We start from the raw sequence: 143,614 nt of genomic DNA on the forward strand, positions 1-143,614 counted from the left end.
GCCAGTCGGTCCCTCTCCGCAGCGCTTGCGGGTCTTGAAGATGAAGCAGCAGCAGCAAGTCCACCCAGGGCCACGGCCGGCCTCCCCCGGCACTCCGGGAATCTTGCAGCTAGGGCCTGGCCGCAGGTGCGCTCTCGGAGTCTCCCGCGCAGCAGGCCGCGGACGGCGGGCGGGTGGCGGCGACGGCGACGGTCGCCGAAGAGCGACGGGCACTACCAGCCCGCGCCCGCGGGCCCCTAACAGGGCGCAGGCGCCGTGCGCGAGCGCCGAGAGGGCGCGGCCGGCCGCCACTGCGGCTGCGCGGAGGCGCGGCCAGGCGCTGCGCCTGCGCAGTGGCGGGGCGGGGCGGGAAGGAGCGAGGCGGCGGCAGCGGCGGCCGCTGCCGAGGAGGAGGAGGAGGAGGGGGAGCGGAGGGAGGTGTTTCTGTCAGTTCCGGCTGTTTGTTCGGGAAGTGGATCCGCCGCTGCCGGAGCAGCCCGGAGGGAGCCGCGGATCCCGAGGCCAGCACCGACCCCGCCCGCCCGCCCGCCCTCGCGCGCTCGCGCGCCTCCCCCGCCCGCCATGGCCCGGGACTACGACCACCTCTTCAAGCTGCTCATCATCGGCGACAGCGGTGAGGGCCGCGGCGGCCGGAGGCGGCGTGGGCCCTGCCGGGCGCGGCCCGCAGGGGCCTCGGGGAGGGCAGGCGGCCGGGCGGGCGGGGAGGTGCCGGCCCGCGCCGGGCGGCCGGGCGGGGCGGCCGGGCGGCCCCAGGGGCGCGCGGAGGGGCTCCGGGGCGCGCCGGGGTGAGGCCGGGGCGCGGGGCCGCGGAGCGGAGGGGCCGGGCGCTCAGGGCTCAGGTCCAGGCTCCCGGTCCGCTCGCCGCGCCGGCCCTTCTGCCCCACGTGTGACCTTGGTCCAGTCGCGCGATCCTCTGGAGTTGGAGGGAGCCGGGTTCGAGTCTCGGGACTACCAGCTTCCTCACCCTGACCTTGGGCGAGTTGTTTTCGCCTTTCCGAACCTCGGTTCTCTCATCTGAGAGGTGGGGACTTACCTCGCTGGGTGGTGCGTGAGTCTTGGGTGAGATGAAGCTGGAAAAGTGCTTCGCACTGGACCTGGCGGAAAGGGAGCTTCTGGTGTGTGGTTGTCAGTAGCGTTTGTAAGCCTGGGTTTCTTCCTGGGGAAAGTGGGTGCAGGGGGGGCGCGGTAATCTCAGAACCTGCCTCATGGGATTCCTGTGAAGTTTAAATGAAGTAAGACAGGTAAAGCACTTCGCGCCGGGTCTGGCACATTCCTGCTGAATTATTCTCTCTGTGGGGTTCCCTGTCTTCATCTGCAAAATGGAGCAATAGTGGGATCCGCCTCGCTGGGCTGATGGAGTGTTCAAGGAGATAATGCATGCGAAGTATGCAGAACCGGGCACATAGTGAGCGCTCCCCGTGTGTTTGCTGTTGCACACTGGTCTGCTGGACAGAGCCGGAGGTGGGTCAGCCAACATTACAAAGAGTGTGCCCTCCTGGAGAGCTCCTAGGTCCCTGTCCAGTGCCTGGCACCCAGGCGGTGCCTAGCATGTATGTATTGAATGAATGAATATCCAACATCTTTAGAAAAGGTAGGCTTGTTTCTGAGAAAGGGTGGAGGGTTGTAGAGGTGTTTGGAGTGTGGCAGGTAAGCAGGTTTATGGGGTGACCAAGAGGTCAGGGAGGCAGGCCCTGGGAGGTTTATAGGAGCATAGCTGAGGTGCTGGGGTTTTACGATGGGGAGGGAGGCTTGGGAACGTGCCATATTTACAGACCAGACCTGAGTTGAGTGCTGACAACGGTATCATGTGACTGGAGGCAGAGGCCAGGTCGGTGGTGGAGCCCATGGATTGTTAGGGAAAGCGGGGACCAAATTGAGGGGTTGTTAGGCTCTGAAGTGGGAGCATTGTGTCAGGGCCCTGGCAGAAGCAGGCGAGTGGGTGGGTCGTGGTCTCACTGTGGAGATGGATTGCGACGTGGCTGGTGATTCGGAGCAGGTGAAGGATGGCTGAGGTTTCTGTGGTTGCCCATGGAAGGGAGAAAAGTTTAAGGGCTAATGAGGGAGATGAAGAGTAGCTGTGGCCAGGGGAGCATGAATTCTTCTTGGTGTGAATGAGAGAAACCCAGACCAGCTGTGTAGCCTCGAGACCAGCACGGCCTTGGGCGTTTCCCAGGGTCCTGGCACGCTTATGCCTTTCGAGCTTTGTTCCCAGCCCTCACCTCGGTTCTGGAGGGGCTGGCACCAAGGTGATTTCTGTCCTTTTGGAGTTTAGGTCAGCTTACCACGCTCAAGGTCCCTATCCCTTTGCAAGAGGCCTGGGGCCTGCGTGTAGCCCCACAAAAATGGAAAGCATAAGCTTAGCCAGAAGATGCACCTTCTCCCCAGTTCTTCTTCCCAGTGAAACCCAGGCCATGGTTTGGGCCTTCTTTTTCACCATACATTCTGCTGGTGTATTGATTTTTCACTCTGAAGTTAGTTGTGGGAGAAGACTCACTGGGTCAAGTGATCTGACTTATGGATCTGACTCCCTGGTTAGTCTGAGCATGTAGACTGTGTTGAGTAGAGGAGATGTAGGCTTTGCAGTTTAACGTTCCCTGACAGTGGGCTGACACTCAACGCCCAGTGGTCGTGAGGTTGGGTGGTGGTAGCCTTGGAAGTTCATGGTAAGCTCTGGCAGCTGAGCAAGGTAGACTGGCGTCTCGCCCTCCCCTCAATCTGGCTTCTTATGTGATGCTTCCTTAAGGGTTTTCAAACGATTTCATAGACACTCTCTCATTTGGTTCTTACCTGTTGCCTGTGTGGTTTGTTAAATATGGAAACTAAGGCTCAGAGTAGCTGACTAGTCGACTTGGCCCAAGTTGCACAGCTCCTCAGAGGTAAAGCCAGGAGTTTTTGTTGTTGTTTTTTCAACAAAGAGCAAAATAGTTTAATAATAAACTTGTTTGTTGTTTAGTTGCTAAGTTGTGTCAAACTCTTTACGACCCCATGGACTGTAGCCCACCAGGCTCCTCTGTCCATGGGATTCTCCAGGCAAGAACACTGGAGTGGGTTGCCATGCCCTCCTCCAGGGCAAAGCCAGGAGTTAATGCACATGATGCGTTGTGAGCAGCTGGTGTCGGGCCTGGCAAACAGTAGGCCCTCGATGAATGTTAGTCTTTCTGTAGAAAACTAGAGCTCTTCTTCCCACTCTGCCACATTGTACTTGCTTCTGGAATACATCCCCTCAGCTTTTGCATCTCTTTTCTGTGCCCAAGGTTGTACACGGTCTCTCAGGGGCTTCTGACATTGGCTCTGTAACAGCATTTCGTCCGGTCCAGGGGGCTGACCAGACTCATTCTTAGAACCTGCAGGCTGTGTTGGAGATCAAGTTAAAGCCTCTGAGTCCACAGCTGAGTGAACTGTGGCTCAGAGAGGGGAGTGACTTGTCTGAGGTTGTACAGTGAGTTAGTTACTGAGCCAGGATTAAAGCTGAGCACACCTTACTCAAAGCTCTCGGGTCTTCGGCAGTCGAGAACTGAAGCAAGGAGGAGTGGAGGAGCTGGAGCAGATGGAGGAGCCCGGCGGGGCCTGCGGCGCAGGCTTCTGAGGACAGAGCGTCTGTGCGGGACGAGGGGCAGAGCGGGGAGGGCTGGGCTTTGGTGGAGACGGAGAGTGGAGGGTCCATTTTCTACAGGATGAGTCTGTCTCCCCGCTTCCAGAAGGCAACAGGGGCCGGGCTTCTACTCCCTGCGGGGTCGAGGGTGATGGGCCAGGGTGGCCGTGGGGAGGCTGTTGACTTCGGCTGAGGTGAAGGCCGATCGGCACCGTGCACTTCCCTGCTTCTGTGGGTGCTGCGTGTGTTCCCAAGGCTGCCTCTTCAGAGACATTTAGGAAACGCGTTTCTCAGGGTGGGTTTCCCTTTCTTCCAGAGGGACCAGCCAGGCCAGAGGTGGGTGTCGGCCTGAAGCAGCAGTTGACGTGGTGACTGTAGTGGTTTTGAGCAGCTCTGCAGATGAGCTTGGGGTGAATGAAGCCCCACCCTTCCCCCTCCCACACCCCCAAGGCCAGGCTGGGGGGGACGCTGCTGCTTTCCTGCTTCATGCAGAGGGCGTACCCCCATCCCTTAGGCTTCTGCTACCCCCCCCGCCCCCCCCGCCGAAGTTTGAACACTTGCGCTGGGGCTCTTTTCCTGCTGCAGCCATAGCGTCAGGTGGCATGGCCGACTGTGATCGGCCCTGGTTTAGTCAGAAGTTCACTGAACAGTGTTCTGTTGGTGCCTACTAAATGCTGGGCCCGGCTTCCAGCCCCAGGGCCGTGCAGGGCGAGTGAGGCGGGATCCCCTTCCTGGAGGAACTCAGGAACTTGTGGCCCAGACACAAGGTTTTCGCTGAGTAAGCGGGCCAGGAGGCTCCGGGAGGAAGCAGGGAGCCGGTGGCCCGTGGGGTGGTGGCGTGGGGCAGAGCGCCGCCGCGAGGGGCCGGCCCGGGACCTGCTCTCGCCCTCGGCCCGGCCGGCAGGAAGCCTCGCGGGGGCAGCGATGAGGAAGTGGGCCCTGTGCGCACAGACGCTGAGCGGCGGCCCGGGGCTGCGGCACCTGTGTGCTCAGAGCGCCGGCCTGCCTCCGGGACGGTCCGAGCCTGGCTCGCTCTGTGAGGCCGACCAGGTCTTCTGGGCATCGCTGGGAGAGGTCCCCAGAGGAGATGGTCAGGGAGAATGCCTGGGTCAGCTGGGGAAGGGGCAGAGGCCGCGCCTTCTGCGGGTTTGGGGAACACACACACACGTACTCACAATTAGCTCTGCTCTGGGTGTGCAGGGGCGGTGTCTGAGACCCCGGGCCTTGCTTTTAGTAGTGCTGCTAAAACTCTTTAATAGGAATGAGACAGAGCAGCCACTTTGGGTCTCTTTATTTATTTAAAATATTATTTACTTGGCTGTGCTGGGTCTTAGTTGGGGTATGTAGGACCCCCAACTAGGGGGGTATTGTGGGGACCCTGTATTAGGATTGCAGAGTTTTAGCCCCTGGGCCACCAGGGAAATCCCAGGTCTTTTTATTATTCCACTTCCTGAAGCAGATGCAGGAAGACTCCCAGAGCAGCATGTATCAGCAGGACTCAGATCCAGCACCCACCCCCAGCCCTGCCGAGGCCCCGAGACCAGCGTGTAGCTCTCGGAGCCTCAGGTGCCTCCTCCTAAGAGATGCAGCTGGGCTCGCGGGCATGTGTGCGTGCGGGCTTCCTGCCGTGCTTGGCTGACCCAGCGGGGACGGGACAGGACACGTGTCCCTGGGGGCTCATGCTGCCGGGGGTGGATGTTGATGGGATGGCAGCAATCCTTACGAGGATTCTGTCGGTCCTTGGAACAGGAGAGGCTGTGGTAAGTGAAGTGGTCTGAGCACTGTGAGCTGTCGGACTGAGGAGTGTCAGGCGGACGCCCCTTCCCCACCAGTGGCATCGGCCGGGGGGAGAGTGGCCGGCAGTGGCTTCGAGTTGTCTGGCCTCCCTCTCCTGGCCTACAGACCAGCCGTGCAGCCCCTTGTCTCACCAAGCTGAAGGACCGCACATGATGTGTTTTCTCCGGACGGTGTTCTGGACACACCTGGGGGCCAGGAGCACTGGGTCGGCCTTAGCCTCATTCCTGTTGTTGGGTCTCCTCGAGGGGTTGCTGGACCCGGGCATGGACCCCTTTCTCGTCTCTGGCTTGGGGGCAGCTTGGGGCTTACCCTGGGGGCAAGGTCAGAGGTGGAAAGGGGAGAGGTGTTCCGGTGGGAGGCTGTCTGGGAGGGAGGTGGGTGCTGTCGTGCATCTGGAGAGCCGGAACCCCGCCCGTCTCCCTGAAGCGGGGTCGGGCTTGGAGCAGACACCCAGGCCGCCTCTCACCCTCTGCTCTCTCTCCTGCAGGTGTTGGCAAGAGCAGCTTACTGTTACGTTTCGCAGACAACACTTTCTCAGGTGAGTGTGCCCCTGGGGTGCTGCTGGGTGTTTGGGTTTTAAATCCTTTCCCCTGGCCCCAGTACACCCTGGTCTCTGCCTCACCAGATGGAAGGGGGGCGTGGCGAGTAGGCTAGAAGTCTCTGTAGTCAGTCTCCAGCTATCTTCTTAAAAAAAAAAAAAGCAATTGCAGGCCCATCATTTTTCTACTCAGGGTCTTTTTTTGTGCCCCAACATTGAAAAAAGAAAGAAAAAAAAAAACTGCCGCTTGGGACATGGCTTTGTAAAGAGTCAAACAGGAAGACTCAACAGCGTGAAAAGGGAACGCTGCTCCCGGCCCCCCACCCTGCCGTGGGGCCCGCACTGGCACTCGGTGTCTCCCCCTCACCCCCACCTGCGCTGGGCGGCCGCTGGCCTCCCCGCAGCTCGTCGGGGGTCGTCCTTGCACGTCGACACGAGGCCCTGTGGTTCTTTCGAGTGGCTGTGCAGGGGTGCACGTGGTTCACCAACAGTGTTCTTGATGGGCGCATGCTTTCTGGCAGCCTGTCTCAGATGGTGCCGCATTTCTCAGGGCACCGAGTTTATTCCTGGACAGAAGCAGAGTTATGAGGTCGGGGGGTATGTGCTCTTCAGGTTTTCACAGGCCCTGCCCATGGGCCTTTGACACCTGTGCGAAGCTGAAGGGCTCAGAAGAGCCCCTTGTCAGTGCTGATCACCGCTGGGTTTCAGTGGTCTCTTGTTTTGCTCAGCTGATGGGCAGAAGGTGCTGCCCATTTGATCTTGTGTCCCCGATCCTGGTGGGCCACGTTTTCATTGGCGAAGCTCATTGGTTCAGTGCAGAGGCTTCGGGTTGGCCTGGCCTCTCTGACCGAGGACTGAAGGAATGCCCTTCTATGCCGTGGAGGGAAGTGGTTATGTGGCAGGCGCCTCTCTCTGAGGGGAGAGGTGGGTTTCTCCTGACAGTGGTGGTGTGACGTTGGAAAGAGTTGTCTTCTTTGCGTCACTGTGAGTGTGACTGAGGTTCAACTCATCTTTAAAAGAGGAGCTGATAACCATCCCTGCCGTGCAGAGTTATTGCAAGGATGGCCCGGGACTAAGTAAGCTCTCAGTAAACATTGCTGGTTTGTCCTTGCTCTTCAGGAGTGCTAGCCAGCGGGCACTTGCCACCGTGCTGGGAAACCTTCCCCTCTGCCCTGTCAGCTCAGAGCTCTCAGAAGGCTCTCTGCTGCGGCCCGTCTCCTCTCCACTCTTACTACCAGCTCGGACTGTGGTTGGTTCTCACCTGAGGCATCCCAGTAGCTCCTGCCCACCCCATGTCAGGCTGCTGAATTCGTCTTGTCTCTGGCAGGGTCTCTTCTGTTTAAAAACCTCAGCGGACTTCTCTTAAGTGAGCCGAGCTCATAGCAAGGTCTCTCCGCTTTAGGACCACGGACACTCTGGGCCCTGCAATTCTTTGTTGTAGAGGCTGTTCTGTGTGCAGAGGGGTGCTGAGCCCCCCCCATCCTCCACCCCCGACCCAGCTGTGACATGAAAATGTCTCCAGGCATCACCAGGCATCCTGGGGGGCGGGGTTGGGGGGCCTCAACCAACCCCCGATGAAAACCGGTGGTCTTCATACTGTGTCCTCAGCTCCCCTGTCCAGCTTCCTTCCTCCTGCTGTCTCTCATTCTCCTTTGTGTCTTCACCAGCTCGCTCGCTCGCTCTGTAGTCAGCCGAGTTTCAAGGGCCCACGGCACTGGGTGCTGGGCCGCTCTCCTCAGCGGAACCCAGTCCCCGTGGAGCCAAGGCCATCTTGGTCTCCGTGCTTCTGCCTCCGGCCTTTCCTCTGGCGAGGATGTCCTTCCCCAGCCTGGTCGCAGCCTTGGAAATTATACCTGTTCTTTCTGTCCAGGCCCAAATGTGACTTCTGCCCCAGAGCCTTCCTTGAGCTCCGCCCGACTTTGAGCTTTGGTCCTTCCTGGCCACTCTCCACTCTTGATGCAGTCGGTGTGTGTGTCTGCAGCCCCGGGTCACCCTGGCAGCTCCGAAGGGGGTGAGCATGTGGGCTCCTCCTAGCAGCGGTCCTCAGCGTTTTGGGCACCAGGGACCAGTCTTATGGAAGACGGTTTTCCCACAGACTGGGTGCGGTGGGGGTTAGGGTTTCAGGATGATTCAAGCGCATTATCCATATTGTGCACTTTTGTCCTATTATTGTGACATCGACTCCACCTCAGATCATCAGGCATTAAATCCCGGAGGCTGCAGACCCCTGCTTCCTAGCATTCGGGCCTTTGAGAGCCTGGATGAGACTGTTCTGTCGCCAGAAATTCTCTCTAGCGCCATCTTTCACACAGATGCCCCTGGAGAGCTGTTGACAATGCCGCTCATGCTTAGGTTAAACCCTTCAATGCCTCCCTGTCACACAAGAGAAAGTCCAAGCTCCTGAAAACGGCACAAAAGCCGAGAGCTGGCCTGGAGCCCCCACTCCAGCCTGCGTCCCTACATGTGCTCAACCTCACATCACACACACACAGACAGACACACACACACACAGACACACACACACACACACACACACACACACACACACACACACACTGCTATTTCTGCTGCCTGGAGCTGGCCTGGAGCCCCCACTCCAGCCTGCGTCCCTACATGTGCTCAACCTCACATCACACACACACAGACACACACACACACAGATACACACACACACACAGACACACACACACAGACACACACACACACACAGACACACACACACACACACACACACACACTGCTGTTTCTGCTGCCTGGAGCAGTTTTTCAGATTGCAGGGCATAACTCTGTGTGTGTGTGTGTGTAATTGGGTTACAGTTGATTTACATTGCTGTGTTAGTTTCGGGTGTCCAGCAAAGTTAATCAGTCATATATACACATATACCCACTCTTCTTTAGACTCTTTTCTAGGCCATTACAGGGTACTGAGTAGAATTCCCTGTGCTATACAGTAGGTCCTTATTAGTTATCTATTTTGTATACAACAGTGTGTATATGTCTTGTTTATGTTTTAGAAAGTTAATTTTGTGGGTCACTTAAAATGTTTAGAATGGAGTAGAAAAGAGAAACCCAGAGTGTGTTGTGGTCCCCCGCGGTTCCCAGGCCACTCTGGTGGAGCATTTCCCTCCACAGTCAGGGCCTGCTCTCTTATTTCCTTGGTGGCTTCATTGCTGTTGAAATGGTCTTCATCACTTTGTTTCATTGTATCCTGTCTCCTGCCCTCACCTTGGGGCTCAGACTCTTTTTTTGTCCAGGGCTGTGTCCTCTAGGCACTTGGAGGAGCTGGGCAGGGTGGAGCCCAGGGTTACTTGGGCTGTTGAGGACGCAGTCTGACCAGGGCGCCCTGGGCCGTGCTAATGTCCCTGTGTGTGCAGGCAGTTACATCACCACAATCGGAGTGGATTTCAAGATTCGGACTGTGGAGATCAACGGGGAGAAGGTGAAGCTGCAGATCTGGGACACGGCCGGGCAGGAGCGCTTCCGCACCATCACCTCCACGTGAGTCAGGCTGGCCCAGCCCGCTCCACCCCTGCCCCTTCTTAGACAGACCACCCGCCCCCGATGTTGGGAAGTGGCTCTGGGCGCCCCTGAGGCTGTGGGGAGGTGCGCTCCTGGCCGGGTATGGCTCTTCCCCTGAAGCCCTGAGACGCGGCGGGGCGCGTGCGGTCCCTCCGTGGCAGGCAGCAGCCTCACACCTCCCTCTGGGGCTGGCAGGGCAGCGTGCATCGGTCAGCGGAGCCTCTGGTTCCTTTGTCTTTATTTTTTTTTAAGATTTGTGTATTTATTTATTTATTTTGGCTGCGCTGGGTCTTGGTTGTGGTGTTCGGGCTTCCCCTTCTGTGGAGCGTGGGCTCAGTGCTTGTAGCTTCATGGAACATGGGATCTTAGTTCCCCAACCAGGGATCAAACCCGCGTCCCCTAGATTGGAAGGCAGAGCCTTAACCACTGGTTCACCAGGGAAGTGCCTCCTTTGTCTTTAAAATGGGGTCACACTGTCGGTGCTGGCCTCACCAGGCGGTCAGACGCTCGGGCAGCGAGGGTACTCTTGTTTGGTGTCAGCTCGCCTGCTGGGGGTGCCAGCTCCATCACCACCCCGACGTGGAGGGGGCGTCTCTCTGTTGGGGGTCCGGAAGGAGCACTGGTAGGTGGGAGGCTGTTGGGCGGCCCGCCCCCCGCTGCCTCCCAAAGCTGTTGACTGGGGGCCCAGCGCACCCTGGAGTCTTCCCTGCTGGCTCAGATGGGAAAGAATCCGCCTGCAATGCAGGAGATCTGGGTTCGTGCAGTCCCTGGGTCGGGAAGATCCCCTGGAGGAGGAGATGGCAACCCACTCGTGTATTCTTGCCTGGGAAATCCCAGGGACAGAGGAGCCTGGCGGGTTACAGTCCATGGGGTCGCAGAGTCGGACGTGACTGAGCGACTGGCAGACCCGGGTCGCCCTCCTTTGTGTTCTCCGCTGTGAACGGGAGGAAACCTGGCTGGAGCACCAGACTGCAGGGTCCTGTGGAGTGGCTCACTTCTTGGGCTGTTACTGGAACAGGTTCCGGGAAAGAGCAGGGCTTTGAAGGCAGGCGGTTCGGAATTTACATTTCTGCTCCCTGTGTGACCTTGGGCAAGTTGCTTAAAGTCTCTGTTCTCTAGTTTCCCAGGGGGCTTGTCTTCGGGGTTTGCAGGGTTTGCAGTAACGCCAGGTCCCGGGTGCTTGGGCTGCACGTGGAAGTCTCCGTGGAGCCCCCTGCAGTTGGTGTTCTCATCGCCTTTACAGACGAGGGAGCGTCTGAGGGGTGTGTGCAGAGTAGAAGCCGGGCCCAGGCCCGGGCCTCTCCTCTGCCTCCCGCAGCGGGTCCTGTGTGAGGGGCTTTCGGGGAGGTGCCACCAAGGTCCCTCTCCTCCCTGTGGGGTGGAGGTGGGCGGCCCCCAGGCTGGCCGCCCATCGGGGCTGCCGAGCATCCCAGGGGTGCGAGGTGTGGGGGTGAAGACCCCCAGGGTGGTGGCTGGGAGTGCGGGGGAACCGGGGGTGCCAGCCGGGTGGGCTGGCGAAGGGGGCTTGGGGGCCGGAGCCTGAGCCGCCCTGGAGCAGGAGGGGGTCCGGTCACCGGGCCGGCCCCGAGATGAGCACGCGCGCTGTGGCTCGCGCCTCCCCGAGAGCCCGGGGGCTTCGCAGGGCAGGTCTCTGCAGCCACCTCTGATGAGCTGCCTGAGCCCCTTGCTGTCAGCGGCTGCCGGCGAGGCCCGAGCTGAGGGGCAGCTGGAGGCGAGGCTCTCGGGGTAGTCGGGCGCCGTGAGCTTGGGCCGCCCAGGCTTCCAGGCCTGGATGTGTCGCGAGGTGTGGGCACTGACCAGGGGTCCTCCTCTAGGCCAGGACTGTTGCCAGGGACTGTGGCTGCCTCATCTCGGTTAATCCCGGTAAAAAGTCCTGTGATTCTCTCCAGTATACGGACAAGAAAACTGAGGCCCACAGAAGGTGGAGGGACCTGACTTGGTCAGTTAGGCAGGAGTTGAATTGAGGTCTGCCTGATGCCAAGGCTCTTGAGTTTAACTCAGCTGTGCCCCAGCCGTTTTGGCACCAGCAACCAATTTCATGGAAGATGGTTCTTCCTCAATCTGGGGGTGGGGGGGATGGCCTGGGGATGGTTCAAGCACGTGACATATACTTTTTAAATTTATTTATTTATTTGGCCATGTTGGGTCTTCACTGAGGCATTCGAACTCTCAATTGTGGCATGTGAGATCCAGTTCCCCAACCGGGGATCGAACCCGGGCCTCCTGCATTGGGAACACAGTCTTAGCCACTGGACCAGTAGGGAAGTGCTGCACGTGACGTTTACTGTGCTCTTTATTTCTAATCTGATGCCGCCTCTGATCTGACAGGAGGTGCTGGTCCGCGACCCGGAGGTTGGGGACCCGCACTTTAATGGGTCCACGGCCCTGCCCTCTGCTGGCCCCCCACCCCCAGGGACCAGGGCTGCGCCAGCGGCAGATGCTGTGGTGGCTCCTGTGAGTTAAAACCAGCCCAGGACGCTGGGCCTGTGGCCACAAGAGATGCTCCAGGCCGGGCAGCAGGCTGGGGTCAGCTCCCTCCAGGGCAGCAGGAAGGGGCTGAGCTGCCTCCTTCATCTTTTGGGGGAATTGGAGTTCCTTAGCCGCCTGAGGGCAAGCTGGGTTTGTCCCAGGAGGCTGGGGGAGGGGTGCGCTGCACTGGGGGGGTGGGTGTTGCTGAGGGAAGGAGCTGGGAAGAGGTCAGGGGTGGGGCAGTCTGGGGGCAATAGCGTGGCCCTTTCTGATTCAGGGCTCTAAAAGAGAAACTAAAACTGCATCCTGTCCACCTGTTGAGAACGAACGCCCTGTTGTCCCCTCACCAATTCTTGCCTGTGGCAGCTGGGGTTTGCTGACCCCAAGCGGTGGGGCTGGGGGCGCAGGTCGGGTGGTGGTAGGAGAGGCCGTGGCTTCCAGCAGCTCCTTCACCCAGCCTCCTGTCCTCGTGGGGATGTGGTGGCCTCCTGTCTGTGGTAGCGGGTGAGCGGCGAGCCTCGCGGTCGTGTTGGCACAGAGCCAAGCTGTGGCATGTGGACGTGGTGCCCGATGGTGGAGGAATGGGAGGCCCGAGCCCCGAGTCCCAGACTGGCCCTCCCTCCGCCGTTTCTCGACATCTTCAGTTGGGAAGCGCAGTCCGCTGTTGGCATGTCTGTTGCTGGCAGGGGACAGTTGTCTCCCTCCTCTCCCCGTTTCCTGGCTTGCTCTCCTGCACCTGCTCAGGTGGGCGACCCCCAGGTGATGATCGGCAGGGAAGGGGGGCAGGGTGTGGATGGCTCGATTGTTCAGGCTGCCCAGGACAGGGCTTTGTCCCCAGGAAGGCAGAGCTGTGGGCAGGTGAAGCGCCGGGGGACGTGAGCTGGGGTCTCGGTGGAGAGCGGGCAGCTCTTGCCGCCTTGGTGGCCAGCCCGAGGGAGCCGCCCTCAGTGCCCTTGGTTTTCTTCTGCCTGTGTGTGGGGCCCGGAGTGTCGCTGAAGGACTGTTAATGGTGATGATAATAAGAGCTGGCCCTTGTGGAAACATGTATTATCGCCTTAGTCATACAGCCACCCCCAGAGTTACATCCTGGTACCCCCATTTTACAGTTGAGGGAACCAAGGCGCCATGAGGTGCGTGCAGTAACCTTCCCAGGTCCACACCGCCTTTCAGAGATGGAGCTCGGTTGACTTTGTCGTGTGATGGGGCTGTGAGGAGTGTGCCAGAGCGCTGCTGGGCGGGCAGCTGAGAACGCAGTGCACGTGCGGCCCGGCCGGCTCCGTCCTCGCGGGGCCTGTGTTGCCTCAGGACCACCACCGGGGAGGGCCTGCTGTCCTGCAGGCCCAGGAGGTGGGGGCGCTTTGGGCTGGCTTGGGGAGGCTGCTGTCCACCCCTGAGCCCGTCTCTTGTGGGCAGGGGGGTCTTCCCCGCCCCCCCCCGCCCAGAGGCTCCTGTGAGTGAGTGTGTCTGCGTGCCGGGTGAGGTGACGTGTTGGCCGCTGGGTCAGTGCTGGCTCTCTGGAAGAGCATGAGGCCCATGCTCCGCGTCTGTCCCCCTGAACTTTTGAGGCAACCCCTCCTTCCTGAAGCCCTTGCCGCTGACCTCAGGCCCAGCCTGGACGCGCCTGGAGTGGCAGGAGGGCAGGTGCCCGCCCATCCCCCAGGGTGTGAACAGACCTTGGCAGGCCTCACAAGTGGCGCCTGTCCTTGAAATGGCATTTTACTAAGACAGATTTGAGGACAGAAAAACTTTCTTGGATGTTAAAGAGCACAGTGATAATATGCTGTCAAATGCAAACCTTGCCTGAGTATTTTCTTTTTGTGCTTGTTTACCTGGCTATGCCAGGTCTTGGTTGCGGCGCACGAGACCTTTAGTTGTAGCAGTCTGGGGTCGTAGTTGCGGCTGGTGGGATCTAGCGCGCTGAACCATCAGGGAAGGCCCCATTGCCTGAACTTGAAAAAAGAAACAAGAACTTAAGTTTCATGCCGTCCGCATGCCAGTCCGCAGCCTCTGAACAATCTGGCTGACCCCGCAGGGCCAGGTGCTCCCTACGCACCGTGCCCGGGGAGCAGGGTGAGTGGCAGTGCTGACCAGGCCCCGACGTCCAGCTGAGGCCTCCGGGCCTGGGGGGATGCACCAGCCCCTCGCCCTCCCCACCCACGGTCCGTTCGGGCTGGTGGGTCCTGCGAAGGAGTTGCCCTTGGTTACGCCGCAGCTCTGACACCGACCCTGGTCCCACAGGTATTATCGGGGGACCCACGGGGTCATCGTGGTCTACGACGTCACCAGCGCCGAATCCTTCGTCAACGTGAAGCGATGGCTTCATGAAATCAACCAGAACTGTGACGACGTGTGCCGGATCCTAGGTGAGGCGCTGGGCAGTGGGCGGGGCGGCCCGGGGGCGGGGCCGGGCGGGGCGGAGGACAGCGGGGCTGGGGGCCCGGGCTGACTCTGCCCTGCCTTCCAGTGGGGAATAAGAACGACGACCCCGAGCGCAAGGTGGTGGAGACGGAAGACGCCTACAAGTTCGCTGGGCAGATGGGGATCCAGTTGTTTGAGACCAGTGCCAAGGAGAATGTCAACGTGGAAGAGGTGAGGCCTGCGCCGGAAGGGATGGGGGCGCAGGCACAGCCCCCTGGGGCGCCCGGGTAGCCGACAGACAGCATCGTTGAAGCGGCCACTGATGGAGTGCCTGCTGTGTGTGCCAGGCTCTGCGCCCGGGCATCCCCCTGCCGGGGCCACCTCGCACCTCAGCAGTCCTGAGGGAGAGGCTGCCTCAAATGTGGGCCTGCCCCCACAGGCGGGCGCGGTCTGCTCGGTCCTCCCCACCCCCCACTGTTCCCTCTCCCGGTCTCTGGCTTTCTTTCCCTGGACCTTGGCCTGCAGAGCTCGGGTGGGTGTCCAGGCCAGCCCGAGCACACCCCAGGCGGGCTGAGTGCCGCTTGTGCTGGGGCTGCTGGAAGCACTTGGGAGCCTTGGGGAGGGTCCTGCCAGTGGGGTTGGAGCCCAGAGGTCCGGGAGGCTGATCCCCCACTGTGTCCGGCTGGGGTCACACCGTGGGCCTTTCCACTGGGGCCTGTGGTGGGGCCCTGAGCCCTTTCCAGGTTCCCCTGTTCTCGTGTAGGTTGGGGTGGGGTGAGCCCTGCCCCCTAGGTTGTCCTTGATTCCTTCCCCGGGAGTGGAGCGAGCTGGGGGTGGTCTTGCGTGGTCTGGGGAAGGTTCTCAGCGGGACGTGTGGTGAGGTAGTGTGGAGTGGGCAGCCTCTGGCTGTTTCTGGTTCGTCATCAGTGCAGGGGCAACTTTATTTGTGTCATCCGAGGTGTCAGCCGAAGGAAAGGAGCTCTTTATCCTTTCACAGAAAGGCTGGAGAATCCCTGAGGCTGACTTCCCCGAGACACAGCTCAGAGGTCTTTGATGCTTTTCCTTTCTGACCTCTGTCGTTCACTGCCTCCTTCAAGATGGGCTTGAAGACAGATGTGCAGAAACAGCCCCCAGTGGACTGGAAGGCTGGCCCCGGGGAGGCGGGAGGGGGCGCAGCTGTGACAGGGCCTCCTCCCGGCTCTGAGGCCGCCCTGCCTCCTTCACCCTCACAGATGTTCAACTGCATCACAGAACTGGTCCTCCGGGCAAAGAAGGACAACCTGGCGAAACAGCAGCAGCAGCAACAGAACGACGTGGTGAAGCTCACGAAGAACAGTAAACGGAAGAAACGCTGCTGCTAATGCCCCCAGCCCCCTGCAGAGACTGCGCTGCGGCCGCGCCCCCGCCCCGGGCCGGGGGCTCCTCCTGGGGGACAGTCTCAGTTCCGTGCTGTTATTTAAAGAATTCTCTCCACGTTTTTGTACCGGGAGGTGCCGGGAGGCGCCGTTGGGACTTCCTCCCCGCCCCCTCGAGTGCCAAGAAGGTGTGGGACGGCCTGCCCTTCCCTTCCGGCGCCCCTGCCCCCGGCGAGGACGCTGCCAGCCGAGCGGACTGATTAACCGGAGTCTGTACATAGTGTATATCGCTTTAACCAGCGCGCCGCCCTCGTCCTGCTCCGGCTTTTGCCTCCTTCGTGCCAGCCTGCTGCGACACCCCCTCCCCTCCCCACCCCACCCCAACTTACCGCCAGCAGCTTCCAGAGAGGACAGGATCACATTCTAGAACACGTACCTTTTGCCAACTTGGGCTGGTGCCGTGGGCTCCACGGGACTCGTTCCCTCTCGCAGGCGTCGGCGTCTTCCCCGAATGGAGGGCCCGTCCCTGCCCCTCCCCATCCTGCCTGTCACCGCCGGCAGCTGGGGGATCCCGCCTTGAGGTGGGCCCGGGGGTCCCCCTGGAGGCCTGGCCCTTCACTTCCAGAGGAGGGATCACTCCTGCCCTTTGGCCCACAGATTTCTTGTCCTGCCTTCCAGACACCTCAGCTACAACCCAGGGGAGCTATGGCTTCTGACTTATATATACCAACCTGTTTGGGTTCCAACAGAAAGGTAGGGGTGTGTTCGTGCACGGATGGGCTTGCCGGTGGGGGGGCTGCTAAGGAGCGTCATTTTAACAGATAAAAGTGAAGCCAAATCAAATGAATTAAGTTCCTTATACTTTTTTTTCTCTTCCTGAGGTTTGGTTGGCACAGCAGCAAAAGTTGCGGCCTCCCCACTCTGGGTCCAGTGTTTTTAGAAAAAACGAATGGCTTCCTGTCACCGCGGAGCTGGGCTCCTGGCCGAGAAGCTCTGCCTTTCTGGCCATTTGTTGATGGGAAAGGAGGGGCCTCCCTTGGAGTCCTGGGTCTCCAGTGAGCACCCGGCACTCCTCAGTATGGGGAGCGGGTGTCGGGCTGCTGGGCCCTGGGGATGGTGCCTCTGAGATGGATGCAGGCAGCCTTGGGTCCCTAACAGGACTGTTTTAGTACAAAGGCAGCATGAGAATTTCTTGGCGGGTGGTAAGGAGTGGCCGCCTGGGCTGGGTGCCAGCCGTGACTCCCCCTGGTGCCCTTGGAGGAATGACCAGGGTCTGCTGCACGTCATTACGGTCACTCCCTCTCCCCCTTGAGACACTTCACTCACCTTTCCCTTGAAAGATCATGTAACCTGGGAATAATTTATTTTAGCACCATGATGTGTTTTATTAGATTTCCTTTCCTAAGCGATTTCCAGGTCAAGCCCTGATTGGACAATCACATCACAGATTCACTGCAGATTTCCCATGTCACTGTTGATGGGTTTTTAATCAATAAAAACGGGGGGTTTCTTCTGACCTGTCTTTCCACTTCCCCCAGACTGCTGAAAGCCCGCGGTTCTGGGTGACAGACTTTCCTCACTCTGGAGCCATGGGACGAGGTGGGGGTGCTCCGGGCCTGGGGAGGCAGGGCTGGGGGCTGGCAGTAGGCAGCCCTGTCGGATTGGGTGCGTGGGGCCACAGCGCGGTCTCCATCCTCAGGACTGTCCCAGCCACCCTGGGTCCCTGGAGGATGTGGAGACTCGGGGCTCGGCCCTGAGCGTCCAGGTGACGCCGGTGTGGCAGAGCTCGCAGATTTAGGCAATAAGGTGGGGGGCCTGCAAGTTTCCAGTGCGAGCGAGAAGCCTCCGTGGTTTCCGGCTGCTGGACACCCAGACCCAGGTGGGGGGAGATTCGGTGATGGCAGCGTGCCCGTCCGAGGAGTGTCTCACGCATGAATGGGGGGTGGGGGGTGGGGACTCAGGGCTGGACCGGCGTCCTGGTGGACCTGATGTGAACTTGCTGTCAAACAACAACACTTTTAAATGGTTTGCTAGGATTATTTCTGTATTGAAAGTTTCTAATTATGCTTTTTAAAAAAAAATACTAAAAATAAAGGTTCAAGCTGCCAAATTTTCTTGCAGGGTCTGTTTGCTCTCCTCCAGCTGTGCCCCGGGTGGGCCTGGATGCTCCCCACCCGTTGCATCCAGCCCTTGCCTGTTCTGGTCTGAGTCCCGCACAAGTGTCCGCCGAGGCCCAGGGACACTTTCAGAAGCCAGAGTGGCTCTGTCTGCAAAAGGTGGGTCCAGGTTGAGCTCCCCCCTGACTGCAGCACACACGGTAAGACGCCAGGGAAAGTGCCGTGTTTCTTCTGGACGGATGTGCCTATAGTAACCTCTCTCTACCTCGAGGTTATGCCGAGCTGTTGGGCCTGCCCGCCTGGAGCCAGGCAGCTGTAGTGCTGGCTGGGAGCCCGGGGCCGGGGTGGACATGGCCCCTTGGGTCACGGCTCACAAAACTGTCACTGATGCCTGCCTTCACCCTCCGGGTGGGGGGTGTGTGTGCTTCTTCTGGGCTGAATCCACTGACTTGGCACCAACATATGAGGTGACCTCCCAGGTGTGTGGGGTACTCTGCCTTTACATAACCAGCCAGCGGATCGAAGTTGTACACTGCCTTCTGCCCAGACACCACCCCAGGTTCCCAGTGACTGAGGCAGGAAACTCTGTAGAAATTCATTTTATTCTTAGACTATTTTCAAAAGAAGCAGTGGTGTGCTGTTTTTCTAAAAATATGCCTTTATAGATTCATATATAATATGTATGTTATAAAATCCATACATGTATTTACATGGTTGCTACATACAAAATTACAGCGCTGTGTGTGCAGCACTGTGTCTGTACATATCTGTAGGTACATTCTTTCCACGCATCCCTGCTGTGCTTTCCCCGTGAGGGAGGGAGATGATCCTTGTAAAGCAGCTTGAGGGCGGCCTCAGCCCGGTGCCTCTGAGTCTGAGTCGGGGTCTCAGCAGAGAAGGTGAAGCAGTTGCTGAGGACGAGCAGGAGTGGGAGGTTGCTGGGGTGACCTCCCATGGGCCTGGTGGGCAGTTTCTGGAGGCGTCCACCCTGTGGAATTGACGCTGCCTGGCGGCGTGGCTGAGCGCAGACCCCTGTGGAGCCGTCCTGTGGCCTGGACATGCTCGGCCGAGCCGAGAACTTGTGTATGTGGGGGGCCGGGGGGCCCTCTGCCCAGCGCCAGGAAGGGGAGAGGGCTGAGCCGGCAGAGGGCCCTGCCAAGGAGCAAGGCCTGCAGCAGAGCGTGGGGAGGAGGCCCTGCTTCCTCTGAGGCTGGGGGCAGCCTAAGCCACGGCCGGGCCCGCTGTGGCCAGAAGGGCCGGCCATCAGGCCCATAGGCTGGGGCTCCGGGCCCGGAGGCGCATGCATGCGGGTGAGGGGCCGCCTCCTGGGCCGGGGCTGTGGGAGGACAGGGTCCAGGCCCAGTGCCTGGTGCCCAGCAGGACGAGGCTCCCGCAGCGGGCAGCTGGGGCCTCGGGTGTGCAGAAAGGGCCTCCGCTTCTCTCCCCGCCCAGAGCAGAAGGGCAGCGGTGCCTGGAGCCGGGCACGGCAGCCGCTCTGGAAGCAGCCTGAGCCCCGCTCCGCAGTGGTGGACCCCTGGGCGGGCCCGGCAGTGGGGACACGGCTCGGGCTGCCCCGGTGAGAGCCGCCTTCAGAGGCGGTGGAGCCTCCTGAGGATGTGGCCCCTGGGCGAGTAGGCAGTGCGGCCGCTGAGCCCGGCCCAGCGCAGCAGGACTGGCGGGCGCACGTGCTGCCCTGGGCCCTGGCCCACACCCCCATTTGAGTCGGCGTCAGTGTGCCCGTCCTCGCTGGCCTGACTCCTCCGGGCTTAAATCTTCCTGAAGAACGAGAAGAGCCGTTTGCCTTCAGCGGTGCTGGGCTCGTCCCCACGCCCCAGGCCTGGGGCCCGGGAGGGGGTGGCAGCAGGCCGGCTCCGTTCCTTCAGGTGTGTGTCCATCAGCTGCCGGTCAATGACCCTGTGCATGTCATCCTGCGGGCAGACGGGTGGGGTAAGGACGCTGAGCCGGCGCGGGACGGGCCGGGGAGGCAGCGGATCGGGGCAGCACAAGAGGAGAGGATGGAGGGGGACGTGAGCGAGCGCCTGCGGCCACGGCTGCCCTGACCCGAGACCAAGAAGCACCGAGCGGGGACGCGGCAGCCCGCCCTCCCGGTCTCCCGGGGCTTGGTTGGCTGCGCGGTGTTACTCCTGGGCCGACCCAGGACCAGGTGTGTGTCTGTTGCCCCGGGAGCGGCCGCCGTGGGTGCCCGTCTGTCGCCCCGAGCCCTGCTCAGCCTGCGGGCGGCCCCTCGACCCTGCTTCCTGTGTGTCTGGGGGCCGAGTGCGCCCCCCTCACCTGGTCCCCCTCCCGCAGCCCCAGGGTGGCCTCGGCCTGCCAGCCCTCCAGCCTCACAGCCTGGCCTCGGGGCTTTTCTCGCCCCTCTGCCCCCTTCAGGCTCCTACCAGCCTGAGCTGCCAGTGCCCATGTGCCCCTGGCAGGCCCACATGCACGGTCAAGGCTCCCGGGTGCCTCCTCTGACCACCATCCACGCTCGGCCCCCACGGATGGGGCCCCTGTTTGGTGGAGGCTGGGGCGGCGCCATGTTCGAGGCTTGTCGTGCTCCATCCTAGGCGCTTCCCCAGTGAGGCTGCGCCTCTCCCTCCAGTGAGCTAACGCTGCAAAGGAGATGATTTCACCTCCCAGAACCAGCTCTTACCCCACGGCCGCTGCTGAACAGAGCGGCTCCGCTCTCCTCGCTGGACTGAGTCTGTGCGGGACAGAGGCGTCCTGCCGTTAACAGACCATGAAAAGTCCAGGTTTAGAAACAAGCAGCCCTTTCTAACATCAGCCGGGAACACAAGCGTTGGCCCAGCTGCTTTACCCTAAAGCCGGGCGTTGTGGGGTGGGCTCTGCGATGTCCTGGTGAAAAGACCGAGCCGCGGGCTGAACACTGGAGCGAGTCAGCTGCTGTGTGCACGCGCAGAGACGCGGAGGCCGCACGTGGCGGGCACTCCTGAGACTGGGGCAGCCGCTCCCTCCGTGAGCACAGGAAGAGGGCCGGCTGGGCTGCTGGCTGACCAGCTTGTCCATCACCTCCCACACACCTAAGCTCGCAGTCACTCAGATGTCTGCAAGTTTCCATGTGAAACTTGGGGACTTTTCCTAAGCGTGTCACCAGGTGGCGGCAGGCAGACCCCTCGCTCATGTCCTGCTCTCCTGCCTTCCTCCCCTCCCCCCTTCTTCACATACAGCTTCCTACCTACACCCCCTCCTCATCAAGTGACACGGTCCTCACTCTGAAGGTCCCAGTGTCAAATCCTCGGCCCAGTGCTCTGTTCTTGGGACGTGCGCCATAAGATCTATGTTAAATGCAACTTTAGGAACGTCACATGGTCCTTCCGAGAGAAACCCTTTCAAAGCTGCTAATGTTTTTTCTGGTACATTGCAAACTGCATTTTTTTATACTGTAAGATTCAGCAAAGTAATTCCATGAAATCTATCACATCAAAACTCGACAGACACACAAGCTGCTCGAACTCCATGCTGGGTCACGTCCATAAAACAGCCCATTTGTGAGGAGATGGAACCAACAAACCAGCGTCGGCGGGTCAGCCTGTGGGGACCGGGCCACGTGCTGCCGCGCTCACGCTCACAGACGTGACGGTGGAGGGAGGGGGAGGCCGGGCGCGATGGCATGGCACACGGACGAGACGACGCCGGCACCGACACACACGACATGGTGAGCATGAGGGGGCAGTGGGGCGGGACCGTGATGGCGGGAGAGGAGAGGTGAGGGGGTGGGGGCTTGAAGAGCTCACCTCAAAGGCAGGAGGGGTGTACAACTAAAGCTGTTGATACGGGAACTGAGAAAGGCCACTAGATCAGAAACCAAAGGAGCCAGATAGTAAAAAGCCCTGAGGAAGCAAACTGTAGCCGAGAGAAAAGAGAAGAACAGACGCGGTGAGCCAGGACACAGCGGGCTGGGAGGCGGGGAGCAGCTCTTGGGGTGGGGGGACCCTGGCGCTCCCGCAGCCAGCCAGGCAGGGCCCTGGAGGAACAGTCACTTCTAAGCTGCCCCCTGCGAGGGGCTTGCCTGGGAAAGCTGCAGGGGCCTTTTCATCTGTCCAGTTAGGATTTCTTGGGGAGAAACATGAATGGTTACACCCATATCCTGAAATTGTACTTCCCTAATCTCATTAACAAAAAGCAAGTCGTGGCCCTGGCCCAGAGGGGAGCGCGTCGGGGCCTGGGACAGGGCAGGCTGATGGGACTCTGACACCCGTGGTGCTAGAGACGGACACACTGACTCACTTTCCCCAGACCTGCGCCGGGACGGTGCTCAGTGGAAGAAGGAAGCTGGCCTCTGAGAAAGGGAAGAGCAGTGGCCGCTGATAACCCAAGGGTGCCTGAACGACATGCATCCAGTAATGAATTTCCAGTCAGACATGCAGGGCTTCCTGGGCCCTCCGCGTCGACAGCAGTGTCTTCAGAGCTAATTTCAACAAGGCCAAGGCAAGCGGCTGAAGGAGGCCCCTGTTCAAGCCTGGAGGTTAGCATAGCCGGGTTCCTCGCTCTGGAAAGTGGCTTCCTCCAGGTGCTCAGGGCCTGGGGCCTGGAGCCCCCACTCACACAGTGAAGACGAATCACTGCTCACCCGCACACACGGGACCCTCCAGTAACAAACCCATCCTTACACTCAGCCTGGGTTCACAGACTTTTACCTGCCAAGCCTCAAGCTGCTGCGAGAGGTTCAGTTTCTGCTGAATGGCATCCAGCAGCTGGCTGTTGAGAGACATCATGTCCATCTTGCACTTGGCGAGTTCCAGCTCCACAGCGTTCTTCCTGGAAACACACAAGCTGGGATGAGCGCCGACACCCTGTGCCAGAGCATCAGGTCCTCTGCCCGGGGCACCTGGTGTCTGAAGGATGAGGAAACAGTCTCTGACCCCAAACTCACAACAAACAGTAACTGTAGCTACAGTGTTACTTCTAGAGGCCTGGAAAGTGGGCAACATGCTTTCATACACATTTTCTCAACTTTCATAAACAAGCTGTAGGTGAAAGGATTATCTGACATCGCCATCGTGAAGTGATTGAGAGAGGAGGATACTTAAGTCAGGACTGGAACCCAGAGCTCAAAGACCTCTCACAGCACTAAAGGGCTGCTGCCTTCATCTTTCCCCCAAAATACCAGTCCCCATGGAAGTTGGACTTAACCCACTGGTGCCCCCTTTCCACCAGCAAGCCCTTCTTCTGAGGGTGTGTGCAGTGGTGGCCACACTGCAGCACAGCTCAGGTGCTCACTGTAGCCAACAGGTAGGGGGCCCAGGGCAAAGTATATGATGGAACAGTCACCTCCCGTAACAACCACAGTGTTGAATATTTATTGACAGTGGGGAAACACTCGTGATTTATGCTGTGTAAAAAAGAACCAAGAGACAAGGTCACATATACTAGCTTTGTACAAGAAAAGCTGCCTGTGTATATTTGAAGGTCACACCCAAAAATGTCTACTTGGTTCTCTTGGAATGATGACCATTGATGAGTAATTGCTCCCGCACTTCTGCATTTTGTATTTTCACATTTTGATGTGTTTTACATACTACTTTGTTCACCTTCCCCAGCATTCCTAAACCATGGTGGTTCAATGCAAAGGTACTCTGCAGGGATACCGAGTAACGGGGATAAAGCGGCAGAGCCTTAGCTGGGCAGCTTCTATAAGGTGGCAGTGGTCGTCCAGTGCCAAATGAGTATTTAGCCCTTCAGGGACTGACACCTTTCACATTAAAAGGGCAAAACTAAACGGCTCTCATCACACAGGGCCACAGACCAATGTGCATGGCCTTGTGAGGACCCACCCTCAGGGGCTGCTCAGCCCCCATCAAAGCCAAGCTCGACTAGAAGGCAGCTGGGGTGAACCGTTCGGGCCACCATGCGACCAGCACTTCCTCTGTGGCTTCAAGTCCACCGAGCAGTTGGTCACCGACCTCGACACCCCGGGGCTCCAGGACAGCGCCCTGCCCACCCATCCCGAACGCTCCAGGCCGCTCTCAGCGGGCCCGCCCACCCGCACTGCGGCTGCCGGGACACGAGCTGAGCCTGGCCAATGAGCGCCGGTGTCTCAAATGCCGCACACTGCTCCCGTCACGGCCGCTGCCATTGGCTGGTCGCGAGCGGCGGAAATCCTTGCCTGGCGCCGGTTGCCACGGACGCCCCGGCTGGCCCACCCCACGGTCCTGGAAAGTCAGCGCAAACCCCTGGCACCCCACGGCAGGGAAACCTCCTGAGCTTACAGGCGTCTCCCGGCAGGTGGCGCCACGAGCAGCCTGAAGACCCCGGAAAGTGCTGACTAACGCCGCAGGCGGAGTGGCACAGGTCCAGGGGCAACTGCAGCCCGCCGGGCACAGAGCGGAACCCTTTCCTTCCGGAAGGCCCTCGAGCTGGGCCCACCTTGGGGGCCTAGGTGTCAGTCACAGCCTGGGACGGCACCCTCCGAACGTTTGCTCACTAGGGCATCTTGGAGCTTATCATTCATGAGACAGCACAAAACAAGAATAACAAAGCTGCAGAAGCCCCTGATCAAGACATTAATCAGTTTTAAAAAGGAATATTTCAGAGGGCTAGGCGAATTCCTTGTATAAATGAAACCACTAGCAACTGAACCCTCTGCTTGTGTAAGGCAGATGCCAGCCCAGGATTTCTTTTCACTGAGGACCTTTCACCTGCAAGGAGATAAAATTGTTAACTTTTCTGAACACCTTAAGGTTTTTGCTGTCCAGTGAAGAGAGGGAAGTTCTTCTTGGGGGAGAGTCTCATCCTTATTGCATATTAGAATCATGGGGTGGGAGCTGCCCCCAACCCAGAGGTTCAGACTGAAGAATTGTTCTGGAGAGGGCCCTGGGGTTGGGGGCGGGGAAGATTCTAAAATGCAGCCAAGATCGGAGATGATGTATATAAAACTCTCACGACCTTACACAAATGTATGGTTAACCCACACTTCAATGATTCCTTAGGTCTCGTCTGAATTCTGTACACCCGGAATTTCATTTGTGAGGGACAGAAAAAGAACCCTCCTGGAGTGGTCTAACACTCTAAGGGCAGGGCCAGGAAGGACAGGGCCTCACTCCAAAACCCTTCCTACTCAGGAGGGAGAACTCACAAATCTGTTCAGTCAGACTCCAGGAGATTGACTCAGCCTCCGCGGGCAGCAGGTGAGGGCATGCATTTCAAGGTTTCATGGAGACTTGGCAATTTCCTGTCACCCAGGTGCTGGAGCTAGGTGCACTCATTTTAGTGGAGGGGACTGGACAACTTGTTTCTTCTGCTCTCCTACACCCTGGCACTTTCTCTGGCTGTATCCCCACCTCCTATGCAGATGGAGGGTGGTCAGAGCCCGATGGCCAGCTCTCTTCTGTTTCTCTAGCTGAGAGAAGCTGACAAACCAGACTCTACTTCTAACTTACTGGGTTTCCACAATTAGCACCCTAATTTTACCATTTTATTCCCTAATTATTTGACACAATTTCACCCTTTGTTATTCATAATAGTATGGTCTCACTCCAAAATACCACACTGCTATTCAACAACACAAGAGACGACTCTACACATGGATATCACCAGATGGTCAATACCGAAATCAGACTGATTACGTTCTTTGCGGTCAAAGATGGAGAAACTCTATACAGTCAGCAAAAACAAGACCAGGGGCTGACTGTGGCTCAGATCATGAACTCCTTATTGCAAAATTCAGACTTAAATTGAAAAAAATAGGGAAAACCACTGGACCATTAAGGTGCGGCCTAAATTAAGTCCCTTGCAGTGGAAGTGACAAACAGGTTCAAGGGATTAGATCTGATAGACAGAGGGCCTGAAGAACTATGGACAGAGGTTCATAACATTGTACAGGAGGCAGTGATCAAAACCATCCCCAAGAAGAAGAAATGCAAAAAGGCAAACTGGTTGTCTGAGGAGGCCTTGCAAATAGCTGAGAAAAGAAGAGAAGCAAAAGGCAAAGGAGAAAAGGAAAGATAAACCCATCCAAATGCAGAGTTCCAAAGAATAGCAAAGAGAGATAAAGGCTTCCTAAGTGAACAGTACAAAGAAACAGGAAAATAATAGAGTGGGAAAGATAAGAGATCTCTTCAAGAAAAAGAAACACCAAGGGAACATTTCATGCAAAGACTGGCACAACAGACCGAAATGGTAGGGACCTAACAGAAGCAGAAAATATTAAGAAGAGGTGGGAAGGATACAAAGAAGAACTGTACAAAAAAGATCTTCATGACCCAGATAACCACGATGGTGTGATCACTCACCTAGAGCCAGACATCTTGGAGTGCGAAGTCAAGTGGGCCTTAGGAAGCATCACTATGAACAAAGCTAGTGGAGGTGATGGAATTCCAGTTGAGCTATTTCAAATCCTAAAAGATGATGCTGTGAAAGTGCTGCACTCAATATGTCAGCAAATTTGGAAAAATGCAGCAGTGGCCACAGGACTGAAGAAGGTCAGTTTTCATTCCAATCCCCCCAAAAGGCAATGTCAAAGAATGTTCAAACTGCCATACAATTGCACTCATCTCACACACTAGCAAAATAATGCTCAAAATTCTCCAAGCCAGGCTTCAACAGTACATGAACTGAGAACTTCCAGATGTTCAAGCTGGATTTAGAAAAGGCAGAGGAACCAGAGATAAAATTGCCAACATCTGCTGGATCACAGAGAAAGCAAGATAGTTCCAGAAAAACATCTACTTCTGCTTCATTGTCTACACTAAAGCCTTTGACTGTATGGGTAGCAGCAACCTGTGGAAAATTCTTCAAGAGATGGGAGTACCAGACCACCTTACCTGCCTCTGTGAAACCTGTATGCAGGTCAAGAAGCAACAATTAGAACCGGACATGGAACAATGGATTGGTTCCAAATTAGGAAAGGAGTACATCAAGGCTGTATATTGTTATCCTGCTTATTTAACTTATATGCAGAGTACATCATGAGAAATGCCAGACAAGCTGGAATCAAGACTGCTGGGAGAAATATCAACAAACTCAGATGCAGATGACACCAACCCTTATGGCAGAAAGTGAAGAGAAACTAAAGAGCCTCTTGATGAAGGTGAAAGAGAAGAGTGAAAAAGCTGGCTTAAAACTCAACATTCAAAAACTAAAGATCATGGCATCCGGTCCCATCATTTCATGGCAACTAGTTGGGGAAACAATGGCAACAGTGACAGACTTAATTTTCTTCAGCTCCAAAATAACTGCAGATGGTGACTGAAGTCATGAAATTAAAAGACCCTTGCTCCTTGGAAGAAAAGCTATGACAAACCTAGACAGCGTATTAAAAAGCAGAGACATTCTTTTGCTGACAAAGGTCTGTATAGTCAAAGCTATGGTTTTTCCAGTAGTCATGTATGGATGTGACAGTTGGACCATAAAGAAAGCTGAGTGCTGAAAGATTGATGCTTTTGAACTGTGGTGTTGGAGAAGACTCATGAAAGTCCCTTGGACTGCAAGGAGATCAAACCAGTCAATCCTAAAGGAAATCAATCCTGAATATTCACTGGAAGGACTGATACTAAAGCTGCAATACTTTGGCCACCTGATGCGAAGAGCCACCTCATTGGAAAAGACCCTGATGCTGGGAAAGACTGAGGGCAGGAGAAGGGAACGACACAGAATGAGATGGTTGGATGGCATCACTGACTTGATGAACATGAGTTTGAGCAAACTCTGGGAGATGGTGATGGACAGGGAAGCCTGGTGTGCTGCAGTCCATGGGTTGCAGAGTCAGACATGACTGAGCAACTGAACAATTCAAGTATTCAGTAACTACATCCATTGGAGAAGACTCTTGAGAGTCCCCTGGCCCGCAAGGAGATCCAATCAGTCCATCCTAAAGGAAATCAGTCCTGAATATTCATTTTAAGGACTGATGTTGAAGCTGAAACTCCAATAATTTGGCCACCTGATGCAAAGAACTGACTCACTAGAAAAGACCCCCCCTGCTGGAAAAGATTGAGGGCAGGAGGAGAAGGGGACAACAGAGGATGAGATGGTTGGATGGGATCACCGATCCCATCATATCTCAATGGATATGAATTTGAGTAAACTCCAGGAGTTGGTGATGCAGAGGGAGGCCTGGTGTGCTGCAGTCCATGGGGTTGCAAAGAGTCGGACACGACTGAGCGACTGAACTGAATCAGGAATGGCAAAGACAGTGTAGGTTTGTGATTCTCACCAAGGATAATTCCAAAATGAACTGGAAATTGAAAGACAACTTGATAGGAGATTCTGACCAGACAGAAAAGGGGACCCAAACGTAAAACCAAAATGGAAATGATGGAAATGACTGAAGAGAACAGAAGGGAGGGAACAATGGTGTATGAAAATGAAAAGGGGAAGATGTAGGGAATTTTAAAGTCAGAAATTAAAATGTCATATTACTTCTTAAAAAAGGCAAATGGTATCTATCTACAAATTCTTTTAAATAAGCTCCTTTTAGCTTTCTGCCAAGTAGCCCTGAGGTGAGGGAAAAGGAACCTGAGACTGAGGTGAAGGCCAGCGATGAGCATCAGCTGCGATCCTGGGGAAACGCCCTCATCTGTAAAATTGGGATTAAAAGCCTCCACTTCTTGCTGTGGCTAGGAGGATTAAAGGATGCTTTGTAAGCAGTAAAGTGATGCACAAATGTTGTTATTAATGTGTTATAAAGCCTGCAAAGCAGACACAATTTTAGTACCCTTTATCTTCTTAGACTCAATAAACAGGACAGACTGAATGTGTGACAAAGATAATTTTCGGGAGGATGGGAAATAAACATGGTCTTTGCGCCTTTGTACTGCCACATATTTTGAATGTACAAGAACGCATTTATGCATTTCTTCTCTGCCAGAGAAATCCCAAAACATTATTTAAAAGTGACCCAGTTTACTAGAAATTAACAAAGACAAAGAAAACTGTTCAGTGACACTCTGAGGATGCAGTCAAACTCAGAATGTAGGAAAACTATGAATTAAAAGAGCCAGTTTCTTCAATAAATGCAAATCGAAGAAAAAAAGAGAAGGGGAAGAGTTACAACCTTTTGGGACATAACAACAAAACAGAGTATGCTGGAGTTTGGCGTCTGATTCTTATCAAGTATAAAAAGACATTTATGGGACAACTGGGGAAATTTGAACACTGGATACTAGATGATATTAAGAAATTGAAGTTTTTTCATGTGTGATATTTCTGGCGTGTGTTTTACAATAAAGAGTCTTTCTCTGGTAGAGATTTCTGTGAAAATGTTTATGGATGAGATGATATGTCTCATGATCCACCTTAACATGGTCCAGAAGCGGAGGGGGAAGAAATGGACAGCTACAGATGAAACCACACTGGCCGTGCTGTTCATCAGCATTGAAACTGAGGTAGGTAGGTTGGAATTCGTCTCATGTTTTCTACTTTCGTGTATGCTTGAAAATGTCTATGATTAATAGTAAAACAAAAACAACAGCAAAAAAAACTATGTGTGTGTGTGTGTGTGTATATAAAATGAGATTGGCCCACTCCAGTATTCTCGCCTGGAGGGCTACAGTCTACGGGGCTGAAGAGTCCAACATGACTGGAGCAACTGAGCATGCATAGTGAGATCGGAATGCTGAGATATAAGTGAAAACAAACAACAAAAAAAACATGTAGAGCATCATCTTGCTGATTTTTTTTAAAGAGTCCACAAAAACTGCACTGCATATACACCTGCATACACATATGTAAAAAATCTGCAAAAAACACATACCCGACTTTTACCAGTAGTGTCTGTCTGGGAAGAAGAATGGGATGGGGAGTGAGAAATTCCCGAGTAGCAGGGAAACTCTTCTGTGTGATTGAACACCTAAGACTGAGCACATTCTCGGGTTATTAATACGTGCAGTTGCAGTTAAACAAGTTGTGCCCACTCACTTCGCGATGGCCTCGTCCCGGTCCCTGATTGCCTTCTGAAGCTGCTCCTTTGGTTCCTCGTCCTCAGACGTCACTCTGAGTCGGTCTCTCTCCTCCTTCAGGGCGGTCATCTCCACGCTCAGCAGTGTCACCTAATGGGAGACGAAGGGGATGAACACAGCACATCACTGCGGCCGGCCTGGGGTGTCTCCCTCCCGAGGGAGAAGAGAACAGGCCCAGGCGGGCTCAGGGCCTGTGTGTGGGGCAGGCTGGTGACTTCCCGCTGCCCCTGCTCCAGGAGGGAGGGGACCACACTCGAGGCTGGAGCTGGGTGGACGGGGGCGCTCAGCCCCGAGCTGCTGCACCCGGGGGCCCAGTTCCCTTGTGCACACCACGGTGCCTCCTTCACCTGCAGGCACCCTCTGGGAGCTGCTGAGTGAAGACCACGTGCGCACCAGGGCCCTGGAACACATTTAGGGGCATAAGGACTCGAGTTTTGTTTCCAGTCATCTTCCACTCGACGTGGAACACTGCCCTGTGCCCCACACGGGCCCTGGCTGGCCCCAGAGCCTGGGACCTGGTTCCCGTTTCTGTGACAGCACTAGATGCAGCCTGGCTTTCCCGTCTTCTTCCTTCAGCTCCCCAGGTCAAAGCCGCAGGGAATTTAGGCAGAAAAACAACACTGTCACCTTTCACTTCAAGCCTCTTACCTTCTCTGTGGTCCACGCCTCTATGAATGGCACCAGAGCCCACTCACGGGGAGTCAACCTTGGGTGGTGAGGCGCCCCTCCCGGTGGCTCCCTCGGTGACCAGTTTACCCCGCCCACTGTACACAGCGACCTCTCGCACCCCTTGTGCTCTGCCGTGGCGAGAAGCATGTCCTATCCATCTGCGTGTCTCAGACCCTGACCAGAAACAATGCTTAATCCCCAAGTGCCTGTGCAGTGGAAGGTTGTCATTTTGGGGCTTGTCAAGCACCCAGAATTCCTTCCTATCTGGGGCATTCCTAGTTGCAGGAGCCTCGGTAGGAGACAGAGCATGCCCACCTACTAAGGAAGCCAAGGAAGAGACCTCCTTTCCTAGGTACCTGGGGCTACAGGTACCTTTGGGGGTGCAGCAAAGCCACTGGCCAGTGGGAGATTACTCCATGGAGAGCAGATGGCTTTGTCACCCCACTTCCCATGGCTCCTTCCTGTTTTGGAGCTCAGTTCTCCAGCCTGCCTATTGATTCTGTGACGTTTCAGATTTAATTCCAGTATATTATTTTTCTGCTCAAGTTAAGTAGAGTGAGTTTCAGTTGTCTGCAACCAGAAACCCTGCCTGGTAGAGCTTTCAATAAATATTTGTTCAATGAATGGAAGGCGGGGAACCCTCCTTCTCACAGTCGATAGGATCGACTGGAGCCAGGACGCCTGACCCTGCCCTCTTGGTGCACGGCAGGGAATGTCGGGCCTGGTGCTCTGAGCTTCCATGGTGGGGACAGCTCCGGTGAGGAGCCTCGGGGTGCTGGGCGCCTGGGGAGGCCAGGGCAGGCAGGCGCAGAGCTCTGAGGCAGACAAGGCGTCAGGTGAGAAGCCCGGCTTCACCCTATTCTTGGCAGGTTCCGCAGCCTGGCAGGCCAGATCCCAAGACCCAGAAAGCAGCTGGCGGAGACAGCCAGCCCTCCTCAGACCAAATGAGCCCTGACGTGGCCAAGAGCCAGCCAGGTGTTCTGCCAGCTGAGTCAGAGACAGATAAAACTGCGTGCTAGGCAGGAAATGCCAACATGTCATAGTCTCCAGATAAGACTCCACAAGAATTTTTTGCTGTGGCCTGGAAAACCTGACCAAGGTAGAGACTGCCAGCTTAGAAGTGACAAAGGATTTACCCTCTCGGAGTTACACGTGAATTTGATAAAAAGCAGGAATAAATGGAACTATTCCCCACCATCAAGTTGTTGTTAGGATCAAATGAAATAAATAACATCAAAGGCCCAGCTCAGAGCGTAAGCGCCACCCCTTCTCTCCCCTCCACGAGGGCCTTCCAGCTAACAGCCGGTTTAACTGCTGACTTAGGTTACAGCCACCCCTAAATCCACTCTTCCCCATTAAGGTGGGTGTCCTTGAAGTTGAACAGCATCAAAGGAAACATCCTGAGGTCATACATCCAGGGCTGACAATCATTTGAGTGCCTGCTCTAGACGCTTCAGAAGACAGAGAGGGGTGTGCGACCTGGAGTCTATCCTTGCAGGCGGTCCACTAAGGCTGGACGGGGAAGGTGAGAAGGGAGTGAGGGTAACCATGACAAAGCAGAGCCGGGGACTCCCTGAGCAAGGGAGGCAGGAGAGTTTCGAGGAGGAAGTGAGACCTGATCAGGAACTTGAAGGATGAGGAGGGCTGTATGTGCAGGGGCGAGTCTTCCAGGGAGAGAGAAAGACTGGGAGAAAAGACCCAGCTGAGGGAACGCAAGGGCCACATCCATCTGGAACCCATGTTCAATCCTGCTACAGCAGAGGCGGTGAGAGGGAAACAATAGGAGCGGAGGCTGGATGGTGGGACGCAGCCAGACTGTGGGGCCAGGAGGGTTTGAGAGTATTGCAAGGGGTGTCCCACCTTCAAGTCGTGCTTCAGAAGATCACTCCAGACCATGTGACGGCTGGGGAAGTGATGACTAAAGGCAAGGTGTGAAAGAATGAAGTTCTGAGGGGGACAATGGCTGGGAGGATGGAGGAGACAGAACATGCTGAGATTTCAGAGGAGGGGGCACTCAGATCTCATCAGTGAGAGCCTCAACTGCTCCCAGCTCACGCTCCCCTGAGTGTTCACGTCCCTGGAGTAACTGGCATGTGCTTCAGTCAAGCATAAAGGAGCCAAATGATGGGGTGGGACTGTTTCTCTTACTGTGCCTCCCAGGACCTGGTTACTGGCCTGGGAGAACTACTTGTCACGTTGCCCAGCAGGTCCTCCTGCCTCCGGGCAGCAGCTCCAGGGCCCACGGCCAGCCCTCCCTGGGGAGCTGCAGGGATGGGGCACGGAGCTCTCCACAGCCAGCAGGAGGGCAGGGGCAAGTCTGCAGGCCTGTCTACGAGGCTGTGCTTCAAACAGGTGATGATCAATTAAACCTGGGCTCTCTTTCACTTTAGAATTTGGGTAGGCTTCTGAGGGGTGGGGAACTGTGGGCACTTCACTGTCGAGGTCCCACACACCTTTTACCTCTGGCCTCATTTCCAGGACAGCAGAGACTGCTCAGGCAGGAAAACGGCAGGAGTGGAGGTGGGGCCATCTGTTGGTGAGGTCGGACCTCAGTCCCACGTCACCTGAGTCAGACTCCCCAAAGGGTACGAAGCTGGTCTGACTGCCCTCATCTTACATCCACCTGAGCCTCTCAGGGTCTCGGGGCACGCATGTGCTGAGCTAACAGCAGGAGGCACCCCTGCCCCCCCTGACAGCTGCCATTTCCACGGCCCTGCCAACTCCCCCTGCATTACCCACTGCCCTGGGAGTCGGCGTTCCTCCCGAGGGACGCTCCTGGATGATGCAACTTGGCTGAGAGTTCTGCGGCCCTGACTGAGCCTGTGGGGAGCGACTGAGCCTGGCAGAGGCCCAACTCTGTATCTTATGTGGGACTGAATGTAACCATCTACTTGATGGGTTCTCTTGTGTTCTTTTGAAAGGGAATCCATAGGAATTGACCTAAATCAGTTATCAGTTGAATTTTTAAGGAAAATTCCCTGGTAGAGGTGGCTTTCTAAATATAAATAGTTCCATAGCAGACTCTCAGCAACCTCTACCTATTTTTCTGGATCAAACAATGCCCTCTTGGGCTTCTAGAAGCAACAAAGAGGCTTTTATTAATCCAAATAACTTTAAGGCCCACTTTCTTTTGCATTTTATTCTTCCCATTTGGAAGGTATGATCCCTCCTGTCGCCAACCCCTCTGGGCAAACGACCACCAGAGGGTCTTAGGTTTTAGGCACAAAAGTGTCTCTGGCTGGAGAAGGCAATGGCACCCCACTCCAGTACTCTTCCCTGGAAAATCCCACGGACAGAGAAGCCTCGTAGGCTGCAGTCCATGGGGTCGTGAAGAGTCGGACACGACTGAGCGACTTCACTTTCATTTTTCACTTTCATGCATTGGAGAAGGAAATGGCAACCCACTCCAGTGTTCTTGCCTGGAGAATCCGAGGGGCGGGGGAGCCTGGTGGGCTGCTGTCTATGCACAGAGTCAGACATGACTGAAGTGACTTAGCAGCAGCAGCAGCAGTGTCTTTGGCTGCCCAAACCTACTCCCCAGGGCTTGGTCAGGAACAATATACAGCTTTCAATAGCATCCTTCTGCCCTTCTTATCTGGTCACTCACAAAAAAAAGAGAGCAGTAATGGCTTGTCTCCCAGTATCTTCCAAGAGAATAATACCAGGAAGTCTAATGGGTACAACCCCAAAAGACAGATGTTTATTTCTATAAGTTCCTTTACATTTAAGAAATACTGAAGTGAAAGCCCAGCTTAAATTCCATCTTTCAGCAACCTCTTCCTGTAGCAGGAAGGGAGGACTAGCTTTGGACAAGGAGGGAAGGTGTTTAGAGGGGAACCTGTCTGGTGTCCCCCGCTAATGGGACCAAACCTCCATACAGGACTCCAGGCAAAAGGAAGAGCTTTTATTTATCTCCTATGTAGATTTTAGAAGCTCTTTTTTGGGTGGGGCTGCTCCTAAGCCCTTTAAAACTTTTCAGATCAGAATACAGATGTCCTTCTCCAGTGTTCTGGAGAGATGAGATCATGATCAAATAGGAAGGGAACAGCAAGAGCAGCAGTAAGTGCCTCGAAAGCTGAAAAACAGGCTGGCTGAGGTGACAGCACTCACAAAGAGAGCTCAGGCCCGCAAAGACCAACTGTCTCCTGGTTTGCAAACTTCCCTGTTCAGAAGCTGCTGGACAAACATCCAAATGTGGCTTGGGAGCTGTGGCACTCTATCTATCAGAATCCACCCAGTTATTCAGGCTCTGTAGAGGGCCAGCTATTAGTTGTGGCAGGATCTTTTTAGTTGTGGCATAAGGAATCTAGTTCCCTGACCAGGGAGCAAACCCAGGCCCCCTGCATTGGAGCACAGAGTCTTAGCCACTGGACCACCAGGGAAGTCCCTCAGCTATTCTCAATCCTAACGATTTCACTGTGGCCTAAACCTGAGGACTGACTTCTCTTGAAGATACTCAGCTCACTTCAGCTTCAGGTCACTACCCGAGGGTCCGACCATCAGAGGAGAGCCCGTCTCAGAGAGACGTGGAGAGGGGGACTCACGGGCTCCCAGGGAGCAAGAGCCCCTGCACACCTTGCACTGGGCCGAGGACGGGGAGCTCACCTGACTGTGGAGCCGCTGCAGCTCTTCCAGGCTTTGCCTCAGTTTACCCCTCTCCCCCTCCATGAGTTCCCTCAGGGCTCTCGAATCCTCACTGGTCTGCCTTATCTGTTCTTCTAAGGAGTCATCGTCAATTCTCCGGGAGCTCTGACAGCAGTAGAGAGATGGTGAGAGTGGAGGGGAGTGGGGAGATGGTTAGTGGGAGAGATGAAGAGGGGAGGGGAGCAGGGAGATGGTTCAGTTTGGGGAAGAGCAAGGTAGGGGATGGGAGGAAAAAAGAGAAGCAGAAGAAGGAAGAAATAGAAGGTTAGAAAAGAGAGGCTGTCTTGCTCAACTTCAATGTGCAGACAATAACTAGAAGTTTATTTTGTTTCAGGCTTTGAAGAAGGGAAACTGCATGGCGCCAAGAGCCCACCTCCCTCTGCCAGCTTGCTTTCCCACACTGACCCGGCCTCTGCACTACAGTGCATCCCACGAACCACCTCGGCAGGACAGCCACCCTTTCACCTAACTTCACCTAATACAGGGAGAGAGACGCAACCCGCAACCGTCCTGCAGGAGGAGGAACCTGAGGAGAAACAACAGCCCGCAAGCTGTGGGTGTAAATGGAGGGGGAGTCTGGCAGGAATCTGACACGAGGCTGGAAGAAAGGCCAGTCTACTCGGGGAAGCCCGTGGGAATGCTCCTCTCCTGCACCAGAGGAGCCACATCTAGAATTCTAAAAGGCCCGGCTGTTGATCGTTTCAACTTTCCTCATGTCTAGCCTTTGAGCAGAAGCTTCAGATCTTTTAAGTTTGCCTGTTCACAGTTACCTCCACCACCAGGACCAGTGGGCAACAGAAAAACAACTTGAAGTTTTTACCAGGAGCCAAATTTCTACATTCACAGCCTCCCAGCAAAGTGCTCACACTCGAAGCCCTGAGGCCTCGTCTGCACCCTGAGCCTGCAGGGAGGGACTCTGGGGGCCCCCAACCCCACATTGGACCCTGTGCCTGCTCCCCCATGGGGAGTGTGCTCCGACAAGGGCTCAGAAGGCATTCTTGCAGACTTTATTAGGTTCCGGGTTCCAGGGCTAACCTCACCCTCTGGACTTGGTTTTAGCCTCCAAGCCCTGTGGAGCCCGGAGTTCTCATCGCAGCCTCTTACCGAGGGCTCCATGCCGTCCACGATGCTCTGGATCAGTCTCTTGAGCTCGTTCAGGGCAGTGCGCAAGCTGCCGGCTGGCACGTCCTTGGCCGACGACGTCTCTGAAGACTCGTCCATCGAGGAGTCCGTGGAGACGGCCGAGTCAGCGCTGTCGTTTCCCCGCAGGTGCGAGCACAGATAGCGGACCTGGCAGTAGGCTTCCCAGAGCTGCAGTCTCAACTGCCCCACAGAGAGTTATTCCTGGTTAGGGACTCTTGAGAAGATGGCCAGCAGCCATCCTTTTCTAGTACACGAATCCAAGAATTTAGTTCTAGGAAGTTGTTTTTTTTTTAATTACTTGTCCCAGGAAACATATACTTATTCTGGGCCCCATACAACTGTGGGTGCTTAGTCACTCAGGTGTGTCTGACTCTTTGCAACCCCATGGACTGTAGCCCGCCAGGCTCCTCTGTCCATGGGATTCCCCAGGCAAGAACACTGGAGTGGATAGCCATTTCCTTCTCCCGCACAACTGCACAGACTCCCAGTTGTTATACCCCCTGCCCTCAGGTCCCTCCCAGCTGCACATAAAGTACTTCTTGATATAGTCCGTTACTTTTGGGGGAAGTCCCCATATAACTAGGGGAATGAGTGGTTATGGGTAATATGAAAACAAACCAATTAGATGGATCACAAATGTTCCAGAACCCTGTCAATACCAGAGTTCTAAGGCTGATTAGTCAACAAGCATTTCCTAAGCGGCCACCTCAGGACATCTCCAGCCAGCAGGCTGAGGGGCTCACACACGTGCAGACCACGGCACCCTAGGTGTGGGGTGAGCCGGAGGGCCAGGGGGACGCCAGCACCTGCTCTCTCTCCTGCTCCAGCTCCTCGGCCTCCATGCTCTGCTCTATCTCAGACAGGAGGGACGCGCTGGTGGCGGTGGAGTTCTGCAGGCTCCTCTCCTCGGTCAGCTCCTCCACCTTCACCTGCAGCTGCCGGTAGGAGAGCCGCACCTCCTGCAGCTCCAGCTGACTCTGGTGCAGCTTTCGGGGAGACAGCAAAGGGGGGGTGAGGGGGCCGAGCCCGACCACCAATTTACAGGAAAATACAGAGCGGGGGAGGAGCAAGCTAGAAGGTGTTCAGGGGATGCAGTCGGTAAAATACAGATTTGGGAAACTACAGGACAAATAGCCCAGCTTCTTCAACAGATAAATTTCAAAAAGATAAAAGGGGAATCTATAGATTAAAAGAGACTTAAGAAACATATCGCCTGTCTGCCACATGACTCAAAATAAAAATGTGAAGAACAATTATGATATTATTAAGACAACTGAAAACTTGGACGCTGGCTAGATATCTGATACTAAGGAAATATGGCTAAGTTTTCTAGGTGTACTAGTCCTGTGTTTATGTTTTTTAAAGTTCTTATCTGTAAAGTATTCTTTACTTACAGATGAAATTACAAAAATTCTGGGATTTACTTCAAAATAATGAGAGGGGAGCAAGTGGATGTCATGAAGCTAGGGTGGGGCTGGCCAGGGATGGATGGCGTGTAGATATGGACAGTAGGATACGTGGGGTGTCACTGCACTATTCTGAGTTTGTCTGAAATTCTCCAGAATAAAAAGTTGGACACACAACCTACAGGCATACAAAATAAGGCACCATTAGACTCTCACCAGAATGACTAAGATAAGTAATAGCAACAGAATAATAATATCAGGTTTTGATGAGGATGTAAAATAACTAGGATTCTCACTGCTGGTGGGAATGGAAGATGAACTGCCCCTCTGGAAACTGTTCAGCAATTTCTAGTGAGTGAAATACACATGTATCCTTTGATGCAGGCGTTCCACTCCTAGGTGCAGACCCAGTAATAAATGACTGAAAATGTACATGAAAGACACACAGGGTATTCACAACAGCATTATTCATAAAAGCCACACACAGGAACAATCTGAACACCAATAAAAACAGAATGGATATGTTCACACCCTGCAATACTGTACAGCGCGCCACAAAGAACACAGAAGAGCACGCTGCTTCTCTATGCCACAACGTGGATGAACTTTTTAGACACTGATGTTCAGCAAAAGCCAGACACAAAACAATTTATAATGTACGATTCTCTTTATACAAGGTTCCAAAACTTGAGATAAAAGAGATAAAAGTTAGAAGAGAGGTTTGCTTCTGAGGAAGCGCAGTGCGCTGACTGGGAGGGTGCAGGGGGAAGACTTGCGGGTGCTGATGACAGGCTGTCTTGACCTGGATGGTGGTTACACAGGTACCGATAAAAGCTTCGATGGGCTACACACCTAAGGTCTGTATGCTTTACTACATGCACGTTGTACTTTACTGAAAACGTCAAGGGGAAAAGGGTTGTTTGGAAAGGAGCTCGAGGCAGGATCTGAGGTAACATCTGGGCAGTGATACCAAGAGTTCCCAAACTCATGGGAGAAGCAGTCTCACCCTACTGTGTGTCACACCTCATGGATTACAGGTAAGGAAGGCCCTTGGCGGGGGACAGATTTTAGGAGCACGTGTGTGACAGATTTCCACAGCATGTGCGGCTCAAAGGAGGAGAGCGACGCCAGTGTGGAGGGGACGGCAACGCAGGCATCGCGACTCACGGACCAGGGCTCCTTCCGCGTCTTTCACCGCCACTACCTCAGCCCTCTCTGCATTCCCTGTGGCCCCTTCCCTGTGGAGTCCAAACAGGGCATTTGCCACCTGATGAGGTTATTGCTGCTGAATGTAAGAGGAGCCTCCACCACGGCTGCTAAATGCCACACTCTTACTGGTACACTCCATCACTGCACTTACTCTCACCACAACAGACCCCAACTGCAGAATCAATCTGTTTGCTAACTGCTATGCACATGTTCACATACTATGTACAGGAGCAATGTTTCCTACTCCTGTACTTGAGGACTGCTCACCCCGCTGTCCCCCGACTGAAAATATACTTTGGGAGGTGGGGATGGGGAGAAGAACTTCCTGGGATTTAAATTTAGTTATTTTAATCCTTTAATAAAATAGCATCTTCGGTCACCCCTGTTCATTAAGAAGAGGGAATGCCGTAGTCTCTTTTCCAGACTGTCATCAAGGTAGGCCTGTGGCCCCTGCAGAGATGCAGAGTCCCAGGGGCAGCAGGCAGCAACTCAGAGCTCTGTGGGTCTCATGAATGGAGCAAGCTGCCTTGCAGAGCCTTCAGCTATCCCTTTGGGTGCCCTGGGAGCCTCTCCTCTGCTGGTCAGTATCAGAGAACATTTGGCTAATGGCACCAGTGGTCTGGGTGTGCCTTAACTAGGAAGGGTTTGGAGCCTGGCTGCTCACAGGAATGACAAAGGACTTGGCAAGCCTGCCCTGCATGGTTCCAGTGGGTCATCAATACCTGCTGGTCCAGTGGGAACTCCTCCAGCTCTGGTTTTGAGGAAACTCAGAAAGAAGAAATTAGGTTGATTTTTTTTTTTTTTAAAGATATGCCTAGGAAGCCTTTGGCACAATTACAAACGGCATATTAAATTGATAAAATGCTTTGCAATTATTTTCTAGACAACTTACATATACATCTCAGCAGGGGAAGTTCAGCACCGACAAGTACAAGTTCTTAGGTATTGGACAACATTAGTTCAATTACTCACACACACTCAAAGGTGCTTAATTAATTGTAACAGCAAGAGAACAAACACCAGGACAGGTCTGCCCTCTCTGGTCAATAACTGATCCATAAATAAATTCAGAAAAACCAAACCAAGGAAGAGTCTATTAAATACAATAACCTTTTAACGTTAAGAAATATCACCCTTTATAGAACAAAGATGAAACTAAATGTAATTTATATGTGACCGAGGAAGACACCAAATGTCTTGTTTGAAGAGTATGCGAAGTTCAAGCTTAGGACACTCATGCCCTTAAAGTGGGCAGAGGTGGGGGTACTCTCCCCGTCTTACACTGAGGGAACTGAGATGGCTGATATTAAGTGATGTGCCTAACGGCACACACCCAGAGTCAGCGAGGCCTAGACTCCAGGTCATTTGCTTCCTGGATCCCCACAGGGAGCAGGGCCTGCGTTCTCTGCTGATGAAAGCCACCCACTCCTTGGGACAAGGCCCCTGCACACATCTGTGTGCAGACACTCAATGGGTATGAAACAGAGCAGTGAAGTGGCCCTCTTGAGGGACAAATCCTTTACTGGGTATTAAGAGTTTAGCAAAATGCCTGCTTTTTAAATTTCCTGGGCCCTCAATAGTCATTTTTATCCCTCTCAGACTGGGAAAAAAAAATCAGAGCTGGATTTGATCAGTGTTTTAAAAATCTGTTTTTGACAGTAGAACCCCAGTTACAGAGTGAGCCAGATCAAAGGGGGCTACTCTGCTTGTGGCAGCCTATTGCCCTGCCCACTCAGCCCTTCTCTCATCCCGTGTCTGAGGAAAAGGATTAAAACCAGGGGATTAGAAACATTCCAAGGCCACTAGCTCTACAGTCTACAAGTCTGATTTAGGACCATTCACTTACTCCCTGAGTGAGCTAAAACTTCTATTTCTGTATCAGTACAGGCCATTTCAGCAACAGAACTAGTTAGCAACACCTTAAAGAGAGTTTTATATGACTAGAGGAGGAAAAAAAAAATTACAAATAGTTGGGAAAGAAGAGATTTCAGTCCATAAATGCAGCTTTCCCCAATGCAGAGGTCCCAAGGTGGGACCTCCCTGACCTGATGCAGGCATTGCACTCCCATTCTTGAAGAAGCCCAATCGGGAGGCAGCGAGTGTGCAAGGGGTGAGGATGTGAAGGAGGTGTGACTGGGGACTCTGGCTGCTGGAGAACAAACAGCCCACGTGCCAGCCAAGCACTGCACGGTCCACACTGGTCCTGGCTCCTCCTCACCCCCAGGTCTCCCATCCTTGATCTGAAATAACGACTTTTTACTTGTGAATTCATGTTGAACCAGATTTTTTTTTTTTTTAGGCAGGGCCATTTCCCCATTTTTCTGTACTTTTTCCTCCTCCTCTCCATACTCTACCTCAGCAACCCTCAGGAGGGCACCTGATGGGGTAATAAACACTGGTGAGACACGGACTTTGAAAGGCAAGTGATACACAGGAAGTCATCACTGAGAACCAAGCAAAGCAGGCAGGAGGGTCCCCTTCTGGATTCTACCCAGGACTTACTACACTACTTAGGACAGAGAGTTCACCTTTCTCAGCCTCAGTGTTAGAACATCTGCAAAAACACTGTTCTGTGCAAAGCAGCTGACAAATGTCCATGGCTGTTATCACCATAAACTTTAAGAGCAAACTCCTTTCCATTTGGAAAACTGATGTGAGGCTTTAGCCAGCATCATTTTCTGTTCAACACTTACTGAGGCCCCACTTTACAGAAAGTTCCGAGCTGAAGGTATAAAACACAGAAAAAATGTTACTTTTCCCTTAAAGAGGCTCATCACTCAGAGGGCTGTTTAACTGACGGTATCACATGACCTTAGCCTAAGACATCTCCTCATCCCGAGACCCAGGGCTTTCTTCAACAGCCGACTGCTGAGCCCGGGGGCCTTCTGCAGCCTGGTCTTTGGGCAGGGACCCACCTGGCCCAGGAATATCCCTGGCTGACCACCTGCACACAAACAGCACTGCTGCAATCGGCTCTGCTCCCTGGCACGCTCGGAGGACACCTCAGGGAAGCAGGGCCCGGAGCCCCAGGCCCAGGGCTCCCAGGTCAGCACAGCAAAGCTTTCTCGGTAGCAGGAGCTGCACTGTCTCTGGGGAGGCAGAGTGTTTAAGGGGTTGTTTCCTGTCAGGTGTGAGCTCTGGGATTCAGCTGAGGCCTAGTGGCAGTTCCCAAATAAGGACAAATACAGCCATGAAACAATTTCTTTTACCAAGGAAAAAAAGAGGCTAATTAGACTCATAGAGGGGTCAGCCTGTGTCTTCGCTAGCAACTGGCAGAATCAGGATCTGTCCTGCTGCATTCAGTGGGCAGCTTCTGGGCTTCTGCTTGGGGCCAGCCCACTAAAGGCAGGGGGCTGTGGAAGCAGCAGCAGAGAGCACAGTGGGCCCAGCACAGTCACGGGCTCCCTCTGAAGTCTCCCACAGATTCCACAAACCCCAGGAGGCAGAACAGCACTGCGGGTGCTCCCATCATGTTAACAGCCCAGAAAGAACTCCGTGAAACTGCTCCTGGGGCCAGTGGCTCAGAACAAATTGGAAGGATGACCTGCTGGAGCAGCGCACTTGTTCTTGGCAGAGAATGACCAGCCAGTTAGCCACGCCTGAAGAGGCCCATATCCGGCTCAAGGAGAGACCTCAGCGTCGCCCACTGCCCGTGCGCTAGCCTCTCCTCGGGGCGGGGCAGCCGAGCGCGCCTGGCCCTGAGCCCATCCTCTGCCCCCGCACCTGGAGGTCCTTGTCGTGGCCCTGCCTCTCCAGGATCAACACCCGGTCCTGCAGCTCCTCCACTGTCCCCTGGAGCAGGTCGTTCTCCTCCAAGGTGGCGCTGAGACGGTGCTCCAGCTCCCGCTTCCGATCCGACAGCATCTTGATCTGAAAGCGGGGACAGAGCCACAGGGCGGTGTGGGGTTACACCCGGGCTGACGAGTAGGGCAGGAGGGACCAGCCCCGGAACACGAAGGCAGGCATCTCTCCAGTGCTCTGCCCCGGCGCCCCCTCGCCGGCCAGAACAGCTGTGAACTCTCCAGCTGAGGAGGAAACCCCTCCCCTTCGTACACCAGTCTGGGAAGGGGTGGGAGTTAAGCTGGAATGTGGGGTGTCAGGCAGAGGCAAGGAAGGTCAGTGCTCTGGAAATTCCAGAGATAACACAGACAAGGGCTCCACCTTGCTGCCCACAACATTTTTTTTTTTTGGCTGTGTCATGCAGCATGCGGGATCTTAGTTCCCCAACCAGGAATCAAACCTGTGCCCCTCTGCAGTGGAAGCGTGCAGTCCTAACCACCAGACCGCCAGGGAAGTCCCCTGTCTACGGCTGTACTCCAACCCAACAGCTGGTGGGGTAGTGGGACCTAACCTGTGGGACCCTTCTCTCTCAAGTCCTGAGCACAAGACAAGGCCCAGGACAGCCCCTGGGGCCACTGCACCCTCATATGCTTCTCTCTCTCTGTCCTTTCCCCACTGCTGGCAGGACTGGCACTAGAGGTCACGGCTCAGACCCAGGGCCCCAGGTGAATGGAGGAGCCCCAGGATACAGAAAACCCAGCAGTGCCTGCATCAGCCCCTGCCCAGGGAGGGAACAGGACACTGACAAGTAAATAACGGATTTTACTCAAGGTATCTTCTGCTTCAGCGAGAAACTTATGACTAGAAGCCATCTTTCTCCTTTTATTAAACAGGCTGATATGTTTGTGGCAGAAAGTGAAGAAGAACTAAACAGCCTCTTGATGAAAGTGAAAGAGGAGAGTGAAAAAACTGGCTTAAAGCTCAACATTCAGAAAACTAAAATCATGGCATCCGGTCCCATCACTTCATGGTAAATAGATGGGGGAACAGTGGAAACAGTGGCTAACTTTATTTTTCTGGGCTCCAAAATCACTGAGGATGGTGATTGCAGCCATGAAATTAAAAGACCTTGTTCCTTGGGAGGAAAGTTATGACCAACCTAGACAGCATATTTAAAAAAGCAGATACATTACTTTGCCAACAAAGGTCCGTCTAGTCAAGCCTATGGTTTTTCCAGTAGTTATGTATGGATGTGAGACTTGGACTATAAAAAAAGCTGAGGGCCGAAGAATTGATGCTTTTGAACTGTGGTGCTAAGGAAGACTCTTGAGAGTCCCTTGGACTGCAAGGAGATCCAACCAGTCCATCCTAAAGGAAATCAGTCCTGGGTGTTCATTGGAGGGACTGATGTTGAAGCTGAAACTCCAATACTTTGGCCACCTGATTTGAAGAGCTGACTCATTTGAAAAGACCCCGATGCTGGGAAAGATTGGGGGCAGGAGGAGAAGGGGACGACAGAGGATGAGATGGTTGGACGGCATCACCGACACAATGGACATGGGTTTGGGTGGACTCTGGAAGCTGGAGATGGACAGGGAGGCCTGGCGTGCTGTGGTTCACAGTTTCGCAAAGAGTCGGACACGACTGAGCAACTGAACTGAACTGATATGTTTATACACCGAGTATCCAGCCAGCCTCAAGAGAGATACAGACTTTCTTTTAGGAAGGTCTGTTCTGTTGCTTCCATTTCAGTGAGAAAACAGAGGAAAAGAGGAAAAAGATGCCAAGTTTTCTGTGGCCTCAAGGTTTGCAGGGTGAGAGTCACCCAGCATGCCCCCAGGCCAGCGATGCTTCAGCCCAGGAGCCCTGCCCCGCTCAGGGGGCTACAGGAACGTTCCTGAGTCCCCTCAATTGCCAGTGGCCTTGGGGGACTCCTGGAGTCCTGCAGGTCCCCCGGCTCCTCCCGTTATCAGTTCCCTGCTAGACTGAGTTCTCACCCCATTTCTTGTGAGTTTTCTCCTGGTGTGGTTAAGATGTGCTCCATGCTCTCTAGTCTAGCAATGATGACAGTTCACTAAGGGGACCAACCACAGATCGTTTTAGGAGAGATCTGGAAATGAGTGTCCCAAGTCCTCTGAAACCTGCCTCCCCTCTGCTCTTTGGCTGTTCTCACTCTCTGCACTAGAATTCCTGCTCAGAGGGCACGACTCTTCCCTGGCCACCTCCCCACAATTGGATGGGATGCCGTCCTGGGGAAATGAAGTATGAGGCCTTTGTCCAGAGGGATCAGGTATCCGGCCAAACAAAGGAACACTGTCTCTCAGGTGTGCACCCAGGGAAGGACCGACAGGAGCAGCCCTGTGAATGGCCCACTCTTCCCCACACTGATGTGACGCTGCTCACGCGAAGGGAGCTCTTACTCTAGCTGCGTTTCATTTAAATACTCTCTGACCTTCACATTTTCCCTCCCGTGGATCACCTTTGGTTCCCAAGTTCCACTCAGGGAAGTCACGAGGTAATCTGGTTCTGATACACAACCCCATCCCTTAACAGAAAAAAAACAAACTCAGAAGTTCAGAGCTACGTGAAGTGACTTATTTGAAATAAACAATTTCATAGCTTGGCTTCTAAACGTAAAAGTGTTACTAGATGAAGCAGGGAATTGGCATTAGGTAGCTAACTCCCTCAGCCAATCCTACACACCCTGAAACTTGGGACCCAATCTGGCCACAAACATTCGTGGGCATGACCCTGTGTCACGAGGGTCTAGGCAGACAGGCAACGGGAGGGAGCTGGACCTCGGCAGAGGTGGCTGAGCAGCACGTCATGCACACAGACCGTCACAGACAGGCATGCCAAACCCACCAGCACCAACTACTTACTTCAAGGACCTGCTGCTCAATACCCGTAGGAATTCCAAGGGAAGGGAGGGAGGAAGGGAGTGAGAGCCAGGAGAAAAGAGAAGATATTGACAGACTTTAGGAAAAACATCTTTTCGTCATGTATGAAGCAGGAGAGCAGCCATCTTGGCCTCTTGGGTCTGACCTCGCAGGCTGGTTCCTTCCATGGTGGTAGCGCTGGACTGTCACTCAAAATGTAACTCAGTCAAAGGGCTGTTGTTCAGACACTTGGCTGAGGGGTTTTGGGAGCAGAGGAGGTGGAAGCCTCCCCGGCACAGAGGCCCATTCGGGCTGGTGATGTGACCCTTCCCTGCTCCTCACCTCCCCACAACCTGGTCCTCACAGATTCGTCCCCTCAGCGCTACTTTCCCCCTCTGGCTTGCTCAGGGCCACAGATTCTGTCTGGCCTCTCGTATGCTTTCAATAACACTACTTTCTTCTAAACACCACACACAGTGCTTTCCATGTGTTAACTCATCAAATCCTCTCAGCAACAGTATGAAGTAGATTACTTCAACCCGATGAAGTAGATATTACTTTCGGTTTATAGGTAAGAATAATAGGTCCTATTTAGAGGGATTGAACCAGACCCAAATGGAACAGAGAAAGGGAAGATTCTCTTTCCAATCTTCCATTTAGGATGTTTTTGGAGGGATCAACATATTCCGTAAAAAGTAGGTCATTACTAATTTCAGCACACTCAGCAGTAACTCTGAGCAACCTAACTTTTCTAGACAACAGGCTACCCAGAGAAACATGGTCAAGTGATCCCCATTCAGTATCTCACAGACATCTCTCTCCAGAGATGTTAGACAGGGCAGGTTTTTGTTCAGAGGACTCCGTGTCTAAAAGGCCAGGTGCAGCTCCCGCAGTGAGAAAAGTCCTTCTGCCCAACATGGCTGCTCGGGGAGGCTGACCTCGGCCTGAAGGCTTTCCAGCCTGATGATGTGCTGGTTGGTTGACGAGTTTTTCTCCCGAAAGTCTTCTCTGAGGGCGTGTACTTGCATGGAGAGTTGTCTCTCAACTTCTGATGCCTGTAAGCAAAAGAGACCATGGGGCTGATTCAGAGGTTGTACAAAGGAAAGCCGCTCAGAATTTTGCCTTTCATTTCTCAAACATCTCTTTGCAACTCTACTCTACAGGAAGTACAGGATGAGAAACAACCGGTTTCCTACCCTGTTCGCTTTGTTCTCTCATGCCCAAACAAGACTAACCCCTATTCCTACCTAAAGCATGAACGACTCTGTCTAGGTCTAGGACCACTTTGCTGATCAGAGGAAACAGGCCTAGAAAATAGTAAGTTCTCAAATGTTAGTTATTATCATTATGACTCTGCACAACACACAGCAGAAGCTCCACAAACATCTACTAAGTTGAGAGACGGTCTCACTATTTTACATGAAAGAATAAGACCAATATACCTAAACCTTAGAAATCCCTTTATCTCCCCCATCCATTTCCTTATTGGGGGCCAGGCAAATAATCTATCTTTACCTCTTACTCCCAGTCAATGTGGGCACTATTTAAAATACCCTGTCATGTCTGTTAAGACTTTTGCTGCTCATTTCTCAAGGACGTTTTCTGCACCTCTTGATTCTCCGGGGAGTGCTGGCCGAGGGGCTCCTTTCCCACCCTAATCTGTTTATTCTCGAACATGGAAACCCAGCAAACATCAAGGACCACTCAGTGTGCCGGCACCTTCTCTCGCATATGCAGGAGAAAGATATGAGTCCTGTCATTCCCCTGAGGGTCTGGCCAGCTCAGCCCACAGAAGAGAGCCCTGAGCACTGCCCTGGGGAGGACAGCCACAGGACAGGGTAACTCACTGCCTCAGTGCTTCTGGGAGGCCAAATGGGGTCAATAAGCTTTATGGGTTCTCAGGGGAGATCACAGCGTGCAGAAATGGTGAGGGAAGGCTTTCAGAGGAGGCGGGTGGTAATAATCTTGAAATGGTAGGCGAGCTGTTCAACGAGGCTCTCACAATAATGGTCACACGTTCAATAGTTCCTTTTATCTTCAAGTGCTATGTAATCCATTGTCCATCTTTTTTTGGTCCCATAGATTCAACAAACATCCCCCTCTCCCTGCCCCCACACTAAAGAGCCACAAGAATCAATCCACAGTGCTAATTTTTAAACAATTACAAGACACACAGCAAAAGAAAAATCAAACCATCTTTTTTCTTCTTATTCTAAATTTAGTTTTAGACACTACCAGCTTATTTCCAAATCACTTAGAAACACAGTATTAGTCACTCCTACCTAAAAATAACATGAGCATTATTTACCCAGTGCTTACTATGTGCCAAGTACTGTGCTAAATGCTTTATCTCAATTGTCACAACCAAAGTGGGGCCTATCACCCTCACCCAAGGCAACAAACTCAGGGAGGTGAGGGAACTTGTCCCACATCTCAGTGAACGACAGCATCAGAATGGTCAATTTGGGGCTATCTTACTCTGAAATTAGGACTTCAATACTACCTTCTTATACAGTACCTTGAAGTAGTTTTTCCTGTTTCTATCACTCACTACTGAAACCAACTTTGTGAGTCCAATTTAGACTTTTTTCTTTCTTCTTTTTTTTAATACTAAGTAATTTTATTTATGATTCTTGAAATTTCTTTGAATAGAATTTAGGGCCCATAAAGAAAATTTCCTCTTATAAATGCTGCAGTTTGGTCACCTACATGAAATTCAGTTGACTATCAGAGTTTCAAATATGCTGGAGATTACAAAGCAATGGGTAATTCAGGCAGCTGCGACCTTATTCTGAGCATCACCACCTTGACATGAATCATGAGACAACCAAACCTAAGAGATGCACTTAGGGGGACTACAAATACAGCCCAGCTGTTATCAGAAAGGCTCCTGTAGACGGTCTCCTCTCAAAGCAACCTTCCTAGAAATAAAATTTGTCTCTTCCCTCCTGGAATCATGACACCAGAGTCTCAGCTCTTAACCACTATGTTATAATGACTCTTTAAAATGTCTGACTCCTCAGATGTGCCCAAGGGTATACCGTTGACACAGGCTTTTGACCTACAGCTCTCATTTGAATTTCCAACCGCCCGCCCAGAGAAGCAGGAATTGCTGGCCTCATTGTGCAGACAAGGAAGGAGGTGGAGGCCCAGAGGGAGGGGCACTGCCCGCGCCCTCCTGGTTCTGGGCTCGCCCACAACACCCTGGCCACCTCCAGCCAGGCGGCCAGTCACCCGTCTGTGATGGTGATGGAGAGGAACACATCGATCAGACATAAGCACCATCTTCAAGGAGCTAATGCACCTTCCAAAATATATTATTTCCTTCTTTTTCAGAGATGGAAACTGGCACAGATATTTTAGATCTAACAGAATGAGTATTAGCTGTTTCGTCTCATAAATGAAATAATGATGGCTAAAGTTTGTCCATAACTCTTATGTTCTAAATGCTTTCTAAATAAAGTATCAGAAAGATTATAAAGTCAATTTTACTTCTATAACGAACACAGCACACTGGTGCTTGTCAGTGCTGGGGCCGGGATTTGTACCCAGACCTGCAGCTCCTACCCTCACACTCTCAGCCCCAACACACAGCACTCCCTTTCTACTCTCCTTTGCTCCCTCTCAAAAAAGCTCACAAAATGAAAGTGACATCAGAGCAACAACCTTGAATTTATTCTAATTTAAGACAAAGGGTGAATTATTAAAAACCATTTGTAATTTACTACAGTTGAAAACTGCTGCATTAGGACATGAATTTAAAAATAATTAAATTTATTTTTCAATTTCTTATTTTTATTTATTTATATTTTTTGGCCACACCATGTGAGATCTTAGTTCCATGACCAGGCATCAAACCTGTGTTCCCTATAGTGGAAGCGCATAGTCTTAACCACTGGACTGCCAGGAAAGACCCTATTTTTCAATTTTCAATGTCTGTAACAGAACCCCATTGCAGAATATGGGTTTGTTTTCAAAGTACATTTTGTTGCTTTTTCCCCAATCTTACTGTGTGTATGTACATGTGTGTGTACAATTAAATTACTCATGATCATATTGCTTATACAGATTTTTCTTTTTTCACTTAGCATCAAAATATTTGATATCAAAAACAAACATCAGGTGTCAAAAACATTTCCACATTATTTACTACTGTGTGTGCATGCGCTATAAGCTGCTTCAGTAGCGTCCAATTCTTTGCAACCCTATGGACTGTAGCCTCCCAGGCTCCTCATGTCCACGGGTTGCCATGCTCTTCTCCAGGGGATCTTCCTGACCCAGGAAAACAACCTGTGTCTGTTGCATCTACTGCATTGGCAGGCGGATTCTTTACCACTAGCACCACCTGGGAAGCCCAATTATTTATTATTATACTTCTTAATCATCACTTTAAATGGCTGCATAATATTCCATCAAGAAGATAAGTTATGATTTCCTTTAGCACTCCCTTATTGTTAGGCATCTGGGATTTTCCCAGGTTTTGCACTTATAATGAATACATGTCACTGTGATGGTGGTAGTAGAGCTTTCCTACTAATAGAAGTAGAATGGAAAGCCTGAGTTTTCCAGTGGAATGCAAAAACTGAAAAAAGTAGATGATTATAGTTTAGAAGAGGAAATCTACACCAATTTGAAGCAAAAATGGGTTTATGATTAGCCTATGAGTAACTGGAAAATTCAATTAACCAAAAGTCTCTATTTTCTTATTTTCAAGGTCTTATTGTTCTTGATAAAACTTTCAAATTTGGTAATGGGTGCCATCAGTCTAATGAGAGCATATTATATGATAACCCTCCTTTTTACTGTCTTGGGTATTTATAGTACTAAAAGCAATAGCCATTTAATAGACAGTAAGTAAATGCAAAAATGTATGATGGTCTTTTGTTCTCACTAGGCTTCAGTGTGCCAATTCCTCCCAAAGCCTTCCAAAAATAAAACTCAGAAGTTAAGTTTGTTATGTATTTATATTTTACTTAATGTAAAAGATAGTTAAGATTTTTACCAATACCTTTCCAAAGGGAAGGTTTAATTTCTGGTAATATGTTGGGTTAGGTTACTTGGACTGACCTTCTTACTGAAAACAGCTAACAATACTGGATAAAATGGAAAAGACTTCTTAAAAGCATCAAAGAGCTGACAAGATAGTGATGGAGTCATAAGAATGCTTCACACAGGCACATTATTACAACCAACCAACGGAACACAAACAGTAACAAATAAACCTAACTACACCACTAATGAACAGCAAAACCACAAGTAAAGTGGGTGGAGAAGAAAATAACTTAGCTAAATGGCTTTGGAAAACAATCCTCTGACTCTGTACTATAAGGTTCAGGAAGAAAGAGCTACACAGAGCTACAGAACTGTAGGTCATAACTTGCTTCTCACAGATGTATGGGTTAGCAATTCTAACATTAATGTGTTTAATAGAATTGAACAAATAAGTAAATGTATCATGGATAATGAGAACCAGGTTCTCCTATGGAAAAACAAGTTACAAATAAGGAAAGAGGGAAGGCTAACATGAACCTTGTGGTACTGGATTAGAATTGAAGACATTAGAATGAATTTATGGTGTTTAACACACACACACACACACACACACACACACACATATATATGTAAGTGGAGAGATTGAGAAAATGATTATATGCATCTGTTTATGAATGAGGTAAATTTTTACACACTCATTCCCTAATTCTGTCTTCCACAAGGGCCCAAAAGTAATGACATCTTAGTGCACACATTGGTTTTTATACACTAATCTCTAAGAAATGAACCAAACAAAGCTCCTTGGAGAAATGGCTTGTTTCAGGGTCGGGGGAGGAAAAATACAAGATGAGCTTAGACCATCTTCGGATGCCAGAAAGAAAGGAAGTGCTCAAAAAATGAGACAGGTACACTGAATGGACATAGAACTCAACTTGAAGGAGCTCCCAATGGCTAAGGCTGGGACCATTTGATCAATAAAACAAATAATGACAGTGATGAATTAAAATGCATAGAATAAATATTCATGAGTCCACAATGATAAGTAAATAATTGGATAAATTAGTTAATGAGGGAAAAGAGGCAGCTCCTCCTTACAGAGAATTCCAACTAATAAATGTAGAAGGAAGGCTGAAAACAGAAAATCACCAGCAGGCAAGCCTCACAGCAGTAACCATTGCAGGCAAGAGCTAGAGGATGGACGCTAATAACTGGTGGCAAAAATTCGACAAGAAACAGGGTACTTATACAGTCTCAAAGTATCTCCCAGTAAGGCTTACTAATCACAAAGAAGAAATGAGTAACTTCACAGTGGAGAAGCCTGGCAGATACTACCTTAGAAGTTAATGTCATCAGTTAAAAAAAAAAATGTCAACATGACGTGTCCTCAATATGAACACTGAGAAGAACACAGCTGCACTTCTGTGCTACCTTGCAAAATGGCATAACCTAGTCATGACAAGACATTAGACAAACCCAAAATTGAGGGACTTTCTACAAAATAATCCATCATTACTCTTCAAAATACCAACTTCAGGAAAAACAAACCAAGACTGAAGAACTATCACAGATTGAAGGAGACAAAATAAACATGACAATTAAATACAACATGGGAGGTTGAACTGGATCCTGGGCCAAAAAAGGACAAAGGTGGGAAAGCTGGCAAAATCCCAGTAGGTATGTGGATTGCCTAATACTGCCTCATTGTTGGTTTCGATAACTACTATGGTTACACAAGATGTTAGCATTAGGAGAAACCAGAAGGGTATATGAGAATCTATTTTTTTTCCTAACTTCCCTGTAAGGCTAACATTGTTCAACAACAACAACAAAAAATACCTGATTGGTATTGCCCCTAGACACTTGGCAGGAGAAAACGAGTTATCTTTGAAGGATGGTAACATCATCCAAAATCAAATAATCTCCATAAATAATGTTATAATAAAAATAAGCAGATTATAGTAAAACAAAACAAAAATACACATGGAAACAAAGATTCATGAGCAAGAACTGGCATAAGCAACAACAGAAACAGATTCACAATGACTTCAGATCCTAGAATTATCAATAACAGATTATAAGACAACTGTGATTGTGTTTAGATAAATAAAAGGCATGATTAAAAATATCTCTATGGAACAGGAAAATATAAAATACAACCAACCAACCAGTCTGAAAATGGCACAAGATGTCTAGCAATAAAAAACAATCCTTTTAGTTCACATAGCGCCATGGACACATAATTCTAGCAGAACACACACTACATTTATTACAGCTATCCCTTTACATCTTTCTCCCTGACCACATTTTCAGCCTTCTAAGACTGGGGGTGATGGTGTCTAATTGATTTTTGTATTGCCAGTGGATAGTGCAATGCCTGGCATATGGTAAGTATTCAAAAAATGTCTGAAAGTATCTCTTTCATGGCTGTTAGAAATTGCCCTTGAGCAATTAAAAAAGAATCAAGTCTAAATGTATAGTAATATAGGTACCATGGGATGAAAAAAAAAAAAGTAAAATCTCCAAAGAACCAGAGTAGATACACACACCCCCAAATTAAAGTAAAAATGTTAACAAAGTTTATTCAGTGGCTGGATTTATGCTACAAATTAGGGATACAATAGTGAGGAAGACAGAAAGTGTTAGTCCCTCAGTCTAGGTTGTGTCTTACTCTTTGCAACCCATGGACTGTAGCCCATCAGGCTCCTCTGTTCATGGAATTCTCCAGGCAAGAATACTGGAGTGGGTAACCATTCTCTTCCTCCAGGGGAATCTTCCAGACTGAGGGATCAAACCTGGGTCTCCTGCATTGCAGGCAGATTCTTTACTGTCTAAGCCAGATCTGGTCTCTCAAAATCTCAGAGCAGGAACCCTACTAGAAAAAAGAAACCAGTTACTGAACTCCTTCATTGCACACCTGATGAAACTGAGAGCCAGAAGGAATCCATAAGGATCACATAACAAGTAACTGAAAGGTAAAACAAGTGAGATACCAGTTTAGGGAGAATGACTTTTGAAAGGATGGAAAAACAAATCACAAGAAATGAACTTAAATTTTAATAGCAAGGCAGGTGACAGAGAAAAGTTAAGAGAATGAGAAAACAAAACCAAACCTGATGCTGGTTAATACTCTTTAAAGAAAAACATTTTCTTTTCCTGGTCTCTCATCTTGGATTTCAACGAGTTTGAAGTATAATTTACTATTTCAACCTCTCTTCTGCTAGACTTTGAGTCCTAGTAGCCACAACATTATTTAGTACATCACTGGTTCTTAAAACATATTTGTACAATGAATGGTTTATATTTTATCAGAAAATCAGTTTTCCTATCAGGTTCTATTTTTCACTTTAGAATACAGAATATCCTCTCTAGACTACGCAAACCACTACTTTTTTGTTTGTTTGTCCAAAGCAAATACAGAAACAAATATCTAACAATTCTTTCAAGTGAAAAATTTAAGATTTTAACAAAATGAAGATAAATTTCATGTTGATCAAGCTTTTCTTTTTATTTTAGCTTAATGGGAATCTTAGTTTTCCTAAGCAACCCAAATATCATACCTGTTACAGGTAGATATTTGCCTGTCTAGTCATGCTGGGTTATTGGGTTCTTGCAAATTTATGGTGTTACATGATAATGGTGTGGCTATAGACATCTGCTGTACTATTTTGCTAATTAATGCTATCTTAGTGCAGGTATGTCATGCAGACAGATGAGACTCACTTTGTACTCAAGACTTCTGTAGAACAATGTTCACCACAGCATTGTTTGTAAAAGACTAGAGGCAACCAAAGTGTCCACCATTAGCAGACTGTATGTATCAGTGCAATCGAATACTATATAATCTACCTGCACTAGTGCAACAGGCAAGAATTCTACCAGTGAGTCACCCATGCATCCATTACTTGCCTTAATGTGCAAAGACTTCAACAATGTAACATATTTTAAAAAGCATATTTGATCCTATTTACATGAAATTATATGTATATGTTTATTGAGGTGCACACATGCATAGAAGAATGCCTGGAAGGCTGTTCATCAAAATACTATCAGAGATTACCTCTAGGGCATGATATTCCTAGCAATGTTTGCCTTGGAAAAGAATTTTTTGTAAAGTTGAAATATTCGACAGTAGTATGTATTATCGTTAATAATGAGGGAAAATAAAGTTATTTATTTAAAAATAGATAAACTCATAAAATATCAACCTAGGGACAAAGATGAAAGGAAAAAGGTGTATTATTAACATCAAATAAAGATCAGAAATTTTAGTAATAGTGAGGCTGGGGAGAGTGATACAATTATAACAAACCTCAGACAGCATAAGCTTAGAAAGACTGAGGGGGAAGAGTATTTTATTTTTTAAACTTCTAAAGTTTGAATATTTACAAAGCTTCATGTCCCTATGAAGTATACAAAAAATACAAGACACAATTTCCACCCTCAAGCAACTGAAGGAGAATGAGGTGAACGCTCACGAAGAAAGCCAATACAAGGTACAGAATACTGGCACGCGCTGACAGGTGGTATGAGAAATGCACAAACAGCTCAAGACAAAATATGGTAGACGTCTTAAGGAAGACATCTTAAGGAAGGCAAAGCATACAGTTGAGTGATCTGGAGAAAACTATACAGCCACTGTACCCCAGTTTCTTCATCTGAAAAATGGTTGAGTAGAAGATCTACCTTAGCATTAAGATGAAATAATGTTAGGGAACCATGGACCGAAACCTTCTGCCCTGACCAGGGATGAAAACAACCACTTGCACAAGTTGTCTCTCATGAGAAGGTTCCAGTAAGGAACAAGGAAATGACAAGCTGTTGCCAACCGGAAAAATTTGGGAGGGGCCGAAAAGAGGGAGGAGATGCTGGGCCATACATAGTATGTCCCGCCAACCTCCCGGAAACTCTCTGCTGGAATCTGTCTTCACCGGGAGAGTTGCATGCCACCTGGAAAAGCCCTGAGTCAGACCATATATGGACACAAGCAAGGTGATGGGGCAGGGACAACCCAGAAATGAACCCGTCCTCTGTAACACCCAAGACTGCCAACCAAGAGGCAGAGCAGTCCTCCTGGGTTCCCTGACCTTGCTGCTCTCCACTCAAGGGGCCCCTTTTCAACAGTGTCTTGCTTCATCAGCAAGTGTGTCTCCTTGGACAATTCATTTCCAAGTGTTAGACAAAGCCCCTCTTGGGGCCTGGAAGGCATCCCTCTCTAGTCAAGTAATGTAGATAAAATGTTTAGTGCAGACTAAATATGTAATAAGTTATTGCTATTACTCTTATTTAAGATTAAGTGAAAACTCCAAATAGAATACTGACATTTGCTCAAAGGAAAGCATGCAATTTCAAAGTTGAAACCTCAGAGACTACCTGGTCCTAACCCCTAATTTGGTGGTTGATGAAACGGAGGCCTGGGTCAACAGAGTGAGGCCTTTGATGTGACCTGAGTGAACCAAAGTAAGGTCTTGCCTAAGACCACACATGACTACCGTTTTTAGTTTCTTTCCATTTCAATACCATTTTTTTCTCCTTTTAGACAATAACGAAGAGTCACTATTAGATGCTTTTCAAAGATGCCAAAAACTCATCCTCTAGAATGAAGAAAGTCTGATGCCACCACCAGTGTGTATTACTCATGAGAGGGAATGCCTGCTTACATGAGACATGTGGAAAGCTGCTCCTTGACATTTAGAAGGTGCACACCCACTAGATAGGGGCCATGTCTAATTCTGTTTGAATGAACTTTAAAGTTAGAGCACAATAACAGTTTTATTGTCATCCTTTTAATCACTATCAAAACATAATCCCTCAGTATCAAAGGCCAGCAACTCTGGCAGTACAGGCTTTTAATTGAAAAAGAGAAAAGGACAAACATTAGTCTGCTTTTGTTTCTGGAGGAGGGCCTTTACTCCATGTCAGATCCCTACTGCTCATTAAGTAAAAAATATTTCAGAAGTCAGAGAAAAGGATTTTACATTTTTAAATGTCCTACAAGGACCCATACCATAAAATAGGTCCTGGATATTGCCAATACACTGTACTCACAATCAGAGCTTTTGATTCACGTAGAGCTTTTTTTTTGTTTTTTAATCCTTTTTTCCAAACCAAAATGACACAATCCTCTGTGTTCACTTGATGGCCTGGTGCTTTGCACTAACTCCAACATGGATGAAACACTTGCTTTATATGCTTTTAATTGAAGATAGAGATGAATAAGACTCAACTCTTGTGGAAAAACTGTCTTCCAAATTCAGGCTCTAAAAAGAACAGTTTTTCTTCTCTACCAATTACAGGATTGTGCAACCTCAAGCAAAACTTCGCAACGCTTTGTGCCTCAGTTTCCTCACTTGTAAAATTAGGATAAAGTGTAGCTCTCCTAATTGGTGGTCATTTCCCACCAACATAAAAACAAAATTGTCAGGTTTAAATGTAAAAGAGGGCAGGTCTCAACAGCCTAAGAAAATGTGGCAGAGACTGATGGCGAGGACAGCCCGAATTGAGGCCGAGCTGCAGAGAATCTAGGCGCTCTCTTTTACCCATGGATGTGGTGTGGTGATCACAGAGAAACCTCAAAGGTCTCAGGGGTAAAGGGGAGAGGACACGGACCTGAAGCTAAGCTAAAAGAATTACTACCCAGCTAAACTGAGGAACTGCACTGTCTGCAAGGACATGTCTAACCTAGACAGGCTTCCCTGTTCCCTCAGGGCTGAAAACGCCATAAGGGCTGCAGAGTTCCCAGAATCTGAAATGTTTATGCTTTCAAAAGATTACATGGAGGTACTTGGAAGAGAAACTGAGAACCTTTTCATGATAAACAGGAAGGCTGAGGGGGAAGACAGATACTTTGAATGACATTCTACTTAACAAATTTTAATTTAGGTCAGTGATGGGAATGGGCTGGGCTAAGTAAACACTAGGAGTCCTTCACAGAGGACCAGCGGTATCCCAGGGACACATTCAGGATTCCCTCAGAAAATAACTGTCATGGCTAATCCTAATTAAGAGAGAAAATGCTAGTATTTTTAATGCTTTTTATTTCTTTTGGTCATATGGCCCACCAGAGGATTCATCTAGACCTTAAGAAAGGTTGGAATGTTCCAATGTTAACTGTTTGGACCTGGAGAAGGATTAAGGAAAATCTGCTCTCCTAATTGGTGGTCACTTCCTTCACTTCCCACCAACATAAAAACAAAATTATCAGTCTTCCCTGGTGGCTCAGTGGTGAAGAATCGCCTGCCAATGCAGGAGACATGGGTTCGATCCCGGGGCCGGAAAGATCCCCATGCCGCAGAGCAACTAAGCCTGTGCACAACTACTTGTAGTCCGCCTGCCTGCAGCCCGTGCTCCACAACAAGAGAAGCCATCGCAATGAGAAGCTCAAGCACTGCAACTAGAGAATAGCCCCCGCTCTCTGCAACTAAAGAAAGCCCGCACAGAAATGAAGATCCAACACAGACAAGAAATAAAATTATTTTTTAAATTATCCATCAAACTATGTCCTTTCCTTTTTTTTTCTGTACATGCCTCTATGGTTCTGCTTATGGCATGCTCCCTTTTTGGAACATCTTTCCCTGAAAATTTTCACCTGATAAATTCTTAACCTTAATGACCCAGTTCAAAGGTGACCTTATATCACTTTCATAATCTCCTAGGTTAAAATGATTACATTATTTGCAGTCCTGTAATAATGCTCTTTTGAGTATTACATACTCTTTTCTGTTTGCTTACTACATAGTCTGTTTATTTGTTTACATGTGTGTTTTCTTTCTTACACTGTGAAGGACTTAAGGACAGGAATTGTATCTCATATTCATCTTTGCCTACAAACATACACAGCACATACTAGGTACTCAAGTGTTTACTGTATGAGATAAAATCTGAATACCTTAAGTGTGTACTTTTTGAGATGGTCAAGCTAAGGTTGGAGGAAATAGAAGTGGGATTAAGATAAATCCCAGAAGTGTCCCTTTAGCAAATTCCCAGCAGGATCAGCAGGTAATTAATGAGATAATTCCCTTTGATTTAAATAGTCCATGCTCAGGAAAGGGCACTCTTTCCCCCATAGGTCATCACCACGACTCAGGCGGATTTACTTCCACTTGGATGTAAATTACCCGTGACTGATCTGAGGATTTGCTGGTTGGTGCTTCTACCTATGCCTTCAGTCTGCCTGTGTGTGTGGAATCTAATACTCAGAACCCACAACTTCTTCCCCTGTGCCTTCTATAGACCTCACAAAAGCCCTTTCTTTTATAAAGTTATTACTGATTGAAGGAAACAGGTTCAAATTAAGTCCTTTTCGGAACTTGTCATTAAGTAGGCACTCCCAAGAGAACATGTGGGTGCTTCCCAGGCAGCACAGAGGTAAAGAACCCGCCTGCCAGTGCAGGAGACACAGGAGAAGCGGGTTCAGACACAACTAAGCACACGCACACTCGGGCTTTATATTAAAACTGAGGGGAAGCTCCTGTTCTGTTAGTTTGCACTGAATGCAACAAACTAAATCTGAAGAGAAGGAAGACAGTGAGCACTTACTAAGCGCTTTCCAGGTCCAAGCAACGCTCCAGGTAATATACGTTATTTCATTCTATCTTAACAGTGCTACGGGATATGTCCTGTTAACCCATTTTACAGAATGAAGAAAGTGAAGCTAAATGAGATTACGTTACACAGTTTGTCACTTAATTAGTAAATGACAGAGCTAGTATTCAAATGCAAGTCTGATGTGAAAGTTAATAAAAATGTCACTCTACAGCCACACCCACAGGAACAGATCCCTCGGACCGAGCTGGGGTCAGGTTTCTGAGACCTCCTGTGGGCACTTCTACCTGAATGCTTTCAGACCGCGTGTGTAATTTACCTCCAGCCCTGACCTCTTCCCTGACTTCAGGCTCCTCGAGCTAACTGCCTACTCCACATGTCCAGCTAGATCACTGATTGCATCTCAAACTCAACGGGCATGAAAACTGAACCCCCAATTCTAGGGCCTCCACCAAACATTCTTCTCCTGCGTCTCCCCTTTCTCAGCAGATGGCAACTCCATTCTTAGGAGTTTTAGCCCCACACAAAGGAATTAGCCCACACTCCTTTTTTTCACTTCTACCCACATTCAATCCATGTACAAATCCTGTGGGCTGTACCTCTTAAGTTTACCTCAGAGGGTTGTTATGAGCATGAATGAGTTGATGTTTTTTAAAGCACTGTTAGAACACTGCTTGGCATAAGCATCATGAGTACTTCTGGAGCAAAAGAAATACCCAGCATCCTACCGTTACTCTTTGTCCCCACTCTACCACCCTAGGCTTGGCCAGCATCATCGCCCACCTGGACTACTGAAAGCAGGAAGTCATCACCTAAGCGGTCTCCCTGCTTCCAGCCTTGTCCTCCTAGAGCCTACTCTCCAAGCAGCAATCTTTTAAAAACCCAAGTCATATTATGTCACTGCTGAAAAGCATCTAGAAGTTTTCCATCTTACTCAGAATAAAATGTAACAAAGTCCTTATCATGGCTTGTAAGACTCTACCCTCTTCACGGATCACATCCTTGTTGTAGTGAAGGGGCTTATGTAACTCCATGAAGTTACGAGTCATGCTCTGCAGGGCCACCCAAGACGGATGGGTCATAGTGAAGAGTTCTGACAAAATGTGGTCCACTGGAGGAGGGAATGGCTACCCACTCGAGTATTCTTGCCACAAGAACCCCATGAACAGTATGAAAAAGCAAAAAGATATGACACCGGAAAATGAGCCCCCCAGGTCAGAAGGTGTCCCATATGCTACTAGGGAAGAGGGGAGGGCAATTAGTAATTGCACCAGTAAGAATGAAGAGGCTGGGCCAAAGCAGGAACTTCTTGAGGTTCAGCTGTGGATGTGTCTGGTGGTGAAAGTAAAGGTCAATGCTGTAAAAAACAATATTGTATAGGAACCTGGAATGTTGGGTCTACAAATTAAGGTAAATTGGATGTGGTCAAGCAGGAGATGGCAACGGTGAAGACTGTCACCTTATGAATTACTGAACTAAAATGGATGGGAATGGGCAAATTTAATTCCAATGACCATTATAACTACTACTGTGGGCAAGAACCTTTTAGAAGGAATGGCGTAGCCCTCATAGTCAACAAAAGAGGATAAAATGCAGTACTTGGGTACAATCTCAAAAACAATAGAATGATCTCAGTTCATTTCCAAGGCAAACCATTCAACATCACAGCACTCCAAGTCTATGCCCCAATCACTAATGACGAAGAAGCTGAATGGTTCTATGAAGACCTAAAACACCTTCCAGAACAGCAAAAAAAAAAAAAAAAGAAAGATGCCCTTTTCACATACAGGACTGGTGCAAAAATAGGAAGTCAAGAGATACCTGGAGTAACAGGCAAGTTTGGTCTTAAGAGTACAAAATGAAGCAGAACAAAGGCTAACAGAGTTTTGCTAAGAGAACACACTGGTCACAGCAAACACCCTCTTCTGACAACAGAAGACACAACTTTACACATGGACATCACCTAATGGTCAATACTGAAATCAGGCTGATTATCCTCTTTGCAGCCGAAGATGGAGAAGCTCTAGACGATCAGCAAAACAAGACCGGGAGCTGACTGTGGCCCAGATTATGAACTCCTTGTTGACAATTTCAGGCTTAAACTGAAGAAAGTAGCGACAACCACAAAGCCATTTAGATATGACCTAAATCAAATCCCTTACAATTATACAGTGGAAATGAGAAATAGATTTAAGGGACTAGATCTGATAGACAGAGTGCCTGATGAAATATGGACGGCAGTTCGTGACACTGTACAGGAGACAGGGATCAAGACTATCCCCAAGAAAAAGAAATGCAAAAAAGCAAAACAGCTGTCTGAGGAGGCCTTACAAACAGCTGTGAAAAGAAGAGAAGCGAAAAGTAAAGGAGAAAAGGAAAGATATACCCATTTGAATGCAGAGTTCCAAAGAATAGCAAGGAGAGACAAGAAAGCCTTCCTCAGTGATCCATACAAAGAAACAGAGGAAAACAATAGAATGTAGATCTCTTCAAGAAAATTAAGAGATACCAAGGGAACATTTCATGCAAAGATGGGCTCAATAAAGGACAGAAATAATATGGACCTAACAGAAGCAGAAGATATTAAGAAGAGGTGGCAAGAATACACAGAAGAACTATACAAAAAAGATCATGACCCAGATAATCACTCACTCAGAGCCAGACATCCTGGAATGTGAAGCCAAGTGGGCCTTAGGAAGCATCACTATGAACAAAGCTAGTGAAGATGATGGAATTCCAGTTGAGTTATTTCAAATCCTAAAAGATGATGCTATGAAAGTGCTACACTCAATATGCCAGCAAATTTGGAAAACTCAGCAATGGCCACAGGACTGGAAAAGGTCAGTTTTCATTCCAATTCCTAAGAAAGGCAATGCCAAAGAATGCTCAAATTACTGCACAATTGTACTCATCTCACATGTTAGTAAAGTAATGCTCAAAATTCTCCAAGCCAGGCTTCAACAGTACGTGAACTGTGAACTTCCAGATGTTCAAGCTGGTTTTAGGTAAGGCAGAGGAACCAAAGATCAAATTGCCAACATCCGCTGGATCATCGAAAAAGCAAGAGAGTTCCAGAAAAACCTCTATTTCTGCTTTAGTAATTGTGCCAAAGCCTTTGACTGTGTGGATCACAATAAACTGTGGAAAATTCTGAAAGAGATGGGAATACCAGACCACCTGACCTGCCTCTTGAGAAATCCTATTTAGGTCAGGAAGCAACAGTTAGAACTGTTAGACAACAGTTAGCAACAGTTAGAACAGTTAGCAACAGTTAGAACTGTTCTAATGGAACCATAGAACAACAGACTGGTTCCAAATAGGAAAAGGAGTACATCAAGGTTGCATATTGTCACCCTGCGTATTTAACTTACATTCAGAGTACATCATGAGAAACGCTGGGCTGGAAGAAGCACAAGCTGGAATCAAGATTGCTGGAGAAATATCAATAACCTCAGATATACAGATGACACCACCCTTATGGCAGAAAGTGAAGAAGAACTAAAGAGCCTCTTGATGAAAGTGAAAGAGAGTGAAAAAGTTGGCTTAAAGCTCAACATTCAGAAAACTAAGATCATGGCATCCGGCCCCATCACTTCATGGCAAATAGATGGGGAAACAGTGGAAACAGTGGCTGACTTTATTTTTCTGGGCTCCAAAATCACTGCAGATGGTGATTGCAGCCATGAAATTAAAAGGCGCTTACTCCTTGGCAGGAAAGTTATGACCAACCTAGACAGCATATTGAAAAGCAGAGACATTACTTTGCCAACAAAGATCAGTCAAGTCAAGGCTATGGTTTTTCCAGTAGTCATGTATGGATGTGAGAGTTGAACTCTAAAGATAGCTGAGCACTGAAGAATTGATGCTTTTGAACTGTGGTGTTGGAGAAGACTTGGGAGTCCCTTGGACTGCAAGGAGATCCAACCAGTCCATCCTAAAGGTGATCAGTCCTGAGTGTTCATTGGAAGGACTGAGGTTGAAGCTGAAACTCCAATGCTTTGGCCACCTGATGCAAAGAGCTGACTCATTGGAAAAGACCCTGATGCTGGGAAAGATTGATGGCGGGAGAAGAAGGGGACGACAGAGGATGAGATGGTTGGATGGCATCACCAACTCAATGGACATGAGTTTGGGTAAACTCTGGGAGTTGGTGATGGACAGGGAGACCTGGTGTGCTGCAGTTCATGGGGTCGCAAAGAGTCGGACATGACTGAGAGACTGAACTGAACTGAACTAATCTGTGTGGGAGATGCTCTGTTACAGCACCCAGGAAAAGTGCTCTTGAGTTACCGTGTAGGGTGTTTCCTATCATTTGTCATTACAGACAATGCTGCAAAGTATATCCTTGACTTGCTTGAGAAATTCACAGAAATGGAACTACCCAGTCAAGGATGTTTACAATTTAAATACAGTTGTCACTATAATTATCCTCCAGACAGGTTTCATCAATTTATGCCCTACCCCTTGTCCTGTCTGAGTTTCCTTATACCCTCAGAAATACAGTTAGTCAGATTAATTTTTTTTAGCCTTTCTAACCTGGTAGGTGAAAAATAGTATTAATTTGCATTTCTCCTCTTAGGAATGAGCTTGAGTATCTTTGCTTGTATAAATTCAGGTGTTCTTCCTCTGCTACAAACTAACTGTTCACATCTCTTGCTCATTTTTCTATTGGATTGGTTGTTAGTTTCTTTGAAATTGATTTGTTGGCGCTTTACTTACATCAAATCTATCAACCTTTGCTCTGTCATATGTGGAACCAATACTTTCTGTCAGTCCTCACTTATCTCTTCACGTAATCTATACCTTGTTTTTCAACTTAATTGTAATTTAATTGACAGGTAACATTGTGTAAATTTAAGGTAAACAGCATGTTGATTTGATATCCTTATATAAAGCAAAATGACTACCACCTTAACACTAACTAACACCTCCATGCAGGATGCAGGGAAAGACTGAAGGCAAAAGGAGAAAGGAGCAGCAGAGGATGAGGTGGTTACATAGCATCATCATCTCAATGGACATGAATTTGAGCAAACTCTGGGAGATACAGTAGAGGTGACAAATAGGTTCCAGGGATTAGACCTGGTAAAGTGCCTGAAGAACTATGGACAGAGGTTTGTAACACTCTATAGGAGGCAGTGACCAAAACCATTTCCAAGAAAAAGAAATGCAAGAAGGCAAAATGGTTGTTTGAGGAGGCTTTACAAATAGCTGCAGAAAGGAGAGAAGTGAAAGGCAAGGGAGAAGGGGAAAGATATACCTATCTGAATGCAGAGTTAAGGAGAACAGCAAGGAGAGATAAGAAGGCCTTCCTCAATGAACAATGCAAAGAAATAGAGGAAAACATAGAATGACAAAGACTAGAGATCACTTTAATAAAACTGGAGACCTCAAGGGAACATTTCACACAAGGATGAACACGCTAAAGGAAAAACAGTAAGGACCAAACAGAAGCAGAAGAGAGTAAGAAGAGGAGGCAAGAATACACAGATGAACTTTACAAAAATGGTCTTAATGACTGGGATAACCATGATGGTGGGGTCACTCACTTAGAGCCAGACATCCTGGAGAATGAAGCCAAGTGGGCCTTAGGAAGCATCACTACGAAGAAAGCTAGTGGAGGTGATGGAATTCCAGATGAGCTATTTAAAATCCTAAAAGATGATGCTGTTAAAGTGCTGCATTCAATATGTCAGCAAATTTGGAAAACTCAGAAGTGGCCACAGGACTGGAAAAGGTCAGTGTTCATTCCAATCCCCCAAAAAGGCAATGCCAAAGAATGTTCAAACTACCATACAACTGCACTCGTTTCACATGATAGTAAGGTTATGCTCAAAATCCTTTAAGCTAGGCTTCAGCAGTACATGAGCCAGAACTTCCAGATGTTCAAGCTGGGTTTAGAAAAGGCAGAGGAACCAGAGATCCAATTGCCAATATTCATTGGAAAGGAAGAGAATTCCAGGAAAACATCTACTGCTTCATTGATTATGCTAAAGCCTCTGACTGTGTGGATCACAACAAACTGTGGAAAATTCTCAAAGAGATGGGAATATCTGTCTTCTGAGAAACCAATATGTGGATCAAGAAGCAATAGTTAGAACCTAACATGAATCAACTGACTGGTTCAAAATTGGGAAAGGAGTACCTCAAGGCTGTACACCTAACTTCCATGCAGAGTACATCATGTGAAACACTGGGCTGGATGAATCACAAGCTGGAATCAAGGCTACTGGGAAAAGTATCAATGACCTCATATATGCATATAATACCATCCTAATGGCAGGAAGTGAAGAGGAACTCAAGAGATTCTTGATGAGGGCTAATGAGGAGAGTGAAAAGCTAGCTTAAAACTCAACATTCAAAAAACTAAGATCATGGTATCCAGTCCGATCACTTCATGGCAAATAGATGAGGAAAAAGTGAAAACAGTGACAGACTTTATTTTCTTGGGCTCCAAAATCACTGTGAACAATGACTGCGGCCATGAAATTAAAACACACTTGCTCCTTGGAAGGAAAGCTATCACAAACCTAGACAGTGTATTTAAAAAGCAGAGACATCACTTTGCCGATAAAGGTCTGTATAGTCAAAGCTACAGATTTTCCCGTCATCATGTACAGATGTGAGTTGGACCATAAAGAAGGCTGAGTGCCAAAGAATTGATACTTTTGAATTGCGGTGCTGGAGAAGACTCTTGAGAGTCCCTTGGACAATAAGAAGATCAAACCAGTCAACTGTAAAGGAAATCAACCCTGAATATTCAATGGAAGGACTGATGCTGAAGCTGAAGCGCCAATACTTTGGCCACCTGATGCGAAGAGCAGAGTCACTGGAATAGACCCTGATGCTGGGAAACAGTGAGGGCAGGAGGAGGAGGGGCAGCAGAGGAGATGATAAGAGAGCATCACTGACTCAATGGACATGAAGGTGAGCAAACCCTGGGGAGAGAGTGAAGGATGGAGTGCCCATCATGCTACAGTCCATGAGGTCACAAAGAGCTGGACATGACTGAGGGACTAAACACAGCAATAACAATGTAAGACTCTACGAGATTCCTTTCCCCACCTGCCCTCTGCTCTTTCATCCCCCATATTACAGGATGAGTTGTTTTCAGCAGGAAAATATTAAGAATTTTATTTTAAATCTTTCATTTGAGTAAAATTGATGGAAGACGAGTCAAGTCTATTTTACCCTTCTACCTAATTACCTACCAGTAGTAACAAACTATCAATAGTCACAAAAATATTTACAAATGAGATATAAAAGCCTTCTCCCTCAGATTCAAGTTATCGGTTATGCCCATTTTGCAAAAACTATTCAAATGGAATTCAAGCATAACTACATTCCCTTATTAGAAAAAAATCCACAGCAAAACTTTAAAAACAAAAATATATCTGTTCAGTTCAGTTCAGTTGCTCAGTCGTGTCTGACTCTTTGCGACCCCATGAACTGCAGCACGCCAGGCCTCCCTGTCCATCACCAACGCCCGGAGTTCACCCAAACTCATGTCCATTGAGTTGGTGATGCCACCCAACCATCTCATCCTCTGTCGTCCCCTTCTTCTCCCGCCATCAATCTTTCCCAGCATCAGGGTCTTTTCCAATGAGTCAGCTCTTTGCATCAGGTGGCCAAAGTATTGGAGTTTCAGCTTCAACCTCAGTCCTTCCAATGAACACTCAGGACTGATCACCTTTAGGATGGACTGGTTGGATCTCCTTGCAGTCCAAGGGACTCCCAAGTCTTCTCCAACACCACAGTTCAAAAGCATCAATTCTTCAGTGCTCAGCTATCTTTAGAGTTCAACTCTCACATCCATACATGACTACTGGAAAAACCATAGCCTTGACTTGACTGATCTTTGTTGGCAAAGTAATGTCTCTGCTTTTCAATATGCTGTCTAGGTTGGTCATAACTTTCCTGCCAAGGAGTAAGCGCCTTTTAATTTCATGGCTGCAATCACCATCTGCAGTGATTTTGGAGCCCAGAAAAATAAAGTCAGCCACTGTTTCCCCATCTATTTGCCATGAAGTGATGGGGCCAGATGCCATGATCTTAGTTTTCTGAATGTTGAGCTTTAAGCCAACTTTTTCACTCTCCTCTTTCACTTTCATCAAGAGGCTCTTTAGTTCTTCTTCACTTTCTGCCATAAGGGTGGTGTCATCTGTATATCTGAGGTTATTGATATTTCTCCCGCAATCTTGATTCCAGCTTATGCTTCTTCCAGCCCAGCGTTTCTCATGATGTACTCTGCATATAAGTTAAATAAGCAGGGTGACAATATACAACCTTGACGTACTCCTTTTCCTATTTGGAAAAAATATCTCTGACTAAATGTCAAACACAGAAACGGGGAAGAGCAGGGTTTAGACTTTGGAGACAGAAGCTAAGTGGTCAGGTAATCTCCCACTGGACATTCCACCAGTAAATCTGGACATTTGTTGATGAAAATACTTCTCACATCTTGCCTCACTAAGATTATATATCATCTGATGGTTGCCATGGAAATAGCAGTAATGCTAACAGGGATTAGCCCCATAGGGTTTTATCACTGGGTACAGAATTATTTTCTGTGAAGTCACTGGGGAAGCAATACAGATACTATGTGGGGATAAGAAACTGGTGAAATTTAAGTAGTGAAGCCCAAACCCTTCTTCCAAGTTAGAGCCAATCCATTCCCTACCCGGATAATACCTACAGCTTTATCACCTAAGTTCTGAGCCTCTTTAGATCCTACATTCTCCACAGAGTCTTTCCTAATAAACCTCAGCTTTCAACTCTCAGTTCTATCTCTTGATTCACATTTTTTAATAGCCTACATGCCATAATTTACTTATCTAATGACAGTGTTTTGCCTGGTTTCCCAGATGCAAACTGAATCAACAGTTCCTGAGTGCGTGCCCTCCACCAGGCAAGGTACTGTCACGTGAATGATTCCCTTAAGTCCTCATAATCATACCTGTTAGGCATGTATCATTAACCCACTATTTAGATGAGGAAACCAAATTCTGCAGAGGTTAAGTGATTTCCCCAGTACAAGTTTATTTCCTCAGAACAATCATTACCGTTTGACTATTGGCTGCTCAAGGAAAGGGAGGCTTGCCTCTTGGCACCTCTCCAGGACTCAGCAAGGGCTTGGCCCACAACAGGCAATCAGTTGGCCAAAAGTGACTTAAAGAAAATCAACAGAGAAAAAAATGAATAAAAAGGACTACCCTGGATATAAACAAGTGGGGAGGCAGACATTGCTGGGGCTTTTGTTTGTTTTGTTGTTTTAACAAATCAAACATACTGAAAGATTTCTAACAATGTCCATTTACTACTTTGAAAAAAATAAAAGATCTTATATAAAGCTATATTCTATGAACACACTGTTTGGTCTTGATCAGTTGCGAGGTATATTGCAAGACATTTGTTATTACTAATAGTGTAATGAAGTTAATATTTCACGTCTTCAAAAAAATTTCAATAGTAGCAAATTCAAAATGTTCATTCACTATATTTTCATGACTAGAAGAAAAAAGGTATTATAGTTAGAGCTTGTCCTCTGGACAAATTAAACATGTGTCTTGATAGAAAAAAGGTTAAGAACCAAAGAGCCCTGGGACAGGGATTGGCTGTCACTGGACTCCTTTCCTAACTGGATGAACATAAGCAATTCAAGTAAGCAATCTGGCCTCTGTCTCCTCAGGCCTTCCAACACATGGGACAAACTAACTCTACCCAAGGCCAAACCATCCTTCAGGGACAATTAGATATTACTTTGTGTTCTGAGTTGGCATCTGGTCTATTTTCTTGTTTCTCCAAGATGGTGAGAGAGCAAGAGGAGCTTACTGCTTCTGGAAACTGCCGAGGGTGTTGGCTTCATGAAAATGGAACCCGTAAGCCTTAAAGTTGACTCAGTTGTCTTCTGAGAAAAACAGAAGGTCAGAGGATGAGCCTCTTTCAAAAACTTCAGATTAGAAATTTATTATGGAAAGTTTGCTGCAAAAATGTCTATGATTTTAAACTAAGTAAGTTGTTCCAAGTGAATGTCCATTTCTCAGGAAGAGTTAAGAGATCAAAAGCATATCTCACTTTCTCAGCCGTTAAATACATAATAGAAACCCATTTCCTAGTTCTCCAATGTGTTGGAAAATCAATTAGTTAATGTCTGCTAAAGCTCTCAGGTACAAGGTGCAATCTCATGGCTAAGCACTATTCCATTTAAACTTGTTTTGGTTTCTTTTCTGTCATCTCCCATGTCTATCTGGGATGGAATGATGGAGATGATTAATTAACTGCAGTCTAATAAGTCAGAAAATTCTTCAGAGCAGGGAAGCTTAAAAATATAGAAATGAAAATTAGGGCCCATTCAGACAGAGGCTCATTTAAATGTCAGAATAATTATTCCAAACCGAAAACAATCCAAATAACCTGTCACCTGAGAGCTCCCAGATGGAGGAGAAGGTGCTATAAAAATCAAAATGATCATGTCACTAACACACCTTACATATGAAGGAAGGGCAAAAATCCAAAACGGCAGTAATTCCCAATAACGTCACAGTCCAGTACTGTTCCAACAGTTACTAAACGTCCCCCACGGGAAAGGCAAGATGCTAGGCACTGACTAGGAGGCAGTCCCGCACTCGAGGAGGACATGGAACAGGTAAGTGAACAAACACATTTCACGTTTGCTAAAGCGAAAGAGAAGCACATGTATTAAAACATTCAACTGATAGAATTTAAGTTCTGAAAAGTGAATCCTCAAAAAAGCATACTGAATCAATGTATTTATACATTTGATCATGGATAATTACGATTTCTATACAATGAGATTCAACAGTTCTAAGTTTCCTTCCAATCAGCTGTTCATTACTACATAAACTCACATGAATGGGTATTAGGAAGCATGACAGAAGTACACTTCTAGATGGACCTAGAGATTATCATACTAAGTGAAGAAAGTCAGAGAAAGACAAATATTATATCACTTCTATGCAGAATCTAAATAATAGTGCAAATGAACTTATTTATTTATAAAACAGAAATGGACTCACAGACAGAGAGAACAAACTTATGGTTACCAAAGGGGAAGCAGAGAATGGGGGAGGGGGGATAAATTAGAAAGAAGAAAAAGGAAAAACACATTACCAGATGAACTTGAGGGAAAAAACAAGTCTGATGCTCACAATACAAGGAACTGGTTGTATTCTTGATTCTATAGTTTGCTGCCAACTGAACAAAGTGTAGCTAGTTTACACTGTAGAATTAAACTAGAATAAAGGCTATCCTGATTATCAAGTAAATTAATAAAAGTCCTGAAATCACCTTTCATGGTTACACTTTCTGATCCACTAATTTTACTTCTAGGAATCTATCTTCAAGAATAATGAGAGAAGCCATCAAAGCTCTATGTACCAGCAATTCCCTATGGGTATATCCATAGAAATACGTGTTTCTGTCCACCAGAACGGATATCCAAGATTGTTTATAACAGCATTATTTGTTAACAGCTAAAACCCATAAACAACCATTAACCAGAAAAATAGATATGTTATATATTCACACAGGGGAATACAATACACCAAAGCAAGTGAATTTCCTAAGATACATATCAACACAGATGAACTCTAAAAACAAAATGTTAAGCAAAAGAAGTTGCTGTATTCATGCTGTATGAATCCATTGGTGCAAAAATCCCAAAACAGGCAAAACAAAACAGGGTTATTTATGGATTCACACTTAGCAAGTAACACTAACTAGAAAGCAAAGGTAAGGAACGATCACCACAAAAGTCTGGGGAGTGGTTGCTCTGTATGGCAGGGGGGTGTGCTTATGCTGGGGCTTGTAAGACCTAGACCATGGGGCTCAGTTAAGCCAGGCTGACTCCTGATCACCAGCGACAGTAAAATAATAAATAAAAAGTTTGCTGACCCCTGAATCCTTTCAAAGAAATTGGCATATGAAGCCAAATTCTAGTTTGGGAGTTTCATGGATGTCCTTATATGCCAACCAGAGTCACATGTCATGGTCTCTCTAGGGATCAACTGCCCAGGACCAGAAACTTCTGTTCCAGCCCAGCACTCACACTTCAGGGAAGGACACCCACCACAAGGCTGCAGCTCTCAAACCCCTCTGTGTTTAGTTAACTCTAGTATCATAACTTTATGCTTTGATTGTATTTCACATGTTCCTAAACCCGTACTCATTAAAAGACAATTCTTGGTTTGTCAGGCAATCTTATTCATTATGTTTAAAGTCTTCCTAATCTCATTTTTAGAGATAAAATACAATTTATGTTAGTCTAAAAGTAATATTGGCTCATTTTCCAACATCAGAACTCTAGGTTCTATGAATCAAAACCGTATGACCACAGGCAACCACAGGAAACATGTGAAGATTTAGTTGGTGATATGCTATTTTCATCAAAATGCTCAGTGACCACAAAGGATGAGAAACTGTGTTCCAGTGTTTGGTGGTGTGGAAAGCAGAATCTTTCAAAAGTCAATGCCTGACTGTTTATAATAGCCAACAAGGAAGCAACCTAAATGTCCATCAACAGAGAAATAAAGAAGATGTGGTACATATATACAATAGAATATTACACAGACATTAAAAAGAATGAAATAACGTCATCTGCATGGACCTGGAGATTGTCATACTGAGTGAAGTCAGACAGAGAAGCGCAAACAATGTATGACATCCCTCACACAGAATCTAAAAAGTCATGACACAAACGAACTTATTTACAAAATAGAAACAGACTCAGAGACTAAGAGAACAAACTTATGGCTGCCAAGGGTAAGGACGGGGGAAAGGGATCATTAGGGAGTCTGGGGTGGACATGTACACACTGCTATACTCAGAATGGATAACCAACAAGGTCCCACTATACAGCACAAGGAATTCTGCTCAGTGTCATGAGGCAGGCTGGAGGGGAGGGGAGTTTGGGGGAGAATGGATACATGTACATGTATGGCTGAGTCCCTCTGCTATCCACCTGAAACTTTCACAGCATTGTTAATTGACTATACTCCAGTACAAATAAAAAGTGTAATGAAGAAAAAGTCAATACTTGAAAACTCCACAGATTACACGTCTTGTCAAAAGTGAGACAACACAACTGAATAACAGGGGATCTCACATCATCATCATAAGTGCACATCTTCTGGTAAAAAATGTTTGATTTGAATCCAGCAAGCTGTAATATATAACCTCCAGTTAGTAGGATATGCCAGGGAATAGAAGAATGATTTAACTGTCATTATGAGGAAGCAACCAGACACATTCAGAGGCTGAAACTTTCTACAGGACAACTGGCCCAGTTTCTTCAACATGTCAATGAAAAAGAGGAACTGCACTAGAATAAATAACACTTAAGGGACCAGACATATTACAACAAACATAATGCATGATCCTGGATTGGATCCTGATTTGCAAACCAAGAGTAAAAGAACATCTTTGGAGATTAATTGGGAAAATCTGAATATGAACTTGAAGTTAAGATAATGAAAAGTTACTGTAGTAAAAAGGCATAGGTCATTAATTTAAAAAGCAGGTTACAAAACAATACATGCAGCATATGAAATGATTTGGTTTAAAAAAGTATAGATAAATTTACACATACCTAGGAAAAGGTTCCTAAAGATTTACACTAAGCTGTTAACAACGGTGATCTCTGGAAGATGGACATGTGATGTTTTTATTTTTTCATTATTCCACTTGTCTCTATTTTCTAATTTTCTTCAGGATACATGCACTGCTTTTGTAATAATTAAAAAATAAGTTAAATAAGAACTGCCAACAGCCAGGAGGATTCCCTGGTCCAGTGGTTAAAAATCTGCCTGCCAATGCAGGGAACATGGGTTCAATCCCTGATCCAGGAAGATTCCACACCTACTGAGCCCACGTGCCCTAGAGCCCGTCCTCTACAACGAGAAGCCACCACAAGAAGCCTGCAAATCGCAACTGAAGAAAGCCTGCACACAGCACCACAGTCACAAAAATAAATACATCTCTAGGGAAAAAACAGTCAATGGCCAAAAAGAATTCCCAAGATGACAGAGGAGTAAGACCTGAGCTCACCTCCTTTTATAAGCACACTAAAATTACAACTATTTAGAGAGAACTTATTGATGAGAAAAAGACCTGAACCTTCCAGAAAAGACTTTTCACGGCTAAAGGTAAGAAGGAACTGCAAGAAGGTGAGTAGGAGGGGCAGAGTGGAAATATAGTTAAGACCCAAACCGTCAAGTGGGTGACCCACGAATGGGAGAGTAACTACAGGGGTTCTCCCCAAGAGCAAGGGGTCTGAGCCCCACATCAGGCTCTCCAGCCCGGGGGTCCTGCACCAGGAAGATGAGTCCCCAGGATGTTTGGCTTTGAAGGCCAGTGGGGTTTACTTTTAGGGGACCCAGAGGGCTGTGGGAAATAAGAGGCTCCAGTCTTAAAGGGTGCACACAGAATCCCACCTGCTCCAGGACCCAAGGCAGATGCAGCAATTTGAAAGGAGCCTGAGTCAGACACACCTGCTGAACTTGTCAAGTCCCCCAAGAGGCAGGGGGCAACTGGAACTCACACTGGGAACGTTGTCAAGTACCATTCTGTCCATCAAAAGACTAACGGATAAAGAAGATGTGGTAGATACACACGTGCATGCGTGCACACAGCAATACTACTCAGTCATAAAAAAGAATGAAATTTCCCCATTTGCAACAACATAAATGAACCTGGAGGGTATTATTCGCAAGTGAAGAGAGTGACAAGGGATTAATCTCCAAAACAAACAGCTCATGCAAATCTAAGTTTAACAACTTAACAACCCAATAAAAAAATGGGCAGAAGATCCAAATAGACATTTCTCCAAAGAAGATATACAGACAGCCAAAAAGCACATGAAAAGAAGCTCAACATCACTAATTATCAAATAAATGCAAATCAAAACTACAATGAGGTAGTACAAGGTAGTACCAGAGGTATCACCTTACACTGATCACAAAGGTCAGCAACAGAAATTCACAAACAATAAATGCTGGAGAGGATGTACAGAAAAGGGAACCCTCCTACACTCTTGGTGGGAATGTAAATTGGCACAGTCACTCTGGAGAACAGTATGGAAATATAAGGAATCCAAATTGGAAAAGAAGTAAAGTTGTCACTGTTTGCAGATGACATGATACTGTACACATAAATTCTAAAGATGCCACCAGAGAACTACTAGAGCTAATCAATGAATTCAGTACAGTCACAGGATACAAAATTAACACACAGAAATCTCTTGCATTGCTATACAGTAAAGACAAAAGATCAGAAAATTAAGAAAACATTTACTGCAACAACAACAAAAATACCCAGGAATAAACCTCAAGTCTCTTTTAATCTTTTTTCGTTTTTTTTTTCTCATGCTGTTTTTTTTTTAAACTTTATTTCTTAAATATTTATTTATTTGGTTGTGCTGGGCATGCGGGTTCTTCAATCTTTAGTTGTGGGATATGGGATCTAGTTCCCTGACCAGTGATCAAACCCCGGCCCCCTGCATTGGGAGTGCAGAGTCTCAACCACTGGACCACCAGGTAAGTCCTTATTTTTTATCTTTAATTTTTATTGGGTATAGTTGATTTATAATGTTGTGTTCATTTCAGGTATATGGCAAAGTTAATCAGTTTGGATTTGTCTAATTGCTTCCTTATAAAATCAATTAACTTGCTCCCCTAAAATAGGGTTGGCAAATTTTCCTTAAAGGTCCAGACAGGAAATAGTTTAGGCTTTGTGGGCCACTTACTACCTCCGTCATATACTCTTTTTTTTTTTTTTATTTTTATTAGTTGGAGGCTAATTACTTTACAATATTGTAGTGGTTTTTGTCATACATTGACATGAATCAGCCATGGATTCGTCATATACTCTTTTTTGCTTCCTGGTTTATTTCTGTCTTCTTCTAACAATCCTTTAAAAATGTAATCCCTCTGCTGTAAAGCTGTGTTTTTCCCCTTGAAATAACCAAATAATCTGTGGGGTGATATTTCCAGTTCTCCATCTACCTTTCACCTAATAGTTTTTATCATATGCAGATGATTTTTGCCTGAATCAGATATTTTATTAGGAGTTGAAATGGTGATTCTCTAATTATACCATTACTTCTCCAAATACTAGCTGGCATTCTTACATAAAAAAAAGAGCATACCCTCTTTACCTATTCAGTTACCTTAAAACAGTTGCTACTAGAAAAACGGTCAATTATTTCCTTCTATCAATATTTAGAGTAAGCAGCTGATATTAGAGTAATTTTTAAGATGGTCAATTGTGGGATGGGGGAAGCTTCTCTTTTCTGAGAGCTTATGGGTTTTTACATATTCATGTGAATTAATCAACTGCAGCCACTATTCTCCCTAATGCTCCAACTGTCACAACTTCAGCCAGCGTAGGTCCTTTCAAACTGCCTTCGGTGTCCTTTGACACAACTCCATTAGCTTGTTTGATTTAAACTAAAGTACACATATAATTATTCCATTAGATTTTGCAAAGCTGTCTTGCTTCTAGCACAAAATGATTTCTCAGGCTTACGCTGTTGAGTTCCTACTCCAGACTTGGAATTTCTCTTTTTCTCCAAGGAGCCCTGGTTCCTTCTAGTGGGGAATGATATAGGAAGTAAAATCTGTGCATTAGGGGTACTCATCACTACTAGCATTTGATTAATTTAGGTTCTTCTGCAGACAGAGCTAGGGAAAAAAAAATACATGATGAACTTCACTTGTCTTATATCTTCTGATTTATGCTTATCTATCCGTCCTAATGTCTGATTTTTCTGATACTAACTTGCCTGATTATTCTTCACAGCTGTCCTCATACCCATTCTCTTGCTCATATCACGCCTGCTGTAATCATTAAAGCCATCTCTTGCTAAATACTGAAGTGCTACTATTTTTGTCCCTGCATTATATGACATTGCATGACTCTGCCATGAATCACGTTAAACAAAAATGAAGGGATATTGCCATTAAAGTAATGTGTAGCAACATTTACTTGCTGAGTACTAATTTTAGAGTGCCACATCTCTCTTAATTATTTACCTGCGAAAACATCGATTTATAAAACCAAATTTTGTTTTCTACATCATCATCAAATTTTACAGACTTCTGAGCTTTAGGGCACTGTGGTTGGCACCAGAGATACAAACGAGTCAAAGACAGTCTTTAGCATGAGTTGATACTCTTTAATAAGCCAGGAAGTATGATAAGAGCTATAGTCTACAATCCTAACAATCTTGTAGGGTGTATAATGTGATTCTGGTTGTGCTTTTAATAATCCCTATTTTTTGTCCACATGAAAAATGTGCAGTTGCAAACCCTGAATCTCAGTCAACACAGCTAGTAGTCAACAGAAACAAAGAAAACCCAGATTCATCCAGTACCAAAACCTGAATCCATCTCACTATGCCGCTTTGTCTCCTAGGAGTGATGATGGATGAAACATGCCCTAACTTCAGCATGGCTTAGGTTTTGCTTTCATTCCACGCAACTTCCTTTTAGACACTGACTGCACCACTGAGGTGGAAGAAAGTGCTTATCTCAGAGGTTCCTCCAGTGGCTTTGTGTCATTCTAACAGGGTATCTCAGAGACTATTCTGCTTAATGCCTTTACTGATGAAGGAATTAAGAAACTTGTAACACTGGCTGCTGATACTCAAGTAGGCAAGAACAGCTGTTACCAATCCTAGTTTCACATCAGAAATAGTAATTCTCATCCTTGGTTACACATTATAATTACCTGCTTAAAAAAAAAACTCCTGATGTGCAGGTCACATCCCAGAGCAGCTAAAAAAGAATCTCTGGGGGGTGGGACCCAAGAATCAGAATTCAGTGCAAAAGCTGCCTGGATGATCCTTACAAGCAATCAGGGGTGAGAATTAGCTTTAGAATACAAGAATAGCATTCACTAAGTGACTTTGATAAATGGAGGGTAGGGAGGAGGAGAAGGTTCCAATCCAAAAAAGATGAGACCAAACTAAATGGATAGAAAACAAACAGCATTTTGAAGTCAGCAAGGAATAAGCATGAAAAGCAGTGTTTCTAAGAATTTACACTGTCTCCATTCAAAGGCACTTAGACTAAAGGAGAGACTGCTATTCCTCTAGCCTGGTTCAGGAAAGTTAGAATTCTCACCTGTAAGGCTCCAAAGCCTGTGCTCTACAAGTCACACGATCCCCAGCAGTAACAGCTGTCACTAACTGAGTACCAGTTAGGAGCCAAATGTTTTAGTTTCTAAACAACTTTACGAAACAGGTCTCTCTTTTACAGGAGATGGATAAAAAAGATAGCTTACATTTAGTACTAAACCAGTTATCTGGACCAGTAACACCCAACTGTAATCCTGGGGGCACTGAATTGCTATCCCAGTGCACACAAAGCACTGCCTATAGACAAAATACATCATGTCATTAAATGTTGTTGTGATAAGAGATATATATATCCTTCTAGAAGTATCACTAATTCTGTGTCAGTTTTACTTTTTATCGACCTGCAAATACTAAAATAACCTCTGCTATCACTTGAGAGTATATAATTTTAAAAAATATTAAGAAGGGGTCCTCCTGTATTGAAACTGGAACTCTCAGGCACTGCTTGTGGGAACATAAAATTATACACGCCTCTTTGAAAAGCAGTTTGGCAGTTACTTAAAAAGTTATACAGAGATATATCATAGCAATTCCACTCAAGAGAAATGAAACAAATGTCCACACAAAGACTTGTACAGGAATCAAATTCATGATCAAAGCAGCACTATTCATAATAGCTGAAAACTAGAAACAATACAAAGATCTACCAACTGATGAGCCAATAAAAATATAGTATAATCACACAATTGAATACTATTCAGCAATAAAAAGGAACTAACTACTGGTATGTGCTACAATGTTAGTGAACCTCACAGACATTATGCTAAAGAAGCCAGACACAAAAACTACCTGCTGTCTGATTCTATTTATACAAAATATCCAGGAAAGGTAATCAATACAGATCAAAGCAGATTAGTGTTTGCCTGGGGCTGAGGGTGGGAATGGGACTGGGGGTGGAAACTGACTGCAAAAGGTCAGGAGACAACTTTTGCTGGGGCAGGGGTATAGACATGTTCTAAAACTGGATCACAGTGATGGTGGCACAATTCTATAATCTGCTAAAAATAACTGAATTTTACACTTACAATGAGTGAATTTTATACTGTAAATTATACCTCAATGAAAGTGAAAGTCGCTCAGTTGTGTCCAACTCTTTGTGACCCCATGGACTATACAGTCCATGAAATTCTCCAGGCCAGAATACTGGAGTGGGTAGCCTTTCCCTTCTCCATGGTATCTTCCTAACCCAGGGATCAAACCCAGGTCTCCTGCATCACAGGCGGATTCTTTACCACTGAGCCACTAGGGAAGCCCAAGAACACTGGAGTGGGCAGCCTCTCCCTTCTCCAGCGGATCTTCCCGACCCAGGAATCGAACCAGGGTCTCCTGCACTGCAGGCGAATTCTTCACCAACTGAGCTATCAGGGAAGCCCTATATCTCAAAAACATTATTCAAAAATATTGTAGAAGGCCACTGGATTAAAGTTGTAAAAGAGGAGGGTCATCATACTGAAAGACTGGGAACCAGTGATACAGACAATAGTGAAGGAATTCAGCAAGAGTGAGGGTGCATAAACGAAGTAAAATAGAAATTCTCTGGGTAAAAAATTTTAGTAACAGTTATATTTACTATACACTTGAACCACAGAACTAAGTAGTATATGCCTATTTGACTTGTGAATGTCGTCTTATACTCACTCTATTTCATCAAGGTGCTCAGCTTCCTGCAGGAGATGCCCTGAGCACACAGCCTTCGACTCAATGGAATCAAGGACATGAATTAACCGGAACAGATGACAAAACATAAGTGACAGAAGAAAAGTACTGAAGTGCTCTTGGTGGTCAGTAAGAGGAGAGATTAAAACAGGTGGGGAACAAACAGCAAAGGCCTCATGAGGGAAGCAGTAACTCAGTTTGGCTTTACGGCCTGGGGAAATTCCAACAGGTGGCAACAAGAGGAGAGAGCAAGGTGGGAAAGCACAGGGCATTCTCAGGAAACAGGCTAGTCCGGTCGAAGCACAGGGCATAGAGAGGGAGTGGGAGATGAGGCTGGAAACGTGTGGGTCCAGATGGTTCAGGGCCCGAATGCCATGCCAAGGAGCCTCAACTTTATCTAGTTGGCAAAGGGGAGTCCCCAGAAAGCAATGAGTTGTTCAGAACTTCCATGGAAGAAGGTAATCTGACAAAAGGAAAAAATGAAGGGGCAGAGCGTAAATGCAGGAAGATAAAGGTGTGATTATTGCCTAAAGTTCAACAAAGGATGTGACAGTGTAAAAAGGAGGGGGCAGATTCTTTGATCCCAGGAAGGAGGGGAGGTTCATGTTGAATTACAATTCATCTCTTGAGAGCTTCTGCTTTGTCATTTTTTCCAGTGCTCTTGGGATCTGTCTGTCTCTCCCACTGTCAGTTAGAGTCCATTACTAACATCTTTGGCAGTCTGTGTTTCAGAAGACACATTTTTCATTCACTTTGTTTTTCCCCCAAAGGATTCTATTTGACAAATAAATTCCTTTCACTTTAAGGAAGTGCATGCAAGGAATGACTTTTCAATTCATTTCTGCCAGTTTTTAAATAGGATGTTAATTTTGAAAAAGTGGCCTCAATCCTATGCTATGTTCAACTTCAATCTGGTTTTTGAAGAATAAGTCAAATATCAAAATAGACTGCAAGGCTTTGAATCGACTCTAAATAAAAACTGATATGCTTTTCATAGAGTTCCTATTAAACACTGAAGTTCCTTTTCAATAATCTGTCTGTATACAGACTGCATAAAAGAAAACACTACTGCTTAAGTAAAGAGAATTAATTTTACCGCAGAGTTTAAACACTGTTTTATAGACTTTTTATAACACCTATTTGCATAAACCACAGCTTTTCTTGCTCTGTGACCTTAGATGAGTCACATCCTCTTAAGGCCCTAATTGTTTCCTCAAGTGTAAGATCAAAGAGTCAGACAGTAGAAGCTAAGTAACAGGTTAAACCTGACCTTCAAAATTGTAGTAAGAAGGAATTCTCACCATCTTAAAACATTATGTTAGAAATCTAAAGTCAAAGTGGTAATTACCTACACTTTCAGTCTTCAGATCAATAAACCTTTTCAGGATTGTGGCCATGTGTATGGCACTATACCAAGCATTGTTGGGATACAAATCAGTTAAAGGCACAGTCCCTGCCTTCATATTGTCTAAAGCCTAGCAGGAAAACAAACATCATCATTGTGAGATTAAATGGCAAGGAAATATAGACCTCAGGCTTTATCATTTAGATAAACTGAGTCTGAGAAAGAGCATCACAGGTCAGTGCCCCTAACCTTTGAGGACAAGCTAATGTTTATCCTCTGTCGGCAGCCCTCCCTTCAGGAGGGAAGAGGCTGACTGTGTGGAGTATGAGTTGGATGGACAGAGAACAGAAGGTCTTCTGTGCACAGTTTATAACTTTGTTAGTTTTATTTCTGTGAAATAATTATGGAATAAAGATCTTAAGTGATGAGGTATATCCAAAATTCAGTTAATTTATATAATATTAGAAAACATGAAATTGACATCTATTACTTAAGTCTTATCATGAATCTAGAGGGAAGGCCATGTGCTAAAACACCTCTGACATCATGGTTACGTCTTCCCTACACTATGAGCCTGACCACAGCAATGTCATAGCGGAAAGAATGACTGGTATCCATAGAAACATCACCAGACTGGGACCGTGTAAAAAGCTGTAACCTAGCAACTGATGACGAGAGGTGTGTGTAGGGGGAATTCTTCCAGTTCAGCGAATGATAAACACGCAACACTGAATGTGACTAATGATACTAGGGCAGTGTGGAAAACCTGACTTATCTGTAGAGAACTGGGAATGTCAGGCTTTTTTAAAAAAAAGCAGCTTGTACCATGCTGCTTAATTTTAAACAGGAAAAGCATGTAAACACCTCCTCGCTGCCTATAGTATCAGCCGTGTGCATGGAAAGTACCTTACATGTCATGACCAGAATGGAAAATACATTCTGTAGTGGCACCAATCATTTCAACCTCTATTTCTCATCATACAGAGGAAAGAATTTGTTGAGAGAAGAAACCATCTCCGGTCTCAGAGAAGGATGGATATGTTCTATATGTAAAGAAGGCAACATTATAAAGCTCCCAGATTCTCAATATACCACATAAATGTGAGAATGTTTCCCTTAAGCATTTTCTTTTCAATAGAGATCACATAAATAGTCTATACACATGGACATTTAGAGAGTGGAAGAACCATCTAGTTCAATTCCTTCATTTTACAGTCACAGTCTGAGAACCAGAGTGAAATTTTTTTTTTTAAGCTCAGAAAGTTAGTGACAGAGCATGGGCTAGAACTGAGGTCTTCTGTTTTCCAGGCCAACCCTTTCCATTAAAGGAGAATTCCATTTTTTTTCCTTCATGTCTAAAGAGGAACACCATTTGGACTTTATGAAAATGAAAAACAAAAACCACTGGGATCTCTGGGTTAATCTGTTATAACAGTTATTGTTACCCTACTTAATATAAAAATGAATGTGTGTCGCAGCTCAGTCAGTAAAGAATCTGCCTGCAGTGCAGAAGACCTGGGTTCGATCCCTGGGTTGGGAAGACCCCCTGGAGAAGGAAATGGCAACCCACTCCAGTATTCTTGGCTGGAGAATTCCATGGACAGAGCAGCCTGGCAGGCTACAGTCCATGGGATCCCAAGAGTCAGACACGACTTAGAGACTAAACCACCATACTACCCTAGGGCAATTTGAAAAACATATCCTTTTTCTTTGGAAATTCTATTCCAGGTTATAGTGTCAAAGGAATTTATTCAAATCTGTGATTATCAGAGATATTGCCTGAGTACAAAAAGACCAACAGCTTCTCTGTTTGGAACAAGATGGTATACGTAGCACTGTTACAACAGTCTGCCATCCCACTCAGCTTCCTTAACTACTTACTAATGGATCAGTGATTTACAAACATGTTATAATACACAGGTGAAAAAACATTTTTTCCAAATAAAATATTACGCAGAACTTTAATGCGTGAAACATAAAACTGCTCAGGTTGAAATGGAAATGGGGGAAGGGACAGGAATCCACCAGCGAAATGTCCTTTACAGATCTTCCTTCCTTGAAACTATTCTGAGGTACCTCTTAAAAACCTGTGGCTCCTCTGACCAGTCTGAGAACCACTGATCTAAACCAATAGCTGTCCAAGTTATGAGTGTGGTGGTGGGGGTGGGTTTTCCCTCTCCATATGCTTTCCCATATATAATCTTATAAGAAGCCTCAATAAACAGATACAGATAAGGGTAACCTTTTATTAATATTAAATATTTTATAAATTTAACTAAGATTTATAAGATCATTAAAAAGAACTAGGTCTTAAAAAAATTGAAATTGGAGGATAAGGATGATAGCACTAGCTTTATTCAGTATCAATGTATTTGTGGATTTAGCTTTGATTTTCAAGCACTGAAGTAGTTACAAATGCGGCCAGTTTCTACACAGCTCATCTTACAACAGTGTCATACTATTTAGTTAACGGAGAGGGCACAAAGGCAATGTAAGCTGGCAGCACACCCTGAGACACCAATGGTCTTTCACTCATTTAATGTGGCCCTCATCTCAAGAGAGCACATGATGTGTATTCTGGTAATGACTCTTTAAAGTGTGACAAAATTTTAAAAATAGTCAAATTAGTGGAATCTCTGAAAAGAGGACATTTACAAACATTTTCTAGTCTAGTCCAGCTAGACTGGAAGTTCTTTTTCAATTCTAAAAAGTATATGAGAACATCGGATCACTGTCCTGAATGCCAATGAAGAGCAATGGAGAAGACGCTATCACGGTTAAAACATTATCAGCTTTTCTACTGATTATGTCTACTCACTGGATACAGATACATTATTTTTCAAGGCAACAATATTTAGGGACCAGGCCTGTAGGTCAGCCAGCATAGGTAACAAAAGAGTGCATAATTTGTGGCCATTTTTTGTTTTCTCTGCCAGTAAAGGCCAATCTTACTATTACCTGCAATCATTTGCCAGGTATAAAACTTAGAGGCCTCACCTCACACCAGGCAGGGGCAGCTCATTTAACTCTGTTTCCATCACTCCAACACAACACACTAATCTGTCTACAGAGACCAAGGGAACCCAGATTTCAAGGTTAAAAAAAAAAAAAAAGGCTGACTATCAATGTACTAAGTCAAATCTAGCAGCATTAAGAAAACCTACTCCCACAGTGATTCATCTAAATCTTGGGCCTGGCAACCCCCCAAACTTAAGACTTAATGTGCCAGAACCTCTGGCTCTCCTCTTTTGAAAAAGATAATCAAAACACGATATAGTTGTAACTAACAGAACCAACCTAAGATTCCTGAATCAGGCACGGTTCTCTCTGGGTAAATAATTAAGATCAGTCTCAAATAATCAAGATACGAATCTACCCATAAAAACACCCATATGCTGAACGAACAAGCAATTACCACCTTAATGTGTTTAACCTACTAATTAGCAACAGTACCAATCTGGAAAAAGCTGAAAATGCTGTCTTCACAGAGAGCTCCGATAGGCAAAAACCCCTATTCTCTTCTAGCTGAAATGAGCCTCTTAACAAATCCTTCTCAATCTTCATAGCACCTCCTTGATAAAACACACACAAGCTGCTGAAAGTGGACCCTAAACCTCTGGATTCGTTTTACTCAGTGACTCTGAAGTTAAGGGGCATCCAAAACAACAAGCAGCAAATAACAACAACAACAAAAAAAAAACAAGCCAGTGAGATGGAAATACATGTGAGAAGGTTTTTGTTTCTGATTGACCACCTCTCTTAGAAAAGGTACAAAAACCAATCTTAACACCACTAGTTAATCCATAACCACTTTAAAGCCTTGAGTAATTCACTGAATTTCTGATGATCAGTTTCCTTATCTGTCAAATGAAGAATAATTGCTACCAGTTTCATCACAGAGTGGTAATGAGATCTGAGGAGATCCCATATGTGTCCTTTTGGAACTCTGAATTACTGTTGTCTGGCTGGGAAATAATCTTGTCTTCAAAACTTCTTTCAAGGATAAGCTGACTAAAAACTGCCATGTCTTTTTTTCTACAACACAAAACTGGTAAATGAAACAGACTTTAAGGAGAAGACAAGTAAAATACAGGCCCCTGCCCCCAAAAGTCCATTCAGTAATTAAAACTACTTTTGATGAGCAGCTGTTGTTCACTTTAAAGTGTTCTAGAAACAAGGATGGTTGTGTGTCACCAGGCAGAGCCACAAAAGTCACAGTTTTAAAGCCTTTAACCCTGAGAAAGAAACCTGGGAGAAATTTGCTTCAAAAAGTACACGGATGCAGAGCTGCTAATCCCAAACGAGCTGTTTAAAGAACAGGGATCTGTTTACTCTTCAGGGGAAAATTAGTCTTTTCAGGGAAGATTAGCTCCAGCTAGTGTGCATCCTACCTTCTTTGTGTGTGGATAAGACATTAGAGGCAGACTGAGGAATACAGCTTAGAACAGGGAGAAGACAGACAAAGCACCTGCTTGCACCAACTTCCTCCTACTCATGTCATCCCACAGCCACCAACTCAGAAGAGGGGTTCTCCTAGCGGCTGAGAGTGTGGGGGACAAACGAGAAGAGGGGGTCATAGAGGGTAGAAGTCAGGGCTAGACGGAATGAGAACTCATCTGCATACAGCTTCAGTCACTCCGAATAAATTCTTGGGGACAATCAACAGAAGGCGCTATAAAACAGAGCCTCAGGCACTGAGAGTGCCCAGATGGCTGTGGGAAATTTAACGCAATATTTCACCTCAATACAACAGAATTTTCACTGTTCTACTTATATGAAACCAACGTGGATGTTTAAAGGGTAGATCAAACTTTGTCCAACAGTAATTATTCGATTTTATATTCCAACCTTTCCTCTAGCCTTTGGCCTCTCAAGTTAATGATGCCACCATTCCCTAGGGAGCCCAAGACGAAAACCCAGGAGTCATTTTTTATTATTCTTTTCTTAACTCCCTTTCTCACATCCATCCATTCCATTCAAAACTCTTGGTTGGTTCTATCTTCAGAACATACACCCCATCTAACCCTTCTCATCACCTCTATAACCAAAGCAACCATCAACTCTCCACTGGAGAGTGGCTTCTTCCCTGACCTCTAGGCTTCCACTGCTAGCCCCTATAATCCATTCTCCCAAAGTAGTGAGAATAAAATTTTAAAAGTTATCAATCAGGTCTTGATGCTGCTCTGCCAAAAGCAGATCACTGGCTTCGCAGCACATTGAATAAAAACCCCAAATCTGTATCATGGCAGGAAAGGGCCTACATCATCTGGTCACTGACTACTCCCCTTTGACCTCTTCCTAAGCCACAGTCACATCAGGCTGCTTTCCACTCATTCCTAGGCTGGAAAAGGTGTGGAGAAAAAGGAATCTTCGACACCACTAGTGGGAATGTAAACTGGTGCAGCGGCTATGGAAAACATTGTGGAAGTTCCTTAAAACTAGAATTACCAACCCCACTCCTGGACATATATCCGGACAAAACTGTGTATTTCAAAAAGATAATGCACCTCTGTATTCACAGCAGCCTTATTCACAATAGCCAAGACAGGGAAGCAGCTTAAATGTCCATCAACAGGTGAATGGATAAAGATGTGGTACAGCCCAGAAATAAACCCACGTACCTACAGCCAATTAATCTTCGACAAACAAGGCAAGAATATACAATGGAAAAAAACAGCCTCTTCAGCAAGCCATGTTGGGAAAGCTGGCCACTTGCCAGTAAATCACTGAAGTTACAACATATCCTCTCAACATACACAAAAATAAAGACCTAAACATAAGACATGACACCATAAAACTCCTACAAGAGATCATAGGCAAAACATTCTCTCACATAAATTGTACCAATGTTTTCTTAGGTCAGTCTCCCAAGGCAACAGAAATAAAAACAAATTTGCACAGCAATGGAAACAAACCACAAACAAAATGAAAAGACAGCCTACAGAATGGGGGAAAATATTTGGAAATGATGTGACCAATAGGTGCTTAATTTCCAAAATATGCAAATAGCTTATACAACTCAACGACAAAAAAAAACAACAACCCAACTGAAAAATGGAGAGCAGACATAAATAGACATTTCTACAAAAAAGAAACAAAGGCTTCCCAGGTGGCTCAATGATAAAGTACCCACCTGCAATGCAGGAGACACAGGTTCAATCTCTGGATTGGGAAGATCGCCTGGAGAAGGAATGGCAACCCACTCCAGTATTTTTGCCTGGGAAATCCTATGACAGAGGAGCCTGGTGGGCTACAGTCCATGAGAGGGTCACAAAGAGTCAGACATGACTTAGTGACTGAACAACAACAAAGGTATCCTCAGGATATATGCAGCAATGTCAATACTAGGTGCTACAGGATAAACCTAACTCAACTCCCAGGAGGGTCAATTTTACACAAATATTTTTGAAAAGAGATTTGACTCCTAGACAAAACAGTTTTACATGCTTATAAGTGCTGGGGACACTTCAGATTCTTCCATCCTCTCAAATTAGAGAATCAACATTGGACTAGATGCAGAAATCTCATCTTCATGATGAGGATATGATGGTTACCATTTATGGAGCACTCACTGTATGCTAGACATCATAGTTAGAGTTTACATACATTAACTCATTCAGTCCTCATAACAACATCAGATAATAGTAATAATACTATTGTTTCCACTATACAGAGGACGAAACTAAGATTTTAAAGAGTGGAAAAAGTTTCCTGTACTCACCCAGCTAGTAAATAGCATAGCTGGTGTCTGGTCTCAGGGCTGTCTGGGCTCCAAAGCCTGTGACCTTGATTGCTACCTCAGAAATTTGAAACTGAGGCAAAGGAACCCTCATCACTCTTGAACTGGAAGAGCCTTAAATAAGTCACATATCTTTTGGTCCCTCCAGTTTTTCTCAGCTATAAAATTAGGACAGTTCCCATCCCTTCCATCATCATAACATGGATCCGAAAGCTTAAGAGATATATATCATAGCATTCTATTTATAGAGCTGAAAAGAATCTTGGTCATACAAATACCTGAATATGAATGTTTATGGCAGCCTTATTTATAAGAGCCAAAAAGTGGAAACAACCCAATGTCCATTTATTAATGAATCAATAAATAAAATGTGTTGCATCCATGCAATGGAATATTCTTCAGCCATAAAAATGAGGTTTTGATATATGCTACAATGTGGGTATACCTTGAAAACATTATACTAAGGGAAAGAAGTCAGCCACAGAAGGTCACATATGTATGATTCTATTTACAAGAAATGTCTAGAATAGACAAACCCATCGAGATAAAAAGTAGATTAGTGGTTTTCAGGTGTCAGGGTGTGGGATGGGGGTTAGGAGGAACAAGGAATGACTGCTAATCGGCACAAGCTTCCTTTTTTGAGAGGTGTGAGATGTTCTATAATTAGATAGTGGTGATGGTGAAACTGTACACTGTTAAAAAGCAAATATGGTATATGAATCCTATCTCAACAAACAAACATTAAAAAAAAAACATGGAGGCCATAGCAGCAAAGGAAATACATTTAAAAATATTTGGACAAAAAAAAATACTTTGGAGAAATAAATCATCTCTACTTCAATTAAAAAAATACTCTGGACAAAAGCATCACGGAAATATCAACACATTTTAGATATCATACATTTCATGCTTATAAAAACACATTATTTACTCTGTAAGAAAAGCACGGCCTTCTACTACTTTTTCTGGTTGTTAACTTGTCCTAAGAGAATCTTAATTCACTTCAAAGTACTCCACTCCTTTAGTTCCTGAATACTCAGTTAATAAAATGATAATAAAATGCAATCTAAACTGGCTGCTGATGGAAACCCAAGGGGCTTGGCCTGCTTAAAGAGAGAAAGGAAAAAAGCCACAAAACTCACCAAGGGCCTACATTCAAGGCCAGAGAAGATAACAAGAATCTAGATCTAGTGGAAATGTTATCCTCCCATATTCTTCTGGGAACCACTTATCAGAATTGTCTACAGAAAAATTAGGCAGAGGAACCTCAACTATAAAAGTACTACCTTAGTAAAATAACCATCAACACTGAAACAAATTCTTAACTTCATATTCTGCTTAACATAAACACATTATCTCATTTCGACTTCAACAGTACTCGCATTAGGTACGACTTTTTACCCCCATTTCAAAGATGAGGAGAGGGAGTCATAAACAAGGTCACCCAGTAAAGAAGCAGAGTCAAGATTCAACGTGCATCTGAATTCTAAGTTCAGGGCTCTCCCTATGTCATGTTAAAACTTGCTTTCTCCCACCACCGGATCAAAAAGCAGAGTTGAGGCGGCTTCTGCTCATGTCACTTTGTAACATGAACTCAGCTCCCAAGAAATAATTTCCTCTTAAACTGTTCTGGTTTGTTGTATCCCTTTCTTATGTCTCCATAAGAAAAATTAATTCAGAATAAGTATTAAATGTTTTTGAACAAATAAATCAATCTGGCCAGGCAGACCTGGTCAATCTTTAATGAGAGGACTTCCCTGGTTGTCCAGGGGTCCCGGCCAATGCGGGGAACACCAGTTCAATTCCTGGTCCAAGAACTAAGATCACACATGCTGCAGAGCAACCAAGTCCTCACGCCATAAGGACTACAGTCTGCACGTCCTAGAGCCCATGCTCCGCAACAAGAGAAGCCACCACAATGAGAAGCCCGAGCACTGCAACTAGAGTAGCCCCTGCTCGCCGCAACCAGAGAAAGCCCATGCAGCAACGAAGACCCAGCCCAGCCATAAATCAGTAATTTAAAAAGAATTTTTCATGAATGATGGATGAAGGCTCAAAAACCTATACAATCTTTAAAGGATAGAGATTCCCTTCCCAGTTGCTGAAAAAGGTTTTAGAACTGACTCTGAAAGGCTCCTGAGCTGGCCCTGTAATGACTTCCTGAAGAACTGTCCGGCCCTTCCTTTCCAGCCAATCAAATGGCGATCTGATTCCCTAGCGAGAAACGTGCAGGCAGCTCCACCACCACCTGAATTCTCACCTTCACATACATCCTGAGAGCTCCGGTGACTAGCTCTTTCCCAAGTTTTTGGCATCTCCCTCCTCGGGTCTCCCCCTGCCCCCTCTACCCGCCGGCACCCGTGGTTCCACCTCTCCTCCTTCCTCTCCCTTTCTCTGCCGCTAGCATGTACTCTGTACTTCCTGGTGAGGCACGAGGTTTGGAGCAGTCTCAGGGTCCCCATGCCCCTGGAGGAGGGCACAGCAACCTTCCAGTATTGCTCCCACAATACTCCAGTGTTCTTGCCTGGCGAATCCCCATGGACAGAGGAGCCTGGCGGGCTACAGCCCACGGGGTTTCGAAGAGTCGGACACGACTGAGCGACTAAGCACAGCACAAGGTGCCCATGAGAAGCAACTAAGACACAACCTAGTGAAATAACTCCACACGCTGCTCTAGCTGAGCCTTTCCCAGAGACCTAAGCACCAAACACTAACCATTTGGACAAGGGCATGGATAAAGACAGATTTCTCCTGAGAACATCTGTGCTTAGGGATGTGATCAGAGTAGTTCTTTTTTCCTCTAATACGAGTAACAACTCGTTTTATTTTCAATACATAAGAAGGCATGAGGTATAAAAGTAAATCCAGCTCTTAATTTTCAAAAGTAAGTGGCTTTAGAGACCCAGGGCATTAACAACATTGCTGCATTTGTTAAAAGGTGTGCTCGTATTTAAGTTAGATTTCCACCTACTCAGCTCTCATACTCCTTCTTTGCATTGATTTTACAATCTTAACTTTGGTTACTTAATACTTCTATGACACCACACTATAAAGGTACAAATAAAGAACTTCTATTTAATGTGGAAATAAACAGAACACATTTTATATATACAGCTACACATACCTCCTTTCATATTTAAATAATAAGAAATGTGCATTCACAATGAAAATCATTTGCTCTAGAAATTTTCCGTAAGCTTTCAGTTTAAAGATGGCACCATTTGGACTTCCCTGGTGGTCCAGTGGTTAAGAATCCACCTGCCAATTCAGAGTACATGGGTTCAATCCCTGGTCCAGAAGATCACACATGCCATGGAGCAACTAAGCCCGAATGTCATGACTACTGAGCCCATGGGTCGCAACTATTGAAGCCTGCGCACCTAGAGCCCACGCTCCACAAGAGAAACCTGCACACTGCAGCCAGAGAGTAGCCCCTGCTCGCTGAAACTAGAGAAAGTCCAAGCACAGCAACTAAGACCCAGGGAAGCCAAAAATAAATTAATTAATTTAAAAAAAAGAAAAGAAAAACGGCAAATTTATTTTTTTTTAAAAAGATGGCACCATTTAATAGCTGAACTAAATGCATTAACATAATTTTACCAGTGACAGGCTTTCTCTAGGTAAAAGAATCACAGACTTGTAGTGCTATAAGGAACATCAAATCATTAAGCAAACTCTTAGATTTTAAAAATGAGAAGACTCCCAAGTTAAATGATTGCCAAAAGCTCACAGTTAGCCAGTGACAAGCAAGGGTCTTTGCTCCTGATGCCTAGTTCACCACAGCTGAAATTCTTAGAGGTGAAAAACACTTCATTTACTGGTATCAATACCAAAGGCAACAAAAACGAGAACTACTCTTACCATATATATGTTGACATCAAACAGAAGCTCTGTTTTAACTTTTAGTGTTTTATACCATAAATTCTTTTTTTCTAATATCATAAGTTCTTAACTGATGACTCACCCTGCTGAGTTGGTCCAATAACCTTTGGTTCTGCTCTGATAACTCCTGGACGGCCCGTGTTTTCTCTCGATCTGCTTCCCGTAGATGAACCTGCTGCCTCTCCAACTCATCCTGAAGCTGCTTCACATCACTCTCCAGCTCAGACACACGCCCTTCCCATTCGCCTTCTCGGTTCTCAAATCGTCTTCTTAGTTCGTGTTTCTCTTGTTCTAAGTGCTGGGTGAAAATGAAGAGGATTTTTAAACTGTCAAAAATTACAGAGTCGTTCATTTTTTTTCTTTTTTCATACACTTCTAACTTTTCTTTTTCCTAGTCAGTCAGCACAACAAAACACTCTGCCCCATAGGACAAGTTGCCCATTTCACAGCTGCAAAAATATCCCTTTCTGCCAGAGTAAGGAAGGCTAACTTCACAAAGAGAACTCCATTCCTACTGAAATACTTAATGTTATTATGTTTATTCCTGTCCTTGGGCATGGGGGGTTCTAGACTTAGGAACTCACCTGAAATTTAGTAAGTCATCTATTAATCGGTGAAATATACATTTAAGCAACTTAAAACAAGCCCTTGAGAAACCTTCTTTTGCTGTCATCTGTTATGCTTGGCATAATACCAGGCACTTAGAATTTTCAGAGCAGAAAGGACTTCAGAAATCCTCCAGATCAACTACCTCTTTTTAAAATGAAGCAACAGAAGAGATTCTGCAACCAGCTTCAGGTCTGTTCTAGCAAATGGGAGAGCTGGGATTGGGGTCTCCCTCACTTGACTGTTTAATGTTCTAAATCACAACTCAATAAACATTTGCTGCTATATAAAGCACTGCATTTCAAAATCATTAAGGCAAGTTCAGGCCTACATTTATTAAATTATAGCCTATGATCCTTGCATATTTATTTCTGATTCATTCATTCTTGAGTACCTGTTATAGGTTAGCCATTGAAATAATGTTGAGCAAAAGAGACTTGGTCTTTCCCTTTATGGAGTTTCCACTCTAGTGAGAGGTTGATAAAAGTATTATGTTGTACAGTGTGACAAATGGTATACAGGAAAAGTACAGATGGTTTGAAGAAGCAACAACAGAAAAGAATTCTTTTTTGGATTGAAGGAAATAAGAACATCTTTTTGTTTCTGTAAGATAAATACGAATGCCTCTTCTCAGAGTCAAGTATGTTTTCCTACTTAAAAAGCATAGGATGAGGACTTCACTGGTGGTCCAGTGGTTAAGAATCCACCTTGCAATACAGGCGGATGTGGGTTCAATCCCTGGTCCAGGAACTAAGATCCCACATGCCTCAGAGTGGAGCAACTAAGCCTCCGTGACACCCTGACTAACCTGTCCCACAACTAAGAGCCCACATGCCACAACTAGAGAGTCCACAACACAACACAACACAGGACCCCACCTGCTGCAACTCAGGCCCGATGCAGCCAAATAAACAAACAGATTTAAAAAATAAACAACAAAAAAAAGCATACCAAGTACAAAAAAAAAACAAGTAAATACCTCAGAGTATAAGAGATGCATATGAGAAGTAAAGCAATGGCCCTCAGCTTTTGCTGTCAGAAAATCTCTGGTATAATTGTTCAAAATATATCCACCTAAACACTGATTCCAGACTGTGATTCAGTAAAGAATGGGATGAGGCCTAGGAAGGCATCTGTTTGTCTACCCATTCATCTATTTAGGTTCTATTGGAAATTCTGATGCACTAAAGTATCAAGCACTGAGATTGTTTCAATAAGCTAAGATGGGCATTTGCATCTTTTCCTTCAACGTACTCAGACATCTTTTCACCTTGTGAATCTACACTCTTATTCTATCCAAGTTCTCACCTTTCATATGTTTTTTAGGATGCCTCTTTTGGAAAGCCTTAAGGGGCAGTGTATAGTTATACAAGAAAATCAGTCTCATTATTTCACATCTGAGATGTGCCTAAAAAAAGATTTTTCTCTCAAGGGAGGGACTTGTACTTCTCAGCATGAAAATTTTCTGTTCTGTGCTTCCCTCATTTTGCTAAACTTCCAAAAATGAGGATGTTTTAGTCACTATACAAACTTCAGAAAGATGAGATGCAGAAGTAAATGGTAATTACAATTCTAAAATTGTGATACTTGGATTTATTGAGTTTTTCAAAAATGGAAAAGACTGAGCAGAAGGCAACAGCAAGAACTCAGTAATCACAGTATTACTGAGAGGCCAGATAAATTAGGCTTGTGTTCTAAAAGAACAGAGAGACTTAAAAATATTCAGCAAACAGCTGTTAGTGAACAGCCCAACTAAGCGACTAAAACAATCTAATCCACGTGCAGGGAGTGAGGCAGGGTTGAGGACAAGTGGTGCTGATCAATCTATTCTGTCCTTACATTTCTTCCTAATTCAGGTTTCCCAACACTCTGGGGAAAAAAATCAAGACTTTCCTATTAATGAACATACAGAACTTAGCCTTCTGTCTATTCTGAGAAAAGAAAGGTTTCTCCTAGAATTACATTTCCAGTGAAGTGCTAAATTAACCAGTAAACTCTAGGAAGAATATCAGAAAGTGTAGCGGTCAGGCTCTGTCCATGCTATTCCCTGCTTCTTGGGGTTAAATTGTACTTTAAAAGGTAATACCTATCCCTGAAACTAATATAATGCTGTCTGTCAATTATACCTCAATAAGAAAAAAGCTAATGTCAAAACTGTCAAGGTCATCAAAAATAAGAGAAGTCTAAGAAACTGATACAGACAAAAAGAGACTAAGAAGATACAGAAACTAAATGTAAGGGTATCATGAAACAGAACAAGACATTTGGCAAAGGCTAAAAAAATCTACATGCTCAGTCATGTCTGACTCTTTGCGACCCCATGGACTATACAGTTCATGGAATTCTCTCTGGAGTGGGTAGCCTTTCCCTTCTCCAGGGGATCTTCCCAACCCAGGGATCGAACCCAGGTCTCCCACATGGCAGGCAGATTCTTTACCAGCTGAGCCACAAGAGAAGACCAAAGAAATCTAATTAAACTAAATGAAAAAGTTAAAGTGTTAGTCGCTCAGTCGTTTTGGACTCTTTGCAAGCCCAGGGACTGTACCTGCCAGGCTCCTGTGTCCATGGAAATCTCCAGGCAAGAATACTGGGCTGGATAGCCATTCCCTTCTCCAGGGGATCTTCCTGACCCAGGGATGGAACCCAGGTTTCCTGCATTGGTGGCAGAGTCTTCACCATCTGAGCCACCAAAATAGCCTCATAGCTACTAATAATGTATTAGCATTGGTTTACTAATTATGGCAAGTACTGGGGCAGGGCATATGGAAACTCTGCCCTATCTTTCCAATTTTTCTGTAAATCTAAAACCATTCTAAAAACAGTTTATTTAAAACTCTGAAGAAGTGAGTATCATTAGCTCACCTAAAATTGGTTGTTACAGAAATGGACTTCTGCCACGAACCAAAAAAGCATATTATTCTCCTAAGTCCAGGATATGGTTCTTGAACAATACAAAGAAAAAAAATACTATTTAAGTGGATCAAGCACCGAATGCAAATAAGGACTCCTGCATTTGCTTACCTAAATCTACTACCCAATTATGTAATCATTTTCACCTTACTTTTTTTTAACAAAAAAGTTTAACAAGAACATTTCTTTTTTTTGGGGGTGGTGCCCATATTGAACAGTATGTGGAACTTCCCCAACCAGGGATCAAATCCGGACCCCTGCATTGGCAGACAGATTCTTAACCACTGGGCCACCAGGGAAGTCCCACCATACTTGTTTTGCCTCTTAAAAAAATTAAAAAAAGTAGTGCTAGAACCATTAGAATTGGCCTAGGGAAGAGGGAAGAAAACGTAACCTAGGGAAGAGACTACCTCTGCATTAAGAGAGAATTCACTCTCACCTGGAATGGGGGAAAAGAGAGAATCCTGAACTTTAAAAACTTATTTAAAAAAAAAAAATAAAGATTAAATCTCTGAAGAAAAAAGTGTATAAATTTAAGTTAGTGCCTTAGATCATAGCATACATAACATAAAATTTATCACCTTATCCATTTTTAAGTGTACTGTTAGTTCAGTAGCCTTAAGTCCATTCATACTGTTGTGCAACCAACATCCAGAAATTAAAAATAAACCTTTAACACTTGAGTTCATATGCTGACCTGAGAGGAGTGAAGATTTTTAAAAATATGTTAGTAAGAGTTTTAAACTATTTTAATGTTGTCTATCAACTCAATAGCAAAAAGTAAAATGTAATTTATTCTTCTACAATATGACCTTTCTTGTTATAGAATTTGAAAATCTTTTTCCTTTGGTAAAGACATGTATAAAGGTTCCAAGTGGAACCCAGGATGTGCTTAACTACATATTCAGGATTACCCTTGAAAACTATCACTCATGAAACCAACTGATATGATGTTCCTTTCAAGATAGCTGTCTCTTTAATCAAGTCTCTCACTGAAGGGATTTCAAATCACAAGCATACATGTCTACAGTAGTACTTCTATTTAGAGTCTGTAATCTAATCTCTTTTTCAAAAAAAGACACCCTTTTAGTCTGAGACATCTACTTCAAGTGGAAATCAAACAATTCAATTCACTGGGTTGCTTTTTGGCAATCTATATATAGGTTTCACAAACCACTTTTCAGAGAGGTATCTCAGGAGTTCATCGACTGGCAGACCTAGTTAACAGGCCAACTTAACTACAGGGCACTCACTGGTTTCCTTTTTTTCCTCTCTTACTTATTTTTGATATGTCGCTGGACTACAGACATACTTACTAGAGAAAAGTTTCTGAATCTACACTCTGACCATTTGACCAGTAGCAGTGATATGGAACCAGACAACGGTCAATTTCAAACTTTATTCAGGGTTGTACTATTCTCTTGTAGCAAGAATAAAAAGAACTCATTGCCACCAAACTGGGAGACAATATTAAATGCATAGACAGAAAAAGATAAGCTCAACACCACTGCCACAGATGCACCTCCCCATCTTCACTTAAGAAAAAAAGACTAAAAATTTTTTTAGAAGTGGTGGCCACTTGTATCAGTTTCAAGGCCCTTTTCTCTAGTTAAGGGCAAGAAAACAGAAGCAAAAGACTTTGGTCCAGAGAACTGGCAGAAATCTTACAGATATTTTAAGGGTTATTTATGACAATGGTTAAAGTTACATGGTTCTCACAAGTTGCGTTTGGCCATCTAACTGCATGTGTGAGACCCAGAACAGAAACAAAAGTACTGAACAAACAAAATATACTGAAGTCCAAATCAAATCACAACCAACTGTCACATGCTGAGCCCAGGCTCACCTGATTTCTGCAGTGGAACCATATTTCCCAATCCGTGAGTATTTGAAGGCTATATAAAGCTCCTTTAGGGGCACTTGTTTCCCACCATTCTGAGCTGAGGGGAAGTTAAGACAAGGGCATGTGGAAGCCCTTAACGCCAAAGCTAAAAAGCTTTAAGCTAACACCCTGATTAGCGATTAACTACCTCTCTGAAAACCTGGGGCATATTTTAAATGCTTCCCGACTCTGTAATTCCTGTGTGCAGACATCACCTCAGTGCTGTATAAATTAGTCATACTGTAACCTCTATTTTAGATGCTGTGTACAGTACATATGTAGAACGGCCCACAGCGTTTGGGGCCGTGCATGGACCCATTTGCTGCGAGAAGGGTAGGAAAGCCAGGTGTGTTCAAAGAATACCCTCGTCTGATAACCCCAAACCCTCCATGCTACCCACCTCCCAGGTGGTTTTCTGTTAAGACAGGATAAACAAGAAAGGAGCGGGGTGAGGTGGGTGAGTGCCTGGCTTCCGAAGCTACCCAGGGCCGGCGGGCGGGTACCTGGGCTCCCCCCACCCCCGCTTCCCACCTATCCCAGGAGGGACGTCCTCACCTCCAGCTTATCTGTTAGTTCCTTGTGCATCTGTTCGTACTGCCGGCTCATGTCCTGATTTCTCTCGAGCAATGCCTTGCCCAGTCGGGCCGCCAAGACCAGATCCTTCTCCTTCTGCCGGATCACTGACAGCAGCTCGGGATCCTGGGCGGGCGGCGGCTGCAGTCCGGCCGCCTCGGCTGGAGGCCCGGGCTCGGCCTGAGGATGCTCCCCGGGCTCGGACGGCCGTTCCCCAGCCGCCAGCAGCGCCAGCTCCTCCTCTAACGCCAGTTCCAACTCCCCGGGGCCCCCGGGGAAGGAGATGAGGGCAGCGGCGGTGGCGGCGGCTGGATTCCCGACTGCGTCCGCGGCAGCGGCGGGCAGCTCCATGCAGCAGGCGCTGTCCGGCTCGGCGGGTGCTGAAGCGCGGCCGGCCAAGCCCAGGCAGAAGGCGGACATGGCCCGCGCGCGCCGAGCCCGCAGCGGTGCGGCCCGGCCGGCGCGCGCCAGGCTGCAGGGGGGAGGGGCCCCGCCGCGCCGCCCCGCGCCCCGCGCCTCGCCTCACGCCGCGGCACGCGCCCCTCGGGTCTCCGCGAGCCCTGGGCGCGGCGCGCGCCGGCCCGCCCCTCCCCCGCGCCGGCGGCACGCGCCCCCTCCCCCCGCCCCCGGGCTCAGCTGCTCGGCGCGCGCCGGGGAGGAGGAGGAGGGGGGGTGGCAAAGGGAAGGCTGAGGGAGGGAAGACTGCAGGGACGCGAAGCGGGAGGGGAGGTTGCGGGGAGGAAAGCCGCCGCCGGGTTTTCAGCCACCCTGTTGCTGCTGCTCCCGCTGCCGCCGCCGGCCGGGCAGCGCCTCACGGGGCGGGCTGCGCTCCGCTGTCGCTGCGACGCTCGCTGCTGCTGCCGGCGGCCGCTCTCTGCAACCGCGCTCCATGTCCTTCGGCTCGGCGGCAGCCCCAGCAGCAGCAGCGGCGGCGACGGCGGCTGCTGCAGGCGCCGAGGCGGCGGCTCCACATCGCGCGCCGCGCGGCCGGGCGAGCTCCTTCCTGCCTGCCTCAGCTCCCTCCCGTTCCACCGGGCCAGCCGCGCCGCGCCCCGCCCCGGGCTTCCGGCCGCGCCCCCTCTCCCCGCCCCTTGCCGGCGCCTGACGCGCACGGGCACCTGTTCGCCGCGCCCGCGCGCGATTCGCCGGTTCGTCGGTCTCCTCAGCGGCGCCCAGGTGGCGCCGGCAGCCTTAACCCCTGCGCTGCCTCACGCCCGGGGGAGGCTGCATGCGCAGCCCGCGGAGACGGCCGGCTCATCCCTAACGGTCGGGGCGGCTCCTCGGCGTGGCCACGCCCCCGGCCTCGCGTCCACCTCGCGGTGTGGCTCCGCCCCCGGCACGCTCACCTCGGGGTGTGGCCTCGCGCGCACCTCTGAGCACGGCCCCGCCCCCAGCCTCGTTCTCACCTAGAGGCCGGGCCCCGCCCTCGACCTCTCTCGGGATTCTGGACTGGGGAGCTTCTCTGGGTGCGATGGGTCTCAGTCTTAGGTGGTAGGTCTCCAAAGGGGACTGAGGACGTTTCTCCAAGACGGGTGGCCAAGCCCGACGAAGACTTGCAGCCACGGACTGTGGGTCTGAGCCCCCGCGAGAGCTAAGCAGTCAGGAGAGGGAGCCCTAGAAAGCAGTAGAAGGGACGAGTTCAGAAAGCCAGCATCTCAGTGATGATGACTCAGGGATATAAGGAACTAGAAGCCTCAGAGATCAGCAGCCCCGGAAGAAAGGGGTGCTGTTGAGAAATAACGGGGGAAGAAAGCTCACAAATGGGCATGTGAAGCAAAGACCCTCCCTAGTAACTTCTGTTTATTAGCCACTTAGTGTGTGCCATGTCTTGTGCTTTATACACATTATCTTCGATAATCCTCACAAGAATCTTAAAAGTCAGCACTGTCACTCTTCTCATTTTACAGAGAAGGAAACTGAGGCCCTGAGATATACAGAATCAGATCTAGGCAGGCTGACTCCAGGGTTCACGTATATACCATTATTCTTTACTTTCCTCACATGCAAGTTTTGAGGAAGGTAAGTAGTAATTTGTGACCAAGATGGCCTTGGTCAGTATCCACGGTTCTATCAGGAAAGCTTCCTGCAATGATCAAATCAAGGACTGAAGAGCCTAATGGGTGATTCCAGTCAGTTCTTGCTTTGACCTCATTGGTGATGCTCTGTCTCCTGCTTTCAGAAACAACCCCATCTGAGGCTAGAATTTGTCCTTGTTCTTTCCCCTTTCTTATGGACAACAATCCACTTTCTAGTTAGATCACAGTTTGATCCTTTTCATCACAGTGAGATGGAATATTTCAGGACACCAATTGGCTGAAATGAGTCAAATGGTTCCTCATGGCTTTTTCTCCTTATTAAAGTCAAAGCCTAAACAAAAGTCAGGTACATACATCACTTTCTACCTTCCAAATGAAGGTATGAATCCTGAAGGTCCTGAGATTCGGGGATGACTCTGTTCTCTAGTTGACTGAGAAGGAGACGAACAATAGAGGGGTTCACACATCTTAGAACCCAGTTTTGAAAGTTGACGGTGGTATCATTCCAACAATGCATTGTTCTAGCACTTTTTATTATGCCCCCTTGAGCAGAAATCATGGGTCCATGGTGAGACCCAACTGCAAATCCCTTTTGTCTTTTTTGATCAGGAAAGAAGCTACTCCTGTAAAGAGATTAGGGACACATATATCAAAAGCGAACAAAATCCTAATCAAAAGGGGTTTCAGCTATTTATTTTTCCTTGAAGCAGATTTGCAGCCTCTCTCTCCCCAGAAGTCTTTGTCTTGCCTTCCTTAAGCTCAGTGGTGCTACTCTATTAGACTTGCCTGTTACTGTGAGAATGAACTTTTACAATGCTAACTCTCATTTCTGAAGAACCTTCCTCACAATGTTCCCCTGCCTAAACTGACTAGGAAGCAATCATTTTCTACTACAACTTTGACCCTAAAGTACTATCTTCCTGTGAATAGTCAAAGGAGATCAGCCCAAGTTTGGAGAACTATTTAGAATAGTGGTTCTTACCCTTTTCGTTCTCAGAACCTCTTTACACTCTTAAAAATCATTGAAGATCTCAAAAATCTTTAGTTTATATTGGCTTAGATATTGATATTTACTGTATTAAAATTAAAACTGAAAAATTTTAATTCTGATTTTAAATACTTATAATAAACCTATTAAATGTTAACATAATATAGTTAATAAAAGATATATATTCCCAAGTTTATTTTTTTAAGCTTTTTATTTTGTATTGGGGTATAGCCAATTAACAAACAATGTTGTGATAGTTTCAGGTGAAGAGCAAAGGGACTTAGCCATTCATATATGTGTATCCATTCTCACCCAAACTTCCCTCCCATCAAGGCAATTCCCAAATTTAAAAAATGAGCAAGAGGAATGGCATTATTTTTCATTTTTATAAAATCTCTTTAATGTTTGACAAACAGTAGAAAATGGATTTTTATATCTGCCTCTCCATTCAATGTAGTGATGTTTGTTTTAGCTGAAATATATGAAGAATTGCTCTTGGTTACTAAGCCTTGCATTTTATCATTTTTATATTCCTTTATAATATATTTGCATCACTGTTGCTTTTGGTACCTGGATAGTCTGGTGAACTTAGGTAAGACCCATCTTAACCTGCCATGGATGGATTTTCACATTAAAGTGCTGCCACATCCCTAAGAGCAAAGCATGAAATAGTCTTTCTTAGGAATCCTGATATTTCCAAATGTGATAACACTCATTAAATTTCCTCAAGTTATTTATTTTTATTAGCCTCCTGATCTGCAAAAACTGGAAAGTGTAGAAGACAAAACATTCCAGAAAATTTGTTTTTGAAAAGTCAAGTGTGGAAGAAATATGAGGAACTGGCAAAACATGTGATAAAGCAGTTCTGCACTTGGTATTTTCATTCAGCAATTATAAGTGCGTATGCATTTTTTTAAAGTTTTGTATTTTATTTATGAACTAGTAGTGGGAACATAAAATTCTCAAAAATTCCTAAAATGTTACCCAAAAGCTTTTTATATTTTTTGGAGATGAACTGACTCAACATTTTGCAAAATGTGGTATGTGTACCTCTAGGGATTCTCAATTTGATTTTTAAGGGAAAAACATTTAGTGGCTGATGCTCAGCAGCATCAGTCTTTAGCAGGTGCGATGCCCAGCCTGGTGTAGGAGGGAGCTTTCTCTGCTACCTGTCACTGTGCCCCAGCTCACCTTGCTGGGACCTCCTACCCAGCCTGTCTCATTGCTAGGTTCTTATCTTGGCAGCCCCCTCACATTGTTTCCCTTCACCCTCCCAGGGTCCTTTCTGGGGCCTCAACCCCACCTCACACTCCCTTTCCCCCTTTTCCCTCAGCTTGTTATTAAAAAGATTTCATAAACATACAGCACTTAAAATGGCACCTGGCACATGGTAGGCACAGTGTGGGTGCTTGATAGATAAATAAATGCATAAAATAACTGAGCACAGAGAATTCCCTGGTAGTCCACTGGTTAGGACTCCATGCTTCCACTGCAGGGAGTGTTGGTTCAGACCCCTATTTGGGGAACTAAAATCCTGCATGTTGTGTGGTGAGGTGAAAAAAAAGTCTGTGTGCTTTTACATATATATATATATATATTTACTTACGTGGCTGTGCCAAGTCTTTGTGGCATGAGGGATCTTTTAGTAGTGGCATGTGGAATCCAGTTCCCAGACTAGGGACTGAACCCTGGTTCCCTGCTCTGGGAGTGAGGAGTCTTAGCCACTGGACCACCAGGGAAGTCCCTGTATGCTTTTTATTATCACTATGAGATGGTGATTCTAAACAATGTCAGTGGCAACATACCCTCACCTCCCTCCTTGGCATCCCACTGACAGTATTTGACAAAATTGATCAAGGAACACTTCATGACGTTGGCCCTTAAAGGATATAGGGGACTCCATGGGCAAAGATGAAAGGCAAGTAGAGAGAACCGCTTCTCCAAAGACACAGGAGGCAGGAAGTTGTGTTGGAGAAGAACCAAGGAGGAAGAATGAAGCTGTAAAGGTAAAGACAGGCTGGCATTGACTTGCAGAAGAAGGAAAGATGCCATTTACTGAGAGCCTACTATGGGAGGCCAAAGGGTTAGCTTACGTTATCTTGCTTAAATTTTACAATCACCTTTCCAGATGGGTATTATCATCTCCATTTTATAGATGTGGAAACAGGTTCTGAGAGGGTCAGGGTCTTGCCCTGCAACTAGTAAAGGGCAGAGTTGGTATGTGAGCAGAGTTCAGATTGCTTATAAAACCTGTGGTCTTTCCACCTATGTAGCCTTGAATGCTAACCCCAAGACAACAGAGGGCTATTGGTGATTTTAAAATTGTGAAGTGACCTGAATAAAGCTGTAGCTCAGGAAGACCCACCTGGCGCTGGTGTTAAGGACGAGCTCGTGGTGGGAGCTGGGAACCAGCGAGAACAGTTAAGATGCAGCTGGAAGAGTCTACATGAAAGGGATGAAAGAAATAGGGAAATACAGAAAAGAAGTCAGAGAGGTTATAAAGAAAGAACTGCTAGGGGGGCTTCCCTGGTGGTTCAGTGGTAAAGAATCCACCTGCCAATGCAGGAGACATGGGTTCGATCCCTGGTGACCCCACATGCTGCAGAGCAACTAAGCCCATGTGCCACTACTATTGAGCCTGGGCCCTAGAGCCCATGCTCCATAACAAGAGAAGCCACCACAATGAGAAGCCTGCGCACTGCAGCTAGAGAGTAACCCACGGTTGCCACAACCAGAGAAAAGCCCACACAGCAGCAGAAACCCAGCACAGTCAAAAATAAATAAAGTCTAAAAAATAATAACAAAAAAGAACTGCTAGGATTTGGATACTGGTTGGAGATTAGGGAGTGCAAGTGTGGAAAAAGGAGGGTGCAGAAATGCCTCTGAGGTTACTGACTGGGGCAACAGAATGATGGTGCTATTGCCAGAAACCAGAAAGCCAGAAAAAAGAGAATTCCACAATCAGGCCCTGGGATTTGGCTGTGGCCGAGGACGTCTGGCCTGTACAGGGAAATAAGACAAGCATGTAATCAGCATAAACACAGCAGTTGTAAGAGTGAGTTGTGGAGATGTTGGTCAGGAATTGTATCAGTGGGCTTGAAAATGAAGAGATTCCTCAACTGAAAGAAACCTTCTTAAAGAAAGCTACACTGGATGGAAGAGAGGGGCTAGAGTACTTGACAGGAGGAAAAGGCTTGTTCCCAGTGGTTGGAAAAGGATTAGTCAAGGCCAGGCGACAGGAAACAGCTGATCATGGCTCCATGCCTGTGGGAATGGAAGCGCCTCTCATTTACTGGACCCCTATGGCCACAGGTGGAGAGACCCTCTTCCCCATCTTCCCCAATTCCCATCTGGAAGCAAAGAGCACTGGACTTCTCTTCTCGACTGCCCACTCCACCCATCCAGCCCCAATCTAGTAAAGGAAAGGATTAGGGAAAGAAGCAGCCCTCCTGATGGGTTTAGAAAATAATTGCACAGGAGAAAGCTGTATGCAGGTTTCATTATACATTTGCATTTAGAAAAACCAAGAATTTGCAAAGGCTTATATTCAAGAAGGCATATAAAATCACCCAATTAAAAGAAAAGAAGATGGCAAAGACTCAAAAACTGGTTACAGAATTTAAGTTAATTGAAGAAAAGCCAAGTAATACGTCAAAGGTATAAATCTGCATTTCCCTGGGGTCTCAATTGAGCGATTCGGCTTTTTTTTAGTAAGTGGGTCAGAAAACTGCTAATCCTATAACGATTTTCTTCAGCGGCATTCAGCTGGTACATATGTTTCTTGCAGATCTTTAAAAAAAAAAAACAAGTATGTTAAGATTGCTAAAGTTGTTAACCCAATATAAATTTCCTTATTTATCCACCATGAATGATGTATTTATTTTCTTGATTGAAAGTCTGTCCTTTTAATTGGCAGGTAGGGACAGTGTTGTTTGTGGTTTTACTTTGAAGTGTTTTGTGTTGCACAACTATACCATATTGCTAATATAGGAGATTATATCATAGTCTCAAACAGAATGACAGGCAACAAGACAAACCACTGCACTACATGAAGACAGATAGAGAAGCTGATACACTGGTTTTGTGGAGACAGCGCTGGTTTAAAAACACAAGTCATGAGTCAGCATGAAAGAGCTTTTTTTTTTTTCCCAGTTCTGGTAAAATTCACATAACATAAAAATTACCATTGTGACCATGTTTAATTGTATAGTTCAAAAGCATTTAATACATCATAGTGCTGGGCAACCATCGCTACCGTCCAACCATAGAACTCTTTTTTTCTTTTCTTTTTTTTTATTTTTTAAAAATATGGAACGCTTCACGAATTCGCGTGTCATCCTTGCGCAGGGGCCATGCTAATCTTCTCTGTATCGTTCCAATTTTAGTATATGTGCTGCCGAAGCGAGCACCATAGAACTCTTTTCATATTGCAAAACTGAAACTCTGTACCCATCAAAAACTAACTCCCCATTCCCTTCTCTCCTCAGCCTCTTGGGAACTGCCAGGGCACCTTCTGTCTCTATGAATTTGACAATTCTAGGTAACTCATACAAGTGGAGTCAGACAGGGTATGTCCCTTTCGTGAGCTCCTTCTTTCACTTTAGCGTAACGTCCTCGAGGTTCATCCATGTGGTAGCAAAGACCAAATAACATTCCATCATTTGTATATGCCACATTTTGTTTACCACTTCCTTCATTAGTTGACAGATGGGTTGCTTCCACCTTTGGGCTATTGTGAATAATTCTGCTATGGACATGAGTGTACAAACATCTCTTCAGGTTCCTGCTTTCATTTCTTTAGAGCATCATCCAGAAGTGGAATTGCCAGATCATATGGTAATCCTATTTTTAATTTTTTGAGGAACTGTCATACTGTTTTCCACATTGATGGGAGAGCTATATTTAAGTCATCTGTCATTGAGATGTACTTATTCATTCTTTCACTCTCCTTTCAACAAATATTACTGAGGACTTGCCTCATATAATGATTGAGCCAGGCTCTGTGAAGTTTATAAATAAGACTTATCTGGTGGTATAAAAGAGATCTATGATATAAATATGGGGCTTTCCAGGTGGCTCAGTGGTAAAGAATCTGCCTGCCAAGCAGGAAACACAATTTCGATCCCAGGGTCTGGAAGATCCCCTGGTAAAGGAGATGGCAACCCACTCCTGTATTCTTGCCTGGGAAATCCCATGGACAGAGAAGCCTGGCAAGCTACAGTCCATGGGGCCACAAAGAGACGGACATACAACTTAAGAGACTGAACAACAACAATATAAAATAAATATACCAAATGAAATAGAGAGATACGGTGACTTCTAAGCCAGAGAAAGCCTTGAATTCAGGGCTTCAACACAATTTCAAAAAACATCCATCAGAAGAGAATTTGGTCTGTTTGAAAGCATAGAGAAAAAAGCATCACAGAAATAAATATGGAGAGTCCTATTCAAATATGGTTCAGCAATGGACTTAAAAGTATTATTGAGTCATTGGCAAGACAGGCAGAGTGCGTCTCAAAAACCAAACCAAGGAATGCTCTTTTAGCTCATGCATCTAATTCTCTTTGTTTTAGTTATGTGCTCTTTAAGCTGTGATCTGATTGTAATCTGCTTTTTGTGCCTATATAGGGAGAGTGCTTTTAGGTATGTGAACCTCAGCACCGTGGTCTTTGAGAGCTTACCTTTCTCATTGTAAGTCAATAATTTGGCATCCTGGCTTTCAACATTAGACTTAATAATCTGAATTAACGTGAGTCCAATTCTAAAATACAAACCTACTCTTGATGTGCTGGCAAAGGTCAGATTTCTGAGCCTTTTAGACAATAGACCAGGGACAGGTCATAGATGCCTCTGAACCCTGGTTTTCCTACTTGAAAATGAAGTTTTAAAATGATGTTTATCCAATAGGCCAAGACACAGAAACAACCTAAATGTCCATCAACAGATGAATGGATAAAGAAGATGTGGTACGTATATACAATGGAGTATTAGTCAGCCATAAAAAGGAAACAATGCCATTTGCAACAATATAGATGGATCTAGAGGTTATCATACTAAGTGAAGTCAGTCAGACAGAGAAAGATACTATATGATATCATTTATATGTGGAATCTAAAATATAAAACAAATGAACCTATCTATAAAATAGAAACAGACTCTCAGACATAGAGAACAGACCTACGGAGTTGCCCATGGGGAGAGGCAGTGGAAGAGGGATGGATTGGGAGTTTGGGATTAGCAGATGCAAGCCACTATATATGAAATGGATAAACAGCAAGGTCCTACTGCATAGCACAGGGAATTCTATTCAATATCCCATGGTAAACTGAATCACTTTGCTGTACTGCAGAAATTAACATAATACTGTAAATCAACTATACTTCAATAAAAAAAAAATAGTGCTTACATTGTAGAGTTGTTGATCAAATGTTGATCTTGTTATCGACGGGAAATTCTCCAAGGCGTGACTACTGCACAAGTTTTCTCGGTAGACAAAGTCTGACCTCATGGAGCACATTTGTTTCTTTTCGGTTGGAATATGCACAACTCGTATTCTCAAAGCACAAACCAACTTGTGAGGGGTTTATTTGAATTATCTATTCTTACCTCTTCCTTTGGTGCCCCTCCCTCTGTTTCCACACACCCCACACTCCCAGGATTTTGTGCTCTGGCAAGACAAAGCCAGCACCCCCAAAGGCAGTACCCCACACTCTGGCCATCACATAACCCAACTTGCATGTTCATAAGGACTGGTCACTACAGCCAATATAAGAACTTGATTGATGCCGGTGAAGTCACAACTGATAATGACAATGTTTTAACATCCAAAGGAATGCTCTCAAATTGTAGAATTTAATTGACTGAAATTGGCCAATAGGGAAAAAAGAAGACTTTCGGTCGTATGAGGCCTGTTTGGTGCCACCTCTCTCTCAAGTCTACAATTTTCTCCACTGTCCTTTTAAAGAATCCTGGGCCATTACAGCAAGAAAACTTTTGCTCTTGTGTGAATTCAAGGGGTTTTATGAGATTTATAGGACTTTGGGTGAGACTAGGGAAATTCTTGCACTAAATTAGGGGTTTTCAGGTGTGAGTGAGCTGCTGAATAGTAAGTATAAGGTAGTTTGGGGCAGGTACAGAAGAATAACATGAAATGGAGCTGGTCTGAGCCTAGGACATTGTTTCTTTTGGAGCAAACTAGGCTTGGTCCAGGGGACCTCGAGCAAAGAGATGGACTAGCCACCATTCACTTTGCTACTTTCTAATCATGAGTCAGCATTCGATGCTAAAACTAGTGGATGGTTCAGAGAATCACAAAATATGGTTAAACAATTGGTAAATAGGACTTATTAAGAAAATGTGAGTGAAGAGAAGTATTTAACCAGAGATAGGTAATGAGACAGATAATATTAATAACATACCCTGTGTTATTTTACTGAAGGCTGGTTGTTATCAGTCAAGGTTCTCCAGGAAAACAGAACCAATAATGTATATATATATAGAGAGAGAGACAGAGAGAGAGAGAGAGAAACATTATAGCAATTGGCTTACATGATTATGGAGGTTGAGAAATCCCACAATCTGTCTATGCCTTCTGGAGAAGCAGGAAAGCTGGTGGTGCAATTGAGTCCAAGGTCAAAAGCTCAAGAAAGGGGGTGGGGGGTGGGAGGGGGCTGCTAGTGTAAGTCTCATTTCAAATCTGAAGACCTGAGAAACAGAAGCAAAAATGTTCAATGGCAGAAGATGAAAGTCCCAACTTAGAAACAAAACAAAACAAACAAATAGAGCCTTGCTCCGCCTTTTTAGTCTGTTCAGGCTCTCAATGAATTAGAGAGGGCTAACTTTTGAGGCTGATTGTTCTTTGCAGAGGGCATTCTTGGGAGTGTCCAGCATAATTATCTGGTATTATTTCAAATGATGATTAAAAGTGAGGCTTTTGTGGTAGGGAGTGCTTTCTGTTATTTATCTTATTTATTTATTTTAAGCCTCTTTCCCAACCTCTGTGGTTCAGCTCTGCTTATTTTAGGAAGCCATTAATATATTCAGTATCAATTACCACTTGCACACAGCTCTGTGTGGGTGAGTTGCAGAGCTGAGAAATTCGTTAAGAAAATGAGTTCTGGTTTTTTAAGTTTACTTTTATCACTTTCTCATTTCAGCTGGCTACCTGGCGGGGGCGGGGGGCGGGGGCGGGGGGCAGTGAGAGAAGCTAAAAGACACCTGATGCCACTTTTAACTTTCGGCTTGAGTCATACAGATTGGATTTAACTTTAATGAAAATAGAGGAAATAAACTCTGAATGTGTGTGTTCGTCCAAATGTATAGGTCTTAGCTAAGAAGCCTGAGTTATTTTAAAAAATTCATAAAGAATGCACTTTTCATGCTTGCTGTTTGACATCTCAGGTATCATTTAGCCTAAAACACCCAGGCAAACAAAATGATGTACTGTTAGATTCTTGGCTGAATTTTTTTTTAAACTCCACTCAACCTCCCCTCCCAGTGTCTACCTCTCCCTGGTCAGTCCCCTGTTTTCCCCTCATCTTTACAAAGACACCCTCAACCGCTTCAGCATGGTAATGAGCTGGCCCCCTGCCTGCCTCGTAACCTTATTTTCTTTCATCACAGAGGCTGTGTCTCAAAGTCCTGTTTGTGATTAACTAACCTTGGTGGTTAGGATAACAAAAGGTGAAACAGTTCAAGCAGCAAGTAGGAAATTTCCCTTACAGATGGTTTCTTTCCCTTTGGTGGAAAAACCAGAAGCTACTAGATGGCATATACGACTCATTATGGGATCAGTAAGCCAGCATGGAATTGCATCATGTTTGCTTTGCATCTTTCCTCACTTCTTTTCTCTTTTTTTCCAAATCGTCACCTCCTATAGGCTTTTACCTCCTAAATAAAGTGTCAGCACTTTAGTCCTTGTCCCAGTTTCTGTTTTCTGGAGGAACCTGGCTAAGTAAGTAGGACCAAGGAAAGGAATCTTTTATTAAGGTCCATTAAGGCCTCTAGGTGCTTAGGAGGAAGGCAGTAAGATTGTTGTTATGGTTGAGTCACTAAGTCACATCCGACTCTCTGGGACCCCACTGGACTGTAGCCCACCAGGCTCCTCTGTTCACGGCATTCTCCAGGCAAGAATACTGGAGTGGGCTGCCATTTCCTTCTCCAGGGGATCTTCCTGATGCAGGGCTCGAACCCACATTTCTCGTGTCTTCTGCATTGGCAGGTGGGTTCTTTACCACGGAGCCCCCTGGGAAGCTCTTGTAAGACTGTAGAAAATACCAAAAGGGAAGATCCTAAACGCATATTTTCCTAACTTAACATTTCCGTTGAAGCCTTCCTCCACAACTGGAGGAAAAAAGGGAATGTGGCCTACTCAAATGTCACCGTGACACAGAGGTGGTTAAGGCCAAAGGAATTCAGTACTTAAGGGCAGAAACTTCATAAAGCTTTCCTTCCTATAAGCTACAGTCTAGTTTTTCTTCCACCCATCCTCTATAGAGCACCTGCTATGTGCCAGGAATAGCAGTGGAGAGACAGATAGTGATTCTGGTCCTCACGAAACTCACTTTCAGCAGGGAAGACAGAAAGGACACATACAAGTGAAAAGTGCAGGATTAAAGGGGAGAATTTTTCAGGGGCTTTTGGTGTCAAGAAACAGATGGTCTCTATTACCACAAGCATATGAATGGAAATGAGGAAGGCAGAAATCTCAAAAGGCTGCCTCATGAGAACGCAGATAAAAGCACACAATTCAGCTTCCCTGCATGTGTGGAAACTGGATCTTGTTGGGTTTCTGAATGCCTAGATTGTAGGCAGGAACTGTAAGGCCCTTCAGATCCAGTGCAGTGATCCCAGCTCTATTATTTCACGAATAAGTTACCATAACAAATAGACCCTGGGACTTCCCTGGTGGTCCAGTGGCTAAGACTCCATGTTCCCAGTGCAGGGGGTCTAGGTTCAATCCCTGGTCGGGGAACTAGATCCCACATGCTGCAACTAAGACTTTGCATAGCCACAACTAGAGATCCCATGTGCTGCAACTAAGACCCAGTGCAGCCAAATAAATAAATATAAATAAATAAACATTAAAGCAAACAAACAGACCTCAAAATAGAGAGGGCTAATCAAGTTAGACATTTCCTTCTTTCTCACGCTCTTGTCCACAGGTAGGAGTTGGTCCAAGATTAGGCGGCTCTGCTCCAGGAAGCTGAAAGGGGACCCAGGTTCCTTCTGTGTCGTTGCCCTGCTGTGCCGGATGGGGACTGTATCTACACGGTGCAAGCTGGATCTCCAGCACGGCATCAGCGTTTGACCCTGTGGGAAGCACGGAAGGGGAGGAACTGGGTGGGCAAGCTGCTGAAGTGGCCTACTTCACTTCCAGTCCATTCTGCTGACAAGAACTAGTCACCTGACCACTTCCAGTGCAAGGGAGGCAAAGAAACCATCTCTAGCTGGGCTAAAACCCCTGGGTTTGGGGGTGGGTACTATTACTAAAAGGAAGAAAGGGAGAATAGAAACTGGATAAGATTGCCAGAAGTAGAGCATAATAATCCCAGTTAACTTTGAATTTCTGATAAACAACTGTTTTTAGTGTAAGTATGTCCCGTTTGGGCATAGTCATTGTTTATCTGAAAATTATTTGTTGGGTATCTGCAATTCAAAGCTGGCCGTGTGTCCTGTATTTTGTCTGTCAACGCTAACAGTGAGACATAAGGACTGTTGTCACTTTGTCACTGGTGTGGTCTTTTCGCATCAGTTACAAGTGAGCCATCAAGGCAACTCAGGTTCAAGGGGAGGGATTAGAACATCTCTTGATGAGGGAGTGACAAGGTTACATTGCAAAAGAGTATGTGGCAGATACGATCGTAGCCATCTTTGGAAAACACAATTCACCTTACATGTTTTATATCATTTGAGCAAATCAAATGTCACCCCTCTTAAACATTAGTTTCATCTTTCGCTTGCACCAAGTCTCTTAAAAGTCATCTGACCCACCCTGGGCTCTCTCCCAGGAATCTGAACTCAGAAATAGAAAGCAAGGAAGCAGAAGGAGACCAAGTGGTGGAACCAAGCAGTGTGCTCTTTCACGGCAGGGCTCTGGAGAAAAAGTTCATGAACTGCTATCGAATTCTCAAGACTCACCCTTGGATTCTTCCTTTTATAAATTTCAATTGTTCAGCTCTTCCTTTGATGCCACAAAATACCTCCAGCATCCTTTCATTAACTTCCTTTTCTCTCTCATCCAGTTTTTCTTCTTTGGTTTACACTAATCACAGGACACTTCTGTTAATTGCCATCAAAATTTTACAAGTAAGGGACTTCCTGGCTGTCCAGTGGGACACTGGAAGACTCTGCGCTTCCAATGCAGGGAGCGTACGTTCAATCTCTGGTCAGGGAACTAAGATCCCTCCTGGGGCGCAGTGTGGCCAAAAAAAGTTTTTTAAAAGTGAGACATTGCATACAGCCAAGTTTAACCTTAAAAGAGGTAAAAGGACAGCAATTCTTTGGGAGGATGTCATTTCTTCTGAGGTGTCTATAAAAGATATCACTTTTGTCAGCAACAGGAGTGAATACGTCACCATGATTTATATTTTACTGTTGTTGTTGTTGTTTAAAGGAACTACCCACTGTTTGTGTTATAAATAAATAAATAAGAGGCATAGATATACGGTAACAGCTATCACTTCAGCATTAGAAAAGTAGAATTTGAATACATTTCTTCTACAGGACTGGCCAAGGAAAAACTGACCAGTGGAAACTTTATTTACTTTTCTCTCCAACCTGATAAAGGAGCGGGGTGGGGGTGGGGGGAAGGCAGTGGGGAGCAAGGAAAATGGAGAGAGAATAAACAGTCCAGTCTACAAACTGAATAATCATATTGGGATATAGAAGCATCAAAAATGAGAAAATGCTAAGGAGATATTTCCAGGTAAATGGTCCTGATATTCAGGGAACAGCCTCCCAGTCTTAGCTGGGAGGTTTACAAGAGGAAAAGAGAGAAACTAATAGGAGCGTTTTGGATAACAAAGACTTAGAGGAACACTTTTTGACACCTGAGAGGTATCATATAGTGCAATGAGAGAACAAGAGTGGTTGTGGATCTTTATCTCTGGGGAGTTGAGAGAAAAGAGCAAATTGCTGGTATTCATTTGGGATGGACCGGGTGAGCTGATCAGAGCCTTCAGAGTCCAGTGAATCCTCCACGGAGTTTCTTAGGGTTTTGCGCCCCTCCTCATTTCAACTGCTCTCTTCATGTGTGTCTCAGCCCAGTACCGCCTCTCTGTGACCTCCCTTCTCTGCTCTCCTCGGCTCCCTGGAGAGGAAAGCTTCTGCAAACCACTAGAATGACTTCTAATGTCTCTTGAAGTATAGGCCACAAGCTTCTGGATGCCTGGCGCCCTTCAGAAAAACTATTAAAGAATCACAACATGCTCAGAAGTGTGACCAACCTAAGAATGTCACCCAAAACGTGCTAATCATGTGGAGCAGGAGCAATCAGATTTGTGGCTGGCTCTCGTGAAATGGAAACGTGACACTTCAGCGGCTGCCAGGTGGTGCTTAAATAAAACTAGGGCACTTCACCTTGAAAACTTTCAGGAGGTGCTGGGAAGCCATGTCCTGTAAAAAGGGAAATAAATGATTTAAAAAGCCCCGGCCTCTGCGTGGGAGTGGTTTGGTCCCATGTTGAGTGATGTCATAGTCTACTGCTGTTGAGTACTTGGATTGGACGGTGGAACTGATATCATAATTTTAATTAAATTGTATTCATTTCAAATGTGTACATTGAGGTCAAAGTCACATAACAAAAATTTAAACATTTAAAGATGAACAACTCCAAGCTGGGCTTGCCAGGTGGCCCTAGTGGTAAAGAACCCCCCTGCTAATGCAGGTTAGACATAAGAGCTGCGGGTTCGATCCCCGGGTTGGGAAGAGCCCTTGGCGGAGCCTACAGCGCCCCACTCCAGTGCTCTTGCCTGGAGGATCCCATGGACAGAGGAGCCTGGTGGGCCGCAGCCCATGGGGTCGCAGAGTCGGACACAGCACAGCACATGCTGTTGTGGGGCCACCTCCTCAAGTTTCAGAACATTCCATCACCCCCACCAAAGACCTCATATCCTCTTAGCAAGTACTCCTCACTCTCCCCTCCCCCCCAGGAGGAGTACCAATCGATGTTCTGTTTCTATGGTTTAACCTACTCTGGACATTTCATATAAATAGAATCATACACCATGTGACCTTTTGTGTCTGGTTTCTTCTATTTAGCATAATGTTGTCAATTTCCATGTTAGACTTTATTTTATTTTATTTTTAATTATTTGACTGCCCTGGGTCTTACTTGCAGCATGCGGGACCTAGTTCCCTGATCAGGGATCGAACCCCAGGCCGCCTGCCTTGGGAGTACAGAGTCTTAGCCACTGGACCACCAGGGAAGTCCCCCATGTTAGATTTTAAAATTGATACTTGACTCCACAATTGGAAAAACTTTTAAATATGTTTGGAATTCCTTGGGTAATATGAATCTACTTTTTCAACTCTACATTTTTGAAATCTAACCACAGAGGAGTAGAGGCTTTACTGACAGTTCAGTGGTTAAGACTTCACCTTCCAAAGCTGGGGTGCAGGTTTGCTCCCTGGTGGGGGAGTGGAGATCCCACAGACCTCATAGCCAAAAAACCAGAACATAAACAACAGAAGTAGTATTGTAACAAACTCAGCAAAGACTTTAAAAATGGTCCATATAAAAAAATGTTTTAATAAATAAATACAGAACAATAACTTCCAATTCAAACTTATCATCCCGGGAATTTCTCGGTGGTCCAGCAGTTAGGCCTGTGTGCTTTTAGTGCTGGGGCCCAGGTTCCATTCCTGGTCAGGGAATAAAGATCCCAGAAACCATAGAGTATGACCAAAAAAACAACAAATGTATCATCTCAATTGAGGTACGCTACAAAGTAAGAAAAAATGTAAAAGATCTTATTTATCTTTAAAAAAATATTGATTAATAATGAAATAATACTATGTTAGAAATATTAAGTTTAATAAAATGTATTGCTAAAATTAATTTCAACTTTTTTTATTCTTTCCATTGTGGCTACTAGAAAACTTAGAATTATGCACGTGGGGAAAAAATAATGCATGTGACTGACATTTATTTCTACTGGACAATATTGGTCTATCAAAAGATCTAATTCAAACTAGATACTAATTCAGAAAACTTTTTAACTACCTACTGTGAACATTTTTTTTTTTTTTTGTCCACTCCTCAAGCAGCATGAGGGATCCTGGCTCCCCAGCCAGGGATCAAACCTGTGCCCCCTGCAGTGGAAGCAGAGTCCCAACCACTGAACCTCCAGGGGAGTCCCCCACCATGAACTTTTATATATAATTTTGCTATCCTGTGAAAAAGTAGGTTAGAAACAGTGTTTGCAATTTTATTGACCTTTCCTTAGACTTTAGCCTGGACCAGAATTGGTTATCAGTTAAGCTGTGGGAATTCTATGAAGGTTTCCTCCTCTCCTGCCAATTACTGATGCTCATATGAAGTCAGAATCACTGGGAAATGTCTTATGATACAATCACTAAAATATTTTAAGTGAGGAAAAATAAGGGATGCTTTCTGGCCTCCCTGCTTTTTTAAGATATACATATTGATATACACTCTCAGTTGTTGTTTTTTTTCCACTCTCAGTTTTGAATGAACTAACAGTATGCACTTTTCTGTTATTGAGAACAGAAAATAAGCACTTATTTATGTATATTCACTCATCAACATATCGAGTGGACACTATGTGCACTGTGTTTGCTGCTGCATGTTTAGGAACTAAAAACCAAACAAGGTGCCTGTCCTTGAATGAAGCTTACATTCCAGTGAAAAGAGACAGAAACCAATGAATGAGATAAGCACCAATTCTGACATGTTCTGTGGGAAAAAAATGAATATCAATGTATCAATATAATGACTTAATAAAGAGTAACTTTATCAAATGGCGGGGAGTGTGTGTGTGTGTGTATATATACTGTGCCTAATTTAGGTAACTGGGCAATCTCTCTGAGAGGACAATTACATTTGAGGAAAAAGGAGTCAGCCACACAAATAGCCGTGGGAAGAGCAGTCCGGGCAGAAGGCACACTCTGGGAAAGAGTTTGGTGTGTTTGAGGAACAGAAAGGAAGTCATATGAGGAGGATGTGGTGAGCAAAAGGGAAAAGAGGAGGAGACAGGACTGGCAAGCAGGAGCCAGTAAGTCATGTTGAGAAATCTACATTTTATTTTATGGGTAATGGGGAGCCTTTGGTGGTTTTAGACCACAAAAGTAACAGATGCTTTTTTTTTTTTTTCATACAGATGATCCAGCGGTAGCATCAGTGGACAGCTGACCCTGTTCTATAATTGCCAGAAAGAAGAACTGATCGGTTTGGGTAGATGTCCTCCAGTATTCAGTAGTATTTTAGTTAATATTGCTATATACCAAGACACCTTGAATGTATACTATTTGCACCAAGGGCCCAAGGACCACCTCCCCTGCCCCCCACCACTAGGAGATAGTTCATCAAAAGTTGTGTCCAACTCTTTTCAACCCCATGGACTGTAGCCCCCCAGGCTCCCCTGTCCATGAAGATTCTCCAGGCAAGAATACTGGAGTGGGGCCTGCCCTCCTTCAGGGATCTTTCTAACCCAGGGATCAAACCCAGGTCTCCTGCATTGCAGGCAGATTCTTTACCCACTGAGCCACCTGGGAAGCCCAAAAGGAAAGACAAGATCAGTCAAACAAGTCAAACTCAAAACAAGGCATAGGGACTTCCCCGGTGGTCCAGCGGTTAGGAATCCACCTTCCGATGCAGGGGATACAGGTTCAATAAATAGCAGATGAGGGTATGGTGAGCTATATTGGGTTGGGTTCCCCACGAAGCTCATTCTGAGACAAGGATTCAAGGGCAGGTAGTTTATTTGGGAGATGATTCCAGGAAGCACAGTAGGGAGGATGGAAAGGGAGACACAGAAAGGAAGAGATCCAATAAGGGGCATGTGGCAAGTGAGTTATTGCTATGGGCAACTGGAGCTCAGCATCCTTGGAGGGGGGGCACTGGGAGGCTGCAGAGAACAAGCCGCATGTTATCTCCATGGAAGGAGAGGAAGCTGGGATATTCATCTACCAACTCCATCCATCACTGGGTGGGGCCGTTTCTAGAGACAGAAACTCCTTGCGACTCCCGGGCCATACTGCTTGCTGGCCAGGTGTCCTTCCAAGCCAGAACAAAGCCCTCATTCAGAGAGTCACAGGTGTAGCAATGAGCATCCTTTTGTGTACAGAGATTAGGACTGAGGGACTCTGGGCAGGACCCCAGCAACATCTAGCATAGAGGAAGTTATCACATAGTCTCATTTCTGGCCCCATTTGCAGTCCTCCTTCTTGTTTTTCTTTCTCTCCCTTCTCTCCCACTTACAATTTATGCAATCTGGCTGTGGTTTTTTTTTTTTTTTTCATTTATTTTTATTAGTTGGAGGCTAATCACTTTACAATACCGCAGTGGGTCTTGTCATACATTGATATGAATGAGCCATGGATTTCTGGCTGTGTTTTATGTATCCTTGTAAGCTGCCTTAAATCTTTTTTTTGGAACACAGCAGCGCATAAATAAATAAACACTAGCAAGGTTTAACATTTTCCCTTTATTTATTGACCATTTTCCCCTTCTGTGAACTTTTTGGACCAGGGCCTCTTTTACCTGCTTCTAGCATTGTGCAGGGCACATTGAAGGCATTTGATTATTGTTCTGTCGAGCATCACAAAGTTATGCAGTGGGTTTATAAACTGACTCTGTGACCAGAAACAGAGGCACAGGACTCTCTGGTCCCTTCTTTCTTGAACCCAGAGCTTAAAATATTGCCTGCACATAGCAGATGCTCAGCCAATGTTTGTTAAATGAAAGAATGGGACTTGGAACACCTATATCCATAAGGGTTCCCATGGATCACCATTTAGAAATCCATCAGCATACTGGAATTGTGTGTTTTCTAAGGGCAAAATTGCCCTTATCATGTGGATGCACTTATTTTCATGAGTGTAAAAAGCTGGGAGGCAGGAACTAAAGATAGATCTAGAGATGGTGTTTTAAAGTGTATATCCAGCAGGCTCTGTGCATCTCAGAACACCCAATGGTAACTCAAATGCAGCCTGTTTGTGAACCCAATCTTTGCTTGTAGGCGTCCTGGCAAATTGTTCTCATAACACTACTATTGAGAAACTGGGTTCCCCAGGAAACTCAAATGCTAGAAACTGAGTGACTGCTTTATATCTCATGAATCAGAAATTGTTGGACCTCCCTGATGGAGTCCAGTGGCTAAGACTCCACGTTCCCAACATAGGGGACCCAGGTTCGATCCCTGGTCAGGGAACTAGATCCCATATGCTGCAACTGAAGATCCCGCATGCTGCAACTAAGATTCAGCACAGAGAAAGGAAGGAAGGGAAGAAAGAAACAGGAAAGAAAGAAGTTGTGGTTTAAGTGGCGGGTTATAGGCATGTAGGTATCTGGATTGGGTTTTTTTTTTTGAGCTATCACATCTCCCCTCCTTTTTTATTTTTGGCTGTGACATTTCCCTAGTAGTTTTAATAAAACACTAGGTAGAAATTAAAGTGTAGCCTCTGAAAGACAATTTTTTTTCCCACTTAACAGATCAGCATTACCCATAAGTAGGTTACTTCTAGGAAGCTCCATTTTCATATAGATCTTAGCAAAGGAGGAGAGAGAAATAGTTTGGCACTTCTTTTATTTATGGGTGTTTAAATTAAGATATAATTTGAATAACATAAAGTTCATACTTTTTTTTTTATAAGTAAGAAGTGGATTTATTTAGAGAGAAACACACTCCAAGGACAGAGTACAGGCCATCACAGAGGGCAAGTCTGGCAGCCAAGTTCACCCTTTTTAAAGTGAATGAACCAGTGAGTGCATGTTCAGTCGCATCAGTCATGTCTGACTCTTTGTGACCCTATGGACTGCAGCCCGCCAGGCTCCTCTGTCCATGGGATTCTCCAGGCAAGAATACTGGAGGGGGTTGCCATGCTCTCCTCCAGGAGTTCTTCCCAACCAGGGGATAGTACTTGCATCTGCCTGCAACTCTGCATTGCAGGCAGTGGTTTTTAGTATATTCACTATGTTATGCAACTATCACCACTATCTAATTCCAGAACTGTTCCTTTGCCCCCCAAAGACTCCAATACCATTAGCAGTCATTTCCTATTCCCCGCTCTTCCCAGCTTCTGGCAACCACTCATCTCTGTGGATTTGTCTATTTTAGACATATCATATAAATGGAATCATATGATATGTCACCTTTCCAATCTGGCTTCTTTCGCTTACCAGAAATGATCTTAAGTTTCACTATGTTGTGCTATGTATCAATACTTCCTTTTTCACGGCTGAAGAATATTCCATTGGTGTATGGATACACCACACTTCGTTTATCCATTCATCCATGGATAGACACTCTGCCATTTCTACTTTTTGGCTATTGTGAATAAGGTTGCAGTGAACACCTACATACAAGTAATCTGTTCAAGTCCTCACTTTCCATTTCTTTGGGTACTTACCTAGGATTGGAATTTCTAGGTCATATGAGAATCACCTGTTCTTCAAAATGATTACACTCATTTTACATTCCCATCAGCAATGTATGAGAATTCTAATTTCTCCACATTCTCACTAATACTTGTTATTCTGTGTGTGTGTTTAAACCATAGCCATCCTGGGACTTCCCTGGTGGTCCAATGGCTAAGACTCTGCGCTCCCAACGGAGGGGACCTGGGTTCAGTCCCTGGTCAGGGAACTAGCTCCCATATGCTGCAACTAAGAGTTCACATGCCACAACAAAAGACTGAAGATCTGCATACCATAACTAAGATCCGGCACAATCAAATAAATAAATATTAAAAAATAATAAAGTGGCTCAGATGGTGAAGAATCCGCCTGCAATGCAGCAGACCTGGGTTTGATCGCTGGGTTGGGAAGATCCCCTGGAGAAGGAAATGGCAACCTATTCCAATATTCTGGCCTAGAGAATCCCCATGGACAGAGGAGCCTGGCGGGCTACAGTCCATGGGGTGGCAAAGAGTTGGACATGACTGAGCGACTTTTACTTTCACTTTCATAGCCATCCTAATGACTGTGAAGTGGTATCTTGTGGGTTACCTCTATTATTATTTTTTTAATTTAAATTTCCCCCTGTCCTGTCTGAGCCCTGATATACCTGTCCTGGAGCAAACATCGATCTTCCCCCCTGCCCCCACCATCTTTCTTCTTTCACCTACTTTTGCTTTGAGAACAGTTTTAGGTTTACAGAAGATTGAGCAGATAGTACAAAGAGTTGCTGGGCTTCCTAGGTGGTACTGGTGTAAAGAACCTGCCTGCCAATGCAGTAAACATAGGAGACGTGGGTTCAGTCCCTGGGTTGGGAAGATCCCCTGGAGGAGGAGATGGCAACCCACTCTAATACCCTTGCCTGGGGAATTCCATGGACAGAGGAGCCTGGTAGGCTACGGTTCATGGGGTCACAAAGAGGCGTACACGACTGTAGTAACTTGGCACGCAGGCAGGCCTGTTGCCATATACCTCTTCTCCCTTCTGCTCACAATTTCCCCTCTTAGTGACATCATACATTAGTGTGATATATTTGTTATAATTGCTGAGCCAATATTGATTCAGGGTTATTTTTAATTTATATTGATGCATAATTATTAACTAAAGCCCGTAGTTTATACTACGGTCCTTTGTGCTATACAGTGGTATGGCTTTTGACAAATATGTAATGTTATATGTCTGTTATTATAGTATCACACAGAGTATTTTCACTGCCCTGAAGATCCTCTACGCTTTACTTATTCACCCTTCCCTCCCACCTCCAAAGTGCTGAAAACCATTGATCTCTTCCTGTCTCTTTTTACTAGGATCCTTTTTACTTTTGACTATAGTCTTTTCCAGAATGTCGTGTAGTTGGAATGATAAGGAGTTTGAACTTTTCAAACTGGCTGCTTTCATTTGTTTCTTCACCTTTTGAAAAATTTCAGATTGGGGGCAGTTTTAAACAAAGGTGCTATAGGCAATTCTCTGATTGAGTAATGACATGGAGAAGCCAGTGCCACTGAATGGATTGTTTATTACTTACCTTCCTGGGAGAAGGGGACACACCACGCCACTCAGGGCCACAGCGGAGGGGTCAGGTCTCGATCAGGAGGCAGAAGCAGGAATAACTGGAAAGCCTAAGCCACAGCCTTTACTAGAGTTTCTGCAGAAAAGGAGAGACATCATACACCATTTAGGATGGGCTCCTTTGCATAATTCCAGAGGACTCTAGGGCATAGGAGCTGTCTTTGGTTGTCTGGTACCTGATTCCGGGGTGATTAGGAGGTAGCAACTATTGGCTTGGTGTGTGAGTTAGATAAGCAGGTGGGTTGGATATGACACTGAGTCAGATGGCATTTGCATGACTAGACATGTTCCAGCAAGCAATCCACCTCCTCTAAGGGATTAGCTAGCCCTATAAATGCAGTCTCTCCTCTAATCTGCAAGGTCCCCCAAGATGTCACAACCTCATAAGATATAGAAAATTAAAAAACAAACATGATTAGGGACTTCCCTGGTGGTCCAGTGGGTAAGACTCCGAGTTCCCAATGCAGGGGGCCCAGGTTTGATCCCTGGTCAGGGAACCTGATCCCATGTGCTACAACTAAGAGTTTACTTGCTGCAACTAAAGATTTCACATGCTGCAAATGAAGACTCCGCCTGCTGAAACTAAAAGAACCCGGAGGTCAAAACAAACACTGAAGATCCTGAGTGTGGTGACTAAGACACGAAACAGTCAAATAAATAAATAAATAAAATTTTTTAAGGTATTAAAAAAATTATTAATACACTGAGTTTCCCTAGAGGAATGGCTTTGGGATTGGTTCTCTGCAAGCAGATACTTACAGGGTTTTTATTAGGGATTAGCCCCTCTGGAAGGCAAGGAAAATCTGGCTGCAGTACCAGCTTGACCAAGTCTTGGCCAACCCAGGGAGAAGGTGTGGAGTGAGGACTGCCCATCAGAGTGCCCTGCATCTGGAGGAGACGGGCACCCTTCACAGCCTTGCCTTGGTTGCTCAGCAGTGCAGACTGCTCTGGAAAGGGTGTGACCTTGAGCAAGGCAGCTCTGTTCCTAAGACAGACCCTGAAGGAGCTTGGGGGCCATCTGCTGACCCCACTCCCTGCGAGTGAACAGCAAGCCCTTCCTTAAAGGGGGAATGTTGGGTGGCACATCTCTGTGACAAGCTCGGGTATTCTATTGCAGTTGGCCTCAGCAGTTGCTGGCTTGAGGACATACTCTTTTTTTCCTTTCCATATACTGCTTTTTTTTTTTTTGAGGATATACTCTTATTGGCTACCTTTCTTCCCCTGCCTCCTTCACCTCCTTAATCAACTACTTGCACCAAAATCCTTGTCTTAGAGTCTGCTTTTGGGGGAACTGAAACCAAAACACATCCAATTCACCATTAGAATGATGTTCCTTGGGGCAGGTCTGGCAGTTTCCTTCACCTCCTTAATCAACTACTTGCACCAAAATCCTTGTCTTAGAGTCTGCTTTTGGGGGAACTGAAACCAAAACACATCCAATTCACCATTAGAATGATGTTCCTTGGGGCAGGTCTGGCAGTTTCCAGTTCTGTAAATGTACTTGGGGCTTCCCAGGTGGCGCTAGTGGTAGAGAACCCGCCTGCCAAAGCCGGAGACATAAGAGACCTGGGTTCAATCCCTGGGTTGGGAAGATCCCCTGGAGGCGAGCATGGCAACCCACTCCAGTATTCTTGTCTGGAGAATCCCATGGACAGATGAGCCTAGCAGCCTACAGTCCACAGGGTCGCAAAGAGTCAGACACGACTGAAGCATACACATCTTGCATTACATATACGCAGGGTGATTCTAGTCCTGATTTGTTCAACACAATTCCCGTTTAATATGTTGTCCTGATGTTCCATTCCATTGATGCCCCTTTTTCTCCTAAAACTATCCTGGTTTGGGGACTTTTCTGGTGGTCCGGTCACTAAGACTCCATGCTTCCGGTGCAGGGGGCCTGGGTTCCATCCCTGTCAGGGAACTAGATCCCACATGCTGCAGCTAATCCACTAAAGATCCCTCATGCTGCAATGAAGATTAAAGATGCTGTGTGCTGCAACTAAGACCGGGGACAGCCAAATAAATAAATATTTAAAAACAAAACCGTCCTGTTTTGTACAATACATCTTATGATCAACCTACGACGCTTTAAAGTAAGTGATCCTTAATAAGATCCATGGACAGGGAAGAGTGGTTTGTTTTGATCTTGTATGCCATCAACTCACAGTTTATTTTGGGTGAATCATCCAATTTTAGAGCTGGAAGCAACCTCCAGGCCTGGCTTATCCATTAACTCTCAACTTTTTTTTTCCCCCAAACTGTTGGAATGCACATGGTTGACTATTCACATGCATAACACCCCCATGGGAATTCCGATTGTGCCAGCTGCAACCCCACTTCTTTTCTCCTAGCCAGGAAAGCATACCAAATGCTGGTGAGAATTAGGTTGTTACAAGGATAATGTGTTATTTTTAAAAAGATGAATCATTCTCCTGCTTCGGTACTTTAACCACCAGCATCAAATCAGTCATGACACAGTTCGTGACTGATTGAATTTAAGAACTGCTGATCTTGTTCCAACCCCTGCATTACATAAAAAAGTCATTTAGCCACATGGTGTCTCCACTTTCTCACCTGGAAATGGGGATGCTAAAGTCTCCTTCCCTGTCTGGTTGAGTTTTGGTAGAAGGAAAATGAGATAATGGATGTGAAACCTTCAGGAGGTATAAATCCTTTGAACCAATGGGCGCCATTGTGGTTTTTATCTGTATGGGGCAAGAGGCAGCCATATCTGCTTAGAGTTTTCCAGAGCCACACTAGAATTTACAAAATAGGTGGATTTGTATCCATGTGGTTTGCACAGAACATTTATGAGTGAAAATTTTACCAGTGTTCCTGTTCATTATGTGAATTCTCTTTTATGTCTTTGCTAAGGTGTTTTAGTTAAAATTCAATGGTTGGGAGTGGATACAGGTATATGTATGGCTGAATTCCTTTGCTGTCCACCTGAAACTATCACAACACTGTTAATCAGCTATATTCCAATACAAAATAAAAAGTTTAGTTAAAAAAATAAAAATCCCAAATTGGGAACTTCCCTGGTGGTGCAGTGGCCAAGCACCCAGTGCTCCCAATGCAGCGGGCCCGGGGTCCCATCCCTGGTCAGGAAACTAGAGTCCACATGCCGCAACGAAGAGCTTGCACACTGCAACTAAGAGTTCGGATGCCACAACTAAAGATCCTAAGTGCCACAATGAAGACCGAAGATCCCACGTGCTGCAACTAAGACCCGGCACAGCCAAATAAAGAAACATTAATATTAAAAAAAAAGAAAAACTGTATATAAAAAAATCCAATGGTTACAAGAGATAAAAATCCAACATGAATTAGCTTTAATAAACTGGCTCACACAATGAGACCACAGGAACGTGCTGGCCGGAGTTGGCCACAGGGACGGCCAGAACTTGAGACTGGAACATCGAAAGGATTCTCTGTGTCTCTCACCCATGCTGCTCTCTATGCTTCATTTTCTTGGAACAGCTTTTCACTGGGTGGGGGCATGGCTATCAGACGCTGGGCTCACATCTTTACCTCTTTGTGATCATAGAGAAGAGATGCCCTTGTTCCCCCCCAGCAGGCCCCCTCAGATTAGTTAGAAGAACCCAAGTGAGGCACTCTGATTGGCTCAGCCTTGGACCAATCACTGTAGTCCAGGAAATCAAGTATAGACTAAGCCAGAGGCCCACACATCCCATCAATCACCGGAGGGCTTCTCCTGCACACAGATGCTTCAGGGATTTGGGGGAGCTGGCAGCCACCAGATCTGTGCCTATCATTCAAGGAAAATAAAATCTTTTAATACACCGTCAAACCTTTATTCCTAACGAATCTTCTATTTCGGGGGCTATAAACAGTAAATCCTTTTCTTTTTCTTCCAAATGAAAATATTTTGAATATTGTAATGATGACTTTCCAAAGCTTACTTTCAAAATCACTCTTGAAATGGTTTGTGCCAATGTACACTCCTACTCACAGATGGTGGTGGGCATTCTTTAATTGTAAACTGTCATTGATCTATGCTGGTGGCTGTCGATTGAGGGTGATTGTGACTTCCCAGGGATGACGGCAATGTCTGGAGACAGTTTTGACTGTCACAGATGAGGGTGGTGCTACTGGCTTCTCGCGGGTAGGAGGACAGGATACTGCTAGGTACCCTGCAGCGCACAGAGAGCAGCTCCCCGCAACAAAGAATCATCTGGTTCAAAAGCTCAAGAAAGCTGGGGTGGAGAATCTCTCATCTACACATACGGATATGGTCTTTGTCTTTGTATATAAAGAAGTCTCAACAAAAGGACTTGCCTTGACAGAAAAACTTAGGCAGCGCACTCTAAAGGCTGGTCTTGGCACAGGGAGATACACTTGAAGTTGTGTCTTCCCAATTTGGGAGGAGGGCGGTGAACGTGGCAGGAAAAAAGTTTTGCAAGTGCCCAGATAAACTGCTTGGAAAACTCGCCCTTCCAAGCTCTTCTGGACTCTTTTTGTTTTTTTAATTAATTTATTTTTTAATCGGAGGATAATTGCTTTACAGAATTTTGTTGTTTTCTGCCAAACCTCAACATGAATCAGCCATAGGTACACATATATCCCCTCCCTTTTGAACCTCCCTCGCTGGACGCTTTGTTTTAAAGACAGTATTTAAAGCACTTTAGCAAAAAGAGGGGTAGCTCAGTATACAACTGAATGTGAGAATTACCCATGTTTAGTTTATTTCTATTCTGATCCTTGGAAAATTATAGTCATATATTATCATTAAGGAAATTTAATGCATGAAAAAATGGAATGTAAGAAACCCCTCCCCCCCCTTACAGGGTCTGGTCTCAGTAAATTTTACAACAGGAAAAACTCATCTTTAATTTTCAGCTTCCTTATTTTTCATCTTTCTCCATGTCACTCACTGCCTGTCTCTACTGACTGACTCCAATGCATGTTACCATCTGCTTCTTTTCAGAAGTAGTAAAATGAAGCAATTAAGAGTAGAGATTCTTGTCATTGGACTGTCTGGATTCAAAGCATGACTCTGTTAATTATTAATGGTGCAGCTTTGAGCAAATTTCTTCAATTCAGTTCAGTTGCTCAGTTATGTCCGACTCTTTAAGATCCCATGGGCTGCAGCACACCAGGTTTCCCTGTCCATCACCAACTCCCGGAGCCTACTTAAACTCATGTCCATCGAGTCAGTGATGCCATCCAACCATCTCATCCTCTGTCGTCCCCTTTTCCTCCTGCCTTCAATCTTTCCCAGCATCAGGGTCTTTTCACATGAGTCAGTTCTTCGCATCAGGTGGGCAAAGGATTGGAGCTTCAGCTTCAGCATTAGTTAATCCTTCCAAAGAATATTCAGGACTGATTTCCTTTAGGATGGACTGGTTGGATCTCCTTACAGTCCAAGGGACTCTCAAGACTCTTCTCCAACACCACAGTTCAAAAGCATCAATTCTTTGGTGCTCAGCTTTCTTTATAGTCCAACTCTCACTTCCATACATGACTATTGGAAAAACCATAGCTTTGACTAGACAGACCTTTGTTGGCAAAGTAATGTGTCTGCTTTTAAATATACTGTCTAGACTGGTCATAGCTTTTCTTCCAAGGAGCAAGCATCTTTTAATTTCATGACAGCAGTCACCATCTGCAGTGATTTTGGAGCCCAAGAAAATAAAGTCTGTCACTATTTCCATTGTTTCCCCATCTATTTGCTGTGAAGTGATGAGACGGGATGCCATAATCTAAGTTTTCTGAATGTTGAGCTTTAAGCCAATTTTTCCACTCTCTTCTTTCACTTTCATCAAGAGGCTCTTTAGTTCTTCACTTTCTGCCATAAGGGTGGTGTCATCTGCATATCTGAGGTTATTGATATTTCTCCCAGCGATCTTGATTTCAGCTTGTGCTTCATCCAGCTCAGCATTTCACATGATGTACTCTGCACATAAGTTAAATAAGCAGGGTGACAATATACAGCCTTGACGTACGTACTCCTTTCCCAATTTGGAACCAGTCTGTTGTTCCATGTCTGGTTTTAACTGTTGCTTGTTGACCTGCATACAGATTTCTCAGGAGGCAGGTAAGGTGGTCTCATATTCCCATCTCTTTAAGGATTTTCCACAGTTTGTTGTGATCCACACAGTCAAAGATTTTGGCATAGTCAATAAAGCAGAAATAGATGTTTTTCTGGAACTTTCTTGCCTTTTCTATGATCTAATGGATGTTGGCAATTTGATCTCTGGTTCCTCTGTCTTTTCTAAATCCAGCTTGAACATCTGGAAGTTCTCAGTTCATGTACTGTTGAAACCTCGCTTGCAGAATTTTGAGCATTACTTTGCTAGCGTGTGAGATGAGTGCAATTGTGCAGTAGTTTGAACATTCTTTAGCATTGCCTTTCTTTGGGACTGGAATGAAAACTGACCTTTTTCAGTCCTGTGGCCACTGCTGAGTTTTCCAAATTTGCTGACATATTGAGTGCAGCACTTTCACAGCATCATCTTTTAGGATTTGAAATAGTTTAGCTGTAATTCCATCACCTCCACTAGCTTTCTTCATAGTGATGCTTCCAAAGGCCCATTGACTTCACATTCCAGGATGTCTGGCTCTAGGTGAGTGATCACACCATTGTGGTTACCTGGGTCATGAAGATCTTTTTTGTAAAGTTCTTTTGTGTATTCTTGCCACCTCTTCTTAATGTCTTCTGCTTTTGTTAGATCCCTACCATTTCTGTCCTTTATTGAGCCCATCTTTGCATGAAATGTTCCCTTGGGATCTCTAATTTTCTTGAAGAGATCTCTAGTCTTTCCCATTCTATTGTTTTCCTCTATTTCTTTGCATTGATAACTTAGGAAAGCTTTCTTATCTCTCCTTGCCATTCTTTAGAACTCTGCATTCAGATGGGTATATCTTTCCTTTTCTCCTTTGCCTTTAACCTCTCTTCTTTTCTCAGCTATTTGTAAAGCCTCTTAAATTTCTTAACTAACCTTAGTTTCCTCATCTGTAGAGATGATAACAGTGCCTCCTCAGGGACTTTCCTGGTGGTCCAGTGGCCAAGACTGCGCTCCCAATGCAGGGGAAGAACCTGGTCAGGGAGCTATATCCCATAAGCTGAAACTAAGAGTTTGCATGCTGCAACTAAAGATCCCACAGGCCGCAACAAAGATCAAAGATCCCGAGTGCTGCAACTAAGACTAGATGCCGCCAAATAAATAAATAAAAAGAAATATTAAAAGAAGAAGCAATATCGGTTTGGTTGTAGTCAGTGAACTCGGAGTCAGATAACGTGGGTTCCTGCCTCACTAGAACGCTGCTCTTACCCAGCTGCAATGGCCTGGGCATGCTAGGTCTGTTTCCCGGGAATTGCTCCAGTAACAGCCAGTAGATGGCAGCAAAAAGCAAGCTCCCCCTCAGAGTCTTCCTCTGATCTGTTTCCCCATCCCTGGGTCGGGAAGATCCCCTAGAGAAGGAAATGGCAACCCACCAGCATTCTTGCCTGAAAAATTCTATGGACAGAGAAGCCTGGCAGGCTACAGCCCATGGGGTCGTAAGAGTTGGACATGACTGAGCAACTAAACCACCACAAGCTCAGATAGCAAAGAATCTGCCTGCTAATGCAGGAGACCCTGGTTTGATCCCTGGGAAGGGAAGATCCTCTGGAGAACAGAATGGAATGGCCACCCACTCCAGGATTCTTGCCTGGAGAATTCCATGGACAGAGGCCCCCAGTCTGTGGGTTTGCAAAGAGTCAGGCACAATGAAGCGACTAACACACTTTCAATCAACAAGGTAACTGCAGGCTTCCCTGGTGGCTCAGTGGTAAAAGAATCTGCCTGCAATGCGGGAGACAGTCTATGGGGTCGTGAAAGAATCAGACACAACTTAGTGGCTGATGAAAGGACAACAAAGTAGCTGACGTTTCTCCCCAATTTCTGCCTACCCCTTCACTCACTTTCTGCTCACTTGTGAGCACTGAGCACTGGGCCTGCTGGGGCGGAAGGAGAAGTCTGCCGTAACTGAATTCACGCATTTCCATTTCTTTGACTGTTGCCTTTGTTCCAGTGACACTCAGACCTCCTTCAGCAGTCCATCATCTTTCCTGACTGCATAGCTGACCATCTAGTCACTCACGGAATACCCACACTGACTGTCCCAGAGGCGTCTCAAATACATCAGATCCAAAACTGAACACATTGCTTTTCTCACCAAAGTTGCTTTTGCTCCTGTGTCCTTGTTTGCACCACCATCCAACAAGCCACAAATGGAGAAACCTCAGGGTCGTCTGTGACTCCTCCTTCTCCTTCATCCTTCACAGCCAGTCAGTCACCAAATCCTGCAAATACCACCTCTGGAAAAACACAATTCCAAAGCGCTTTATGTGACACAGACTCATTTGTAAAACATTCAAAGAGAAAAAAAACAAAAACTGAAAAACACAGATAGGAATGTTCCACTGTTCAGAAGACTAGTGCTTTCTTTGTGTTTTTTGCTTTCGCTTTCCAAAATTTCTATACTGAGCCTGTGGTTCTTCTGAAATGAGAAAATTTTAAAACCTACAGTAAGTATTCTCTTTCTCCCGAAAGTATGTGTACATACAACTGTTAGGACATCACGCATAGCTCGCTCTAGGGTAGTAATGTGCAGAAAAAAATCTGCCCGTAGGTATAGTACTTTGCCGGGCATCTGTGGTGAGGCTGCCAAGTGGATCAGCTGGCACCGCAACTCTCTCAGCCCTTTGTTAAAAATGGCACTTCCTCCACACGTGGCTCCTGAAAGCCACTTCATTTTTGGATCCGATTATTTAATATGAAAAATATTTCTGCTGCAGAAATTCATTGTCATCTCAAGTTTATAGAGAAGATTTTTTTTCTCACAGAGTGGAGTGCTGATAAATCCAAAGGGAAGCGAGCCCCACCCGAGTCCTTCAGTCAACAGACATTTATAGGGTGCTGACTTACACCTTGGGCATTACTTTAGGAGTTTGCGTTCCAGGGGTAAAGGAGATATATAAGGTTCCTGCTCTTAAGATGTCATCACACAGCTGCTAAGCAGATGAGCAAGATGGTTACAGACAGTAGAAATGCCAGGGTGGTGGGAGAGAAAAACTAAATCAGTAGGGGTGGCTAATTTTGGGTTGTGTGGTCACCCACATAGGAGAGCATATTTGAACCACGAGGTAAATTACAAGATAGAGCTAGCTGTCTGTCGAGCTGCTGATAGAGCTCAGCCTGAGAGAATGGCAAGCACAAAGGCCCTGGGGCAGGGACAAACTTGGCATCTTTAGGAAAGAAAGAGGCCAGTGTGGTTTTCCAGAGGTAAGTCAGTGAGGAGGAATGGAGCAGATGAGCTGGAGAAGGTGGACAGAGTTCGAGCAGGGCCTTGTAGTTGATCAATAAAGAGGCTAGATTTTAATCTAAGTTAAAAACCAACATGAGTACAATTGCTTACACATACATATTGTGTACCTACTATGTGCGACTACTGTTCTAGGCATTTTACACATGCTATTCCATTTAATCCTTACAACAACCCCGTGACACAGTCTACCCAGTGGTCCCGTGGCTGCTCTGGGTTCTGCTACTTTCAGCGCATCTCCTATCTTCATGCCCCACCATTTAGGGGAGGAAAAAATATATCTTCTGGTCTCTCCTGGATGAGTGCTGGTGAAGGGCTGGCTAACTGGAAGACGAGAGGTCACATGGAGGAGAACTGAGGCTCCGCAGGCGACAGTCAGCACCCACCCAAATATTGAGCGAGAACATCTTGGATCTTCTAACTCAGCCTAGACAAACTCCTAGCAACCCCGGAGTATTACTGCTGGTCCCACCAACATGTAGAAAGACAGCATCTCTGACCCAACTTAAAGAAGGTTGGCCATCGAGTTTATACTTGGAAAATAACAATTATTAAGGTGTATAGAACATTTTTAATGTACCAGGCACTATGCTGCCTTTACATAGCATTTCCCCTTAAACAGTCCTGTGACGTAAGCACTGCATTTGAGCTCTTTTTTTTTTGAGCTCTTTTTTATAGAGGATGAAACCAAGGCACTGAGAGATAAACTGGCTTGTTCATAGTCACACAGCTTGTAAGAGCACCCTGCTTCTCATTTCAGTTCAGTTAAGTCACTCAGTCATGTCTGACTCTTAGCAATCCCGTGGACTGAAGCACACCAGGTTTCCCTGCCCATTGCCAACTCCCAGAGCTTATTCAAACTCATGTCCATTGAGTCAGTGATGCCATCCAACCATCTCATCCTCTGTCGTCCCCTTCTTCTCCCGCCATCCATCTTTGCCAGCATCAGGGTCTTTTCCAATGAGTCAGCTCTTCGCATTAGGTGGCCAAAGGATTGGAGCTTCAGCTTCAGCATCAGTCCTTCCAAAGAATATTCAGGACTGATCTCCTTTAGAATGGACTGGTTGGATCTCCTTGTAGTCCAAGGGACTCTTAAGAGTCTTCTCCAACATCACAGTTCAAAAGCATCAATTCTTTGGCACTCAGCTTTCTTTATGGTCCAACTCTCACATCCATACTTGACTACTGGAAAAACCATAGCTTTGGCTAGACAGACCTTTGTTGACCCTGTTGCTCAACCTTGGGGAAAGGGAGGGAAAATCATTTCTATAGACTGCAGAGCTGGGATATTCCTTCAGGGGCACAATTCACATTGTCTTCTATGTGTACCTGCCGTCCAACCCCGTGCTTTGTCATTCATTATTCTGTACTGACTCCAACTGCCCCTTCTGGGTGCACTAATTTTAGCTCAACAGAACCTTTGAGAGATGGAGGATATAAAATAGCACGACGTTAGCCACCAGGGCTGCGCTCAGGATCTGCAGTCTTGGAAGTCCTCCGCAAGGAGGAAGCTTAGGCACGTAGTGGGGATCAGATAGCAAGCATTAGATGGACACTGCAGCTGGGAACCCAGGCAAGGCTGTGTGTCACTCTAGGCATGCAGAGACTGGAAAGGGAGAAACTTTAGAAGGCAAAAAGAAGGGACATGGTCAAGACTGGATGGTTGACTGGAAACTAGAAAATGTACTGATCAAGGCAGACAGCATCAAGTCTGTGTGCCTTTGCGGCAAACTTGGGTACCCTTTCTTCCAGACTGGTTTGGTGGGTGCCAGCCTCAGGAGTACCCATCATCGAGAACAGCTAAGAGGGTGAATTTGAGAGGTTGTTTTTATTGTTGTTTTAGTTACTAAGTCGTGTCCAACTCTTGTGACCCCACAGACTATAGCCCGACAGACTCTGGCCATGAAACCACTGAAATAAAGAAAGCAACTACCCAAAACCAAGAAATGTATACCTATAGTGAGGTGTGAAGATGTGGTTTCTTTTGTTTTCCTCTCTTTCTCTGTCTCTCTGTGTGTGTCAGTTTCTTAGTTATAGTCCTGGGCCTTAGCAATAACAACAATCCATATTTGCATGTTGCAGGAACATGCCAGAGACTTGAATGCCTTCCATCCAAGTTTCTAGCCCACAGGATCAGCATGATCTCAGGAACGCGAATCACAGAGCAAGTTTGCACAGCTCTCTACTCTTTATAAAGCTATTTGGGAGGCTTATTAGCATGTTTGAGGTTATGCCAAAGGTTTGTAAAAAAACACAATGGAAGCACACAAGAAGTTTTAGGGAGATTTTATATTTCATTCCAGGACTTGATTCCCTCCTGCAAAGACAAGGGTCTCTATGTCATGTTCAACTGAGTTGGGTAAGAAAATAACTCTATGTTCTTAGGTGAAAGTAATTTAAAAAATATTTTTGCTGACAACTTGAATAATGCATGCTCATGATTAAAAATAATCCAGTGTGACCGGAAAATGTATAACCTAGATGCAGCAAGGTCCCTAGCGGTAATCACAGCTCTCACCCTTGGTCCACTCTGAGGCTGCATTCAGAATCTAAATGCAATGCCAGGAAACCAGCTCTATCGGTGATGGAGAGATAAAGTTTTACTGAAGATTTTTTGGAGATGGTGTGGCTGAAGGGTGACATTGCATGTGTGTGTGTACTGGTGTGTGTGTGTGCTCAGCTATGTCCGACTCTTTGGAATCCCATGGACTATAGCCCACCAGGCTTCTCTGTCCATGGGATTTCCCAGGCAAGAATACTGGAGTGGGTTGCCATTTCCTCCTCCAGGATATTCTCCTGTCCCAGGGATTGAACCCACATTTCTTATGTCTCCTGCATTGGCAGGTGGATTCTTTACCACTGTGTCCATCTCACAGGGACATTGCATACCTCATGGCAAATGCCAAAGCAATTCCCTTTATTTTTTTTTATTTTTAATTTTTTTCAGCAATTCCCTTTAAACATCTTAGTTCTGCCGGAATTTCTTCTCTAAATATCATTCTCCTTTCCACTCTCTTCCTCCCCCTTCCCTGTCTCTGTCTGGGTTCCCCATCACAACATAAACGCCCCTCCATGGTCTGGAAGAACTCAGTTCTGGCTCTCAACTTGCCTATCCCACTCAAAAAGAGAAAAGCTCAGTAGATGGCTGATTGTACTCCAACTTTTTTTTTTTTTTAAGAAAGCAGTTCAACATCCAATTATTTGTCGAGAATAGCTGGGAATTGGCACTGGAACTGGCTTTCTCAGGCTTGAAAGATCTGAGCATTTTTCTTCCTGGTTGCCCATTCGGTGAAAACATGGTGGTAGCCTGAAATGGGCTCTGGTTATAGTATTTACCCCACAGAAGTTGGCTAGTTCTGTAAATCCTCCTCCCTCCCACCCTCAGAAGCTAGTTCTTAAACATTTATCAACACATGACTGGACTCACTCCACAAGATACATATAAAATTCTTATCAAACAAAATCAGGTCTTGTTCTGTGGAAGGCAGTGCCAGGGGCTGGGGTCAGGGTGGAAGACAATTTTTGACGCCAAGAAAATAAAAGATTTCTCTATATAGTGATATATATAACATATATTATTAAAGAGAAAAATCACTGGCCCTAAATGGCATCACTTGTGTTAATGCCCATGACACCAAACCTAGGTTTAATATCTAACCTAACTGCAGATTTTTTTTTTTACTTTTTTTTTGTTTTGTTTTTTAATTTTTTGGCCACAGCACATGGCATTCAGGATCTTAGTCCCCCAACTAGGGATTGAACCTGTACGCCTTGCAGTGGAAGTGTGGAGTGTTAAATACTGGAGTGCCAGGGAAGTCCTCTAATTGCAGTTTTGACTTTCATAGAAATGCAATCTTAATTAACCAGTTTGGAATTTTCTGGTCAGCACCAAAGAAGTAATCTGTCATGTGGACCCTCTCCATTTCCCTTGCCCCGCCCAGTGGATGAGGAGGCAACCGACACAACAATATCTTTGTCTGTTCCCTCGCTCCAAAAAGATATCCTGGCCAGAAAACAGTCCGTTATTTACTTCTGCTAATAGCGCCCTTGCCCCACCCTTCTTCCTATAAAAAAAGTTCCATTTTGCACAACCCCTAGGAGTGCCCTTCTAGTCGCTAGATAAGATGCTGCCTGTGTGTGGCCATTAAGGCAGCGTTTCTCAGCATTGGCACTATTGACATTTGGGCCAGTTATTAATAATTCTCCACGATGTGGGGGCAGCCTGTGCAACAGCAGGAGCTGGTACCACCCCCAGGTCCGAAGGTGCAAGCACGGGCTCCAGTTGTAACTACCGCACAACATATAACTCCAAAACTGTGTGCCTGTCAACAGTGACAGCAATGATTTTACTCACAAATCTGCATTCTGGGAACAGAATGCTTGTTTGAGCCCCGGGGGTGGCTTGCAGGCCGAGGCCTGGGATCACCTGAAGCCTTGCTCACACTCCTGCATGGGGGCAGAGGAGAGCTGAACCTCTCTCTGCGTGTCTGTCGTTTCACACCTGGACTCTCCAGTATGGCAGCTTCTGGGTACTTGAACTTCACACCTGGTGGCTCAGGGCTGCAAAGGTGTGTGTTCTGAGGGGAGAGGGCCAGGAACAAGCTGATCACCTTTTCTGTCCTCGTCTCTGGAGTCACTCAGTGCCACTTCCACCTGGATTATAATTGTTAGAAGTGAGATGCTTCCAGAGGTGAAAGATGAGACTTTTCTTTTTGTGGAAAGAAAGTGAAAGTGAAGTCGCTCAGTCCTGTCCCACTTTTTGTGACCCCCTGGACTGTAGCCTACCAGGCTCCTCCCTCTATGGGTTTCTCCAGGCAAGAATACTGGAGTGGTTGCCATATCCTTCTCCAGGGGACCTTCCCGACCCAGGGATTGAACCCAGGTCTCCCGCATTGCGGGCAGACGCTTTACCCTCTGAGCCACCAGGGAGTGTTAACAAATTGCAGGGCTTCCCTGGTGGTGCAGTGGTAAAGAATGCACCTGCCAATGTAGGAGACACGGATTTGATCCATAGTCCAGGAAGATCCCACATGCTGTAGAGCAACTAAGCCCGTGGGTCACAAAACAGGGCCTGTGCTCTGGAGCCTAGGAGCTACAACTCCTGGAGCCCATGAGCCTAGAGCCCACATTGGGCAACAAGATAAGCCACCTCAACGAGAAGCCCACGCATGGCAACTAGAGAGTAGCCCTTGCTCGCCCCAACGAGAGAAAGTCTGGGCAACAGTGAAGTTGAGCCAAAAAATAAAATAAATAAACCAAATTTTAAAAAAAGAGTTTAAAAAATTGCACACCTGGGCCACCTCCCCACCCCTCGGCGCGCGGGGCTGCGAGCTACCCACCCGCTCCCTTTCGCTCCGCCCCCTGCCTCACTCGCCCAGGCTCCTCCGCCTCCCGTTCCCCCTCCGGGCCCGCTGCCGCCTCCCGGCCCTCTTGGCCGGGCAGCTCCCTTCTCAACAGGCCTTGCCCATCCCACTGGGTTGGCGCCGGTCCCGGCCTCCTGGTTCTCCTGGGCTGCCGCCTCCCCTCCCTCTGAACCATTCTCTGATGACAGCCGACGGGCGATCAGCCTGGTCCATCTAGCCCAGCCCTCCGCCTATGGGCCGCACTGGAGAGAACCCCTTCCAGGTTGAGGAGTTATTTTTTGTCGGCCTCATTAAATAGATGGGTTTAACGCTGAAGAGGACAAGTTCACGAGCCAGTTCTGGAAGCCAGGAAAGATTTTGGAAAGTCATGCAATGATGAATCCTTCTCCCTGCTGGTATTTAAAGCAAAGACATGGCGTTTCCAGTCTGTGGTCTGGATCAGCCTGCTTTCTTGGTATCTCTGCCTGCCAAGGCTTCAACTCCTACAATAAAGTTTTCCGTCAGGAAACCCACACCCATTGGCTCTACATTTTCTTTACCATCAGATCCCTTTAGAACCTCATCATGCCAATAACTGTTCCCTTAAATGTTATCCTTCATTGCCTTCTATCAGCCATTATATCCAGCATGTCTTTCCAGATCTTCACAATGGACCTGTGCCACTCTGAGTCTCCATCCATAATTCTGCCTCTCTCACTTTTCTGGAAATGTGGTATGCAAGAAAGAGCAGGCACATTACAGTCAGACATTCTGGATCAGGCAGACCTGTCTAGATCTGAAGTGACTGCATAGGCTTTAGCTGGTGAGTTAACCTCTCTAATCCTTAATTCCTCATCTCTATAATTGAAACAATCATATTCACCCAACAGCGTGGTTATGAAAAATAATAATGCTAAGTCCTTGGCACATAGTATTAAAAGGATGTCAGTTTTCATCTTTCTTTTGTACGTTTAACCATTTCCTTGAAATTGAAAGGTGAACTTCTTTCACCAAAATCTCCCTTGTTATTCTCATTTACTCTTTTTTCCCCATCAACTCTCTCTTCTTTGAGGCTCCCCCTCAAATATCCAGCTCCACAGTAAGTGCTCACTGAAAAGTTCTAAAGTCTTAAGTCACTTGTATGTTTTAATATTAGTCATCTAATTTGAACAAATACAAGGCTAAAAAAAAAAAAATTCCAGGCCTGTTTCAAAACCATCTCAGGCAAGGAGTAATTACAAGAACCTAGACACAGTCACTGCTATATGGCGAGGGCTGCCTGACCAAAACTCTGGCCCTCGAGAGAGGAATACAGCTGTTCCTTGGCCTTCTGCTGAAGGGAGGTGGGGAATTAACATGTCGGCCTCTTCCCATTTCCTGCTGGTGTCTGCATTGGCTGAGCCCATCTGAATCAGACAAGGGAGCTGGTGGATACAGCCCATGCAGGCTCCTGGGCACCCAGGGCACAGAAGTGGTGGGGCAGGGAGTGCTTCTGAAGGGGCCAAAACAAGACGCCCAGCATGGAATACACCCTGGTGGTCAGTTTTCTTAGAGCTGTCTCCATTAAGACTAAACAACCTGCTATTCCATCCAGAAAAGACCAAGGGGCTTGCCATTCTTGATGGCTGCGAGGTCTGCTGTGCTACATACAGCAGAAGGGCTGATGGTAATCCTTTCATTTGCCAGGCGCTAACTGCAGGGTGCTCCACACGTGCTGTGTGGACCGCACCTCCTGAGTCCCCACCACTCCCCAGAAGGTCCGTCTTGTTATCTCCATTTTACAGAGAAGGAAACTAGAATGCAGAAGAGACTTGAGTCACTTGCCTAAGGTTCTAGCCCCCCACAGCAAGCAGAGAACCCAGAGTCCAGGACTGGTCTGATTCTGAAGACTATACCAAAGCCATCATGTTTCCACTGCCTGTGGGAACAAAGCAGGACAGGCTGCCAGCGAGAAGGTAGCAATTTTCAGCCTCTTGTCTCCCAGTTATATTTTCAACTCGACGCAGTGCTTTTTTAAAAAATGGCTCTTATGATGTTGGATTTCTTCGTTGCTGGGACAAAAATCAATTGCTCTTATAGCTGATCAAGGACCTGCACATCCTCATCTGATCATGGAAAATCTTTTTTTTTTTAATTATTATTTTTATTTTGGCTGTGCGGGGTCTTTGCTGCTGCTAGGGCTTTTCTCTAGTTGCAGCGAGCTGGGGCTACCCTCCAGTTGCAGTGCACGGGCTTCTCCTTGCTCTGGCTTCTCTCGTTGCAGAGCACAGGCTCCAGGGCATGCAGGCTTCAGGAGTTGTGGCTCAGGGGCTCAGGAGTTGCAGCTCCCAGGCTGTAGAGCACAGGGTCAGTAGTTGTGATGCACAGGCTTAGCTGCCCTGAGGCATTTGAGATCTTCCCCGATCAGGGACTGGATTGTGTTTCCTGCATTGGCAGGTGGATTATTTACCACTGAGCCACCAAGGAAACCCACGGGAAGTCTTAAAGGGGCTCCGTCTGCTCGCAGGCTTCAGCTTCCCTGGCCCAGGGCTACATAAACAAGGAGACCTGACGGCGCTGGCGTCAGACGATGGGAGTCTGTCTCTCTCCCTTCCTAACAGGCACCCTGGGTCCCCGCTGGCAGCTCCGCGTTTATCGGAAAAACAGGCCCAGATGCCCCATGAGCAGCAGTCCCTGCTCTTGGTTCTTGGGTACTTAGGATAAAAGTCATCTGGCCGCTGACGGTGTGGGGGCTGGAGGAAGCACCAGGTCGGTCCCCCTGGCAGCACTTTGCCTCTCTGTGTGGGTCTGGGTCTGAGCCTGGGAAAAGGCTTTGGGCAGCCCTTGCTCCAGTGCAGGAAGTGACACCTGTAAGGGTGTGGCGACATTTGGGAGGCCACGTGCTCCTGCATTTTCCCTTCATCCATGAGTATCATCCATGTTGGCAAATTTCAGACAGGGCCATAGAGGATGGAGCAGGAGGCAGGAAGTGCCCTCCAGACCTTCTCTTCTGGACCCCAGTGTGGACAGCTGGCCTCCTGGCCTGAAGGCTCTCTCACAGGGAGTCTTTCTCTCTGCTGATGACATTCACGTTTTGCCTTCACTATTTCGGTAGGGGCACTACATTGTTAGAGTCACATATCACCAGGGAGTTGCAGCTTAAGGCAGAGTCATGTTTTATAATAGGAAGGTCAAACTATTCATTTGATATAGTAAATCAGTGATTTGTTTTCCATCTTTAACAGGTTCCTTCCTGCCTTTCCTCCCCCTTCAACCAAGTCACAGTTAGAAGGCTACCAAAAGGCAGGTCATCAGTAGATGACCTGAGGCAAGGGATAAATACACCGGAGGAAAATGGGTAGACAGATCACTAAGGGGAACCCTCTGGGTCTTTCAGGTGGCCACGGCGAAGTCCTGTTCCAGCAGGTGCATGTGCCCGAGAAGAACATGGTCCTGAGTCTGGCCTGGGCTTCGTGATCCTCCCGGTCTGACTGGGTTCCGACAGGATCCATCACTGCATGCGGTTGATCAGGTAATTGGAGAGGGCGCTGGCACTCGGGAAGGCCCGTCTCTGTCCCAGAACCACCATCTGTTTTCCTATCAGATGTCAAATCCCGTTTTCTGAGAGCAGACTTGGCTAGTGAAGCAAGATGATGTTCCTTCAAGGAGCTGTGCCCCTGTCTTTGTTTTGTATCTGCTACTCTGCTGAAGTCTGAAAGGTAGAGAATAGGCCTCACTCTGCTGAGGTGGCCAGAAGGGGAAAAGTCCAGGTCGTGTGGCAGCAGAGGGCAAGGTTTCAAGGCCCACAGGGTGATGGCCTGCTGATGGCCACTCCTGTTACCAGGTCATCTTTGAAAATCAGATACCAGGGAGAACCTGGGGTTCCAGCCTCCAGCCCTGCACCACCCTTCTCCCACTACGTGTCCTGAAAACTTTGTTCTGCTGTGACCTACTCAAAGGTTGGAAGCCCACACAAAAGGAAATTCTAGCTGGGATCGGTAATTCAAATCATTGGTATCGATTTCACAGAGATGAAACAAACAAATCTTTCACAAGAGACTGTACAAAGAATGGAGAATCCATTGTGTTTGGATTACTGAGCAAACCTGAGACTTACACCCTTTTCAGGGTGACCAGTTTTGTTTTTTTTTATCTTTGAAAATGCCTTTCTTAGAACTTCCCTGGTGGTCCAGTGGTTAAGAATCTGCCTTTCAATACAGAGGACACAAGTTTGATCCCTGGTCCAGTAAGATCCCACATGTTTTGGAGCAACTAAGCCCGTCTGCCACAACTATGAGCCCATGCACTACAACTATCGAAGCTGGTGCGCCCAGAGCCTGTGCTCCAAAGCAAGAGAAACCACTGCAATGAGAGGCCTGCGCACTGCAGTAAAGAGTAGCGCCCACTTGTCGAAACTAGAGAAAGTCTGCTCACAACAACGAAGACCCAGTGCAGTCAAAAATAGATGCATAAACAGATAAATTTTTTTAAAAAAAAGCCTCTCTCTAAGGGCTCACGTATAGTACTCCAGTCCCATTCTGCAGAGCAGTTTGACTAAATGTGTTAGACATCTTAGAAGGTAGGACCTCCCTGGTGGTGCAGTGCCTAAGACTCTGCACTCCTAATGCAAGGGGCCCAGGTTCTATCCCTGGTCAGGGAATTATGCCCCACCTGCTGCAACAAAGATCGAAGATCTCGTATGACACAAATAAGATCCAGTGAAGCCAAGTAAATAAATAAATTTTTTAAAAAAAGAAGTCCTAGAAGGTGCCATAGTGTTGATGTGGCCATTCCACTAGAAGGTGTGGTCACAAGGAGTAATTAGATTTGATATTTGATACTAGGAGGTTCATCACAGCGGTGATTATAAAATGTTGAAAACAACTCATAAGGCTAACAATTGAAGCCTGGTCAGATAACCATGGTATGGGCATGCAGGAAATTCCAAAATAAAATTTATTTCTTAATATATATAGAGATGCTCCTAAATTTTAAAAAAATCAGGCTATAAAGCATTATATAGAGTATGACTCCATTTTTTGGTAAGAAATGCAGATGTATGTATGTGTCCGTGTGTGCTCAGTCGTGTCTGACTCTTTGTGACCCCATGGATTGTAACCTGCCAGGCTCCTTTGTCCATGGAATTTCCCAGGCAAGAATACTAGAGTGGGTTGCCATTTCCTCCTCCAGGGGACCTTCCCAACTCAGGGACTGAACCTGAGTCTCTTGCGTTGGCAGGTGGGTTCTTTACCACTGAGCCACTGGGGTAGCCCATGCATGTATATGCATGTACAAAAAGTGCAAAAGGGTATCCACCAAATATTCAGTAAGTGACAGATGATTGGATACCAGGTGTTCGTATTTTCTTCTTTTTGTCTGCAAATGTATACTATTTCTGCCATGAGATATATTATTTGTGTCATAACTGTATTTAGCTTTAAAAAAATGTTGGGAGACTTCCCTGATGGTTCAGTAGCTAAGATTGAGCTCCCAATGCAGGGGGCCCGGGTTCAATCCCTGGTCAGAGAACTAGATCTCACATCCTGCAACTAATGATCCTGCGTGCAGCTGAGACCTGACAGAGTTAAAAAAGAAAGAAAGGTGAGAGGAAGGACCCCATATAACCTTTCCTGATTGCTTGTGGCTCTCAAAGATGCTTGGATCCCTGTTGCAACAGGAGTTGCTCATAAGCGGGGTCTGGCACCCAGACTTTGCTCCCGAGGGCCCTGCAGGACGTGAAGCAGGTCCTGCCGTCAGCAGAGGGCGTCCTCCTGGCCTGTGTGAGGTGCCCACCATCCCTGCCTGATTCCCTGGAGAGCCCTAGGCCTGAGGCGGCTCAGATCAAGCTCTGTCCTGCCTGGTGGCTAGGCCTGCCCAAAAGGGGCGGAAAGGCTGGAGTAAAGGGGTTCCCAGAGGTAATTTGTGCAGGCACCAATTTGACTAGCTCCACGGTGCCCTCGAACATTGTTTGCGTCTGGTTCTTCCCCCTGGAAGTTTCTGGGGGCTGGAGAGCTGGCCAAGTGGCAGATGAACTGCGCAGTCTGCTTCCACCCCCTGCCCCCCGCCCTCTCCTGTGCTTCCACCCCACCTCCTCTGAAGGGCCCACGCCTCCAGCCCTGTCTCCTGTGTCCACAGGCAAAGTCCCTGGTAGAGCAGGACACGGTCCTGGCAGAAGTCACCCAGTCCCTCGTAGAGATGGAGCAGCCCACCTCCCAGATGTGGTGGGAAGGAGGCAGGAGGCCTTGGGGCGCGGGGGCCTCACAGAGGACAGGTCCTGAGGTCGCGGTGAGGGACTGAGTCTGAACACGCCGACTCTTCCCTCCCGGTTCTGCACACCTCAGAGAAAGCGCTTGACTCCTTGACATAAATGTGATCAACTCTTCTTGGAACTGCTTGGGCAGCTCTTCAAAACTGAAAAAGCTACCCAAAAAAAAAAGAAAAAGAAAAGATACAATAAAAGAGGACTGAACTTTCTGTTTTATCAACCCGATGAATTTCCAGGTCCTAGACAACAGGCCTGACAGGGCCACATGGCCCCCAGCCTCAGCTACGTCCCCCCTGGACTGCCCACACATCAAGCACGCTAAAAGTAAGCAAAGGAATTAGCCAGAGGAGAAGCTTTACTTTCAGATGTGACGTTATTCCTCAAATGGCTCTTTCCGAGTGCTTCTAACACCAGGCATGGTGCCGTGCTGACCCCTGCCTGCTCCGGCTCTCCATGGGGCCTCCACCCCTTAGCTGAGAGGCCTTGGTTGGGGGGGGCAGTGTTGGGAGGGTGAAGGGGTGGAGGGGTGGGGGTGACCCAGGAACCCAGGGGGTTCCCAGTTTTGCGGCACTCTAATGCCAGGTATGAGGGCTGTAAGGGGATCACTTGCCCATACTCAGGGTAGATCCTCGCAGCTCAATTCCCCCGAGTCCTGGCTGGCCTTGGTCCACTGTCCAGTTGGAAACAGAGCTGGCCGTGACCCCAAACGAAGCACAAGCCATTCCCACTCTGGGGATACTGCCAGTCATCTGGGAAGATGCCCGGAGTCTGTCCTTGACCAGACACCTGCTCACACCACACCACAAGCCGAGTCACCGTCCTGGCCACCACCGCCAACCCGCCACCCACCTTGGTGCTGGACAGACACCGTACACCAGGCCGGGCCGCCTCACGGTCCAGCGGGACCTCGGGTCTCGGTTCTGAGCCATGGTTTCCACTCCTCCCTGTGAAACTGATGGTTCTTCCAAGCGTTCCGCCCTGAGGTCTGCCCTCCTCACCACGGCTCCTCGTCCTTAAAGTCTGCAGCTCTCGATATTGCCATGATTCAAGTGGTGGCCCTGTCCATGGCCTCGCGAGCTGCCGATAGTGCATTCAGGTGAGCACAGTTAAGATCGCGGGTTCTTCTGAATCATTTACAACAGATGCAAGACTCCCTCTCCTTCAACTTGCCCAACCTCCTGTAGACTAACAGTCTCCCTTTGTCGCACACTCACCACACGTGACTTTCCTCTTCCTCCTCAGAACAACCCCAGGAGGGGTCCTAGTCCCTCCTCCATTTTGAAAATATGAAACAGAAGTACAAGAAAGTGAAGTGACTTGTCAAGGTCACTCAGCTTGCAAGGAGCTCAGCTCAGATTCTCAGGGGGAACCTAGGTCCTTCTTTCCCTGGGTTGGGAAGATCCCCTGGAGGAGGGCATGGCAACCCACTCCAGTGTTCTTGCCTGAAGAATCCCATGGACAGAGGAGCTTGGCAGGCTACTATCCATAGGGTCGCAAACAGTCAGACATGTCTGGAGGAACTTAGCATGCACGCATGCACAGGTCATTCTTAGGGGCTTCCCTGGTGGCTCAGACGGTGAAGAACCTGTCTGCCGTTCAGGATGCCCTGGTTTGATCCCTTGGTCGGGAAGATCCCCTGGAGAAGAGAATGGCTAGCGACTCCAGTATTCCTGCCTGGAGAATCCCATGGACGGAGGAGCCTGGTGGGCTACAATCCATGGGGTCGCAAAGAGTTGGACACCACTGAGCGACTGACACTTTCACTTTATTTTCAGGTCCTTTTTACACCAGGCCCAGCCTCCTAACCATGCCATGCCTCCTTCCCAAGTCTCAATCCCTTGGCCCCTGTCTCAGTACATCAGTTGCCTCCCCATATTTGAGTTTACACAAGATCCTGCCCATGGGGTTGCAAAGAATCGGACATGACTGAGCACACACACACAAGATTCTGCCCAGTGCATTGGCCCACCCGTGTACAAGGAAGGCACAGACACAGTGACCGCCCCCACCCCAAATCAGCCGCCTCACTCCTGCTCATGGTAAGGTCAGCAAAGGACCATGGTGTTATGGTGTGTGAGGGCCAATGTCCATCTGCTCTGTAGTCAGAATGGTTGTTGGGGTGGGGGGAGAGGTGGGGGGCAGTATGCCACTACAGTTCCGAGAGCAGTACTCTCCCCATGGAGAAAGGTGGACACGCTCGCTCACTTGAGATCTGAGCTCTTCAAGCAGTGGGTGCCTGTGAGCCCAGGTGGTGGGCAGAGATAAGCCACTGGCTGTTGACCTGGTCTGCTAACCTCATGATTTGGGATGATGTGGCCAACAGTTGCCCGTTTCAGGTCAGTCCACGTGGGCAGGGGCCGTCCTCCCACGTGGTTCCACGTTGCAGACCTGACCCCCACTCGAGGGAACCACTTTACTGGAGAGAGTGCCTGCCTGCTGCAGCCAGGGCTACAGGCCTTCAGGGTACTGGGGAGTCATGGGGGGCTTGTGAAAGGGCTCCCCCAATACTCCTGCCCCAGTGGTCTGGGGAGGCAGGCCCAGGCTCTCCTCTACTACCTGCTGCTCATGGAAGGTAAAGTTAAATTCAAGCCCCCAAACGAATTTTTGTCACAACACCAGCCACACTGGCAAACAACGTTTTGCAAACTCTGACAAGGTTCTAGCAGCCTGTGTTCTTGCTTCCAGCCTTAGGAAGGAAGAGGATATTTTGAAAAAGTAAATGCCTTGGCTGGTGGCCCAGTTTATCACATGGCTCTAGAATTTCTCTTGTGGCC

At 46.6% G+C, this 143,614-nt stretch overlaps 2 protein-coding genes, 1 long non-coding RNA gene and 1 other non-coding gene across 9 annotated transcripts; 1 reads left to right on the plus strand and 3 right to left on the minus strand.

Annotated features, from left to right (window-relative positions):
• The first annotated feature begins 359 nt into the window (after positions 1-359).
• RAB35 (RAB35, member RAS oncogene family) lies at positions 360-17,759 on the plus strand. 2 transcript variants are annotated; one of them, XM_043901647.1, is made up of 6 exons: positions 373-613; positions 5,877-5,927; positions 9,302-9,425; positions 14,175-14,299; positions 14,401-14,525; positions 15,527-17,759. In XM_043901647.1, exons 1-6 carry the CDS (start codon positions 562-564, stop codon positions 15,653-15,655), a joined length of 606 nt encoding a protein of 201 aa, XP_043757582.1. In that variant the 5' UTR covers positions 373-561; the 3' UTR covers positions 15,656-17,759. The 2 variants fall into 2 exon arrangements, with proteins under 2 accessions (XP_043757583.1, XP_043757582.1); XM_043901648.1 differs by lacking the exon at positions 14,401-14,525 and having other exon boundaries at positions 360-613; positions 15,527-15,633.
• Positions 17,760-19,517: 1,758 nt separating this feature from the next.
• BICDL1 (BICD family like cargo adaptor 1) lies at positions 19,518-97,271 on the minus strand. Of its 5 annotated transcripts, XR_006341012.1 has the most exons (12): positions 96,677-97,271; positions 90,806-91,021; positions 46,353-46,469; positions 45,418-45,429; positions 42,479-42,625; positions 36,947-37,126; positions 36,102-36,320; positions 34,959-35,102; positions 29,644-29,774; positions 22,425-22,545; positions 21,522-21,630; positions 19,559-19,694 (listed from the first exon to the last, which is right to left on the minus strand). XR_006341012.1 is itself a non-coding variant. In XM_043901643.1 (11 exons), exons 1-11 carry the CDS (start codon positions 97,112-97,114, stop codon positions 19,533-19,535), a joined length of 1,887 nt encoding a protein of 628 aa, XP_043757578.1. In that variant the 5' UTR covers positions 97,115-97,266; the 3' UTR covers positions 19,518-19,532. The 5 variants fall into 5 exon arrangements, 4 of the variants coding, with proteins under 4 accessions (XP_043757578.1, XP_043757580.1, XP_043757579.1 ...); XM_043901643.1 differs by lacking the exon at positions 21,522-21,630 and having other exon boundaries at positions 19,518-19,694; positions 96,677-97,266; XM_043901645.1 differs by lacking the exons at positions 21,522-21,630; positions 34,959-35,102 and having other exon boundaries at positions 19,518-19,694; positions 96,677-97,258.
• Positions 97,272-104,020: 6,749 nt separating this feature from the next.
• On the minus strand, positions 104,021-104,127 carry LOC122695738. Its single transcript, XR_006341495.1, has one exon. It is a non-coding gene; the product is annotated as a U6 spliceosomal RNA (small nuclear RNA).
• Positions 104,128-112,099: 7,972 nt separating this feature from the next.
• Positions 112,100-128,194, minus strand: LOC122693324. Its single transcript, XR_006340870.1, has 3 exons — positions 128,106-128,194; positions 119,881-120,000; positions 112,100-112,333 (listed from the first exon to the last, which is right to left on the minus strand). It is a non-coding gene; the product is annotated as an uncharacterized LOC122693324 (long non-coding RNA).
• Between the last annotated feature and the right edge of the window lie 15,420 nt (positions 128,195-143,614).

This window comes from Cervus elaphus, chromosome 5, assembly GCF_910594005.1.
Source record: "Cervus elaphus chromosome 5, mCerEla1.1, whole genome shotgun sequence".
In the NCBI taxonomy this organism is placed as follows: Eukaryota; Metazoa; Chordata; class Mammalia; order Artiodactyla; family Cervidae; genus Cervus; species Cervus elaphus.

Excerpts from the sequence above, each read along its gene's own strand:
- RAB35 (XM_043901647.1), top strand. The coding sequence starts at position 562 with ATGGCCCGGGACTACGACCACCTCTTCAAGCTGCTCATCATCGGCGAC. Across the intron at positions 5,928-9,301 it reads CGCAGACAACACTTTCTCAG|GCAGTTACATCACCACAATC; the intron begins GTGAGTGTGCCC and ends CTGTGTGTGCAG. Across the intron at positions 14,300-14,400 it reads CGACGTGTGCCGGATCCTAG|TGGGGAATAAGAACGACGAC; the intron begins GTGAGGCGCTGG and ends CCTGCCTTCCAG.
- BICDL1 (XM_043901643.1), bottom strand. The coding sequence starts at position 97,114 with ATGTCCGCCTTCTGCCTGGGCTTGGCCGGCCGCGCTTCAGCACCCGCC. Across the intron at positions 37,127-42,478 it reads GCCACGACAAGGACCTCCAG|CTGCACCAGAGTCAGCTGGA; the intron begins GTGCGGGGGCAG and ends TCTCCCCGAAAG. Across the intron at positions 29,775-34,958 it reads TGCAGCGGCTCCACAGTCAG|GTGACACTGCTGAGCGTGGA; the intron begins GTGAGCTCCCCG and ends GTCTCCCATTAG.